The sequence below is a fragment of the Eublepharis macularius genome, chromosome 15 (assembly GCF_028583425.1).
Source record: "Eublepharis macularius isolate TG4126 chromosome 15, MPM_Emac_v1.0, whole genome shotgun sequence".
NCBI classification, from domain to species: domain Eukaryota; kingdom Metazoa; phylum Chordata; class Lepidosauria; order Squamata; family Eublepharidae; genus Eublepharis; species Eublepharis macularius.
In genome coordinates, this window is record NC_072804.1 from 55,967,463 (window position 1) to 56,087,484 (window position 120,022).

At 50.1% G+C, this 120,022-nt stretch overlaps 4 protein-coding genes across 5 annotated transcripts; 1 reads left to right on the forward strand and 3 right to left on the reverse strand.

Moving 5' to 3' along the window:
* Positions 1-11,094: 11,094 nt before the first annotated feature.
* Positions 11,095-40,508, reverse strand: PRKD2 (protein kinase D2). The gene is made up of 18 exons (XM_054999301.1): positions 40,228-40,508; positions 31,305-31,443; positions 30,457-30,588; positions 28,867-29,021; positions 27,479-27,680; positions 26,629-26,709; positions 25,009-25,159; positions 21,913-22,030; positions 21,397-21,474; positions 20,356-20,623; positions 19,728-19,780; positions 19,492-19,564; positions 18,323-18,429; positions 17,506-17,667; positions 16,273-16,371; positions 14,888-15,155; positions 14,054-14,139; positions 11,095-13,120 (listed from the first exon to the last, which is right to left on the reverse strand). Exons 1-18 carry the CDS (start codon positions 40,432-40,434, stop codon positions 12,899-12,901), a joined length of 2,601 nt encoding a protein of 866 aa, XP_054855276.1. The 5' UTR covers positions 40,435-40,508; the 3' UTR covers positions 11,095-12,898.
* An 8,859-nt stretch (positions 40,509-49,367) lies between these two features.
* STRN4 (striatin 4) lies at positions 49,368-70,829 on the reverse strand. The gene is made up of 18 exons (XM_054999002.1): positions 70,525-70,829; positions 64,616-64,719; positions 64,225-64,298; positions 63,583-63,661; positions 63,220-63,420; positions 62,172-62,328; positions 61,151-61,301; positions 60,722-60,835; positions 60,485-60,600; positions 60,146-60,321; positions 59,417-59,464; positions 58,713-58,834; positions 57,700-57,867; positions 54,589-54,729; positions 53,571-53,669; positions 53,133-53,219; positions 52,573-52,761; positions 49,368-52,493 (listed from the first exon to the last, which is right to left on the reverse strand). The coding sequence occupies exons 1-17, from the start codon at positions 70,798-70,800 to the stop codon at positions 52,592-52,594; spliced, it is 2,283 nt and encodes a 760-aa protein (XP_054854977.1). The 5' UTR covers positions 70,801-70,829; the 3' UTR covers positions 49,368-52,493; positions 52,573-52,591.
* Positions 70,443-80,883, forward strand: FKRP (fukutin related protein). 2 transcript variants are annotated; one of them, XM_054999004.1, is made up of 4 exons: positions 70,443-70,483; positions 75,716-75,809; positions 78,053-78,181; positions 78,460-80,883. In XM_054999004.1, the coding sequence occupies exon 4, from the start codon at positions 78,552-78,554 to the stop codon at positions 80,061-80,063; it is 1,512 nt and encodes a 503-aa protein (XP_054854979.1). In that variant the 5' UTR covers positions 70,443-70,483; positions 75,716-75,809; positions 78,053-78,181; positions 78,460-78,551; the 3' UTR covers positions 80,064-80,883. The 2 variants fall into 2 exon arrangements, with proteins under 2 accessions (XP_054854979.1, XP_054854978.1); XM_054999003.1 differs by lacking the exon at positions 70,443-70,483 and adding an exon at positions 70,914-71,003.
* A 12,498-nt stretch (positions 80,884-93,381) lies between these two features.
* On the reverse strand, positions 93,382-117,884 carry SLC1A5 (solute carrier family 1 member 5). Its single transcript, XM_054999208.1, has 8 exons — positions 116,932-117,884; positions 104,190-104,232; positions 103,076-103,156; positions 101,968-102,134; positions 100,149-100,382; positions 98,993-99,187; positions 95,307-95,441; positions 93,382-94,174 (listed from the first exon to the last, which is right to left on the reverse strand). Exons 1-8 carry the CDS (start codon positions 117,441-117,443, stop codon positions 93,934-93,936), a joined length of 1,608 nt encoding a protein of 535 aa, XP_054855183.1. The 5' UTR covers positions 117,444-117,884; the 3' UTR covers positions 93,382-93,933.
* Between the last annotated feature and the right edge of the window lie 2,138 nt (positions 117,885-120,022).

Sequence of the window (120,022 nt, forward strand, 5' to 3'; positions counted from 1 at the left end):
AGACTTTGTGCTAACCTGGTATTCCAAAATAACATTCCATAAAAATTTCTATCTGTGTCCGAAAATGGGATTCTGATGGAACCAGCTTTGATGGCCAGCAATTGCTCAACTAATAAGAAAAAGGCTGCCGCTCAGATAAAATTATACACCATCCCATTTTCCTAATCCAGGCTCAGTGGAGCTGATAGTAAACCAGACATAAGATCTTGACAAGCGGTAACTCTGCTCAGGGGAAGATAAAATTTGGGGGAGGGGTATTCTTGCGCTGGGTGAAAGAATCCACGTCAACTTTTGCTAGGAATCTGATTCGGAGAAATAGCCAGATGCATCTTGATTTAATTTTGCTACACCTGAAGAGATGGTTTTTCAGGCCAAAGCGAAGCTCCTGTGGATATAGTGGACCTTATCCTGAAACTATGGAAGGAATCAACCTAAACCATGTCTCATTTGCTAAACCCTTGGAATAAAACACACCCTACAGTGCTTGCATGATGGGGCAGTAGAGTTGCCAGTTCCAGGTTGGGAAATTCCTGGAGATTGGGGGGGGGGGGGGCGGAGCCTGGAGAGGGTGGGGTTTGGGGAGGGGAGGGACTTCAGCAAGGGGTAATGCCATAGTGTCCACCTTCCAAAGCAGCCATTTCCTCCACGGGAACTGATCTCTGTGGCCTGGAGATCAGTTGTAATTCGTGGAGATCTCCAGCCATCCCCTGGAGGCTGGCAACCCTCGTTAAGCCACACCTTCCCAGTCCAATGAGAGAAAGGGCTACTCTAGGGCAGAGACAAACCATTGTAATTTCGGAGAGCCTGGCTCACCCCCAGAAAATGAAGTTGGCATATTTGGGACTTGTATGTATGTGTGTGTGGAGGGGGGGCGGGGTTCATCCACTGTTATTACAAACAGGGGGAATTATATTCCGAGTCTGACAGCGGTGAAATCGCTTGTGCTAAAAATACACAGGTCACGGTGATGGTCCAAACGGCCGTGAGAAAGGGGCTGGCAGAAATGACAGGGACGAGGAAGGGTGGCAACAATAGTTTATAAACGGTGGTGATAATAATAGTGCGAGGGTGGTAGCCATGGTGATGGAGAAGATGGTAGCCATGACAATGGGGGGGGTGAGGAGGCAAGAAGCAGGGAGGACAGAAGAGAGAAACAGCAGAACTGGCTGTGGCAGGAGCACAACAGCGGGGCCCGCAATGGTTCTGGGGAGAAAAAGAATACGCCCAAGTTTGCCATCTTCTTCGGCACAGCTGTGTGGATGGGGCACGGCCTGCTGAGAAATCCTTAGAGCTGCTAAACAGTAAAGAGTCCAGTAGCAACTTTAAGACTAACCAACTTTATTGTAGCATAAGCTTCCGAGAACTACAGCTCTCTTCGTCAGATGCAGATGCATCTGATGAAGAGAGTTGTGGTTCTCGAAAGCTTATGCTACAATAAAGTTGCATCTGATAAGGAGAGCTGTGGTTCTCAAAAGCTGACGATGCATCTGACGAAGAGAGCTGTGGTTCTTGAAAGCTGACGATGCATCTGACGAAGAGAGCTGTGGTTCTCAAAAGCTGACGATGCATCTGATGAAGAGATCTGTGGTTCTTGAAAGCTGAAGATGCAGCTGATGAAGAGAGCTGTGGTTTTCGAAAGCTTATGCTAAAATAAAGTTGCATCTGACAAAGAGAGCTGTGGTTCTCGAAAGCTGGTGATGCATCTGATGAAGAGAGCTGTGGTTCTCAAAAGCTGACGATGCATCTGATGGAGAGAGCTGTGGTTCTCGAAAGCTGACAATGCATCTGACGAAGAGAGCTGTGGTTCTCAAAAGCTGATGTTGCAATAAAGTTGGTTAAAGGTGCTACTGGCCTCTTTACCATTTTGCAACTACAGACTAACACGTCGAACTCCTCTGGATTTTAGAGCTGCTGCATGCACTGGCCTGATGACTGAAGCTTGAATGATGGATGAAAATTTAGCCCCCATGAATGGGCGAAGGGGGTGGAGGGGCAGGACTTGCCATGCTGGAAAGGGCCACTTCAAGGAAGCTTTTCTTTCTTGAAACAGGCTGCCGCGGTTGCTGATTGCAGTGCTGTGGGGGAACATTTTCAACTTCCAGGACGTTCAGTTGCTGACCTAAAAGCAGCCCTTATTCTGCAGAGGAATTTCAAAAGGAGATTGGAAAGAGAGACTGATGGATTATATGCAGCTGGACTGAATCAAGATCTAGGCTACCTGTCTCATTACCTGGTCCTTTTGACCAGAGGTGCCGGGCACTGTGACCCTCGGAATGCCAAACAGATGCTCTGTCACTGAGGCCTAGCCCTGGCCTTCATGAAAGCCAGTGTGGTGTGAGAATCCCTTGGCTGGTCCCCCACTTAGGGTTGCCACCGCTAGGTGGGGAAATTCCTCGCGATTTGGAGCTGGAGCCTGCAGAGGGCAAAGTTCGGGGGATGGAGCTCAGCAGGGTGTAATGCCCTACAGTCAGGGCTTTTTTTCAGCAGGAATGTGGTGGAATAGAGTTCCAGCACCTCTTGAAAATGGTCACATGGTCACTGCGCGGAGGGCAATCTAAACTCCCTTCTGTCTGGAGATCAGGGGGCGGGGCCACCGGCCATGTGACCATTTTCGCCAAGGGTGATTTAAACTTTAAAAACTCCCCCCTTGTTCCAGCTGAACCAAAGTGACATCATTGTGCGGTCCTGAATTCCACCACCTCTTTTCCCAGAAAAAGCCCTGCCTTCTGTCAACCCTCCCAAGTTGCCATGTTCTCCAGGGGAAGTCATTTCTAGTGTATGGAGACTGGTTGTAATTCCAGAGCATCTCAAGTCCCCACCTGAAGCCTGGCAGGTGTAGATCGAGGTCTTCCACCGGCCCAGGGCCATAACTGATCCCACAGCCAAGGACCACACAATGAAGCTGGAGCTCCACAAAGCTTCGAATCACTCCTGTAGGTCAGCATTGCGCATCCTAGATCCAGGCAGTTGCTTGACAGTTCCAAGCCGCATCTCTGGCTCCAGAGTAGCAGGCTGAGAGGAAGCGCAATATTGCCTCAACTGGCCATGGCCTGGACAACTGGCAACTGGAGAAGAGTTCTTTTTTTTGCAAGGGGATGGAAAAATGCAATCTCCTTGTCTGTGGCTTCCCATTCTCCCTCTTCAGTTAGTCTCTCTCTCCCTCCCCCAGCAATATGTGGTTAACGGTACTCTCACATCGGCACCATCTGGCCTGTCTTCAATCTCATTGAGACAGCAGTGGGAGAAGCCAAAGCCCCCATGGAAATCAATGGGACTTTTAACATGGGTTGGATCCCACCCTTGCATGTGTGTGCAAGCAAATCTGTGGTTCAGCTGCAAATCACCAGTCTACTGGTTCGAATCCCTCTCCTGCCATGAGCTCAGTAGGTGGCCTTGGGTCAGCCACTCCTCTCAGCCCAGCTACCAAGGTGCATTGTGGAGATAAGAATAAGTTCCCCGCTCTGAGTGGGGCGCTGATCTGTCTAGAAGAGCAGGATACAAGTGCAGTTATTATTACAGGGAAGCTGCTGTAGCAGAGTGGTTAAGTGGTTGGGTTGTGAATCAGCACTCGGCCAGTTCGACTCCCACAGCAGGTGGCCTTGGGTCAGCCTCTTCTCCCAGCCCAGATCCCCAGCTGTATTGTGGGGATAAAAATAACACTAACTTGTTGACCGCTTTGAGTGAGGCACTAATCTGTCTAGAAGAGCGGTATATAAGTGCAATTGTTGTTGATGATATTGTTGTTATTATCTGATACACATTAAAACGGGTCAGGAATGTTAGGACAGACTCCTACCTTATCACAGTTAGATTTCAGAAAAACTAACCTCTAAGCTCTTACAAAAAAAAAAACTACATTGTAAAGGCAGCTATTCAAGTTTTGCAATGCTATTTGCTTTTAAATACATTTACATCTTTGAAAAGCAAATCAATTAAAAAGTCTTTAGCTGGCTGGCAGGCTTAGAAACGGCGGGGAGTTGGCAGGAATGTGCAAGAGAACCAATTAATCACGCACATTTTTAGAGTGTGCAAGTTATAGCTGTGTCCATCTCTCGCTCTCTGCACTGCTAGTCCTTCTCATACATATTTATGTGTTATGCCACGAGGAACAGGCTGGCACACATAAGTTACCCATCTCTACCACCTGGACGGTGGCACTGCACAAGGATTTTAGAGGAGCGTCTGTGGGACCGGCCATCAGCATCCTCGAACTGAAACACTTCAGCCGAAGAATGGAGAGGAATTGTTTCTGAGCCACAAATAAATAGCTCGTGATGAATTTTAACACATCCCTGGCGGGTGCCTCTGAACAACTGCAGAGTGGATTTATCTCACCCCCTAAGTAATTGCAGCCCCATAGCATGGATTAGTGCGGGTGCCATCTCCAGGAACTCTGTGGCCTACCACCTTTTAGAAAATAAGGTGGTGCATTCATGCATGCATACATTGTGCAATCATCTTTTTTTAAAACTACTCTGATACAGCAGCTTAGATTCTTTAACACGTGCACACTGCTCTGTGCAATGCCTTTTTAAAAAAAAAAAAAGATACGCAAGTGTTTCTGTCTGTGTTCTATCGTTGCTATAGCCACAGCCTGGATAGAAGCCACAGCAGCTCGCTCTACTCAAGAGTAGCCTCATTGAAAGTCTAGGGTGGTGTTCTTGCAGACCGCTGCAGGCTGCAACCGACTCCCAGGGCTGGCTCGTTTATTTGACACCTGGGTTGCAGCAGCCCTGGTTCTGGAACAGATGCTTCATAGAACGGTGGTGGGAGCAGAGAAGGCCCCTGCTCCCCAAACAGAACTGAAACTCATTCCAACAGGAAACGCGGCTGTTTTTAATCCAGGAACGGGGCATGTGATGAAGAAGGGAGCTCGCTTCACTTCAGAATTAGGCCCTGTCAAAAATCTTCGCTTAACACCATCCCCTATTTATTGTGTTCCATCCCCCCCTCCTAAAAAGGGAGCTTCTGATGGCATAGACCTCCCCCACCTCCATTTTATGATCACAACAACCCAGTGAGGTCGCCCAGCTTGAGACCCAGTCAGCCTCTGGGCTCAATGAGGATTTGAACTCAGATCATCTCCAGTTTGAGCCCAGTACTCCAATCACACACTAGCTCCAGCCCCTCTGGCCCTCCTGTGCCCCATCTCCCACCAATCATCTGCTCGCCCAAGTCATTGGATGCTCTTTTCACTCAGTGGAGTTAGCTGTGTTAGCCTGTAGTTGCAAAATAGTAAAGTGTCCTGTAGCACCTTTAAGAGAAACCAGCTTTATTGAGGCATAAACTTTCGAGAACCACAGCTCTCTTTGTCAGGTGCATTGCCAGCTTTTGAGAACCACAGCTCTCTTTGTCAGATGCATCGCCAGCTTTCGAGAACCACAGCTCTCTTTGTCAGATCTGACGAAGAGAGCTGTGGTTCTCGAAAGCTGGCAATGCATCTGACGAAGAGAGCTGTAGTTCTCGAAAGCTTATGCTACAATAAAGTTGGTTAGTCTTAAAGGTGCTACTGGACTCTTCACCCAGACACAACACACCCTTCCTCTGGTCCCTACAGTGTGATTCTCAGCCCTGCTGGGTCCAACGCAAACTCTTTTTTATAGCTGTGAAGCCTTTCACGGCCTCTTCCTCCACTGCCCTTCACTGTCATAATACCCGGATTCCTTGGCGGCCCCCTCCTGCTCCCTGGCTCACATTCCCTTGCACGATTGCACATTCTCCCCCACTGTGTACTCAGATCTTTTAGCAGCAGGACGTTCTGCCAACCACATCATTATGCAAATTATAGCCATTTGCATCTATTTCGCATAATTCTGCTTCCTCTAGCCGGCCTTCACAGCATTGATGCCCACGCTGCCAATGCTACAGAAAATCTTGCAATGTCCCAGGTCTAAGAGCAGGTTGAAGAGTGGCCCAGGGAGAACCGGTGCTGGGCCCAGCACCCTCCTTTTGCCTGAACTCTGCTAATTATTAATTCTAACAATGGTTGGGTTAGATGCTTTCTCTCTTGCTCGCCCTTCCCATGCCAAGCACCGCAGCAAGTTCAGGCACACTCCAGAAAGGGCCCAATGCGAAGGAGCAAGGAAGATGCTGGCAAACAAGCCAGGGTACCTGGGGTCACTCTTCCCTCATACCTGGCTACACTGAGCTGGAGAGGTTTGTAGTCGAGCCAGCTGTTGGAGCTGGAAGCCCGCAGACCCTTCCAATGAACAGCCCCGTGCTCCCTTCAGCGGACTCCCCTGCAGGAGTGAGATGAGCAAAGCTCAGACAGATCACGACCCTTGGCCAGAAACCACAGGCTGAAATGGAAGTCTGCCCTCAAACCAGCAGAAGCAGCAGAGCACCGTTACAGGATAGGTGCCCGTGAAACCAATAGCCTAGTCCTATACATACGTGCTCTGAAGTGAGTCCCATTAAGTGCTATGGAGTTTCGCTCCCAAGTAAGCAGGCCCAGGGGTGCTGCCAACAGTCGGCTTTGTGAACCAAAAACGGGGACACACAGGTGTGACATTTGTTTAACGCATAGATCCAGAGGAGTTAGACATGTTCGTCTGTAGTAGCAAAATAGTAGAGTCCAGTAGCACCTTTAAGACTAACCAACTTTATTGTAGCATAAGCTTTCGAGAACCACAGCTCTCTTCGTCAGATGCATTTGATGAAGAGAGCTGTGGTTCTCAAAAGCTTATGCTACAAGGTTGGTTAGTCTTAAAGGTGCTACTGGACTCTTTACTATTTTGTTTAACGCAGAGCATTTCACGATTTTTCATCTTTAACAGGGCATGAAGCTGCCTTGTAGATTGACTCAGAACCTTGGTCCGTTAAGGTCGGTATTGCCTACTCAGGTTGGCAGCCGCTCTCCGGGGTCCTCAGAGAGAGCTCTTTCACATCACCCACTGCCCAGGCCTCGTCATGGGGGTTGAGCCTGGGACCTTCTGTGTGCCAAGCTGATGTTCTTCCTCTGAGCCGTCGGCCCGTCCTGAAACAACTGGGCCTCCTTCTGAGCATGGCTGATTCTGAGGCCGAGGAGGAAAACCGTATGTGACTTGTTAGGGAAATTTTGGAAATACCCTATTGGCACACTATTTCATTAAACCAGATCGTTCAATTTCTACCCATAAATCTCACACACTTTCCGATCTCTATTTATACTGCTACATTGAGCTGTTGCAGTTTGAAAGTTATTAAAGAGTTGCAGTCAGCTAGTTTTTTTAACACACGCACGAAGCTACATGTGTTTCTTCCACTCTCAGCCTTGAAAAGGCGAATTCCAAGAATGTCATGATAACTACTAGAGCCACCGTTACTGTTTGTATCTCCTCAAAGATGATTATCTAATTTATCTAATTCTCAAGATGGGTAGCCGTGTTTGTCTGTCTGTAGCAGTAGATAAGAGCAAGAGTCCAGTAGCACCTCTAAGACTAACAAAATTGGTGGTAGGGGATGAGCTTTTGTCAGATAGCATCTGACGAAGAGAGCTGTGGTTCTCGAAAGCTTATGCTACAATAAAGTTAGTTAGTCTTAAAGGTGCTACTGGACTCTTTACTATTTTGCAACTACAGACTAACACGGCTAACTCCTCTGGATCTATGACCACTCTCAAATACTTTCAAGATCTAACTGAAAAAAATACCTGGTGATTTTCCAGTAAAACTTTGTGTTTTTAAATATATACAAGCTGGAAAAATGCACACGTTACAAAAATGCAAAAAAAAAAAAGCTAAAAAACACAAAAGGTTGCATCTCTCCGAGAGAAGAGTAATGAGATAAAGGTTACATAAGAAAGTAGGCAGTGAACACAGTTGGCTGTTAAAGTGTCCAAAATATGGAGATTTCGCAAAGCATGTGAACCAGCCATAATAATATCGCCCAAGGGACATCATTTCATGTGGACCGCTCTGGGTCTAGCCTGCCTTTGATAGCACTTAATTTAATGGATTGAGTTTTTTCCATAGCAGAAGTCCCAAGGGCGTCTTTTCCACCTTCCGGTCCTGTGCAAACGCCAAATGCAGTTGCCCTGACCTAAGAAATTATAAAGGTCTTTGTCAAGAAGGTGCTTGGAACTACAGATGTTTAAAAGCCTTGGCTTGGAAGCCAGAGGCCGTTGAGCAATTTTCTCTTATTTTTCAGATGATGGGATAAAAATTAGTCTTGACTGAAAGCATTTGATGGGAGACTTTAAAAAAAACTTTTATAATAAATTCAGCAACATCAGGATTGCTGGTTGAAGAATCAACATGTTTCAAATAAAGGGATTTGAGAGGCAGTGTAGTATAGTGGTCAGAGTGCTGGCCTGCGACTGGGGAGACGGGGGTTCAATCTCTGCTCAGCAACAGCTCTCTCTCAACCTAGCCCACCTCACAGGGATGTTATGAAGATGAAATGGGGGAGAACTATGCATGCCTAACTCTTTGAAAGGTGGGCAAGATAAACATGCGATTGCAAAGGCATGTTTACGGAAGGTATTTAGGGGGTGGTATGGCTTGGTGTAGCCCAATCTGGTCAAATCTCAGAAATTAAGGTCAGTTGGCAGTGCACACATATATACAGCAAAAACCAGGAAGCTGGATTGATAACTTTTTTCATTCCCCACTGCTTCAGAGACTCTAGCCGGCATACATGTCTCCGTCCTCCCAGGGAGGAATGTAGGAGCCACATGATCAAATATTGCCCCGAATGTGGGCGGGGGAGTTAAGCCATCCCAGGTGGAAAGCAACGTGCAAACATACTGCTCCCCACCCCTGCAAAATCCATGTTAACTGAAATCAGCAAGCAGAAAGCTAGGTAAGACCTGATCCCTTTGTTTGGCGGAGAGGGTAGACTCATAGGACGGGGAGAATGCTTTACAGCCAAGAGCCACGATGGCTAAATCGCACCTCTGTGTTCCAAAGCAGTATACCTCAGGGGGTCAGCTATTCTGACAGGCCCTGCTTGTTGCGATCTTCTGGACACACCTGGCAGCCCATTGTTGGAAATAGTACAGGGGGCAAGATGACCACTTGGACTCTCCTAGGGCTGTTTATCGATCAACAACTGCTCTTTAAAGTTAACTAAGCTGACAGAGGACACCAGACTTAGTTGACAAAATAAAACGTCTGCAATTAGAAGTTCCAACAGACAGTTTTTTGTTTAGAGAGATCCAGAGGAGTTAGCTGTCTTAGTCTAGTCTCAAAATAGTAGAGTCCAGTAGCACCTTTAAGACTAACCAACTTTATTGTAGCATAAGCTTTCGAGAACCACAGCTCTCTTTGTCAAATGCAACTTCATTGTAGCATAAGCTCTCAAGAACCACCGCTCTCTTCATCAGATGCAACTTCATTGTAGCGTAAGCTTTTGAGAACCACAGCTCTCGTCATCAGATGCAACCTGATGGTTGCATCTGACAAAGAGAGCTGTGGTTCTCAAAAGCTTATGCTACAATAAAGTTGGTTAGTCTTAAAGGTGCTATGGACTTTTTACTGTTTAGAGAGCACATGCACACGCTTGATTAAGACACGCTGAAGCCTAAGAGGCCACATGGCTTTACCAAAAATGGTAATTCAGGGTTTTAAAAAAAATTTAGAGACCCCTCATTAGCATAGCAGAAAGCCAAATGTGGAGACAGCCCTCCCCACAGTACTTAGCATGGCAAAATCAGACCATTTGAGGGCTAAGCCTATCCCCCCTACCCCGGAGCAGAACTGGCACCACGGGCACAGAACATCTTCCTGCCGTTTGCTCAAAGGACAACAATGCCAAGGGAGTCTCTCCTTCTTTTCCTCATCAGATGTGAAGGGCTGGCAGTCATGTACCCCTGGACCAGACCTCTACCCCTTCCACTTCGGGGTTGTTTTCCGAAGAGTCATGTGCACCCATCGCCTATCGGGCAGCAGGGCATTTCTCAGGGCTAGAGGGGCAACGGATGGCATGCAGATTACTCAACCCAAAGGGACCCACCCATCACAAGGGCCACTGGATTCCCTGCAGCAGCGGCAGGGCAGAGCAGGTGGATTTCCAGCCACAGGTGCACGAGCTCGTTGAGCACCAAGCCACCTCTCGGCTTTCTTGTCACTATATTGGTGCAACTGGTTCTGAAAACTTTCGAAGGACAAGCAGGCAGAGAGCCAACGGTCAGTATTGCCCCAGGGCACAACAGAGGATATCAAACCACAGAGCAGGCATTCACTGGCAACCTGCCACAAACACAGGAGACTGGACTGAGAGCCAAGCGACAAGAGACGAATTACACGAGGAGGAGCACGTGAAGGGAGTCGCAATGTTAGCCGGGAAGCTGAGTTTTAAGAGAGATCGGAAGGCTTTGTCCATTTCCCCTCTCTACAGAGCCAGGGAAGATGGCTGCTCAGAGGGTGTGTTAATTTCCTCTTTGCCTCCAGAAGGCTCTGTCAATTTCACCTCCCCTTCTAGGCTGGGAAGAGGAAATTAACAAACCCTCTGAGCAGCTGAGTTTTGAAAGAGATCAGTAGGCTTTGTCAATTTCCCCTCTCTACAGAGCCTGGGAAGATGGCTGCTCAGAGGGCTTGTTAATTTCCTCTTCCCAGCCTTGAAGGGGAGGTGAAATTGATAGAGCCTTTGGAGGCAAAGAGGAAATTAACACACCCTCTCAGGAGAGATCTTCCCTGGCTCTGTAGAGAGGAGAAATTGACAAAGTGTTCTGATCTCTCTTAAAACTCAGCTCCCCGGCTAACATTGTGACTCCCTTCATGTGCTCCTCCTTGAGTAATTCGTCTCTTGTAGCTTGGCTCTGAGACACACAATGAGTGGAATGATATTCCAGGGAGTAACATGGACACTGAAACTAGGTCCTGAGGCTCAGAACTCCTGAACCGGCCTGTGAAAAAAACTGCTGTGACTAAAAAGTTCTGGTAGCTGAAAGAGAAAAGAACAAAATCCCGTGAGCAGACAAGCGGAGTCAACCGGTACCCTTTTGTACGTTTCTTTCCATGCACAAAGTTTAGGATTACCAATAGCTTAAGGCTTCTAGGATCTTACCCCTTCACCTACTTCTCAGACTGTTGATGGATGGACACAGAGGAGACACACCCAAATGCAATTCAAGAAACACCCTGAATCCGGCTTAAAGCATATATATGCATTTTATTTACAACATGAGATTTCTAATTTTTTTTTTAAAAAAAGAGACAGACATTTCTGGCCCCATGCAACACCCTGGCTGCAGCTGTCTGACCAATGGGGGGGAGGGGGAGAGAAATCTCTCAGCCGTTACAGCTGCCAGGTCACAAATCCTTCCAGGTCCAGCCAACAGCAACCATCTCATGAACCAACTGCAGTTTCCAACTGTACAAGAATCTGGATGAACCAAGCCTGCGGCACGGGGCTCGTCCTCATAAGAGACATGGGATGAGGGAAGGGGGAGGCAAAGGACAGGGTCTGTCCACGAGCTCTGGGTAAAACAGGCAGCACAGGGTGGGAGCAGAAACGTGCACGGTTCCTGCCCCATAATATCGGAAAAGAAGGAACTTGCCTACAACGTGAGAGGACACACCCTGACATTTCACAGACCAGAGGTATCCAGCTGCACACACTGACAGCATCCTATGCACTTAGGACCAGCCCCAGAACCCTCCATCAAGCCCTGGCTTGGGTGGCAACGCCGCAGGAGTCTTTTGGCGGACAAGTCAGCATGGAAAGGGTCCTCCGACGGTTGAAACTTTGAAAACAGATGCTCAATGTTCCTCAAATGGTTTCCCCCTCCAAACCGTTAAACCTGATCGGACTTTCAAACACCACTCCAAGATTCCCTTGAGTCTCGTCCAGACCGCTGTGGGTTCGGAAGGGCAGACAGCAAGCGTTTCCAGCAGCCAAATGCATTCTCCCCCTCCCCAACCTTTTCCTGTTCCCCCTCTCCCTCTCCGTTAAAAGACCCTGGCTGCTGCAGATCAATAGTTTTTACAGGCCAAGCTGCCTGCCCCAAATCCCGCAACTCAACACTCCCCCTGCTCCTGGAAGGGGAAAAAAAAAAGAGGGCTTTGTTTCGAGCCCAAAGAATTGGCTTCTCGAGTCCTGGGCTGCTCCAGAAAGGAACTTTTTCAACGGATATTTTGGAAGGAGACGAGGCACACACTGGAGAGGGGCTGTGGACGAGTGTGCGGCAAAAAGAGAATCCTGGTTTGTATCAAAGGCACGACTGCAAAATTAGAAGTGTGGGTAGAGTGGGGGAGAGACTCGAGTTTAAACGTTTCAAGGGTCCAGTTCACCTATTCTGAATAAGCACCTTGTGTGTGTTCCTTTGAATTTGAGGAGGGTCTGGTGGGACGTTGGTAGCCCCCAATCTGTGGTGCGGACAAGGGTTAAAAATATGAGGCTTTCTTGATTCTAGCTCTTTTGGGAGTTCCTGTGACACCAGGAAACAGAGAATACTCGGTCCACCACCCACCCGGTCTTTACATCAACCTCCTTGGCCTAAAGTGATGCAAACCCTCTTGTCCTTCTCTGCAAAGCTGGTGGACAACAGACCCTGCAACCTCCCTCCTTAAAGATCCCCCTTTGAGGGAGCCCAACGCAAAAGGAGACCCCTCGGCCTTCCGGCTGGGCTGAGGCCAGCCAGTCCCTTTCCTCCCAAAGTGCCCCTGGCTTATCTCCATCAACCAGTCCCCAAACACACCAAAGGGCTCTGTGGTTCTCCAAATCTCTGACCACGAGGTGATGTCCTTCCCAAAGGAGAATTTCTTGCTGCCGTTTTCCTTGAGGAACAGGTTCATTACTGGAGAAATGGACTGGTGGAAAGGTGCTTGGCCAGAAGTCTTCCCCGCCGGCCCACTGCCTGCAAAGTGAGGGGCGCTCCCCTCTTTGGAAAGAACAAGATCTGTGAGGATGGCTGACATTCCAGCTGGACAACAGTCCGTCCCCCTGCGAGTCCTTCGTTTGAGCATCCGGCGGCTCTTCACAGCACACTGACCCGCTCTGCTAAGCCCTTCATCTCAACCTCCTGCTGCTGTTCTTCCTCCTCTTCTTCGTCCAACCGGCGAACACGCAGATGGTCGGGGTATGGCAGGCCGTGCTCCGTGGCAAACTGTTCCCATCGGGCATCGTCGCTCTCATGGGTGATGTAGCGCTCGGCCATTCTGCTCTCTAATTCACGGAGGTCCAGCCATGTTTGGTAGTCCTGGAGAAGGGGAGACAGACAAAATGGGGTGGGGTGGGGAGAGAACAGACAGCTTGGGAACAGGCACATTTTACAGACTTGCATCTTATTCCAGATTTCCTGCTTTTCACAGCTGTTTGGACCCTGCTGTTTACCCCCCCCCCTCCCCACTTCATAACCTTATATATAAATATGTCGGCCTAGTTAGGTCTCATGACATCTATCCAACGAAGCAGGTTCTAATTTACAAAAGTTTGGCAGGAATAAAATCGTCCATCTGCTGGAGGCCTCCCAAAACCCTGGCCTGGCATATTATCTGAGACAAGGGTGGGGAGTCTATTCCTTTGGTTCAGAGTAAGTGCTGTATATGGTGCACACATTTCAGCATTCTACAAATTGCTGCTAACCTGCACCCTTCAAGGAACTACAAATCCCAGAGTTCCCTTGATGAGTTATGAGGCAGAAACCAAAGCATTGTAGGGCTCTTTTCATCTATCCTGCGTAGGTGACCCCTCCCCATTGGTTTGGTGTCGCATTGCTGCCCCCTGCTGGAAGAGAGCTTCAATGTCACGTCTCTCCATAAACGCCCAGAGAGGTGGCATTCTGTACGCGCCACGCACAGCCAAATGTAATTCTGCAATACTTCTAGCCTGGCTAACTACGTTTACAAAAAAACCTTATGAGCTATCAGCAGACCCAGAGCTGTAGAGTCAAGCGACTGTGGTAGGGGGTGGGGGCTGACAAGCTTTGTACTCTGTGTTAACTCTAGGTGGGTAGCCGTGTTAGTCTGTCCGTAGCAGCGGAAAAGAGCAAGAGTCCAGTAGAACCTATAAGACTAACAAAATTAGCGCTAGGGTAGGAGATTTCGTGAGCCACAGCTCACTTCTTTAGATACTGTGCCTGGCACAGGAAATGACTCCAAACTTGCTCTACCCCCCTACCCCACCCCAATACCTGTAGCCAAGAGTGGCTGAGAGATTTATCCACACTGTAGCGTTTCCTCATCTTCACCTGCAGGAGGTTGTTGATCAGGTCAATGGCTAAGAGGAAGGGAAAGCATAAGGGGAGGGAGAATCATTAAACCCGAGAGGCGAAGGGAATTCGTCATGTGAATTTCAAAAGGTCTGCTGTGTGTGCCCTGAAATCTTCGTGCAGGAATCAAAAGCACACCTGGGTAACAGAATGCCCTGTCCATTAACCAAGAAAGGCGGGCGAACATTGGAAAGCAAAGTAATAAACTCCCATCAGACTGGAGAAGGCTTAGGTTGCAATTTATTTTGCTGCACTTTCACAGGAGTTTCCCAGGGAAACCAAATCCTTTTTTTTTATTTCAGAGGGCATCTGGGAGTCAATAAAGAGTTTGTTTTCCAAACTACATCTCATACTACTTTCCTCAACTACATCTCTCATGCTGCTGGTTTTATCATGACAGTTTCATTGTCAGATTTTAATTTTGCCTTCTTTTATACTATCTGTTTCAAGTGCTATATATTCCAAAAAACACTTCAAAAATCTGGGTATGTCAAATCTGGGAGGGTCATCAGAACCCATTATGGTAACATCCAAAGAGCTGGTTAGGACTTGGAAAATGTTAAAATCTCATGCACCCCAGGACATTGGGATGGCATGGGTTAAAATCAAGTTAAATGTGTTTCCCCCCCTCCTGCATATAAACAGCCTAAAACTGTCACTAGAACTGTTTAGACCCAGCTTAAAACTGGGTTTAAACAGCCTACAAAATCTGTCTCCTCCTTTCCAAGCTACAAGTAAATTTCCATTAGCAGGTACCTCCGACTGAGATCTGGCGCCAGGGGTTCGGTGGGTACATGAAGGCAGCGTTCTGGATCTGGTCACTGATATCTTCATCTTCATTGAAAGGGAAAGTGCCACTCAAACTGACGTACATGATGACGCCCACCGACCACATGTCCAGAGAGCGGTTGTAGCCCTGGTTGAGCAGAACTTCCGGTGCCAGGTAGGCTGGGGTGCCCACTACAGAACGCCGGAATGACTTCTCGCCAATGATGCGGGCAAAGCCGAAGTCACACAGCTTCACCTGGGGGGCAAAAGCAGGGAGCCCTAACATTTAATGGATTGTCGAGCACCGTGGAGTTCAAAACATAGCCAGCCGAGACAATCCTGAGAATTCTTGCTTCCGGTCTTTAAAGACAGCATGTTTCTAATCCCAAAGACTAGACAGAAGCTGGAGAGAAGTTTTTGCTAAATGACTTGAGAGAGGAGACCTTGGCAGCTGTTTGTCTCTTTCCAAGCTGTTTCCCTAACCCCTGTTGGTCTCAATATTTCTTCCTCAGTTTTACAGCAAAAAAAAAAAATCTTATCAAGCATAGGGACTGCATCACTCCTATGTTCTGCACAACACTTATTTATTTTATTTTATATAATTTATATTCTGCTCCTCCCCCCAAGTGGGATCTAGTGGTACATAAGCTTTCGAGGGCTAGAGCCCATTCTGCCAGATGCATGAATAAATTTCTCTTATCAGCAGACGGACAAGGCAAAGTTTTAGGCGGGTAATGGAACAGCAGGACTGGACTCCAGCGGCACCTCTGAGACCAGTAAGATTTTTAGAGTGTAAGCTTCAAGAGCCAGAGCTCCCTCGTATCTCATGTCTGAAGAAGGGCGCTGTGACTCTCAAAAGCTTACACTCTAAAAAACTTGTTGATCTCCAAGTTGCCACTGGACTCTCATCCTGTAGACCAGGGAGAAAATATGAATAATGAAAAGACAATGAGGGGCAGAAATGGCCAATGTGTGGCTTCCATCTTTGTCATACACACAAACACACACAGACACACATATATGACAATTCACGTTGTGCATCTTGACAAAGCTTCCGGCACAATTAAGCGGTTAGTCTTGTAAGGTGCCACTAGCTTCTGGCAGCAACTGACTAACATGACCACTCCACTGAAATTTATACAGCGCTTAGTGCACTGGTAGCAAATTAATTTTTTTGTAGGAGGAGAGGCTGGACTCGGCTACCACTTCCCATCCTGGAAAGAAACCAAGTCGTCCCTGCTGGCCATTTTTATTGGTTCTGATAGGAAAGCCAGGCGAGGCCAGCAAGGTCCGACTGCGATTTGGGATGGTTGTAGCACCAGATCTTTTCCTGTCACGTGCAAAACACAGGAGGAGCTCCAGAACAGACCTACCTGGGGAAACGGCTCGGCTGAGGCCAAGAGGACATTTTCTGGCTTGAGGTCGCAGTGTACGATGTTCTTGAAATGCAGGTGCCGGAGCGCCACTAGGATCTGAGAGGGGAGAAAAGACTAAGTGCAAGGGTGGGAACAAGGTTGCCAGCCTCCAGGTGGTGGCTGGAGATCTCCCTGAATTACAACTGATCTCCAGGCAACAGAGATCAGTTCCCCTGGAGAAAACAGCTGCTTTGGAGGGTGGGCCATATGGCATTTATACCATTCTGAGGACCCTCCCCTCTCCAAACCCTGTCCTCTCCAGGCCGCGCACCCCTCCAAATCTCCAGGAATTCCCCAACCTGGACCTGGCAACCCTAGGAGGGAAGGAGCAGGCGGCCAATCGGTTCACAGCACTTCTGCCTTAGCGAGCGTCTTGTAACTGACCCTCGTAAAGCAAACCTCAACATGCATTAAGGTAACAGTGACAAGAGGTGCTCTCGATCCACGCAGAGATGCCACTTGCAGAGAAGCCACGTCTCACTGGCAGAGCACATTCTCAGCTCCAAGCTTCCACCCCAGCAAATTCCCTCTAAAGGCAGCAGGTACCAGGAAAGACCTCGCACTGCCGAGGAGCAACCGACTCCGTCTGGAGCAGTCGGATAGACTCCTCAAAACCTCTTGGGCTGGCCCCATTTATTGGGAAGGGGTGCGCGTTTTCCTCCTACTGAGCGCAGAGGGAGAAGAGGAGATTGGGAAAGGATCTCTTTAATAACTGCCTTCCTTAAGGAGACCGGAGCGAACCTGTGCTTGAGCTATTGTATACTTTTCTTTTTGACTGGGACCCAAGGCAACTTTTTAAATCGTTCTCATCTTTCATTCCTTTTCCCACACCTGGTATCTGATGAAGTGAGCTCTGACTCCCAAAAGCTCATAACCCTGGAAATTTAGTGGGTCCTAAAGGTGCTACTGGACAAGGTGCTCAACGACTGCCTTGTGAGGTAGAGTAGGCTGAGAGGTTGTGACAGGCCCAGAGTCATCCAGGGAGCCTTCCATGGCAGAAACAGGGATTCGAACCCAGTTGTCCCAGGCCCTAACCTTGCACTTTAACCACATTTCCACGTTAGCTCTATGCTGCAATTCGCGGAAGAGACTATTCACCAGCAAGACTCCAACGCCACCCAGTGGCCATTAGCTGAATCACTACCTCGACAGCCCTCTGGAAGGGACGGGGATTGGGTTTTTTTTTTTAACCTGTGTGATAAGAAATTTGGTGAGCCTTTCCGGGAGCCGCCCCTTCTCCGAAGACAGGATCATTTCCAGCATGTCCCCGTGGAGCTTCTCCATCACGACAAATACTTTCTCCGGCGTCTCAAACATGCATTCGAGGTTCACAATCCCGGCATGTCTCAAACTCTGCAGAAAGGCAGAAAGGGAGAGGCTCAGAGCCTGGGGCAGGGGGGGGCCTTTAAGTCACCTTCCCCTCTGCAAAATATCATCAATGCACTACGAATGGTTTTCTGAATGCATGGCCCCCTTCTGTTAATCCCAGTGTGGCTGGTGCATCCAACAGTGCTACAGAAGCATCGGGGGGAAAAAATGGAAGGAAGAGTAAAGATGTGTATATCAGGGAATTCCCCCCTCCCCAAAATCAGGCTGGTCAGAAAGAAGGGCCAGGGTGCTACAACTCATGAGCATCGTACATCTAAAGTGCACCCAAAATGGCCAGACGGTGTAAGCATGGCGCAGCACGTGGCTACCGCTGCCTCCATATCTTACAGGAGCCTAAGCCGATACTTATGATCACCACCACAGCCTGGGTGTGAGTCGAAAGATCCCTGGAAGATCTACTAGCACCGCAGGTGGCGGCATGGCTCAGCTTCCTGTGGAGCCGGCTTCGCTTCCTGATCTGCCCCTGGACACAGCAGTCTGTCAGAGCTGGCATTTTTTCCAACATGAGCTGAACACTACGACTTGCACACACGCCACAGTGCGGGGCTTGAGAAATCCACTACGCCCAGGAAAGGATTTACTCGTCAGGAAAGGTGGCCGACTGCCCAACTCCACTCACCTGCAAGATGGCCACTTCGTTGCGCAGTTGGCTTTCCTGTTTGGTAGGGAAACGGAGCTTGTCGATCACTTTCACCGCCACGTCCCGTCCCGTCTTTCGGTGTTTCCCTGCAAGGGGAGGGGGGTATCACAAGGGAAACTGCCTCTTAGGAAGAAGCTGGTGCCCCATCAAAGGCCCGGACCTCTTATGTCAACCCCCATACTTCTCCCAACCCAGAGAAAGCCTCTGGGAGAAGGAAACACACACAACCCAACATGCAAAGTAAGAAAACCACGCAAGCATCTGACGAAGAGAGCTGTGGCTCTCGAAAGCTTATGCTACAATAAAGTTGGTTAGTGGTGCTACTAATGATGCATCTGACAAAGAGAGCTGTGGTTCTCGAAAGCTTATGCTACAATAAAGTTGGTTAGTGGTGCTACTAATGATGCATCTGACAAAGAGAGCTGTGGTTCTCGAAAGCTTATGCTACAATAAAGTTGGTTGGTCTTAAAGGTGCTACTGGACTCTTTACTATTTTGCTACTACAGACTAACACAGCTAACTCCTGTGGATCTATGACCCTTTATAATTACACTACCGTAGCTTTGGTTCGAAGTTATCTATTTTTAAAAGCTGGTGGCGTTTATTGAAACTGTAGGCTTTCCCCCTTATTTTATTGTTTTATTTATTTATTTTTATAAATTTTTATTGGATGGGTTATTATACAAATATAAAAACATACACAGTTAACTTTCCATCATATTGTAATACCCCCCCCACCCTTCCCCACCCTTTTCCGTTGACTTCCGACAGTTTTCCATTCCCTTTATTACCGCTTAAATAAAATAAAAATTTTGTTGTTTTATTTATTGATGGTATTTCAGCATTTATGATTTTACTGCCAAGAGGGTGGGGAGGGGAGGAGGGGGGATTCCCTAGAGGATGAACAGCTGGGACAGGAGAAAAACGTAAAGACTGATCAGACACCCGCACTGTTTTTTCACAAAGTGGAGTCCATGGTTAGCGGCATCATAGCTCTCAGATGCCATGACACGGGTAGGCAAAAGAGAGAGAGCCAGTCGTTCGTTCAACCCCGGTGCCAGTCAGGGCTATACTATATGGGAAGAGACGGTTCTTCAAACCTCTGCACGAGTTGCACCGGATACAGTCGAGCCTGTCCTTGCGCTTACCTCCATAAACAACGCCAAACTGCCCAGAGCCCAAGACCTCATCGGGGAAGATCTGGTATACAGTGGCAATATCCTGTAAATGTACAAGCCATGGAAGGAAAAAGTTATTTTTTCAGGGATAACCCATGAGAGCAGGCTGCAGGCAGTGAGAAACGGGACAAGGTCAGGAACTGACAGGAGAAATCAGGGGCAGGGGTGGGGGGGACACACGGAGGGAAGACCGGGAGGACTCTTACCACGTTCTCCTGGATCTGACTGTTGGAAACTGAGATTCGCAGCGATGCTTGCCCTGAGGAAGGGAGAGGCATAAATCTTACTGTTCTTAGTTACTTCACTGTGGATTTTATTAACGGATTTAACAACTGAGAGGTTTGTTTGTTTGTTTTTAAACTAGTTTTTAATTGATTCTTACTGCTTTGCGATTGTGTTTCAGGGCACTGTCAGCAAATTACCGCTTCCTTTTTAACGCTTTCTTGAATAATTATTAAAACAAACAAAAGCATTTCTTATCTCTGTGTTTTGTTTTATTATTTGATAAGCTGCAGAGCATTATCTGTATTGGAAAGTGTAGGGTACACATTCACTAAATGAATAAATACATACAGTCAGGAGTCGGCCTGTTTATAGCAACCCTCCTACACACCTTCCTGGCAAGACAGACCCCCAAATTCTTGTAGGGAACAAGGAAAGACCCCCAAATTTCGTGTTTCCGAGATTAAGCCACAAAGTGGTAATACACAAAGAGACCACTAGGGGCCAGTGCTGTGCTAAGAGCATGCTCAAGAGGGATGCCTCAATTTAAATACAGGGAGCAACTTAATGGGCGTGCGGGGGGGGGGGGGGGTTTCTCTCTTGGACACTCACTGTGGGGTGCCTGCCCTTGGGCACTGGGAGCACCCTGGAGGATAACAGGCATGAGGGCCTGGCGGATGGCGTTTTCCCAAGCCTTCGCATGTTCCTGGCTGTCTCCGCCATGCTGGTGGCTGCTGCCGTTGCTGGGGCCGCCGTTTTCTCCGACGTAGTAAGTGGCTTTGGCCGTTATGATTTCAAAGCAGTGAGGGTTTGCTCCTGCTGGCACCAGGGAGAAGTCCTGGGCTGGCTCCACCGCCAAGATCTCTGACAAGGGGATCTCCTAAGGAGAGGGGAGAAGGAGACAGAAGAAAAAATTAGCTTCCTGAGACATTCTTCTCAAAGCGAGGCTGGTAAGCATTTTGTGCACCTCTGGTGCACACACAGCTGCACAGAAGTAGACACAAAAGGAAGAGTCTCCTCTTTGTTCCAGATCCAGAGGAGTTAGCCAGGTTAGTCTGTAGTTGCAAAATAGTAAAGAGTCCAGGAGCACCTTTAAGACCAACCAACTTTATTTTAGCATAAGCTTTCAAGAACCACAGCTCTCTTCGTCAGATGCAACTTTATTGTAGCATAAGCTTTCGAGAACCACAGCTCTCTTCGTCAGATGCAACGGTTGCATCTGACAAAGAGAGCTGTGGTTCTCAAAAGCTTATGCTACAATAAAGTTGGTTGGTCTTAAAGGCGCTCGTGGACTCTTTACTCTTTGTTTTAAAGAGAGAAACTCCTAGCCCCTAAGACTGGAAAGAAAGGTTCAAGAAAAAAATACAGACAGAGCCTAATGAAATCTCAGGGGCCAGAGGAGATGGCATCTGACTCTTCTAGTAGTCAGGGGGAGGTTTTTGTAACACACACACACACCACACACACAGCTGCCAAAAGTATTAGAATATTCAGCTCAGAGCGAGGGGCATTTGCCACCAGTTTATAGAGAGAGGAAAATATATTGTGCAGGTTAAGGGAAAGAGACGGGATTGCTAGGCCAAGAAGACCAAGTCAGCCACGCCCCCGGGGCTTTCCCCCTCCTGGAGACATTGAAGAGGAAGGGATCCTTACCTTGTAGTAGCGGCTGCTGGTGTTGTTCTGAAAGAGGGTGAGGCATTTGCTATCCAGTCTCCAGTAATGGCGTTTCCGCTGGGGGAGGAAAGAGAGAGTTTTAAAAGGTCACAAGGACAACACAGAATCGAAAGGAGGTAAGAGAATCACCCAACCGGCCCCTGACCAGACATCAGGCTTCGCACATGCCCCAGCCTGTTGTAGAATTATTTCCCTCCACCCCGCACCACGTGTTGCAGGCCAGAGATAAGGACCTAAAGAGCATCATTGATACCATCCCTGCAGTTCTGTCACCGTGTAAAGAGTTCAGCAACATGCAAACAGTTCTCTGCCTGCAAGGAGCTTCCACAACTAAAAATCTGATAATGGGAAGACCACAAAGGAGAGGGAGGTAGCAGCCACAGCAAAGAGGCTAAAGATACTGCATCGTCCTTTATCTCTGTATGCAAAGCATGGCACCTCTTCTTCCGATCCAGCTGACCACGGACCCCCGTGCTTGAGCCGTCCCCCCCTTACCAGGGTGTCCTTGTTGCTGAAATGAACCACCCAGCCCTCCTTCAGAGCCGTGCTCGATTTGCGGGTTGTCTGCCGGACCGACTGTACCACTCGCATCAAGGGGATGTACCCCACGGAACTGGAGAGGGAATGAAATGTTTAGACTTTGCTGGGCTACAAGGCACCGCGACTCCGTTCCAATAGTGCACAAAACTGTGGCGTGAAGTTGGGCTAGTAACCTTAGTAACTCTTAGCCAGGGCTTTTTTTCTGGGAAAAGAGGTGGTGGAACTCAGGACCGCACAATGACATCACTTTGGGTCAGCTGGAACAAGGGGGGAGTTTTTAAAAGTTTAAATCGCCCTCGGCGAAAATGGTCACATGGCTGGTGGCCCCGCCTCCTGATCTCCAGTCAGTGGGGAGTGTAGATTGCCCCCCGCGCTGCTCCAGTGGCGCGGAGGGCAATCTAAACTCCCCTGTGTCTGGAGATCAGGGGGCGGGGCCACCGGCCATGTGACCATTTTCAAGAGGTGCCGGAACTCCGTTCCACCGCGTTCCCGCTGAAAAAAAGCCCTGCTCTTAGCTGTGGTTTTGCAAGGTGTTTACACGCAGTTGTCCTGGCTTGCTTTCCAGAGCTGCCCTGACTACAGTACAAACCTGGACAGCACCCATCACTCTGCCAGAGAAAGAGCAAAGGCAGTAAAAGCAGCCCGTCAAGGAAAATCAGGTTTCAAGTAACCATCGGTGGTGAGCAGCATTTTGGCTTCATGCACAACCACAGTGACAACAGACCACGGTTTTGTGTGACGTCTCAGCTAAGTGTCTCTCTACACGAGACGCCAGGGAGTGTGTCTGTCAAGTATCGGGAGACACAATGTTAGCTGGGAAGCGTAGTTTTGAAAGACAGAGCCGGCGGAGATCGCTCTGGAGGGGATGGATTCTCTCACACCCCTTAGCTGCCTCTGCTATGCCAGACTATCTCCCCTTCTGAAGCTTTTACTCTGCTGCCCTTGCTGTCTAAAACTTTGAATTAATCAAGCCTTGGTAGGGCAAAAGCTCCAGAAGGGGAGACGCCAAAGGCAGCGGAAAGTTATGAGAGAATTCGTCCCCTCCAGAGTGATCTCTGCCGGCTCTGTCATTTAAAACTAGGCTTCCCAGCTGAAAGAGGGTGAGGCATTTGCTGCATCTTCTTACATGTGAAGAACACGTGTCAAAAGCATTGTGTAGAAAGACTCCTAGCCACTATTTCTGTGAGCACAAGGATACACTATTCCCATATTTAAAGAGGTTTCTCACAAGGCAGAGAACTACTGGAGGGGGCAAACGTTCACCTTTAAAGCAAGGATTGGGGAGGGGAGGGGAGGGGAAGGAGAAACCTAGTACGTCGTCCCAGAGGCAAAACAGCCCCCGGGAAGTTATTCTTCGCAAGGCAGTGGGATGCAACAAACCCAGTTCATGGGACACCTTTGCTTCCGTTGCCCCGCTGCCTGGCTGCTCTCACTGCTAACGGACAAAGTTGTCACAGCAAGGGAATTTTTAAAAAATAATTTTTATTGTTTTATATTATACACACAACGACGAATACCACACAAGAAAATAAAACAATACGCAATCATCTGATAACTTCTTATCCAAACAACAGTTAGTGCCTTCATATTATATAACTATTACCAAGTAGAAAAATAAAAGGAAAAAACAATGCGGGCGGAAAGGGAAAGCTTCCATCCAATTGGCTATAAATCAACATAAAATTATTAAATCTGTTTCAGAATGAAGTCCTCTAATATAATTATTCAATACCTTAGTCAAATGTTCAAATAAGAAAATGTTTTTAATGTTCAAATTAGAAAATATATTTAAAAGAGCTATATTCTGGAAATTCTATTAAACAAACAATGAAGCTATTCCAAATCATCTTGAAATCATCTTTCTCCTCCCCCCCACCCCGAATTAATCTAATCTTGTTTGTTAATTTTTCAAGTGCCGCTATAGTTCTTAATTTAGCACGCCGCCTATCCAAGGAAATGTCTTTAGCATTTTTCCAACACTGAGCAAGCAGTCGCCTAGCTGCGACTAAAAGAATATTAATCAGTGTCTTTTGTTTACATTGGGAGTTTTCATTGGCAAATAAATTGAGCAGAGCTAATTCAACAGTAGGTTTTATTTGTTCCTGGGTTATTTCAACAATCTCTGTAAATATTAATTTCCAAAAATTTGCTATAACTGAATAGGACCGCCACATTTGTAAAAACGTGCCTAATTCACTGCAACCTCTCCAGCAATTTTTATTCCCTCTTTTCGTTAAGTGGGGAATCCTAGCTGGGGTCAAATGCCATGTTTGAGACACCTTTAATGCATGTTCTTGTAAACCTCAAAGCAAGGGAATGTTAAGCAAACGCTGCAACTTTTGAAAAGGAAACGAAAGGCCAGTTTGGCCAGAAGCAGAAACCTCAGAAACAGGGGCTACCATTGTGTTGGAGAGTAGTGGATATTCAGGGAAGCTTTGGAGGACGCATAAAAAGGCATCAAAACACACGGAGGCTAAACGGGAGTGTTGGGGATGAACTCTTCAGTCTCATTAGACTGAATAAATCTTTGAAGCCCAGACAATATTACATTTTCCAGGTTATTCAGTACAAACTCTGCGTTTACTTTATACTTCCACTATAGTGTTAGGATTAGACCATATGCTGGCTTTAGCTTTTGGGGGAAATACCAGTACTGATCATACAAAACAAATATTCCACCATTCTTACCCTCTGCGTGTGTGTTTTTTAAACAATCAAGTCACAGCTGACTTACGGTGACTCCATAGGGTTTTCAAGGCAAGAGACGAACAGAGCTGGTTTGCCACCGCCTGCCTCTGTGTACAGGCCCTGGGATTCCTTGGTGGTCTTCCACCCAAATACTAACCAGGGCTGACCTTTCTTAGCTTCCAAGACCTGAGAAGACTGGGCCAGCCTGGGCTACCAGGTCACTGATGGTACCAACCGAATATTCCACCCTTCTTACCCCAAGAAATTTATCACTCCCCACATTTCTGAAGACATTAAATTTCTAAGGAAAGGAGGGAGGGGCAAAATTAATTCAGGGTCTCTTCAAGGGATGCCCCTCCTTACCTTTGTGATTTGCTGATGTCGTCGGGGTCTTCATCGACCCGGAACTCATTCTCCGAGTGAGATCCAGGAACGATCCCAGAGTCATCCGATTCGTCCATGAGGGAGTTCTTCTCGGCCTCGCTGAGATCGCTGACATCTTCCATTGACACATCTGGGGAAGCACAGTTGTGGTTAACACACACAACCAACCAGTCACTGTATGGCATAGGCCAGGCCCACCCCTACAACCAGGCAAGAGCGGGGGTTTGGGGAGCAGGTGTGGAAGGGGTGCGTCCTCCGCCGACTCTGCTACTGCCTCACCCCTCACCTCCCACCAAGGAGCCAAAAGAGCCACTATGCCCGGGCATTTTGAAGCCTACAATGGCAAGCCACACATGCCCAATAATAATATTATTTTATTTATATACCGCCCATCAGGACAACTTAATGCCCACTCACAGCAGTTTACAAAGTGCGTTATTATTATCCTCACGACCAGGGATCATTTTGTAGAAAAAGAACTGGAGGAACTTATTAGCATAACTCATTTGCATATGCCACGCCCCTTGCCAGCACCAGAAGTATGTCATTAGCATAACTGATTTGCATATGCCACACCCCCTGACATCACCTATCTTGGCTGTTTTGAACCCAATCCTGGCCATTCAGGGCTGAAATTGGGCCCAAAATGGCAAAAAGGGGCTGAAAATGGCTGAAAAGGGCCCAAAATGGACAGGATCGGGCCGCTGCTGAGCGGGAGACTGATCCACCACCTGTCAGAGGCCGGATCCGGGCTGTTTTGGCCCCAATCCAGGCTGAAACGGGCCCAAAATGGATGCGTCAGGTGGGCGGGGCCACCTGTCACGGGACCTCTTTGGGGAACTGCCAGAACTGCATTCCTGCGCATTCTCCCTCGAAATGAGCCCTGCTCACAACAATCACCCTATGAGGTGGGTGGAGCTGAGAGACCTCTGAAAGAGCTGTGACCAACCCAAGGTCATCCAGCCGGCTTCAAGCAGAGGAGTGGGGAATCAAACCTGGTTCTCCAGATTAGAGTCCTGCCACTCTTAACCACTACACCAAACTGGCTCTCAACAGAACTTCCCGAATCCTCACACCTTACAAGAATTCAGAAAACCTTATTGGGCATAGATCAAGATGGTTAGCCGTGTTTGTCTGTCTGTAGCAGTAGAAAAGACCAAGAGTCCAGTAGCACCTATAAGACTAACAAAATTTGAGATAGGGTGTGAGCTTTCTTGAGCCTGTGGCCTGTGGCTCACAACAGCTCATACCATGCCACAAATTGTGTCAGTCTTATAGGTGCTACTGGACTCTTGGTCTTGTCTACTTATTGGGCATGTACAGCGCATTGTCCTAGGTGTCAAAATGCTGGGGGAATGAGGATGGAAAGTGCATCGTCAGTTGTGGCTCCTCAGTTAGTGGGGAGCGGCCCTCGATCAACACCACCCCCGTTGACCATATGCCACCATTACTCTAAGGCCCATGACCGTCAAACCCGAGGGCCGCCCAAATCTCTACAATAAACAGGTACTGCTATCCTTTTAAAGTTTGCTGGAGTAGGGAACCTAGGGTCATTTAGCTGTCCTACCCCTCCTTTCAGCAAGAAATGCAGCCACTCACCGCTGCCGTTAAACAGTGTCTCCCCAAGGCAATCGTTAGGCACCCGAGTGGCGCAACGCTTGTGGCAGTTGAATTTGCAATCTGAAAAGGAACCGGAGTAAAAAGAACAGCAGAGTAAAAAGAACAACCCCAAAACTGGGCGCACAGCAATGCCTCGTGGAAGCCCACTGCCCATTCCTGCCCGCTTGCTCTCGAACGGGCGTATTGTCCCTGTGCTGTAACTGCCTGCAATACATAAAGCTGCCACCAGGTGGAGAATTTCCCGTGTTTCCCCATAAATTGTGCTCCCCACACAGGCATCCCAAATACATCAGTTCCTAGCAAAATGTACAGAGCAAAACAGAGTCATGGGCATTTCTCACTCACGGCAGACATGGAACTCATGAGGCTTCCTTCCCACCATTCCCAAATCCTAACACAGCATTGATACTCAATGGCAGTAGCTCTTTCTGGGAGCTGTTTCCACAAGCCGCCGGGTTAAGCGCATTAGGGGCACTCGGCGGTCCGCCTTAAACCCACCCTCCTTCAATCTCCTTATTCTTTCTCTTCCACCATTCCAAGCCTTGCCAAGTCACCAAATTCTTTTTTTTAAAGCACACGTCTTGATTCTGAACTCCACAAAGCAAAGCTATAAGCCTTTGGCTTTAATTGGCACAATTTATCCCACACAGTGTACATATCCTTGAATACTTTGGGGGCCTGCAAGAAGAGTCTCAGAGATCTGCTGACATGAGTTCCACTGGCTTCAACACACTCCACAGGAACACAAGCCAAGAAGTTCTTCAGGACTCACAACAGCAAATTCCGTCTCTTTCCTCCTTCCCCCTCACCAGCACCCCACCCCCTTCACCTTTGCATTGGAGTCCTTGGCGGAAAAGACCCTTGAGTAGTTTCTTGCAGTACTGACAGACGGTGGGGCGAGTGTACGAGTGGATCAGGAAGGTGTGGGGTACTTTGACCTTCGTCAAGAAGAGCTTGTCTAACTCAATGGGGCGACCGGTGTACGTGCAAGAAGTCAGCCGGCGAGGGATGAGCTCGGTTGTGCTCCGGTTCTGGGAAGGAAAATCAAGGAAGGGTCAGCTACAAGCAAACACCGAACATTTGGGGAGGTGCATGCAGTTGCCAGTCTCCAATTTTACTCTGCAGTTTAGATCAATGGAAATTCCAGCCAGCTTAGGCAGATTCATGCCCGGAAGTCCTATCCACCCTAGGGTTGCCAGCCTCCAGGTAGCGGCTGGAGATTTCCCGGAATTACAACTGGTCTCCAGGCCACAGAGATCAGTTCACCTGGAGAAAATGGCCACTTTGGGGGGTGGATTCTATGGAATTATGCCATGCCAAGGATCTTTCCCTCTCCAAACCCCACTTTCTCCAGGTTTCACCCCCTAGATCTCCAGGAATTTCACAACTTGGAGCTGGCAACCCTAATCCACCCACAACTGAACCCTGAAAAAACTGAAGCCTCAAGTCAAACCCCCAACTGTATCTGAGAATTAAATATTTGCTTTGGGAGGATGTGAATTTCAGGCGGCTTCACACAGAAGCTATTTCCAGGAAAGAAGTTACATGCGGCAAGTTCCTGGCATGGTACCAGTGGCAAAATAAAAACATGCATGCCTTTCTCCCATGCAACCAAGTACATGCGGCATTCATGTGGCTTTCTACATGGGAATCCCACAGTAGCAGGAGGGGGGGCAGAAGCCAACTTTTTACCCCCTCCTGCTCTTCCGTTCCCTAAAAATGTTGATTCATCTCCCTTCTTTTCAGAGTTCTGTACGAAATTGTCCCGCAGGAGTGAAAAATGTTATTTCTCTGAATTATTAGTTACGAGTTGGGAACCTGTGAGGCCCTGGGGGGGGGGCACACAAATAATCTCTCCGTGCCATATCTCCCCTTTAGGGACACTGCTAGCTTTTAGGAGGCAGGACGGGCCGATTTCCTCATCTCCCTCTTGAACTGACATAACTGCTTGCAGCATTCCAGCCTCAATCTTCAAGCTGTTCTTTTTCGCTAAAGGGAGGGACCGTCGTCTCTCTTTTGGTTAACTACAAAGCCCTCTCTTCCAAAATCCACCCCCAAGGATTTGTAAGGTCAGTGAAAGGGCCTGGTTTGGGTTGCTTTGACAACTGGCACGAGCTACCCAACTTACATGATAAGTTTCTAGTCCCTGCTGAACTTAACTGGAGCACTGACAAGGCCGAAACTTTTCCAGCCCCGGCAGGAGGAGTGGGTACTCACCAGGTCATCAGAGGCACAAGACAGTGAGTCCGTGGTAGTGAGGCGCAGGGACTGGGAGTTGACCAGCGAGGTGGAAGACAGGCGCCTCTTGCGAGCGCCACTGCAGTTGTTGGGGATGTTGAAGGCACAGCGCTTGTGGTAGTTCAGGCCGCACCCTGGGAGACAAAACCAGCCAAAGGTAGACATTGAAGCTTCTGGCCAGAACTTTCGGAGTTGCCGGGTAGAATGCTGCCTGCACACTTCCTCTTAGAGATTTCCACGGGCTCAGCTACACCTTACTTTCCATGTCTATTTTTTTAAACCCCTTTTTTTTTCTTTGACAAACGCAGCCTCTTGGATTACTTTATCATGGAACACAAACAAAAAGCACCGCATCCATTAGGAATACCAATTCCATCAGCATTCAATTAAGCATCAGGCATGCGAATGACTTAAAAGGCACCCGGTTAATCTTCTGCCAGGCCTTGGGGCAAATACAGAGTGAAGGTATGCTGTTTTTTTAAAAAGTCAACATGGTTTTGAAGGTCAAAAAGCAAGATGCTGCTTTCACAAAAGAGTAAAAAATGGCAGGGCGGTGAGCAGAAGGGGCCTAGCATAGCCTCACCGTCTTCCTGAAGTGTTAGCTTTCTAAGTGCAGGGATTTCTCAGTTTTGTTCTCTCACCTGCCATTCTTGAGAACAAGGTTTCAGATAGCGATGGGAACTTATCAGCCACAAGTATTTCATTTGAAATGTATCCAGAGGAGTCAGCTGTGTTAAGTCTGTAGTTGCAAAATAGTAAACAGTCCAGTATCACCTTTAAGACTAACCAACTTCATTGTAGCATAAGCTTTCGCCAGATGCCTCTGACAAAGAGAACTGTGATTCTCGAAAGCTTATGCTACAATGAAGTTGTTTAGTCTTAAAGGTGATACTGGACTCTTTACTATTTGAAATGTAGGTTCTCTTCCTTAACCTTAATCCTAAAGATGTGAACGGACAAATCAGATTTACAAAAAAAGATACCCTACTAAAATATGTTTATGACATCTGGGCCCTATTTTGCCATCAAACCAATAGCATAAAAGACTTACTGACCAAAGGGCTTAAAATTCAGCAAGCAAAACTCTACAAAGCCGTAGCAGCAGCGGAGAATAAAGACTCGAAAGAAACCTCGGAAGTCAAAGCGAGGTTGTATCTACGGCCACTCTTCAGGAGGGCAGAAAAGATTTCTCATGGAACGCAGAGTTTAGCTTTCCAAGTGTCTCAGCTCACTCTCAAAAGTAAAGGAACAAGTTCCCAGCCCTTTGGGCTGCACAGAGATGCTGGAAAATGTGTGAGCAACATGCACTGAAATCTCAGACGCTCAAAGCAGGCTCTAAAATGAGGCGGATGGGGGAGAGCCTCCACCACCCTGTCTCAGCCCTCATACAGGACCACGTAATGCCCAGTTTCTTCTCCTTCCCTGGCATATCCTTAGAAGAGGTCTTCTCCCTTTCTTTCTGGAGGGAATGCCTCTTCTCGGTGCATACCACCCGATGTGCAATGTGAAAAACTCAAGCGACTGATTGCCTGACTTGTCTTTAAACCATGGGAAAGCCCCGGCTCTTACCATCACACTTCAGGCCCTGGCGAACCAAGCCGAACAGCATCTCCCCGCAATGATCGCAGAAGGCCGGGGCCCGGTATGAATGCACGTTGAGGGCGTGAGGGCGGATCTGGAAGTCCTCAAAAGTGGCAGAGGCTGTGGAAAGGGAGACAAGAATGAGCCGCAGAAACTCTCCCTCTGCTCTGTCGGACACAGCTACAAATCCCTGCACAGCGGCTAAGCTAAGCGAGTACCCAGATTGCCAACCGCCAGCCCTATCTGATCTCACCGGAGCTGCCTGCCGAGAAGATGGAAGGTGATAGGACAGAAAGCATTCTGCACTTGCTCAGAGGCTCCCTTCTCTACTGCTGTTTCACATGTCCCTAGCGCAGGCACTATCATTCTGAAGTGTGGATTATCTCCAACTCCCATGAGCCCACAGAGGGGACGTGCATTGAACAGAAGTTGGCAACGACTGTCTCATACCAAATCCTCAGCCGAACTGGTTTACGAAGCGGCCGAACTGCCTGCCCTAAAACGCCTCCCAGTCTCCCGCTTCTGATCTCCCAATGGCCAGCTGAAAGCCCCCTTCGTTCCCTAGTTTGGCCCTTACTGTGCCCCATGGCGCCTGCTATTCCTGCCGACTCCCCTAACCCATCCGGGGTCATCGCTTCGTCCCACGAGTCACTGCTTTGCTTTGCTTCCTCATCCGGGGCCTCAGCAGAAGCTCCGGCTTCAACTGGGAGCTTCCCTACCAGCCTGTGGGTTCTCAAGAAGGCCAAACGCCGTCAGTGAGAAACCCGGGGCCGAAAGAGAGAGCCTCCCAAGGCCTGGGACCGATCCCCCCTCCCACCACTTCGAAGCTGACTTGCCCGAGAGCACCACTTCCACAAGGTCCCCCTCTTGGATGTCGCTGGCAGCTCGCACCAACTGCAGGATGTTGGCAGACGACGGGTCGTGTCTGAAGAGCAAGATCTTGTCGTAGAGGCCGTAGAAGCCACACTCTGGAAACTGGAGAAAAAGACGGAGAGGGGAAGAGCCCGTCAACAGGACATCCCAAGGCTGGTGGGATCAGCCCACGGGGCCACCGCACAGCACACGTCGGGTGGGCAAACGGTTCGAGGTCCCATTTTCATCTCAATCCCAAGAGACGCTGGGAGGCAGTTTAGAGTCTGGGGATCTTGCTGCCAGTCAGAGTCCACAATACACACCATTCAGCATTCAGGCAGCTCTTCCAGCATGCAAAGTGCTCCAAGGCAGGCATCTTGCAATCCGTCCATCAGCACTGTAAAGTAGGCCAATACCATCCCACACACTGCAGTGCCACCATTTTGGCAGCGACAAGAACATTTCAGCCACCCAATGTGCAGCATCAGTTCCCTGGTCTCTTAACGGACTTAGCACATGGCAGCTGCTGTTTATCTAAAGAGTTCACCCTTTTCCTCTACTCATTTAGCAACTTCCCCCCTGGTTTCTCATATTTTACTTAAAATATTCCTTGCCACAGAGACAAACGACTAGCTCCATCTCCGGACAGTTAAAGAAACTAAGCCCCTGCCATGCACTTCAATGCACTTTTGCATTGTTCAATTAACTCCAATGTAGCTTGAAGAATGTTAGCAGGTAACAGGTTAGCTTTGAAGAACAGAGTCATAGTGCTTACTGCAAAGAAAAGGACAGGTATCCACCATGTTTGGGGAAGCTCAAACCACTCACATCCTGAAAGGTTACGAGGGGTGGGTGGAGAAACTCCACAATTAAAGCCTGCTTGGGCACAACGTGCCAGACCAGCAGACGGCCAGTAGCTCCGTCAGCTGTAGCAAGCAGATCAGCTTCTAGCATCCAGGAAAGAAAACTTGGAAACTAGAAGGTAGCTGGTTTGTTGTAACTCTCTGGTAGGCTACAAATGATCCACCTGTGTCAACTTCACACCAAGGCAAGCAAGCTGAGTTTGCTCAGCTGAAACCCAGGTTCAAAGCCTTTGCCGTTCGGTAGGATGAAACCGCTAAGAAACCACCAACTTCTGTCATGTGTGAATGCTTCTAATAAGCACAAAGAAATACTTCTGCACACAGGTTGGCAGGCAGGTGCACAACTTTTAACCTCAGAGATGGAGAGCGTGCACTAACGGCAACCAAAGCACGCAACACAACAGCAGATGAACACCTGCGTTCTAAGAGAGTTTCTTTCTTTCTTTCTTTGCATGAAACTTTACACAATTCACCCTTTCGAGCTTTCTGGTTCCAAGCAGCCGCTATGCAAATACAGGGTGTTATTTTTAACTCAAAAGGTCTTCTGTCGGAGACGTTCACTGGTTCCAGTTGACCTCCGACCTCTCCCTTCCTTCCTTCCTGCTGCCAAGGAGACCTTTATATTCACTGAGTGCTAAAAGGAGACGACTCTTTATTTCTCCCCACTGCCTCAAGTATATAACATGTGCCAGAACAATGCCGTTTCTTAACTCTGGAAACTTGTAAAATTCCTCAAGAAGAGTATTTTGCTCATGTGTCAATAACAAGGGCTCAAGGAAACTAGATGCAGACCCTCCATGTGGAGAGACCATCTGCCCGCTGAATATCAAATGCTAGGAAAACAAATGCAGATGTGGCCACCACGCCCGCTTGTAAGCTTCCCAGAAATGTCTGACTGGCTGCCGCTGGCAACAGGATGCTGGAACAGGCGGATTTGGGGACAATTCAGGAATTCGGACAATGCAGTCCTACGCGCATTTATTCAAAAGTGAGGCATGCTTTATTCAACAGGGTTGCTTCCAAGGAAACAGCCACAGGATTGCAGACCTAGGGACCAATGTCTGACTCACGGCCCTGGGCAGCCTCTAGCCCCCTCCTCAAAACCTACCCCTCCCAGAAGTCCCATTGAAACTCTGCTGTCCAGGTCCTCAGCACTACATTTTTTTAAATTGTATTTTTAAATCTTTTACAAATAACAATCTTATTCAAATTTACATAAATGAAAATTACAATAGTAGGACATAGTGTAACCTTGTACATTATACTGCAAAGAGTGTGTTTATTAAAGCCAGTTTTAATATAACAAGTATAGGAAAACAACAGCCTTTGAAGTCATATCTTTTACCTTAATGTTGATGATGTTATACTTCAAAATTAGTAATTGTTTTGTAGGGCAGTTTTGTTAAAAGTAACTCATTTTTGGAGAGGAATTCTAGAGTCCTCAGCACTACTAGACAATTCATGGCTTGTCTCTCCTGTGCCCTTCCTCAGTGTTGAAATGCAGTCTGTAAGCTCCATGGGGCAGAGAATTCTCACCACTATTAGACCTCAACTCCCAAAGTCCTTTGGGGGAAGGCCACGACTGTATAACGGCTAGAGTTTGTAGCAGAGATGCACCCCAAAGAGTTAAAAGATCCACAATGAAAATCCACATGCCTGTTCATGCTAGCGTCAGAAACACATCGCAGCCCAGGAGTCACGCAATTCAATCCTATGAAGCATCCAGGCTCCCTGGGAACCCATTAGCCCTCCGATGGCCAATCAGCGAGCACTGGTGCACTGAAAAGACCCAACACGTACCTTCCCCCATGCCCCAGTTAAGGCATCCGCTTGAGATACAGCCACTACTCGGTCCAGCGACATTGGGGAGGCCCTGCGGAGTACTGACTCCGCCTCTACCTGCCATAGATGGGCAGCGATAGCATTCTGAGGAAGGAAGCAAGGACACAGGGGGATTCCCCAGTGCTGCTTGGGCTACAGCTGACAGGTACGGGGGATTCCCGGGAGCACCATTATTGACAGATCCTTTCCCGAACTGTTAAGTGGAGAAGGCCGGCTGGCAAGGTTAACAAAACTGTCCAGTTGAAAGGAGAAACAAAGGAGCTCTGACACTTGAAAACTCGTATCCTGGAAATCCAGTTGGTTTTAAGGTACTACTGGACCCGAATCTTGCTCATCTTCCTACTGTCTCAGAAGCCGGTGGTGAAGGAAGCCGCCAGTTAAAAACAATCCTATTTAGTCAAATAACTATAGGATTCAATCGCATTGCATATTTGCATATGGAGCAAAAGTATAGCTAGTTCTTAGAACTAACTTAAGAACCATTCCCCCATCTCTCCCACACAGGAGTGAAAGCTGCTTCCAAAATTATGTTTGCCGTCTGCAGTTTCTACGTGTACTTGTATTCAACATTTTTTTTAAAAAGTGGTCACTTAGGAGCTTTCTATCGGCACATTTTTATCCCACCCAACTTCCAAAGAGTTTATCACAGCATGCATAGGTCCCCCCTCCCATTTTACCATCCCAACAGTCCTATAAGGTAGACCAGGTTGAAAAAGAAGGAATGGCCCACAGTCATCCCGTGAGTGCCATGGCAGAACCGGGTCCCAGTCCATTCTCCCTCTATGGTCCTGTAACTGTTTTCCATCAATTAATCTACCAGATTAATCGATCGATGGTGCAATCCTATGCAGTGTGGCTTCTCTCTTAGCCCAGCAAAATCAGTGAGATTAAATGGTAGTAACTCTGCATAGGACCGCACTGTAAATGCAGCAACGCTAGAAAGCACGTGATTTTAGAGCACCAGAAGGAATTACGCCACCAGCCTTAGCCCTGAACAAGACTGTGGCCCAGGTATCAAAAGTCTGGATATCGCCATCTATCTGCCCAGTGCATTTCCGTTCCTGTGCTAAGGTATCAAAAATATCAGAAAGGCCTTGCGTGATCAGGCCAAGATGCGCCTTTCTCTCTCAGCATCCCGCTTTCCACAATGACCGGCCTGATGCTGCCAGGGAGTCACAAGCAAAGCATGAATGCAACAACCTTCCCCCTAGCAGCTGATGTCCAGAGAGGTACACTGCCTTTGCACATGGAGGCTCCATCTTTGCCACAGGGGTTAATGAGGAAGGTACATAAGTGGGCTGAAATTAATGAGCCCTGGTACCTGCGGTCTGCGAGGCAGGAGTTAACTGCTTTCTCTTCTCCACCTACTAGCTGCCTAAAGTGTTCCTGACGGGCAGGAAACAGCATCATAATAGCAGGCAATAAACTTGGGGAGGCTAAGCTAGGCCAGGCTGTGCCCAGGAGAGGGAGCTGCCGGTGACTCACGCTCCGGGGGAACAGCCCTCTATTCAAAGACAGAGCAGGCCAAACAAGGCGGCTTGGCAAGAGAAGCCGTTCCCAGCACTGCCGGGGCTCCAGGCACGAAAACGGAGAACCCTCAACAGCAGCTGCAGTACTAGGAGTTCTCGAAGGCTTGTGCTGCAGTGGAATTGGTTGGTCTTGGAGGTGCTGCTGGACTCTTTTTGATTTTGCTACTACAGACTAACACGGCTAAGTCCTCTGAACCTTTACAGAAGCAAACTGATCTCCACATCAGAAGGAGCTGTTTGCATCTGCATATCAGAAGGAGCTGTTTGCATCTACCCCGCCCCCCCTCTCCTCCTCTATATCTGACCAGTTTCTCTTTTTGCCCTCCATGCATCTGACGAAGAGAACTGTGATTCTCGAAAGCTTATGCTACAATAAAACTGGTTAGTCTTAAAGGTGCTACTGGACTCTTTTTGATTTTGCTACTACAGACTAACATGGCTAACTCCTCTGGATCTAGTACTAGGAGTGTATGTGGGGAGCACATCATCCCCCCCCCCACACACACACTACATGTAGTTTTAACTCCATCACTAACACCCTAACGTTTTTATTATTTACTGACGGTACATTAACCACTTTCAGGTTTTGGTTTTATTGTTCTTTTGTTTTCCAGAACTGCACGGCACCCTGAGAATGCAAACGGAGTTTGCCAAATGTTTTTGGCAAACAAATACGCCTCATTTTGAATCCTCTCTAATATAAAAGCAGAATTCAAGAAGTAGCAGACAAACATTTAAGCATTCATCAGCGAACACGCCTTCTTACGCAGGGGCATAATAAAGGGCGGGGGACACAGCTCACTGGCCTCCGGGGAACTTGGAATCTATCATTCAACTAAAGGGCGGTAACATTCATCCCAGAGGGGAGATGACACGGAGTGCGGGTGCAGAACATAAAGATTGCCTTGCCGGAGGCAAACCAAAAGGGTGAGTCTCATTGAGCAACCTGCTGCCAGACAGACATGCCTGGAAATCTCTCAGCCAGGGGACAAGGACTATGGCCATCTCTGTTCATCCTTAGCAGAGACATATCGTTTCTCAGCCTAGAGGTCCCATGCTGCTATTCTGCGTATAACCGTGATCTTCCCTGCCACCGAGCAGAGTGATCCGTGATCTTCCCTGCCACCGAGCAAGACTTCCAGTGACACGGTGAGGGACAATTGCTCAGGGACACAGCGTATGCTTTGCTCCCAGAAGGTCTCAGGTCCGAGCCAGGGCAGCAGGCGGCCACCACAGGGTGGCAGGTGTCGGAAAAGACTTTCGGCTTTTCTCCAACTCTCAGAGAGATACGGCCTATCAGAGCAGACCACAGCGGGCCAGAGGGACCAGCAGTCTGGCAGAGCAGCATCTTCATCTCGCTGTCTCTTCCAAAGAAGTACTGACAAAAGTTTACTTTTGCTGCGCAATTTTTTTTTAAGCCTCTACTCCACAAAGAGAAGAAGGGAGCTCTGACTCTCGAAAGCTCACACCCTGAAAATCTTCTTGGGCTCTAAGGTGCTACTGGACTCAAATCCTGCTGCCTTACTGCAACACGGCTGCCCGCCTGAAACTATCCAGAAAGAGAGAAAAGCAAGATTTAATAAACAATAAAAATAAAAAAATTCTAATGCTTGTGGCTGCAAAGATATGCTTGAAAGCGACAGATCGGGCTACGTTACTGTGACCTGGGCTTCAGGACTTCCAGACAAGCCCCTGTCCCTGAAGGACCACCTCCCTCCCCTACTAAGGTCGGCCCACCAAGCTCTTTCTTACGCCTCTCTGTTTCGGTAAAGTTAAATCAAAACGCGTTAAGCTAGGCGTTCTCTGGGCAGCTGCTCCAACCTGTTGGGATTCCCTTCCAAAGGAGGTCAGAAGGGGCAGTTCTCTTGCACATGTTTCTTGGGGACGAAAGCTTTTTCATCTTAGATTGGCTTTTTAAGCGAACAGTTTTTTATGCCAAGTTTCTCCCTCTGCCAGCAGCAAAGGATGCGACCAAGGCGGCTTCCATCCTGGAAGCATCCCAGAGATTCGATTCGTGTTCAGCCTCTTGGAAAGCAGCAACTCTTCGCTTTCCTGTCCAGCAAAGAGCGGCTGCAGGGAGCTTGGCTGCGATTTCCGCTCCTCTGCCAAAACAGAAACGTTATGTACACAGAAAGAGGAGCCTGGACCGGAGACAATGCGGCGGGCAAGGGAAGGGGGCCAGACAGGGTAAAGTGACCCGGTCTCAGCCATAAACTCACTACAGGACTTAGCCCCAGTTAATCACTGGCTCAAACAAACTTCACCCCACACACGCAGGAAGAGAGAGAGCAACTCTGGCATACCTTATAGAAAGGCTGGGAGAATTACTGTGCCAAAGTAAATGAAAGCTTTCAAAAGGCACCGTCGCTCAAGGTCTTATTACTGCAGAGAAGTTAGCCGTGTTAGTCTGTGGTAGCAAAATCAAAAAGAGTCCAGTAGCACCTTTAAGACTAACCAATTTTATTTTAGCATAAGCTTTCGAGAATCAAGTTCTCTTCGTCAGATGCCTGATACAGAGAACTTGATTCTCGAAAGCTTATGCTAAAATAAAATTGGTTAGTCTTAAAGGTGCTACTGGACTCTTTTTGGTCTTACTACTACCACTGATGTTTGCTGGGGCTCAGCGCCTGAACCTGTGCAGAGCACCACCAGCCGCCCCGGAACCACTCGCCTGGGCCGCTCAGGGACCCTGGGCCCTTGCCGCTGATGCCTGATGGAAGGCATTAGGGAATATCCACTAGGGAGGCTGGGAAGGTGGAGTTTTCGAAGGACAGGTGGACAAGTGAGAAGCCAAGAAGAGCCCGCTGCACCGGGGAGGGGAAAGACCCCCCCCCAAATGGTTAACCCCTCCTTGCCCCAAATCTGCTGCCTCTACTCCCCACTCTATCTCCTCCGCCTCCATAATGCCCTGTCTCCCAGCTGCTCCATAGTAGACTTTAGGAACCCGGAGCCTAAAATCCAAATTCATTAACCCTTCCTTGACCCGTTACTGCTTTTTTATTTAAGTGATATTTGCATCTAGTTGCTCCTCCATCACCTCTCTCTCTCATCCTAATAATCCTGTAAAGTGAATTAGGCCAAACAAGAAGAATTGGTATGAGGGTGAGGACAATGCAGGGATCTAAACCTGATTCTCTAGAGAGGCCAACTCGATCCCTTCTGGGCAGTGCGATCTGCAGGGCTTTTGCAAGCAATAACCATTCAGCTCCCTGCCACAGGAAATTTCCACTACCAATTTCCACCAAGAAAGTTGTAAAGGACACAGGAGCAGACCAAATGGTCTTTTGCAGGTCAGTTGGCAACCTTATAGCATACAACTCACACACAACACAGCCCACTTTCTTCAAGGGAGGTAGCCACGCTAGTCTGTCTGAAGCAAGAAAAGAGCAGGAGTCCAGTAGTACCTATAGGACTAACAACATTTGTGGTAGGGTATGAGCTTTCGTGAGTCACAGCTCACTTCTTCAGATATGAAGACAGGCCAGCAAGCCCTATATATATATGCCTCATCCTCTGCATCCAGTGGAAGCCAATTTCAAGATACAAGAAGCACCACAAAAAAATGACACATGTTAAAACAGCATCTCTACACACACACACACACAAATATATACATGAAGCTGAAGTACACCTGCAGTGACTGAGCAACTCAATGCACGCACAAAGCCTCAACGCAGAAACCATACAGTTGTGCACAAATGAAACCACAGCGAAATACCTGATCCGCCCACCCCCATATCTGACGAAGGGCTGGGCAGGCCCAGTCCACACCCGGAGATCATTGTGCATTGAACCCCCCAGTGCACACACAAACCACACACATGAGGTGCCATACAAACCACACACAATCAAATCCCGGCCACACATAGCTGCATTTATTAATCACTGGACACATATCTAAAGTCACTTAATGCTAATGGTTTCAAGTGGGTAGCCCTGTTGGTCTGCAGTCAAAGAGCAAGATTTGGGTCCAGTAGCAGCTTAGAGACCAACTAGATTTCCAAGTTTTGAGAGTCAAAGCTCCCTTCTTCAGGTCCCTGAAAAAAGGAGTTTTGACTCTCAAAAGCTTATACGCTAAAGATCTTAGTTTCAGGCGTGTTGGTCTGCAGGTTAAGCCCAAGACCCGAGTCCAGCAGCATCTTCACGACCAACGACATCTCCAGGGAATGGAGCTTCAACTCTCCAGAGCCCACGGGACTTGGTCATTCGGTGGCCACTGGGCCCGGACCGAGCTCTCCGGCAGTGCGAAGGGCTTGTCGTTACGGAGTTCTGCAACACGCCAGAGCGCCGAACGCCGTCCAGAGCCAACAGACCGCGGCGCGCACACGGAGCCACCGCGGCCGCCGCCCGGCGCCCCGAGGAGACTGCAGTGCAACCCGGCCCCGGCGCGGGGAGAGGCGGGGCGGCAGGAAGGAGCCCGGCGGAAAGGCAGGCGAGCGCGGGCGGCAGGCGAGGCGGGGCGCGGTTTCGGTTCGCGGCGCACACGACGGCGCGGCTCTGGGGGGAAGGCGCCTCCCCTCCCGGCGAGCCTCCCGCGCTGGACGACGCGGCCCGGCCCGGCCCGGCCCGGCCGGCAACACCCGGCGCGCACTGCCTAGCCCGGGGCGAGTCCGCGGGTGGCGCGCCCGGCCCGGCCGGCCCAGGGGCGTCCCCGCGAGCGAGCGCGCGCCCACCTTCTGGTCCACGATGGAGCAGGCCAGTTGCTTGACGTGCGCCAGGTCGGAGGCGGCGGGCAGCAGGACGAACTCGCGCGTCAGGCCGATCTGCAGCTGGAACGAGACGCCGTGGCAAGGCGGGCCGGCCGGGGCGCCCGGCGCCGGGGCCGCCTCGGGGGACAGGGGGCGCGGCGGGGCGGCGGCGGCGGCGCCCGGGGAGGCCATGGCGCGGTGCCGGGGCGGCGCTGCTTCGGGGCCCGGCGCCTCTCCCTGGAGCGCCCCGACGGCTGCGCGCCCGAGTCCCGACTCGCCCCGAGAAACTTTTCCCCCCGCCGAGAAGGAAGTGCGCTGAGCGACGCGCCGCCGGGCCAATGGGGAGCGCCGGCGGTGAAGTCACGCCGCCCCGCCCCGCCGCTCCGGAGTGGATCCGGAACCGCCGCGCAGGAGGGGGCCTGTCCCGCCGGGGCGGCGGTGCTGTCGTCTTGGGGGCCGGGCGCGTGCAAAGCGCGCTTCCCCGGCGGAGCTGGGAACGGGGCAAGGCCGGCCACCCCAACCCCAGGGAAGCGAAATGCACTCTGCACATGCTCGGGGGCTTTCTCGCGCTGAGCCCCCGGCGCGGTCTGCAGGGCGCACAGCCTGGGCGATCGTCTCCTTCGCGGGGGGCTGAAGCCCGCGGGCGCCACCAAGCCTCTCCGGCTGGGTTCCCGTGCGCAAGCTCGAGAGCCGGCGGGCGTTGCGAAAACGCTGCCCGGCGCTGCACAGCGGGCCGTTCACACGTACTCGTCTGCAACTGCCTTCCGGCGCGGACGGCTTGTAAGCGGCCCGGCGGCTCTCCGGAGCGCCCACAAAGCAGGGCTTTCCCCAGCACCTGCCACCGCAGGGACTGAGCCGGGGCCCTTCTGCGTGCAGAGCCGGCCTCTCGGGATAGCAGGCGGCTGGCTGTCCAGGGGCCAAGAAACGGTCTTTCCCAACCGCGGTTCGGCGAAGCCCCTCTCAGGGCCGGATTTGGACCGGGGAACTTCTACATGCAAAGCATGCGCGCCACCGTCGAGCTGCGAGGCTCCGGAGGCGAAGAACCGCTCCCCCCTGTTGGCAGACCCCAAGAAAAAGATGCCCCCGTCCTGCCCGCCTCCTCTGCCAGCACCTGAGCGAGAGCGCCGCCTATTGGCAGCTCCGGGCGCGGTCCGCTCCGAGTCCGGGCGGAGTTCGTTTTCTTCGCAACCTCCGCGGCCAAATCGCGGCAAAGGGGAAGCTGCAGCTCCCGCGTGTACTCGAGCACAAGCGTAGTATTCCCCCCTGCCCCAAATATGCCATCAAAAAGCCAGGAGGTGGCTTTACTTTCACACTGCAAGTTACAATCATGTCCAGTAACATGGGGGGGGGGCGCCCTCTTGGTGTAAATGCGGCACCTAACACGGGGAGGGAGGGGGGGTGGCAGCGGCTTGTTTCTCCCGTGCTGCTGCTGCGCCTGCCGGAGGCGAGGAAGCTTGCGAAGGTGCGCGTCTCCGCCAGCGAGAGCGCAGATTTAGGATCGCTCTGTACTCCGAGATTCCTCCCACCCCGCTCGCGGAGATATTCTTGGAAAAAGCAAAACGCTTCTGTGGACTGGGAAGAAACCAGGCGAGGAGGAAACCGGCCTGTCCCCGCTAGAAGGCATTTGGACGGGGGGGGGGCGCCTGTGCCAACCCCCTCGCTTTGGCACAGCAATGCCAGTTCTGCCTTTTGAGGCTGCCTTACCTAAAGTTCTCCCCTTTCTCCATTGGACTATCACAACGGCCCTGCGAGGTGGACCGGGAGTGTTTGAGCCCAGGGCAGAAGGGGTGGGGGTTGAACTCGGCTTCCCCCTGCCTAAGCCCACACAGTAGCCCTTGTACCCCAATGCCTCGCCTGGGAGGAGGGGCCGATTCCCCCCGCGCTTTTCATTGTGCAGAATTCCCTGGGAACGGAGGAACCCTCTAGCGTTGACTTCCTGAGAGGAGAGGCGAAAACGGTTTTCTTGTCTTGCTGCAGCTTGCTTTTTTTCCGCTTGGGCTCTGCTTCCCGGCTCCGCAGCATTTGGGGAGATGTTCTTATTTTGCTACGAATTGCTGGACCGGGCCTGGCAGAAAGCGGGCGGGGAGGGGGGCCCGTGCAGATAAAAGAATCAAAGACGCAGGGTCTGCTGCTCTTACTAAGGCGGCGGTTGGATTTGGAAGACGTAACGGTAAAAGCGGACACGAGCGTGCTGACTTTCTCACCCTCGTAAGAGTCCGTGCGTGTGTATGCGAAGGTCACAGTGCCAGAGGGCAGCAAAACGGAGCTTTTGTGGCACCCGAGACGCACAAAACCTTGCGCCTGCCGGTGCCTCCGACTAAAGGAGATCCAGACCACAAAAGCTGAAGCTGGAGTCAAGTTCGGCCGGCCTTTAGGTGCCCCGGGACTCCTGTGATGTAACTCGAAGTTCCGCTGCGTCCAACGGGCTTATTCCCAAGTAATTACGTTGAGAGAGAAAGTTACTGGAGAGGGTTTTTTTAAAAAAAGTGTTCTAGATCCAGAGGAGTGAGCCGTGCTAGTCTGTAGTTGCAAAATAGTAAAGAGTCCAGTAGCACCTTAAGACTAACCAACTTCATCGTAGCATAAGCTTTCGTCAGATGCCTCTGACGAAGAGAGCCGTGGGTCTCGAAAGCTTATGCTATAATAAAGTTGGTTAGTCTTAAAGGTGCTATTGGACTCTCTACTTTTTTAGTGTTAAACATTCTAAAAGTCGGGAAAGTTCCGAAACCGATGCCTCTGACGAAGAGAGCTGTGGTTTTCGAAAGCTTATGCTACGAAGTCGGATTCGGGTTCGGAAACCGGGCCGAATTTTATTTCGGGTCTCCTGCCCTGCGTCTAGCTGACCACAGAGGTGAGGGGCAAACGCACAAACGCGACCCTTTGGACAGTGACTCCAGTCGGGCCATTGACTCCAATGCGTTTCGGCTGGAGTAACTCACCATGGGATTGCACGGCGGGTCGTGACTCCCTCGGGCCCTCCCTCCAGCGTTGCAAAGAAGCCAGGCAGGGGCCGGCTTGCCCGGGGCCAGGGACTCTCTCCCGCTGCCTGTCCGCCCTCCCGCGGGCCCTTCGGCTCGGGGCGTTTCCCCGGGGCGCGTCCCTGGAGCGCAGACTTTGGGCGCGGCGCTTTGGGCGGGCCTGCCCCCTCCGGCGCCCGCAGGCGGGGTCAGGCAAGAGTCTCGCCGGTGGCCGGCGGAGGAGGAGCGCCGCCTCTCCCCGCCGCCCTGGCTCCGGGCTTCCTGTTGCTCGCCTCGCTCCGAGAAACATCCTGTCGGGGCAGAAGATGCTCCGGAGAGGCAGAGCCAGGCGGTCGTCGTGCCCGGGGGCGTCGCTGTGTCTCCTTTGGAGAAAAAGACCGCCGGGGTGGGTGTTGAAAGCATTTTGGCCACGGAAAACCGAGGAACAACTACTCTCCTCCAGAGGAATTAGCGATGTTAGTCTGTAGTTGCAAAGTAGTAGAGTCCCGTTGCACCTTTAAGATTAACCAACTTTTTCAAGCTTGTGTTTCTGTTTTTGTTTGTGACTTGTAATGGCCGATGGCGGAATACAATGAACCTTTCACTTATTTCACAAACCAACTTTATTGTAGCATAAGCTTTCGAGAACCACAGCTCTCTTTGTCAGATCTGAAGAAGAGAGCTGTGGTTCTCAAAAGCTTATGCTACAATAAAGTTGGTTAGATGTATTGTTGGTTGGTTAGTTTTAAAAGTGCTGTTCGACTCTTTACTATTTTACTTTTCTCCAGACTCCCTCTTCTATGTTGCCTGGCTTATTTCTCACCCTGGTTGGCCCTTACTCCACGCCTGCCCCACCCAGCTTTTCTCTTCAAAGAAGGCCCGGCAGGTCTGACAACATTTCATTGATCGCCCTGCCTGTGCAAAACACCCTTGGTGCCACCTTGGCTCCAGTAGGTTGCGTCTAGGGGGCTCCTGGGGCAGCCTCGCTGTGTGATGCCCTTTTTGCATCAAGCAGCCTACACACAACGAAACAAGGTGATCGCCAGGGCTTTTTTTCAGCGGGAACGCGGGGGAACGGAGTTCTGGAACCCCTTGAAAATGGTCACATGGCTGGTGGCCCCGCCCCCTGATCTCCCCTCTGTCTGGAGATCAGGGGGCGGGGCCACCAGCCATGTGACCATTTTCTCCGAGGGCAACCCACTGAGTTCCACCACCTCTTTTCCCAGAAAAAAAAGCCCAGGTGATCACAATTAGTTAAAAGAACTGAAGCTGCCTCTGGCAGCAAGGGAGAGGCAGCTGGCAGGCCCCGGCCATGGGGACGTCCTCAGCCACAACCTAAGAACCACCCCCCAAGACACGTTGGGAGACTCAAGCCCTTTATGTATTGTCGAAGGCTTTCACGGCCGGAGAACGATGGTTGTTGTGGGTTTTCCGGGCTGTATTGCCGTGGTCTTGGCATTGTAGTTCCTGACGTTTCGCCAGCAGCTGTGGCTGGCGTCTTCAGAGGTGTAGCACCAAAAGACAGAGATCTCTCAGTGTCACAGTGTGGAAAAGATGTAGGTCATTTGTATCTACTCAGGAGGGGTGGGGTTGAGCTGAGTCATTCTGTAAGAGTTTCCCAGGGTGTGGAATGCTAATGGCGGGAGGCTTCACTGTATCCTGAGGCGGTTCTTTTGCATATGGATTGGTGCTTGATGTGCTAATCTTCTCTGCAGGGCTATTGTCGGGTGTGGAGTGTTTTGTTGGCCTGGTGTTTTTCAGAACTGGAGCCCATGCTCTGTTCATTCTTAAGGTTTCTTCTTTCCTGTTGAAGTTTTGCTTATGCTTGTGAATTTCAATGGCTTCCCTGTGCAGTCTGACAAAGTAGTTGGAAGTGTTGTCCAGTATTTTGGTGTCCTGGAATAAGATACTGTGCCCTGTTTGAGTTAGGCTATGTTCAGCCACTGCTGATTTTTCAGGCTGTCCAAGTCTGCAGTGTCTTTCATGTTCTTTTATTCTTGTCTGGATGCTACGCTTTGTGGTCCCGATGTAAACTTGTCCACAGCTGCAGGGTATACGGTATACTCCTGCAGAGGTGAGGGGGTCTCTGCTGTCTTTTGCTGATCGTAGCATCTGTTGTATTTTTCGGGTGGGTCTGAATACTGCTTGAAGGTTATGCTTTTTCATAAGCTTTCCCATCTGATCAGTAATTCCTTTGATATATGGCAAAAACACTTTTCCTGTGGGAGACTGCTTTTCTTTGGTTGTTTGATTCATCCTGGGTTTGATTGCTCTTCGGATTTCATTTCTGGAGTAGCCATTTGCCTGAAGTGCGTGGTTTAGATGATTAATTTCCTCATTGAGAAAGCGCGGCTCACATATCCGTCTTGCACGATCCACTAATGTTTTCATTATGCCTCTTTTCTGTCGGGGGTGGTGATTGGAGTTTTTGTGTGAGTACCGATCAGTGTGAGTTAGGTCACAAGGTCTACAGGAAACCAACTCACCTTGTGACCTAACTCACACTGATCGGTACTCACACAAAAACTCCAATCACCACCCCCGACAGAAAAGAGGCATAATGAAAACATTAGTGGATCGTGCAAGACGGATATGTGAGCCGCGCTTTCTCAATGAGGAAATTAATCATCTAAACCACGCACTTCAGGCAAATGGCTACTCCAGAAATGAAATCCGAAGAGCAATCAAACCCAGGATGAATCAAACAACCAAAGAAAAGCAGTCTCCCACAGGAAAAGTGTTTTTGCCATATATCAAAGGAATTACTGATCAGATGGGAAAGCTTATGAAAAAGCATAACCTTCAAGCAGTATTCAGACCCACCCGAAAAATACAACAGATGCTACGATCAGCAAAAGACAGCAGAGACCCCCTCACCTCTGCAGGAGTATACCGTATACCCTGCAGCTGTGGACAAGTTTACATCGGGACCACAAAGCGTAGCATCCAGACAAGAATAAAAGAACATGAAAGACACTGCAGACTTGGACAGCCTGAAAAATCAGCAGTGGCTGAACATAGCCTAACTCAAACAGGGCACAGTATCTTATTCCAGGACACCAAAATACTGGACAACACTTCCAACTACTTTGTCAGACTGCACAGGGAAGCCATTGAAATTCACAAGCATAAGCAAAACTTCAACAGGAAAGAAGAAACCTTAAGAATGAACAGAGCATGGGCTCCAGTTCTGAAAAACACCAGGCCAACAAAACACTCCACACCCGACAATAGCCCTGCAGAGAAGATTAGCACATCAAGCACCAATCCATATGCAAAAGAACCGCCTCAGGATACAGTGAAGCCTCCCGCCATTAGCATTCCACACCCTGGGAAACTCTTACAGAATGACTCAGCTCAACCCCACCCCTCCTGAGTAGATACAAATGACCTACATCTTTTCCACACTGTGACACTGAGAGATCTCTGTCTTTTGGTGCTACACCTCTGAAGATGCCAGCCACAGCTGCTGGCGAAACGTCAGGAACTACAATGCCAAGACCACGGCAATACAGCCCGGAAAACCCCCAACAACCATCAAGCCCTTTACTTCTGCGCAAATATGACCCCACACATAGGCAAAGGGCCCTTAAGTCGACACAAACAAGAAAAGTCTTCCTCAGGAGTGAGCCCAACACAGCACAATGTGCCAAGGCCTCTTCCTGACAGTATTTTATTACATTGGAAAGCAGGGGTTTGAGAGATGGACCAAGAGGCTGTGCGGTAGCAGGCAAAACCACTGCCTTTCGCCATTCAGGCTCACTTTAATTCAAAACTAGTTGCTGGCTAGGCCAATAAAACGGAAGGGACCCCATCTCAACAGCCTGGTCGGACATCACACTTTCAGCTTCCCCACTTCAGGCTGCCTCCGCCTCCCTTCATTCCCTGAGAAGCCCAGCCACCGCTAGTGGCGTCTGCTGAAGGAAGAGTGGCAAGGCGCATGCGAACTTTGCACAGGCCAAAATTAGGGGCATAATGTGTGTTTGGAGAAATTAGCTATGCAGGAACGTGAAGCTACTTGGAGAGATGGAGGGGGGAAAGGCGGCTTTTACTGGCCTCCTCTCTAGTCAGTGCCTAGAGGAAACAGGCTGGGATGGGACAAGGGACAATGGAAAGTTCGTGCCCACAAACAGGCCCAAGCAGGGCTGGGCATTCCCTCCATGTACACGCTCAGATTTGCACCTGGACAAATTAAAGGGCAGATGCACCTGCTCTCGGGCACCTAATTCAGTTTCCTCTCACTGTAGAAAAGGAAGAAAGTATGAAAGACCCTTGTTCCTGTCCCTTAGGGCTAGAAACTTACTGCCGTGATCCACAGTTACGTGGCAGCACTGGAGCCACCTGGCCTCGAAGGAGAACGTGATGCCGAGTTATCCACGCTTGCCTTGACTTTTAAAAGCCTTGCTGCTGCCTCCGAGTATTGATTGGGAATAGGAAGCTTCTGCATGGGCGAAGCAAGCCCTCCTCCAGGGCTTCAGTGGTGGTTTTCCGCCCTGAATCTTGGACAGGAGGTTGTGACAACAGGCTGTGCAGTGGGCCTCTGGGAGTAGGGCTGGGCCACATTCTCCACGTCACGTGGCACATGGGCTGAAAGCCCTGTTGTCTCTCTCCACAAGAACCACCTTGTTTGAGGCCAGGCCGGCAGGTGCTTCCCCAGCAGCCTCCCCCACTCCACCGAGAACTTCAAAGGGGGGGGGAGCACAGCCTTCATTCAGCTTCTCCCTGTAGGGCTGGCTTTTAGAAGAAAGGCCAGAGGAGGAAAAGGACAGCAGAGGCAGGAAGCTATGGAAAAGTGACACACAGCCTTGATGCACAGGAACCATTAAGAACAGGAGGGCGGCGCTCGTACCCTGCCTTGTATCCATGTACAGAACTGGCAAATCTAGGCCACAGGCAGGTGAGGTTTTTAATGTACTGGGGGGGGGGCTACCCCCCTGAAATAAGCAGAAGAACCTAAGTTTATAACCCCAAAGGAGGGGGAACCCAAAACAACTGGAGGACTGAGCATGCTGGGGGAGGTATAGAATGCTGGAAGCAGCTGACGAGAGGGTGAGGAGGACGCTGGCCTTGCTGGAAGGAAGCTTCCCAAACTGCCTCCCCCCAAGACCCTTCAGTTCATCCTTCCCCTGACCAAGGCTTATTGGGAAAGGCGGCAACACCAGCCCAGCCATGGACGAGAGTCGGTATCTTTGCACACTTCTTGGACTCCCCCCGCAAAGAAGAAAAGGTCTATGTTTATCCCTCCCTGTAACCCAACAAGGAGCAATGTTGAGCAGCTCAGTCGCTTGGGGGGAGAGGGTGAAAACAGTCGAAGATCCCCTGGGCAAGCCCCCAACGCTGGGGCAGTGGAGGGCTTTCCCGATCGACTTTCCTGATCGACGGTCTGTCCTCCATAGGGCCCTGCCTCTTTCCTCTATTTGCATGCTTTAGTGCGTAATCTCTGTTCAGTACTCTGGGGACAGCAGGAGTCCTGCACCACCCACCACCTGTGCGGTTGACCTTGGGGAGGGCTGCGCGTTCTCAGTTCCTGTTCCTTGGAAAAGAGCCAGCCCCAAAGACTGTGGCAGTAGAGATGGGGGGAAAACCAGGCACCTGGACATCGCGATCCCTTAAACAGGAGGCACGGGCAAGAACACTTTCCTGTAGATTGTGGATCACAAACAAAAGGCCTTTAACAGACACTTGGTTTTGTAACACCTCCCAGGCTCTGCCCTCCCCCCCTTTAAAAAAAAAGAGATGAATCGAAGAAAAGTACCTCTGAATCTGTGCAGAGCGTCCTTCCAACCAGTCCTCCTCTATAATTAAGCTGGTGGCTTTCTCTTCCAGGCAGAGGGCAAATGCCCTGGGATCTTAAATCCTGTGATCCTTGAGAACATCCCAAGAACAACTAGAAATCCACAAGGCCACGTTCTCCATTGTTACAATGAACGAGCCACAGACCCACTGGCCACCAAACCTTATGCCCAGTAGTCACCAGCCATGACGCATCAATTTCACCAACAAGTGCGGGGGGGGGGGGCAAAGCTGCCTTTGTCTCTGCTGCCCCTTCACTACCACCAAACTTGCCACTGGACGCCTCTTGCGAAGACTACCTGTACTGAGAACAGCTTCCATTCCCTTTTGCTCCAGCCCACTGCTTAGGACAGGTCAACTCTGCCAAAATCCAACTCTTATTCCAAAGGATTTTTAATTATAATTATTATGAGACAGTTCCCCCCTTCCCATTCAACATACAATTCAGTCTTGTGATTAAACAGGGGGGGAAAAAGATAAGGGGGGGAAGGTAGCTCAAATAAATATACAATAAAAAGCTAACCGGCATTTTTCTCTAAAGGCGAGAGTGCTCTTAAGTCAGGATAAATACAGCACACAAATACAGATGGGGACATGGGAAAGAGGTGCGGGGGAAGTAGGCTGAAGTTTCAGAAGTGGCTAGTGGCTGGTGGTCTTTGAGCCCTAAGATTCAGGAGTGGGGGAAAGAGGGAGGGAAAGAGAGAAGTCCTAACTGGTGTGCTCCCAAGATCCAGAAAGGAGAGGAGCAGGTCTCTCTCTCTCTCCCCGCTGCTTTGCCCCCCGCCCCCCCACTCATGCTTTTTAGCTCTGCTCAGCCCTGTTAAAAAAAGAAAAAAGATCATGGCTCATAGAAACTATCACACAGTGATAACGTGATTGTGATTACTTCAGCAACAGCCCTTTGGGTGTCTGGCAAGAGGGGATGTTTTGCAAAATCCAATTTTACCTACTATACAAAATGTACAAAAAAGAGAAAGGGTCTTTTGCCTCAGGTAGCAATGCAAAAAGAGAGAGAGAGAGAAGGAAAAAAAGGTGCTACCCAAGAGAAGACAGGATCCAAGCTGAGTTATTTAAAAACAAAACCCCACCGGGCAAGGGATAGAGAAGCAGCCGTCTTTGCGAACTCTCTCCTCAATTTGCCCCTTAACTGCTCAGCTTGTTGTGAGGGTGGTACGCAAGGACGTGGGGGCTCCCCCTCTGGTCCCACCCACCCCTTCTCTTACAGAGACTGCTGGAACTGCCCTGGGGAGTCCCCTGGCTGCTGGAGGAAGGCAGAAGCTTAAGGAGTTTGGCGTCACTGGGGCAGGAGAGGGAAGAGGAAGGCCAGCTGCACTCAGAGCACTCGCCTACAAGCCTCCTCCCTCTCTCCAACCTGCAAGGGTTATGCAAACCAGCAGAAGGGCAGGCGGCGGCGGCTGCTGCTGGGCCAAGACGAGGGCTTGATGAGAACAGAGCCCCTACAGCCCTGGCCCTGGTCCCTCGACAACATTCCCACCCTGCTATTTAGGATGAGCAAAAGACCTTTCCCAAGAGTGGGGATGCTAACTTCAAGACAGCAGCATGTCCACCAAACCCACACTGTGATACGCTCCCAAATTTCACAAGCATCGTTCAGTTGTTTGTGTCTAACGAGGCCTACCAACGGCAGGAATAAAGTTGCACCACAGGTAGAAAGAAGAATTAAAGAGCAGCCGCCTCGCTGGCAAGGCCAGTCTCCAAGGCCACTGTGCTAATTCTCGCCCTCCATCCTGCCGCCTGGATGCAAAGCCAGCTTTAAAGCTTTCAACCAGGCAGTGCAGCCTTCCTGTCAACACAACCCCGCCTCCCCACCTGGGCCAGACCTGATCCCTCCTCTGCCTCTGGCTACGGGAGAGTTAACTACAGGGCACAAGGAGGAGATCTGCAGCAGCAATTCAGGAATCGAGGTATGGGGAGGGGAGACAGGTTTATTGCTGAGAGGAGCTAGCCAGAGGGAGACCTGGAGTCAGAGAGGACTTGTGACCAATGGCTTGAGAGGGGAGGAAGCCGGCCACTTCCCCACTGGATTTCCCTACTGCCTGAGCTGGAGCTCAGGCATCCCCCCTCCCGCCCGCCAATCATCTGAGAAAACAGAACTCTGGTGCCATTACATCTCCCTTCTGGGCACAACACTCCTGTAAGTAGAAATGGGGGCAGCACTCCTGACGCCCTCCCCCCTAGAAGTGCCTCGCCCCAGAAAAGGCTAGCCAAGACAGTCCCTGTGTGTGAACACCACCCTGCACCCCATGTCCACCAAGAACTAGTTCTGTCTGATGGCTCCGGTTCCCACCCCACTTCCCACCCACACTTCCCAACGTTTTCCTTCTCACTTCCCACAGCCACCAGCAACTGCGGGCTGATGGGCTCAAACCTGGCTTGTGACTGGTTACCAGCTCACTGACTCATGCTGCCTCCTGCCCATTTACCCACCGTGATGCCCTCTCTCTGCTTCTCCCTCCCCGCCCCCTCACCTGTATTCTCTTTAAGGAATAAGGGTGGAAGAGGAACAGATGAAAGAGCAGGCATTCCCCTCTCGCAGAAGATGGTTGGAAGTGGGCAGAGGGGGAGACACTTCCACACACGCCTCCCCTTGTCTGCTGCTCATGTACACGGCGAGTATTGGCAGGGGAGAGAACCCTCAAGGGGGTGCGTTTGTAGTGATGAGGCAGAAGACGTGAAAACAGCAGTAGAGGAAAGCGGGGAAGAGATCTGGTAGCCCTATGGCCCCCAAAGTGGCACAGGATTTCCCCCCCTCCCATCATCCCAAGAAATCCAATTAGCCGCCACTGGCTCGAAGCTCCTGCTGGCTAAAGCTGACTGTCACTGGGGGGGGCGGGGGGGGGCGGGGGGCGAATACGGTGGGGGGGGCTGTTCTCTGTTCACATCTCGTCCCTCCTTTGCTCGGGTGCGGGGGTCCCGCCAGGAGGCACACCGTTTCAGAGCGCAGGCGGACTGGGGGCGTGCTCCAGCCAGGGGTGCTTCTGCCCTCAGGCCTGCTGCGTTCTCGTTCCCCCCCCCCAGGCTATTCAGTGCCCCCTCCGCAAAAAGCAGCTGCAAATCAGGTATTTGAAAAATAGAAAACAGTCACCGGCCCAACGTGGCCACAGGGGAACCCGAAGATTTCAAACATCTTTGCCCGAGGCAGTAAAACGAAGCCCAGTGCTCAGAGAACTGCCAGGGGCCCTCCTCGGACCACCCAGGGCTTCCTCCCTCTCTGCAACAGTCCGGGAGGATTTTCCGCTCCCCGAGCTGGGAAAATAAAAACCAGGCAACCTTGAAATGAGCGGAAAATATTTCAGTGCTGGCTTCAAAAGGTGAACCCGAGGTCAAGGAGGTGCTGGCTTCCCGTTCCAGCCACCGCCGTCCAGCAGGGGTCAGTCCTGAGCTCAGGTGGAGATGACACAAGGTGCCCAGGGCGGAGAGGCGAGTCGTTAGCACCACTGGCTGGGTCAGAGAAAACCAGAGAGGCATCCTGCAACACACCTATGGGGAGAAGAGACTGGCCGTGAAGGACACCCGAGGCTCCCGGAAAGCCACCTGCCCCTGTGGGCACACGGCTCACCTGCCGGCTGCAGCCCTTTTCATATGAAGACCTTGGCGAGGGCGTCAGCCCCAGCGCTGGCGATGAGGGCCTTGCTGGGGTGGAAGGCCACGTCGTGGATGGCCTCCTCATGTTTCTTGCGGTGGGCCGTGATTTCCTGCATGCACGTCTTGTTGTCTAGGTTCCACAGTCGAAGTGAGCAGTCGTGGCCTGGGTAAGGAAGAGGGGGCCATGGAATTAGTTGGTGGGGGGTGGCTGTACTCACTACTCAACAGCTATATGAGATCTCATTAGGTCACTCCTGCAGATGTATTACCATGAGGACACAGCCTGCTTGAGGGCTGAGAGAAGCATCAATACTAGGGCCATTGGCAATGAAGGGGTGTGTGTGGATTTCCAAGGCTGCACGGCAAGTACACAGAGACTAGACACACACACACACACACACACGCATGCACCTTCCTTTGCATCTGGACCATGCAACTTTGGGTCCATATGGTACCATGAGGGCATGGATTCAGCCCAGGACCTGTCACTTGCTGACTTTTAAAAAATTCCCAGTGCACCAGAAAAGAACTTACTCCCTGACATAAGGAAGACTCCATTGGGATCCGCAGCAAGACAGGTGACGGCGTCTAGGTGAGCCACCATAGAGTGTACAGCTTTCCCTAAACAGGGAGAGGAGAAAACTGTAAATATGTGTTTTTAGAGTAGTTGCAACAGTTCAACACACTACGTAACTCCCCTGCAAGAGTTATTTTGGGAGAAGCACAACTGGAGGGAGGGGGAGCCGCTGTTGTCATCCAGAAGACACTGTATAAAAAAATAAGTAAGTTTACCCACACAGCTGCAGGCAAAGGAGTAAGATAATTGTCGTACAGTGTAGGCGGCTCTCTTTTTGTTCTTGTGAAGGAGGCCAAGGGGGTGCCGCTCGTCCACTCCCCTGCTCACAAGAATAACCGCAAGGTCACACAACTGCATCACCCCACCAATTCAGTTGCTCTGAGCAACGGTCTCACCTGTCCGGTTGTCCAGGAAGCGGATCCCTCTGTCCTCGTGGGCCGTGATAGTGACTGGCTGGGTTGGGTGGCTCACGACTTGGTTGATTTGACTGGTTCCTGTTTGGGGGAAGGAGGAGGAGAGGCGTCTCAGCCCAAGTCCCAGTAAGCTCATGAGTTGGAAGTCTGCTCAGCCTTCTGATAAAAGGCAGGGAGGGTGGGCAGCAGGGGACTTCTCCCTGGGAAGCTGCCTCTCAGATGCTAGAAGGAAGCTGCTCTACGGGGATGTTTTCAAGAGAATGTGGATCTCTCCGTTTTTATTTATTTATTTATTTATTTAATTCCACTTATACCCTGCCCTTCCCACCAACGGGCTCAGGGCAGCTTCCCACAAAGATATGCAATTAAAACATACAATAAAAGCATCGTAACAACATAACTAGATAACATGAAAAAATCCAGGCGCCTCTAAGCAAATCAGGCTACTGCAAGGTCACTATAAACCACGGGCACCACCATGATATAAATCCAGGGTGGCTGCAAAACCAGGAGATGGCGGTCAGAAGAGGGAAATAAAATGCTGGCTCTTAATCAAAGGCCTGGCAGAACATCTCCATCTTGCAGGCCCTGAGGAACTGTAAAAGGTCCTGCAGGGCCCGGATTGCCTATGGGAGAGCGTTCCACCAAGCCGAAGCCAGGGCAGAAAAGGCCCTGGCCCTAGTCGAAGCAAGCCAAGTGTCCCTCGAGCCAGGGACCACCAGAAGCTGCTTATCCACAGAGCGCAAGGCCCTGCGGGGGACATAACGGGAGAGGTGGTCCTGTAGGTATGCAGGTCCCAGTCCATGAAGGGCTTTTATTCTTCCAATTATTACCGAAATCTCAAGCCCAACTCTACCTCCATTAATGCTTCCAAATTTACCCTTCTTATTCTAATTTATTCTGATTTTGTGTTAGCCGCTTTGCTAGCAGGAGAAGAGAACCCAGTCCTGAGCTGCTGCTGCCACCCACTTGTGCTCAGCTGCTCCCAGCCCTGACTCACCACTGGCTGGTCTAGATTCCAGTGTCAGGACAGGGCACGTGGCCTCCACGTCGTAGAGGATGGCATCGCCCGTCTGGAAGGCAGCGACCGCATGCACGGGGTCAGTGCTGGAGAATGTGATGGACGTTGGGATTCCATTCTCTGCAGAAGGTGATGAAGACAAATCATCTGGACACAGGCCCTGGTGGCTTTCCAGCACCCAAAGGGTGCCACTCTCACTCTGGCAGTCAGTTGTACTTTAGGAGAGCCAGTGTAGTGTAGCATGTCAAGTGTCAGTCGAGGATATGGGAGACCCAGGTTCAAATCCCCTCTCTGCCATGAAAGTTTGCTTGGGTGACCTTTGGCCAGTCACACACTCAACTACCTCACCGGGTTGTTGTGGGGATAAAATCGAGGAGAGAATGCTGTAAGCCACTTTGGGTCCCCAAGAGGGAGAAATGTGGGGTATAAATGAAGTAAACAGATAAACAAGATAACTTTCTCCTAAAGTTCTCTCCAAGCACTCGTGATGCTAAAAAAAATGTTTCAATTTTTATCTGGAGAATTTACCTACACCCAGGACGTTTTTTCAGCAGGAACACGGTGGAAAAGAGTTCCGGCACCTCTTGAAAATGGTCACATGGCCAGTGGCCCCGCCCCCTGATCTCAGGACAGAGGGGAGTTGAGATTGCCCTCCGCATGTGGAGGGCAATCAAAACTCCCCTCTGTCTGGAGATCAGGGGGCGGGGCCACCGGCCATGTGACCATTTTCGCCAAGGGCAATTTAAAATTTTAAAAACTCCCCCCTTGTTCCAGCTGACCCAAAGTGACGTCATTGTGCAGTCCCGAGTTCTACCACCTCTTTTCCCAGAAAAAAAGCCCTGCCTACACCTACGCTCCATCTCCCAAATATGGTACCTCTGCTACACTGCAGCACCACGACAGGAAAAGATCAAAGACAGAAAGAGGCCCCAGACCTGGGTCAAGTCACACCCCCATGAAATCCCAGCCCAACTGCATTTTTTGTCTTACAGAATCCTTGCTGTTAGATTCAAATATTGTTATCTTCTATAATACTGGCTGAAAAGTGGGGTTTTTTCCATACTTTTAATCCACCTTGGGTCCCAGTGAGAAAGGTGGACTATAAATGGGAAAAAATAATACAGGCATAATTCAAGTGGCGACTGCCTCATTGCATTTATTGGTGTGTGGCTTGGCTCACTCACTCGAGTCATCCGGGCAAATAAATAAAGCATTTTTCCATGGCGACTGCCTCATTGCATTTATTGGTGAGTGGCTTGGCTCACTCACTCGAGTCATCCGGGCAAATAAATAAAGCATTTTTCCATGGCAACGCACTGCAGAACAGAAGACAGAACCTCGTGCTGTCCCCCTCCTCAGGCGGGAGGAGGGGAGGTGTCCCCTTTTTAGAAGGCTAAATGAACAAATAACGTGAGTTGGTATCTTTCATTACATAAAAACCTAAACAGTTCCAAATAAGCTCTGGGCAGGGAGACAGAGTGCGTTATTTACCACAGGCACTATCCAAGAGTGAAAAGTTGTAACCAGCTGTGCTGGCCCCCACAAAACCCAAAGTAAAATCCAGGGAATACCTTTTTACTAGGACCAATCAAATTGACACAACACATTGTGCAATATTCCTGGATACTTAATTTCAGCAGAGAGAGGGGAGGGGAAGATTGTTCAACAAGATGGGAGTGCACCCCAGAAAAACAACTGCTTACCCAAAAAGTGCAAGTACCCAGTTTCACTTGAAGTGACTATACATCCTTGAGCATCAGTGTAAGTTTTGCTCGTTGTTAACAGAAACAGAGGAGTTAGCCATGTTAGTCTGTAGTAGCAAAGTCCAGTAGCACCTTTAAGACTAACCAACTTTATTGAGGCATAAGCTATCGAGAAACACAGCTCTCTTCGTCAGATGCATCTGTGCATCTGACGAAGAGAGCTGTGGTTCTCGAAAGCTTATGCCTCAATAAAGTTGGTTAGTCTTAAAGGTGCTACTGGACTTTTTACTATTTTGTTAACAGAAAGACCACCACAGGGGCTCCTCCTGCTCCCAGCCTCCCAAGAGAGTGGTACTTCTCACCTGGATTTCTGAGTGACTTTGGGCAGCGTTTAGTTCCTTTTCCCAGGACGCAAGCGCTACAGTCTGACGCCCCACGGCCATTCAGAAAGGCAAGCTGGCACAGCACTGACACCAATGGCTACCGTGACCAGGTCTTAAGACCAAGACCTAAAAAAAATCTTTTTTCTCCTCCCCTCATCTTTAAAAAAAAAAATTGCACAATGTTTTCAAGTTATTTTGTGTTATTTTTGTGTTAGCATTGTTGCCCCTGAAGGAGGGGAGAACCACCACCTCTGGCCTGGACAAGTCGTACCAAAACTGCATAAATCTGAGCAGGCTGATATGCTAAGTGCCAGGTTTGGTTTCCCACGCCATACCTTCCCAGTTCTGCTTAGGAAAACCCGCAAAGCTGATTTAACCAGAGAATGTGGGGGGGGGGGGGGGGGAGAGATAACAACAACAATGCTCTGTGAAACAAAGCTATTGCCTACAGGCTGCCTTAGAGAAGTTGCCGATTAAGATGGCAAGGACTCCCTCTACTGTTTATACTAAGAGCAACCACCAGGTAAGAGCTTCTTAGTAAAACCAACCAAAATGTCACAGAAACAAGCTTTGGAGTTCCACAGAACTCTTCATCAGGCCAGATGTTTGGGTCACACAGGGGAGGGGGTTTCAAGGTATGATGGAAAAGCTCATACCCGTAAGGTCTTAAGGAGGAATATAGTTGTTGCAAACCAACAGCGCAAGACTGTCCAGGATCACACCAGGCTAAGCCCACTGAAATCAATGGGCGAAGACTGGACTCTACACAGGACTGCACCTGCTCATGCAATAAAGGTGGCACTAACCCCCCCCCCCCCTTTTTTTGTTGTTCTTTGTTCTCCAGCCTGATGACAAGTTCTTAATCAGCTATTGTTATCCTTCTACCCATTTCCAAGGAAGGGAACAGAACCTGAGCAGGAGCCGGCATGCAAGAAGAAAGCCCCAAGATGCTGGGCCACACGGGGGTGGTGAGTGGTGGGGGGGCCTTCTATAGCACAACTCACCACTTCCTGCGCTGTAGGTGCTGAGGCAAGAGGAGTTACTGCTCGGGTCCCAGATCCTAACTGTGCCGTCAGCTGAGCAGGAAGCCAGGCGGTTCTTGGACGGGCTGAATGCGAGGCCCCAGACGGCATCCGTGTGACCATCCAGCACATTGCTAAGCACAGTTGGATCTACACCAGAAACAAAAGCCAAACGTACACACAAATTTAGCACCAGCAGCAACCATAGAAGCTTTATGTAATGATAGTGGAATCTGGCTGCTTCAGTGTCGCCTAGGGGTTGCCAACCTCCAGGTGGGGGCTGGAGACCTCTTGGAATTGCACCTGATCTCCAGGCTACAGAGATCAGTTCCCCTGGGGGGAAAAACGGCACCTTCAGTGGGCACACATTCCCGCTGAGATCCCTCCCCAACCCAAACTCCCCTCTCACCAGTCTCTGTCCCAAAACCTCCAAGAATTTCCCCACTCAAGAGCTGGCAACCCTACCACCGCCTAGAGCCTCTAGTTTCTTCTTCCTTTTTAAAATTTACAGCCTCTCTCTCTTCCTTTCACAGAGAAGCCCAAGGTGCAGAAGTCCACGACCCACGAGAGCAAACACTTGGCCCCCCAAGAGGAGGGTCCGTCTCCCTGAGAAGCAGCCACGAGCAGCAAGGTTCTGTGAGACACTAAACACGTCAGCTGCTGTGGGTGAAATATGGGAAGCGAGCATAGCAGGAGCAGCCATCACTGCCCTGACCAGTGCCTCAGTAGCCACATTCATTCCAAGCCACCGGACGGCAGCAAGTTACCGCCCATCAAGCCCCTTCCTTCCAAGTAAGCCATGTTGACGAAGACTGCAGCCTTCAGAATACTGAGTATCACGGACACCTGCCCCCCCCCCCTACACACACTCAGGCATCCCCTCTGCACCCCAAATAACGTGGCTGTCAGTTCTCCACAACGCCTACGAGATTAGAGAGAATATAAACAGGAAAGGTGAGTTGTGGCTGCCTTCGATGCACAGCTGCCTTCCCTACCATAACCGTCATATGGGTCCATGTTGAGATCTGGGATCTTCCAGCAACGGATCCTCGTGTCTGTTCCTCCGCTGTAGCAGTATTCACTGTTGCAGCCCATGGTGACTGCCAGCACAGGGCCCCTAACAGGGAGCAGCAACAAGCGAAGGAAAGGTATTTACTAAAGTATTTACTCCTGCGCTCAACAGGAAGACTTCCCAGCTCCAGGTCCCAGGGAACCTCAGAGCTCTCCAGATGTTTACGAGAGCTTCCTTGGCAAGGCCAGTAACGGCCAGCAAGCTCCCCTGGAAGCCAACCACAGGCCAACCACAGCCGACTACCCCAGCTGCAGGAGAGCATCCGGTGCAGGCCATGCACTCCGTTCAAGCGAAGCAGCGAGGAGACCCAACAGGCACGGCACACTCCCCAAATCAATTCACAGCACACTTCAGAATATGTCCCACAATCCCGTATAAATACGCAGGGCTTTCTTGGCAGATGAAATCAACTTCAAAAGGTTCGCCCAACATACAGACTTGGAGAGCTGAGCTACAGGAAGTTAACTGCTCATGGACAAATACGTTTCTAGTAGTCTCATGTCCCAGGGGACCAATCTGCTACGCTCTTGTTAATGGCGGAGATTCTGCGGCTCATCTAAGCTCATTTGGGCTGGGATCAGTGAGGAATTAATGCTATCTGATCTCACTAGTTTCCTATACACACACCTGTGTGCCCTGAACGCATAGACTGGTTCCACGTCCAACGCTGCGTTCCTGTAACAGCAGAGAAAAAAGGGAATTAAAAAACTGGATGGGCAGCCTTTCTTTTTATGTGATCTGCATACCCAGTCTTTCATTATACATGCAATCCCCCCCCCTGTTGTACGGGACTTCAGGAAGCCTACGACATGAAGGCCGTCACTCCCCGTGGTTTAGCACTCCTGATACTCAAGAGACACACCACCTCGGAGCATAGCCATTGCTTGATCCATGGACTTCTTTAGATGGCTTGATCTTTTCTTCTTAAAGCTAGAGGCCGTCGCCACATTTTGCGGCAGTGAAGCCCACAAGTTATGTAGAAGTCATGTGAAGAGATTCTTGTCTTGAGGCCACTGCGCATCCATTTTATGTGGCCTGAGTTCTAGTGTTACAGGAGAGGGAGAAGAAGACTTTCTCCGTGCTATGCATACGTTTTCTAACTGGTGATGCCAGGAATCAACCCTGGGACTTTCGGCATGCAAGCAATGTGTCCTGCCACCAAGCCAGCCTTTGTCCTACCTCTGATGGGCACAGCCCGCACTATAAATCTGAACCAGTCTATCTCACCCAGCACCCACACACTCACACTGGGATGTATAGTTCTACAAGAGTCATCTGGGCTATTTTCAGGCTAGCCGCTCCAGCCAGGACTGTCTGCCGTGCCTCGTCTAAAGACAGGAGATGCTCAGCACTCACTTCTTTGCGGCAACCGTCTTCTGGAGGTTCCATAGCTTCAGCGTGCCATCTTCCGAGGCCGTGACGAGTGCAGATTCCACATGGTGGAAAACCAGGGCCCGGATGCCATCGTAGTGACTTCGGAGAGTGAATTTGGGGTTCCAGGTCTTTTTGAAGGAGTCTTTGCTGTCAGAGAGCTGCGGGTGGGGAAATCAGGATGGTGTTCAGGTGCCCTGTCACTCATGAATTTTCTCCACCCTTCACTGTTCACCACCACTGCAACTGAATGAGCAGGTGGAGGGAAGTGGGAAAAGCAGAGACAGACAGCTCTCGGAAAGCCCCGTCTCCACAACTACTCACATCACAGCTTAGCTCGTTGTCATTGGTGACGGTCAAGTCAGCAAGGTCACCCAAGCTGACTTCTCCTCCGCCAATGGTGTCCATGATAAACACGTCTGAGGAGAAGCCCAGTGACCCTGTAATAGGAAGTGGAGAAAACTGTTCAGGAGTGGAGCAACAATGCTCGCCAAAGGGTTTGCAGGAACATGGAACGGGAACCGAAAGGCACAAAGTGAAAAAGGTTAAGCAAGCCGTCACCTTCATGAGACCTGGGCTGGCTGGAGATGGCCGATGGCATAGATGGCTTAGGAGGAAGCCCATCAACATCTCTGAGATCGGCAAGCATACCTTGCAGCTTTACCCGGCGGGTTTCTGCAGAGAAGAGGCAGTGATTTGGGGAGGAGGTGCAGGGGGAAAAGTTAGATCAGATCTTGCCAGCTGCAAATCTGCAAAATAGATTAGGCTCACGAAAGAGAGCTCTGACATACGACTAAAGTCATAACCTCCTGCGGAGAAGTGACACGTCCAATAAACCCTGGAAGCTTACATGACAGCGTTCTGGCATTCCCCTCCCACCACTCTCAGTTGCCTGGGGCATGAGCGAGAGAAACCCCCACACAGGGCAAGGGGAACGTTTCTGAGACAAGGGAAGACAAGAGTTAGAGCCAATCCCGGCTCTGTCATTACCAAGCTCTTTTCCATCTCCAGCATGCCGCGTACCCCCAGCCCCCTCGCTGTTCTCCCCAGAGCCCAGGAAGTCAAACTCGCTCAGTGCATCCTCGGAGTCCTCATCATCATCTTCGTCCTCTACTTCTGGCATTAGGGGCTTGTTGGTGAGCTGGAAAAAAGGAGAATGGTAGAGCCTGGCTGAACATCATTCCTGCATTCAGAAGGGCGAAACCAATCTTGAGCCAGAAGACATGGGCTTAGTAGAATGATTGGTCAGTCAGACCTGCAGGTGGTAGGTGGCTACCCAAAATCCTGCGCGTCCAAAAAAGAACCACGAAAGGAAGAGAACCAGGAGTTCTAACCCACTACACTCTTGCCAGAGTTCAGATCAGAAGTCAGATCTCCCAAACAAACTAGAGTTTGTTCATCGCAGGCCCAAACCTGGCCTTACGCAGTGCTTCTACTTACCCAGGCTTTTATTGAAGGGTTTTTTAAAAGCTGTTTTATGGACTGCTTTAAGTCTACTTTACAGATTTTAATACCGTTTTTGAATTTTTTTCGTATGTTGATAGTTGATGATGATTTTATGATACTGTTTCTATTTGTAAGCAATTTCAAGCAGGCCTCTGGAGGTGCTACAAAAATTCCCAAAATAAGATGAAAGCCTAAACCCTGTTAATGGTGATGTCCAAATGCAGATGCCTTAACATGCAGACTTCAAGCTGCCCACATCCAGATGCCATAACGGACTGGGCTTTACCCTTCCTCCCCTTGTGTGGTACTGCAAGACTGAAGAGAGGAGTGGACAAGCTGGACAATTAACTCAGTCGTGAGCAAACTCTGGTTTGTTTGTAATGCCTGAATTGAGAGACAGACTCCATGCTCACTGCTTTAAACCACTAGGTACAGATCCCCTTCAGGAAACCGAACCTCTCTCAGTGGCCCCAACCTCTGCCTCTAGACTCCCTCTGTCATGTAACCAGACTCGGCTCTCCCAGCTCGCAGCTCCTTGCAAGGAGGGGCAGGAAGAGAGGGGCACCTTGACTCGCTGCTTCTTGTGCTGCCGCTGCGTCTCAAGGGGCATGCTTTCCATATCCTCCTCTTCATCACTGTCTTCTTCTTCGCAGCCTTGCAAGAAGGGGATCTTTTCCATCACTGTGTTGCTGAGCCGGTCTTTTGCTTCCTTCCCGGCATTCCTGCCAACAGAAAATTAAGATCAGTCGACCCTAAGGAGCCCCAATGTGGGGCACATGGCACTCTCATGAGGGAAGAGGGAGGGAAAGCACTCTCACTAAACAGAGATTAAACACAAATTATGGGACATGAATTTAACGCTAGAGGGCTTGAAAATAAATCCACAAGGGGAGGTGGATCTGATTCAGCGTGCCTATTCCTGTGGCTAGAGATTCCCAGTGACAGATGTCGTGCTCTTATGGAGCTCACAAATGAAAGATGCCTTATCCTTCGTCCATCAAGGTTAATACTGTCTACTCAGACTGGCGGCGGCAGCTCTCCAGGCAGAGGACTTCCACGTCACCTAGTTCTTGATCCTTTTTAACTGGAGGCAATGGGGATTGAACGTGGGACCTTTTGTATGCCAAGCAAATGCTCTCCCACTGAGCCCCTCCACATAGCGTCCAGCACAAAGTCACAAAGGCTTGCTCGATCAAAGACACAACCCTTCTCCCCTGTATCGCTCACTCTAGTACTAGCCAGAAACCACAGAGGTACAAAGATGATACACAACCTGCCAACCTCACGCAAAATGGAAAACTGCTCCTGGCCGTGATACGTGATGAATGCAGAGCGGTGCTGCTTTCTCCCTGTCACTCTATGGAAAATGCACTGCAGGCCTGGCATGGGCAAGTAAAGCAGCAACTCGCCCAACGCAACACGAGCACCACCAACAAGGACGGCACTGGAACGGCGCTCTCCTCTCTGCCCCAGAGCCTGGGCCAGAAAGCCCGATGTCTGCCGGAGAGTGCAGGCAGCAGCCTGGCCGGGCAGAAGAGCCAGTCCTTCCCCAGATAGCAAGATTAAGGGCATGGGGAACACTGTTCTTCCTCCTCCTACCTGACACCACTCACCTTTTGATCTGCTCCTCTATCTGCTTAACAAGGAGGGATTCACCACCATTCAGTCCGGCGGGACCCGAGGCAGGGCTAGTCCCCAAGCCACCAGGTTCAGCAGCACCATTCAGTTCCATGGAGCAGCGGCCCAGCAGGGAGCGGACTCGTTTGGAGCGCATGTCCAGGATGGTGTCCGTGTAGCCCACTTCCTCCAGGTACCTAGGGAGATCAGGCACAAGACAGTTTAATGCGTGGGTCAGCAACTAGCAGACACGGGGCTGAATCCACCTCGAGAGCAACCAGTCATCAATTGTGGACTGCATGCGCTTTCCCCATGTCGCTCACCCACCGGATCTCAGCCCTGGGATTCTCGATACTCACTGGCGGAGGAGCTGGCGCCCTTCCTTCCACATGAACTGGTTGCTTTCCAAAGACAATGGCTCTGCTGGACCATTGGAGACTAGGGGCAAAACAAAGAAAAGACTTGCTAGTGGCCCTGTGAGTTGCCGAGGGAAGCTTGTGAACCTCGGGAGAAGCAAGTCCCACTTTTGCAAAACAATGGAAGACCTAGAACATCTCTAGTAGGACTTCCAGTGGCTACATTTGCCACAGTATATATGAAGCTATCTAAGAGAGGGTCAGACCTCTGATCCGCCTAGGCCTGTATCATCTGCTTTGTCAGGCAGAATTTCCTTCCGAGCCCTGGCATCCAAATCCCTTTTTCATTACAGATGACAGATCAACGTGGGACCTTCTCTACATGAAGCAAAGGAAGTTCTGTACCACTGACCGATTAACTCCTTCCCTTGCCTTAAGCCCAAATGTTCCTATCCTTTCTACCCCTCTTCAGTAGTTCTCTGCTCTTAACTGTCAAATGGGTCCCAATGCTTTCACACACAGCCACAACAGCAGGACATCTCTTGTTGCAAAAAGATGCGGCTTGCCGTCCCGGTTGATCCACAAGAACTCTGGGGGCTTCTCCTCCAATTTTGACAGGAGGCTGGCCCATCACAAGCCCAATACCTGGTTCCGGCATGTCTGGTTTCTTTTCCCCTTGGTTCAGATCAGTCCCGAATTTCAGCTTGTGATACTTCGACCTGGAATGAGCGAGGAAATCTTACCGACTGTTGTCAGAAATAAATGCAGCAGTCAACCTTCAACACTTTTACGGCAGGGGACCCGAAAGATCATGACTACACTCTGGAATGAGAGGGAGCGCCTAGTGCCTCTGTACCATACCCCCAACTCCATCCCCTTTCCGAATGAAGAACTTCGCTCCAAGTCCTAACGATCCAGGGACAGCCATGAAGGCATCAAACCTCTTGAGTACTCCTGCTTCTGAAGATGAAGTCTAGGACACACCTGATCCCAAGACACAGACACCGCACACCCAGAGGTAGGAAACATCACTCACCTTTCCTGCTTCAAAGCATATTCCAGCATTTTTATCCTCCGTACAAGATCCGTCTTGAGGTTTTCCTGGCCCTTCCTTTCACCCTGGAGAAATGCTACCTGTGCCTGAAGGGGACAATAGCCAAAGGTTAGGGACATGGCATTACTACAACACACACACCTGGGCTCCCAGCTGCACAGCAAGCCAAAATATGGTGGAAAACAAAGATCAGATTTTAGAAGCTGGAACCTGTTTCAGTTATGTCCACATAAACACTTTCAGCCACATATCAGAAAATAAAAATTGGCTCTTCTCAGCCTGGGTGTGCCCATTTCTCATCTGGTTTCGCTGCTAAGATGTTGTCCACAGAACTGTTCACTGTCACAAAGCTAAAGATGCAAAGGAAGTGGAAAGGGAGCTTGGCTGGGAGAAGAGACTTTCATAGTGCCTATGTACAGAATGGCACTCTACAAAGAGGCACAGAAAATGGATCAGCATGGAGGCACAGCAACTGTGGACTGGGAGGCTACGAGGCAGAAGGTAAGAACAACCCTCGCTGGGAAGGTATAGAGGGGGGGCTGTGTACCAATGGCAGGAAGAAGGGAAGACACATGAGAATGAACTGTATGCAGTGATTCAAAATTAAACACACACTCGACAAAGCAGGCCTCTGGCAGCAGCTTTCTTACTGAACTCGTTAAGTCATATCCATGCCATACCTAGAGAGACTTGAGCAGATATGGCCAAAAATCAGGAGTTCCCTGTTCTTTTGTAACAGGCCTCAAGTTCAATGATACAGACAGAGGCTTTGGCCACTGCTGCTGAGTTTCCCTAAGATACAACTGTAAAACACCAGAGTGGAAAATGTGCTGTAGCTACATCAACAGAGCTGCACGTGATGCTCTCTTCCCAAAGGAGGAGAAAGTTATGTTGTTCCAACAGACCCTGGATTGTCCAGAAAAGAAGCTAGTTAAGTGGGTGGCATTTTGACTGTTGTGAGGACTTGCTTGCTGCCAGTTTTGCCACACATGCACACTTGACGCTGCAGGGGAACCTTGCCAGCTTTTCACATGGCTCAAGCCAGGAGGCTTCATGAGTTAATATTTACCAAAGTGCTTAAAAAAAACAAACAGACTGTGCACTAAGAAGAACTATAGGCAAATATGTGGCTGAACTTCCCAGGAGTTTGTTTCCTATAACGCAGACACAGGGATCCTGGCCCAGATACAACCCCCTATTAGCTGTGAAGTCCCCGGCAGCCATGTCTGATTGGCCGTCTCACCCACTTAAAGCCACGCCTCCAATATTACGCCCCCCCATTCATGTTTTTCCTCCTTATCTCTGCACAGACAATGCTACAAAATGTATACTATTTCAGACGGGGGGGGGGGGCTTCAAAGTGAGATTTTTAAACTCTCCATCTCTATGATGCTTTTTGACTTTGCAGTCCCACAGTGGCTTTGATTGCTTCTTGTGGTATGTTTCACACGTCCCACTTTTTTCTGGAGTAAGGGGTTTTTTTTGCATTGTTTCAAAAATCTGCTTGACTACAGACAAGAGTGGGACAAGACAAATTTGTGTAAACCATGGGAAGTAAAGACCACTTCCCATCCCCTTAAACGCCATGTCCTGCTTCCAGCCGTTCTTACCTGGAGGCAGTTAAGATTGCCATGGGCCAAGGGCCCCCAGTGGCAGGAAACGGAAACAGGGAGGAAGGAAGTATTTACAGCATAAAACATTATTTCTTTAACATCTTAATGGATTTTTCTTAGAATAATTTCAGACATTGTGTCAGGACCTGCGACAAGGATTCCCTGGGGAAGCTCCTGATAGCAACAGCCACTGTGACTGATCGAGAAATAAATGATATACTGTCTCCATATGCGGAAGTTCTAGTTTTAGGTAACCACAGCTGGCAACCTAGAGCCCTCCTCCTCAGACTCATTTAATCCATTTTAAATCCATTCATCTACATCTATCCATGGCCATCAAGACATCTGGTGAGCAAGTTTTCCTAAAGCTTACGCTATACACAAGAGAACAACCACCCATCAATCCTACTAGATGACCCTGGTCAAGCAGGATTTCGAAACAACACAGGAACTGGCTCACCACAAGTGAAAGTGGGATGAATACATACATACCGCACAAGCAGGAATTCCTCTTTTAACCCACTATCAGCTCTCTCAGAAGAGAGGTCACGTTTCCTACCCCTGTTCTCCTGCCCCCACCATCTTTCTTCTGCACGCAGAAACACATGTTGCACCATCTCCATCATGGAATGCTACAAGGGGACAGCTGCTTCCCAGCACCTGGCGCTGTCTCCACCCCACCTGCTCCCAGGCACACCTCCCCCCCCCCCACATTTGTCCCCATTTGCTACAGGACAGGTGGCAGCAAAATCCACCCACTCACTTCTCATCTCCATGGAAGGCAGAAATGCTGTTTCCCCCACATGCCTACGGGCTGTCAGTTATGCAGAGACACGCTGGGGAAGGGGGCGGTAATAGTCCAGAAGTACATCTATACCCCCCAGGCCCCCCTGCATGTATGGGCCCAGTCACCTCCCCCCTTCTTGCTCCTGCCCAAAGGAAAGGATCAGCCATCCTCTCCATTCAGTACTGGAGGTGCTTCAAGGACACTTTCATCCGCTCTGAAAAGATCCCAAGGCACCACCTCAGGCACCGAGGCTTCAAGCACATGATGTCCCACAGGCTCTAGTTGGATGGAGGTGGGTCATCAGTTCCCCCTTACCCATCTCCTGTCTAAGTATCTGGCAAATAGTTCCTGATCTGAAGCAATTAATGCCTTAGATACACTTATTCAGAAAAAAAGGTTTTAATGAAATGCATGCTCTCTCATTCTCTAGGGACAACCCAAAAGAAAGTCTAAGTCATCCACCAAAGTGGCCTTGGATAGAGGGGGGGAGCATCTCCCCTCACCTATGAGAGACACTCTCTCTCTCTCTCTCTCTCTCTCTCTCTCTCTCTCTCTCTCTCATATCCCCCCTTCACAAGCTCCAAGCATATGTGCATTCATGGAAAAAAAATCTGATCTCTAACCCCTATTGTCTGGAGGTCAGGAAGTTATCTATATCCTACAAAGATAATACAAAACACAAGCAATGCGGGGGGGAGGGGATCTTGTAAGCTTTCTCAAAAGAGAGCTGGTTTTGGAGATATATCCTTTTCTGTACCCAGAGAAAGCCCCTTCTATAAGCTGAGAGGTAGTCATATCCCACTTGCATAAGGATACTCTACCTGGCCTGGGTAGAGGAAGGAAAAGAGATAGAAGGTACTGATGATCGACCTTCGGTTAAGGTGGGAGGTTCATAGCCCAAAGTGTAATTTACATGTACAGTCCCCAAGAGAATACCAGTCAAATCTTAGGATAGTTACAGTAAACAGACCCTGGAGCATCCTTAACAAAATCATAGGACTCCGAGGTCCTGTGAGGGAGGCAGCAGCAGCCTCCATGCTGGCCAAGATGTGCTGAGACTGAGGCTAGCCAAGCCCTGCAACATTTGGAAAGCCGAGGGGCACAACCTCAAGCTTCCACTGCTTTCATAGCACGAGAGAGAGGGGATTGGGGCACCCAATCTCCCAGCCCCCAACCGAAGGTAGCAGAGCCTCATCTCTGAACACACAGAAAATTCTGCTCTTAGGAGGGATGGCATCACCATGGGCAGATGCTCCCACTGGGGATGGGGGAAGAGCTAAAGCCAGGGTCCACCATCTCCACACACCCCTCCACAGAATGGGATTCACAACATAGAACTTCAGCTGCATTCTCTCCCAAACAACGAGTGTTCTCCATAGCAAGTTCAACACTTTGGAAGGACCTATGCATCAACGGGTGGGGGACAACGTGACTGGCCATCTTTTGTAGGGCACACGACTTTTATTTCAGAAATCCTTCCTGAGAAGTGAATGAAAGGCTGGTGGTTTTGCAGAGCGATGTAGAGGACTGTGGGAAAGTGGCTGCTTAGAATAGAAGTAACATCTTATTCAACAGTTACACAACTTTGCCTGCAACCTGGCCCTGCTATGAGTCCTCGCCCTGCGTGTCTGGCTCTTTCTCTGCCTAATAAATGATTGCTGGGGTGGAGTACTATCTAGGTATTTATCTATACATTTTTATCCCACCCTTCTTCCAAGGTTCTCGGAGTCATACACAGGTTCTTCCTTGTTTTATCCTCAAAGCAGCCCAGCAAGTAACTCAAGCTAAGAAAAATGACAGGCCCCAAAAGGGAATATGAACCCGGACAGGAAAGCTGGCTGTATGATCTTGGGCCAGTCACTTTTGTATCTACCTTACAGAGTTGTGTGCAGATAAAACAGGAAAAAAATCATATACACTGCCCTGAGCTCTTTGGAAGCCAAGCAAGATTTTTCAAAACAATTCTACCTCAAAATAGCATCCCAAAGCAACAGATAATTGCTGCAGCAGAGGGTGAGCCAGGGAATTAGAATAGGGATTTTATGACCATGTCCCCATTTTTGCCTGTGAAATGGGTATGGGAAAGACTGTGGCTTGCCCCCCCCCCTCCCAATAATCCTGCACCACAGAGTGTAAGAGTGTCAAATTAGACTGGGGGAAACCCAAACTCAGACCTCCACCCTGCCACCTGGCTCACTGGGGTCGCCTCAAGCCAATTTCTTTCTCTCAGACTGGCCTACCTCATAGGGTTGTTGGGAGAATGGGACAAAAAAGAGGTGAAGCATACCTGTCTAAGTTCCTGGGACGAAGTGGGGAGAGACAAAAAAGACAGACTGAACAGTCAGGCCACCTCCCAATGGTACCCATTTTTATTTGGAAGAAAAAAAGAGAGACAACAGAGGACACTGTGCATTTAACCTTTGTGTGAGATGAAATGAGAAGAGCCCTCCTCCACACCCCACCCCTACTGCTTATAAATACAACAGCCCTTATTTGAGGAGAAGTATGGGTTGTGAGCTCCAGGTTGGGAAATTCTTGTAGATTTTGGGGGTGCATCAGAGATGTCAGGGTCTGGGGAAGGGAGGGAACTCTGCAGAGTATAATGTCATCTAGTCCCCCCCACCAAAGCAACGACTTCCTCCAGGTGAACTGATCCCTGCTGCCTGGAAATCAGCTGTAATTCTGGGAGCTCTCCAGGCCCCACCTGGACATTGGCAACCCTAGCCATAGCCCATATAGGGAGCCCTAACCCCATATATGCCCTGACCTAGCTAGCCCAGGTGAGCCTGATCTTGTCAGATCTCGGAGGCTAAGCAGGGTGGGCCTTGGTTAGTAACTGGATGGGAGACCTCAAAAGAAGGCCAGGATTGCAGAAACAGGCAAGGGCAAAGCAGCTCTGTTAGTCTCCTGCCATGAAAACCCCACCAGGGGTTGCCATAAGTCAGCTATGGCTTGAGGGCACTCTCCACACAACCCCATATAAATGGGGCCTGTCCAGCCGTGGGATGAAGCCCTGTTCTGGAGAGGGGTGGGGGGTACCCATAGAAACACAGAGATGGAAGGTGCCCCAAGGATCATCTAGTCCAGCCCCTTGCACAATGCAGGACATTCACAGCTACCTGCCCGCCTCACACTCTCACACGCCCCAGCGACCCCTGCTCTACGCCCAGAGGAAGGCAAAACACCCCCAGGATCCGGGCCAATGTGGCAAAAAGGAGAATTCCTTCCCGACCTCAAAGTCAAGCATGTGAGAAAGGACCAAGGGGGCCCCGCGCCCTCCCGGCCCTCCCTCTCCCGGCCCGCCCAAGTCTCCATCCGGGGTGCTGAGAACTGGGTGGTGGGTCTCTCTCCACTCCCCCCCCCCCAGTCCCGTCGACCTCCATTCCCCACCAAGATGGCGACGGCCGGAGGAGGAGGAAGCGGAGAGGCACCCCCGGGGGGGACCCGCCGGTAATTCGCCCCTCGCCCGCCCGCCCGCCGCCGGGGCGCACCTGGAGCTCGGCCCTCTCGGCCTCCCAGCGGCTCTTCTCGGCCTCGAAGCGCGCCCACTCGTGCTGGATGAAGTGGAGGATGCCGGGCAGGCTGAGCTCCCCGCGGCCCGGGCCGGCCTGCTGGGGCGGCAGCGGCGGCGGCTGCGGCGGCTGGTCCCCTGCGCCCAAGCCCTGCCCCGAGGCCGAGGCCTGCCCGGCCCGCGCCGCCGCCACCCGCTCGGCCTCCATCATGGGTCCCGACAGCGGCGGAGGCGGCGGCGGCGGCTGCTGCCACATACTGAGCCCGCCGCGCTGGGGCGGGGAGGCGACGGCGGGAGGCGGCCCCGGCCTGCGGGCGGAGGCGGAGGAAGGGCGGCGGGGGAACTTCCTGCCAAATACGGAGCCGGCCAGGAAACGCGGCCTAGTCCGCCGCCGCCGCTACCGCCGCCAGCCGGGCCCGGCCGCCGGGGGAGGAGGCGGGGTTGCCATGGCGACGGGAGGTGAGGGCCCGGCGCGCTCCGGGCAGGAGGGGCGGGGAGGGGTTGTCATGGCGACGGGGCCGCGCGGCTCCTTCCTTCCTCCCTCCGTCGGTGGGAATGCGGGGCGAGGGCGGTCTCCATGGCAACGGGGCCTAGCGGGCGGCCTCCTCAGCGCCCTCCTTAGGGTCAGAGCTCTAGAGGAGTTAGCCGGGTTACTTGTAAAATAGCAAAGAGAGCCGTAGCACCTTTAAGACTAACCAACTTTATTGTAGCATAAGCTTTCGAGAACCACAGCTCTCTTCGTCAGATGGCTCGTCAGAGGCATCTGACGAAGAGAGCTGTGGTTCTCGAAAGCTGACCGTGCATCTGACGAAGAGAGCTGTGGGTCTCGAAAGCTGACGATGCATCTGACGAAGAGAGCTGTGGTTCTCAAAAGCTTATGCTACAATGAAGCTGTTTAGTCTTAAAGGTGCTACGGCTGTCTTTAGTCCTTAGGGCTGCCAACCTGAACATCTCTCAGAATTACAACTGATCTCCAGAGTGCAGAAATTAGTTACTCTGGAGAAAACAGTGGGCCACGGCATTATCCCTGCTGAGGTCTCTCCCTTTCTTAACCTCTGCTGCCTCCAGGCTTCACCCCCCAAATCTCCAGGAATTTCCCATCCTGGCGCTGGCAACCTTAAACCTCCAGGAGAGATGGGTTTACCGTGGAAGATTGGTGTCCAGTAGCTCCTTGCAATGGATGGTTCCCCCTCCCCCCACAAACCCCTCTCCCATCTCTTCCCTAACAGGGAGAGCTTTAGTGAGTTTGCCAGGGGTTCAAAAGGAGCAAGAGTTGCCAAAGTTATGAGCTCCCTCCCTTCCTAACGGAATTTTTTAAAAATTATTTATTTATTGTTTATGTTACTTATAGTCTGACAGAGACTCCAAAGTGAAAAGGCGTCTGGACAGCAGGATTTGAGTCCAGTGGCACCTTAGAGACCAACAAGATCTTCAGGATGTGAGCTTTTGTGGGTCAAAGCTCCCTTCTTCCAGTATCTAAAGGGAGCTTTGACTCTTCGAAGCTTGTACACTAAAATCTCAGTTTTAGGTGGATAGCCATATTGTTCTGCAGCCAAAGAGTAAGATTTGGGTCCAGTAGCACCTTAGAGACCACCAAGGTATGAGAGTTGTCAGACTCTCAAAAACTCATACCCTGGAAATTTATTTTATTACATTTGTATTCCACTTTCCCCGAAAACCAGGCTCAGAGCAGATCACAGAAAAAATATAAAACAGGCAGCATAATTTAAACACTTCAGTAAAAACATCATGGTATTCTTATTGCAGTCTCAAGAAACCCATGGAGGCAGGTGGCAAGCTGCTTGATGTTCAAGCAGACCAGGGTGGGGGGGGAGAGTGATGTCTAAGGTGCTACTGAACCTCAATCTTGCTCTTCTACTACAACCCAACATATGGCTACCCACTTGAAACTATATTCGTGTATAAGCTTTTGAGAATCAAAGCTCCCTTCTTCAGATACCTGAGGAAGGGAGTGTTGACTTACAAAAGCTTATATACTTTGGAAATCTAGTTGGTCTTTAAGGTGCTTTGGATTTTCCTGCACGGACAATAATACACATGATTACTGTAGTGATGTGAGGTGGGGTGCAGCCACAGATAGACAACTGTACAGGTATTCTGGTTGGGCCCTGGAAACTAATAGGAGGGGAGGGTCTCAGAGGGATGGAACTCAGCCCCAAATAGTGGAGGGAATGGTTGTCAGAGCTTAACTTGAGCCACACTTTTGTTCTGGCACCTTTTTCATATAGGGTGAGTCCTGGGATGCGTGAAGATGTTATAACAAAGAGAGTGCACCTGACCATGCGCACAAGGGCCAGGGCCATGAGGTTAAGTACCTCTTTCTTGCAGGGCTTTGTATGTGTGGTCCTCTGCAGCATCTACAGTTAAAGGAACTTCTGTGAAGAAAGACTTTTCCCTGCTTGTGCCCCTGTTCAGACGAGCCAATACTGTGATCAAAGGCAGTCGCAGGCAGGTTCATAGCTTGATATCCCATCCCACCCCCAAATTAGAGGGGCTGTGAGTGCACAGTTCCTAAAAATGTGGGAGGTGTTGGGAAAGACCCTTTTTTTTCCAGCAACAGTGGAGAGTCTCAGCCAGATACTTCGCGGTTAGATGGACCAATGACCTGACTTGGTATAAGGCATTCTCACTTAGGAAACTGATATGCAACATCTCCAGAGACCTGCTTCTTATGTTATTGCCAAGGGAAGATACCAATGGCTCAATGACAGTGTGTCTGCTTTGCACGTAAAAGGTCCCAAGTTCAAGAATCTCTGCTGACGGGAGATTCTCTTGTTGGAGGTTCTAGATAACCACTTCCAACTAGATTATACCCAACTGACTTTGTAGAAGGCTGCCTCCTCGCCTTAGAAACAGGTCTCTCATTCCTTAAGGAAGTGGGAGTTCAGGGCAGAAGGTGATTTTGTTTTTAAGGGACACTTGAGCCCCAGCTTCCTCTTCTTTTAAATGCTGTATCCAACAGCGGTGAACATTTACAGCTAGTCTTTTGATAAATATGGGAGCCTCTTTAATATTCTTTAAACTACAGGACTCCAAACTGGCTGGGCTCTTTTCTTTGGTGGCATTATATGTACTGCCAGAATATACAGGAAGAACCTTTACAGTATGACCATTGGCGAGCTGCTGTTGGTAACACCTGCACTCATTCCTTTAGAGGAGTTCATTCCAGAAGGGTTAATGTTCCAGCAGGTTCTCCCAAAAGAAAGATGCTGGCCTGTGGTGTACAATAATTCTCAGATGCTGGATGGCAGCCGTAGAGGGAGGGAAGATCCAATTCAGGGGGAGCCATACTGGACTTGTGGAAATTCTACAGGTAGCCGCGTGACATTTGCTTCCCGCCCACCATTAAACGCTTCTCTATACATGAATCCACCACATTTGCGCCGTGCAGGTTGGGTCACCCACCTGAATGCCAGTCCTAAAACGTCCAGGACCACATGAACACATGATGAGCTGCCTTCTGTTGAACCAGACCCTTGGTCCATCAAAGCCAGTAGAGCAATCAAACCCAGGATGAAGCAAACAACCAAAGAAAAACAGTCTCCCACAGGAAAAGTGTTTTTGCCATATATCAAAGGAATTACTGATCAGATGGGAAAGCTTATGAAAAAGCATAACCTTCAAGCAGTATTCAGACCCACCCGAAAAATACAACAGATGCTACGATCAGCAAAAGACAGTAGAGACCCCCTCACCTCTGCAGGAGTATACCGTATACCCTGCAGCTGTGGACAAGTTTACATCGGGACCACAAAGCGTAGCATCCAGACAAGAATAAAAGAACATGAAAGACACTGCAGACTTGGACAACCTGAAAAATCAGCAGTGGCTGAACATAGCCTAACTCAAACAGGGCACAGTATCTTATTCCAGGACACCAAAATACTGGACAACACTTCCAACTACTTTGTCAGACTGCACAGGGAAGCCATTGAAATTCACAAGCATAAGCAAAACTTCAACAGGAAAGAAGAAACCTTAAGAATGAACCGAGCGTGGTTGCCAGTTCTGAAAAACACCAGGCTAACAAAACACTCTATACCTGACAATAGCCCTGCAGAGAAGATTAGCACATCAAGCCCCAATCCATATGCAAAAGAACCTCCTCAGGATACAGGGAAGCCTCCCGCCATTAGCATTCCACACCCTGGGAAACTCTTACAGGATGACTCAGCTCAACCCCACCCCTCCTGAGTAGATACAAATGACCTGCCAACATCTTTTCCACACTGTGACACTGAGAGATCTCTGTCTTTCGGTGCTACACCTCTGAAGATGCCAGCCACAGCTGCTGGCGAAACGTCAGGAACTACAATGCCAAGACCACGGCAATACAGCCCGGAAAACCCACAACAACCAAAGCCAGTATTGTTTGCTCAGACAAGCAGCAGGCTCTTCAGGGTCTCAAGGCGGCGTCTTTCCACATCACTTGCAACCTGCTCCCTTTAACTGGAGGTGCTGGGCATTGAACCTGGGACGACCTGCATGCCAAGCAGAGGCTCTACCACTGAGCCGTGGTCCCTTCCCTCCCCACCCCCGGTAAATTGATTATAGACACGGTGCTATGAAAAGACCATCAGGGATACGCTCTCCACCGCGCCTTGGAACAGATATAACCACTTAGAGGCTTGGACATATAGGCCCCCGCTAGATGTTAACAAATTAGTGGTAAACCACAAGTGACATAGATCTAATTGAGGTAAACCTCACAAACTCATTGTCTGATGATCCAGCCCAGTGGTTCGGCGCCATCTTTTCTTGAGCCCAGGGAGGCGAGGATAAAGAAAACTCGAGTCACTGCAGGCCCTCTTCCTCGATAGGCTCTGGTCCGTGGGTCACATCAGTCTTTCTGAGACTCTCCAGCCAGCCCCCGCAGGCTGTTGCCTTTCTGCTTTAGGTTGGTGTTGACTTCAGGCAGCCCATTTCCAGCTGCCTTCTTACCTCACGGTGCCACTGCAGGGAGCGACCTCTGGGTGGCAAGTCAAGGGCAGGCTGGCCTATCTCATCATGTAATTGGGTACGGGATTTCCTCGGAAGACAGACACAGACTAGGGTGTTGTTTGGCCAGGATGGTAGCAAAAGAGTCTTAGAGAAGGGGCGGGTAACAGTTCTTGCCCCTCTCTTTATTGCATCTTCAATTTGTTTCTTAGCTGGTTGAACGTGGCATCTGTGGACGACTGTAGAGAATTCCGATCTGCCTCTCCTCGACAGGTATGGCTGTGACTGCAAGCAAAAGCCAGCAAGGTGAGTGTTGCTTAGGGCGGCTGGAGCATTGAGAGGGGGAACTGAGTGAGTTCCAGTGTTATCGGTGAACTTATTCAATTTCTGTCTCTTCGGATCCCAAAATGGTAGGGGGAGATAACAGGGCACTAGGGCCTGGAACTCACTGCTATCAGGAATGCATAAGGAACCTTCCTCGGTCTCAGGGGCGGGGGGGGGGGGGCGGGGAGAATCTGCTAGGCATGCAGAAGATCCTACGTTTAATCTCCAGTATTTCTTATTTAATGATCAGATAGTCGGCGATGTGAAAGACCTGAGGAGCTGCTACCAGTTAAGAGAATGCAGTATTACCTTGGTAAACCAGTGGTCTGCCTTGGTATAAGGTGGCTTAATAAGACTTGCCTGCTGTCTTTGAAACTGGCATTCCAGTTAATAACCAGGCTTTCTAAGCCAGCTGATGCTTCAAACAGTTTTCATGGGCAGCCCCCTGCATAATGCATGATAGTAATCTAGCTTGGATGTTATCAGGACATGGAAATGCCCGCTAAGATTACCCTCCTCCCCCAGGTGTGCTGTGGGCAGCAAACTGTTACTCCGAGTCTCTCTGCATGAGGCACGGGTGCGTGTTCATCAAGTATCGGGAGACGCAATGTTAGCCGGGAAGTTTTGAAAGACAGAGCTGGCGGAGATCCTCCACAGGGGACGGATTCTCTCACAGCCCTCCGCTGCCTCCGGCATGCCAGACTGTCTCCCTTTCTGGAGCTCTTACCGTGCCACCCTCATTGATTAAAAGCCTCAGCAGGGCAAAGGCTCCAGAAGGGGAGACACCAGATGTAGTGGAGGGCTGTGAGAGAATTCGTCCCCTCCGGAGCGATCTCCGCCGGCTCTGTCTTTCAAGACTATGCTTCCTAGCTAACATTGCATCTCCTGGCTTGTGAAAAACACGTGTCAGATGTCTTGTGTAGAGAGAGACTCAGTCCCGCCCTGCCAGGAGTGGGAAAATTTTGCTCACACCCCAATGTTGCCCCCTGGTGTTCTACTTTTCACCATAGGAGATGACTGGTGCCAATTCACACCTCTTGCAGAAGGCAGCACTGGAGCAGGGCCCAAGCCTTCTCTCTGTGCCTGGTAGCCACAGCTATTCAGAATCAAGCCAGGGTCTCTCTGCATAGCCCAGCCCTGCCGTCTGTGCGGCCAGTTCTTGGACTCAGCGTGACAGAATGCTGGGAAGTGGCTTTTGTGGAGAGGGAGCCCGCTGATGAACTTGGCTGTTGGGAACAGGGGAACAAAGAGAGCTGTGTTTTCTGCCATCTCACCAAGCGCAAGGGAGCCTTTATTCCTTCAAGGGAGGATGAGCAGGGGCGGGGAAGGGGGTTGCAGAGAGATTATTGTTCCCTTTAAAACAGAAGCCACAATCCCTCTGGGGAAATGAACCACCCTGATCTAAACAAGATTAAACACAGCAGCCCCCGCCCGCCCATCTGCCACACCAGGAAGATGGGTGGTTATTTACGAAATTAAAAAAAAACATATGTTGAGGGGTTGCCTTCATTAGTGCTACCCTTTTGTTTGGCTTCCCTGCTGCTAGTTAAAGCTCAGCAGGAACCTAAGCTAGGCATGGTGGGCAGGAGGGAGCTAAAGAAGCCCGAGAGAGACCTTGGGCCAGAAAATTGATAACCCACGTGTGGAATTCTGTTCTCTCTCTCTCTCTCCCCAACTCGCCAATGCGCTTTAAAAAAAAGCCAGTTCCCATCCTGCTTCAGGAAAGGCAAATGCAATAAACAAGAAGGTGCGTCTTGTTCAGTGAAGGATCTTCTCACGCTTCGATTTGGGGTCTTGTCTTTTCTAGTTACCTGGCGGGTTCCTTTCTGTAAGAAGCCTCATTCATTGAGCCCTTTAGATCAGCCATTCCCCAACTATGCTGGACCTGCTAGAGAACCGCAAGGGGAAGAAGCGAGCTGTGACTCACAAAAGCTCACGCTCTACCACAAAATGTTAGTCTTATAGGTGCTACGGGACTCTTGCTCTTTTCCACTGCAAGGGGAATGCCCCTGTGAAATGGCATCAAAGAGTTCAAAGACGATGGACCCCCTCAGATGAGGCTGCTGACTGGATCCCTGCATGATTCGCTGCTCAGGCCTCGTATCCTTCCACTCAGCCTCCACTTGGGTAGTTATCTGCATTACACGAGATTGTATCATTGATAATCCTGGTGCAGTCAGTAGAATCATCTATTATTACTAATTACGTTTCTTTAAATAATGTAGGACTTCACTGGAGTGTTACCCGTTGTGTCCCTGCCCAAACAGAACAGTCTCTCTTTCTCTCAATCAAAAGGCAACCCTCAGATCAGTGACTCGTGCTGAGACACGGGAAGTGGGATTCTCCAAGGCCAGGTAAGTATATACTCTGATAGCCAAAGACTTTGGACACCACTATATGCCTTTTAATTTTAATTCAAGAAAAGAGTACCTAGACTATCAGAAGCTTGGGATATTGGCATAAGGCAACCTGTCTACGGGCTGGTGGGAGAACAGCCTTTAGTCAGGGGGATTTGTCTTAGAACCTCTTTGGTGCCTTCCTGTTCTGTGATTTAGATAGCCATTTGGGTATATTGCAGTTATGAGCATCATCACCTATTTCTTTCAACTGTTTCTTCTCCGTGACTAACCAGGTGGACTAGATTTGGATGGATGAATTTGGAGTGGCAGGACCCTACACGGTCCAGAATCCAGCACCTCACAGCATCCTCCTGGCCTTCACAAGATGCGTATCACTTTCTGCCAAGCTGTGCTCGCAGTTGCCATAGCATTTAACCTGCTAGTTCTTTATTACATCTCAAGGTTACAGCAGCACGTGCTGCACCGCCACAGGGACCACGCACAGCCTAGCTCCCGTCAACCGGTTAGTCCCCTGAGGCCTGGGGTGACCATTCTCATTAGGGAGTTTGAAGACTTTGAAAACTACGTTCCCGATGTGGTGCGGTCTTTCACGAAGCAGGAACCAGAGCTGCCCGTTGTGGTGGCGGCAGACCACTTGCCGTACCCTCCCATGATGCTTCCTCCCGCCCCCAATGTTCAGGTGATCCTTCTCAAGCCAGCTGCCGACCAGCCTGCCCATGTATTTAGGCCCGAGACGTATGTGAGAACAGAGCATGTCGCCCTGGTGCCCGACGGGGTGAAGGCAGATGCAACATCCCAGCTGGAGCGGATGCTGGAAGAGTTCAAGGCCAGCCCAAGCAAGGTTGCGATGGTTGCCGCTCCCGTACACTCAATGGCTCCCCTCCAGTGCCTGAACCTCCAGGTCAGCCTTAAAAAATGGACTGCCGAGTACATAGCGGCGCCTCCTTCCTCCAAGCTGTGCACAGCCTTGAAGGGGAAGGCTGTTCTCCTTTTCCGCACCAAGGACCTCTTCAACCTCTCCATGCCCTTGGCCAAGCCTTTGCTGACTTCCATCTTCATCCAGACCTCCCTGCGAGGGTGGGCCGTCCGCATCCTTGACATCTCTTTCTCAGTGGTCCATCAGCCTCTGCTCACCTCCTCCCACAACCAGTGGAAGGCCGACAACCTTGCCAGATCCAACCGGCTGCAGCTCTTCCGAGATTTTGGAATCAAGCGGGTAATCCTGGAGGATGGAAAGGAGCAGTGGTTTGGGTGCAGCAAGGAGACGCCGCGGTGTTTCGGAACCATCCATGACGACACCCCGGAATACCTCTACCAAAACCGCTGGACCCCGCCTTGCTGCCTCAAAGCATTGAGGGAAACCGCCAAATATGTCATCAACATCTTGGAGACATCAGGGGTGCGATACTGGCTGGAAGGGGGGACGCTCCTTGGGGCAGCCCGTTACCATGACATTATCCCGTGGGATTATGATATCGATCTAGGCATCTACTTGGAAGACATCCCCAACTGCGAGCTGCTCAGGAATGCCGAGTCTGGCTCCATTGTTGACGAGAAGGGCTTTGTCTGGGAGAAAGCCATTGAGGGGGACTTCTACCGAGTGCAGTACAGCGAACACAATCACTTGCACGTTGACCTGTGGCCCTTCTATCCCAAGAACGGTTTGATGACCAAGGATACTTGGATGGACCACCGCCAGGATATTGAGTTCCCCGAACACTTCTTGAAGCCTCTCGTCCCCATCCAGTTTGCTGGCTTCCCTGCTCTAGTGCCCAACGATTACCGAGGCTTCCTGGAACTGAAGTTTGGAGAAGGGGTAATCGAAAACCCTGAATATCCAAATCCAGCATTGAAGAAAATGGATAAGGAAAACTGAATGGGATATTTTGGTTGTCTGGGTCTTAAGAGGAGAGGCTTTTGAGGATCTCGGAGCTAATATTTCCTCTTTCTTGAACACTAATCACATGTAAACCGTGGTGTAGTCAGGTGTTTATACCTGCCGGTTGCCAACAGCAAAACTTCTGTATGGAGTGAGATATTTGCAACACTGAATTATTTCAAGGTCAGAGCACTGAATGTACACAAAGTCATTTGCCTTGTTGGATCAGGCCAAAAGTTCACATAGTCTGGTGTCCTGTTTCCAAAGATGCCTCCAGGAAGCTCTCAAGAAGGGCCTGAAGATAACACCGCCCTCCCCTGTTATTTTCTCCCAAAGGTGAACTGCCTCTGCACACGACAGACACATTTGAAAGGGTAAAATTAGGAAGGATGGTTGTTGCAACAAGCTGCAGTTTAATGTATGAGGGTTTGCTGTGGCGGCCGTGGAAAACATTTGATGGCGACAGCAGATTGTTTTAGAAAGAGTCACACAGCAAAGCAAAGAAAAACAGCCGCAGGACTGTAAGACGCATTCCTCAGTTATTTTGTGCCCCTCTCCTTTAGGATTTAGTGCGTGCACACACATACACACAGGGCTTTTTTTCTGGTAAAAGAGGTGGTGGAATTCAGTGGGCTGCCAGCACAGGGGGCAACTCTTGGCGGGAGGTAGTGCCCCTGGTACCACATGCGTGTGCGCAAAGTGCACACACGCTCCCAGGACTGTACAATGACATCACTTTGGGTCAGCTGGAACAAAGGGGGAGTTTTTAAAAGTTTAAATCGCTCTCAGAGAAAAAGGTCACATGGCTGGTGGCCCCGCCCCCTGATCTCCAGACAGAGGGGAGTTGAGATTGCCCTACTTGCCGCTCCCGCGGCGCGTAGGGCAATCTCAACTCCCCTCTGCCTGGAGATCAGGGGGCGGGGCCACCGGCCATGTGACCATTTTCAAGAGGTGCCGGAACTCCGTCCCACCGCGTTCCCGCTGAAAAAAAGCCCTGCATACACAGACTCACAAGGCTATCAAGGAAGAAGGATCTTGATAAGGAGTTTGGACAGACGGCAGCTTGTGCAGGAGAGGGAAGCTGGTTCTACGAAAGTCAGAAAATGGGACTGGCCTTGCTTGGAGATACGGCAGCTCCAAGAGAGAAAAGGCAGGCAGAAGTCACTGCTGGGGAGCTCAGGGGCTTAGCTCAAAGAGAGTAAAGAGCTCTCTTTTGATGAATGTTGCTCCTACAACTCTTTGAGGCACATCCTTTGAAGCAAGGCAGCAAGCATCGTTCACTGCCTGTTGAGGTGCACCTGGATGACCGGAAGAGCTGACAAGAGGCAAAGACTTGGGTCCCCAGAAGGTCCTGTCCCTGGGCTGCTTCCCCCTCTCACTGAGGCCATTGACACGAGATGACTGAGCAGCATTTCAAGCTATATGTGGGGGTGGGAAAGTAGCCCACCTACTTTTCCCTACTCATATCGTTTTCTGCTCACACAAAGGGCTATGTTTAAAAACATCATAGATCCAGAGGAGTTAGCCGTGTTAGTCTGTAGTAGCAAAATTGAAGAGTCCATTAGCACTATATTGTCGAAGGCTTTTGGTGCTACACCTCTGAAGATGCCAGCCACAGCTGCTGGCGAAACGTCAGGAACTACAATGCCAAGACCACGGCTATACAGCCCGGAAAATCCACAACAACCACAGTCCAGTAGCACCTTTAAGACTAACCAACTTTAGCATAAGCTTTCGAGAATCACAGTTTTCTTCGTCAGATGCGTCAGACGAAGAGAACTGTGATTCTCAAAAGCTTATGCGACAGTAAAGTTGGTTAGTCTTAAAGGTGCTACTGGACTCTTTTCGATTTTAAAACGTGACACACATTTCATGCACATGTTCCACCTGCCATCTGGGTGGCGCTGCCCGCTCTGCAGTTTTATTCTGCTGCCTGTGACGATCCAGATTTTTGCCTGGGCAAAGGGCAGAAGGATTTAAGTTCATTCCGCCGAACCTTCTTCACCTCACTGGAACCTGTTAGCCCATAAACACTGGGCTATCACATGGATATAGTATGGAAGGTATTTTATGATGCCCTGTCCAAAACGAGTGTGTTTTAAAACAATTAAAATAATAAAAAAGCTAACCCGTGAGCCACTAACATTTACATTGGCAAACTTTGTTGCATTCTTTTTTCCTCAGAAGAAAAGAGTCAATGAATGGCACTAAAAGCCAAAGTGAAAAATTAACTCTCTCAGGGTGCCTGGTTAAATGCCAGGATGCTTAGTTGTCCAAAGCCCAGTGTTTTCTTTGACCCTGCTGCATTCTTAAGCCTCCTTGTGTGTCTGGAGCATCTGTACATCAGCTCTGTATGGGGCCATATAGGCAATTCTTGCACCTCGGTGTCCTACCTCTCACAGGCAGCTCTCACTGGCCCTCAATCCACCATACCACGTTTGGAGCCATGGCAGGGCTAGCTAGGGCCACACAGCTTTGGGGCAGAATTCACACACGGGTGCAGGAACAAAGGCACTTCGCTTCTCCAGAAACTCAGCCTTCCTTCTTTCCCCTTTTCTACTGGTTTTGAGAAATTGCTGAACAGGTCACCTCAGTTCACCTCATCGCCAGCTATTGCCTTACAGCAGCTAATGGAGCACGTAGACTCAGTTGTATAATTCTCACAAGGAGAGGTTTTATGTTTCTAGAAACAAAAACAACACACGGTTGAAATAAAAGAAGAATCTTGCTGTGGCTCAGGTGTGCCTCTTGGGTCGGTGCCCAGCATCTCCTGGGTCACTTGAGGGGAACTGGCTTAGCGGATGCTGGACCCTGAGCCAGACAGGGGCCTTGAGAAAGCAGGCTGTGCTGAGACGGGAGCATCTTACAATGTTTTCACACAGCACTAGGAGTCCCATTCAGTCTCTTGCGCACTCTGTGCAGGGACACATGAATTGCATTAATGTGTGGCAGATAGTAATTTTGTCAGCTATCCATCTTAGGGATGGATCCCACAGATACATTGTATTAATAATAGCAGCAGTAGTAATAATAACAACAACATTCAATTTATATACCGCCCTTCAGGACAACTTAATGCCCGCTCAGAGCGGTTTACAAAGTATGTCATTATTATCCCCACAACAACAAACACCCTGTGAGGTGGGTGGGGTTGAGAGAGCTCTGAGAGAGCTGTGACTGGTCCAAGGTCACCCAGCTGGCTTCAAGTGAAGGAGTGGGGAATCACACACACAACCTTTATTGGCATGTTAAACACAAAAGGAGATACATTAAAACTGGAGGGAAAAGGCATTAAACAAAAAAAGAGAAAAATGAAACAGAGCTATCATGGGACCAGCCAGAGCAATAAGTTAGTTGATAGCTTCCCTGATACAAATTGCGGATTGAAGGTAACAAGCAACGTTGGAGGTTATAGAAAGGTTGTGACCAGATAATAGTCGCTGGGCCTTGACATTATCAGAAAGGCCGCACCATGAATAAAGAAGGGGGTTCAAAAATTTGTCTCGGATCTTAGAGTAAAATAGTTTAGTAGAACATGAGAGACAGATTCAATGACACCCAGGCCACAGGGGCATTTTCTGAGTTCATAAGGGGTCCCTTGACATCTACCCACGAAGATGGCCGGTTTGATTAATGGCGGCATGGCCCCCACCCAAAGAGCCACTTGCATCATCCCAAGTCTTGCACTGATGGAGAACAGCGCCAATAACATAGGTTTTGCATGCAGGAAATACAAAACTAGGCTTACAGCTTATGGGGAAATGCTCTTAGATGGAGGCCATCTCATCTGGTATCCCACCAAAAGTTAAGCCTCCACTCCTGGCCCATAGTTCTGGAACCTGTGGTTCTTAATCGCTTTGGCCCTTTAACCTCTGGAGCGCTTTCCTCTTCATAAATGGCCAATTTTAAAAAGGGAAAAAAATCAGGAAAATACAACACTTACTTTTATAATTCGGCCAATCTACTACTTTAAAAAAATAAATAAGCATAAGCAAAGTTGAATGATGCTTATGATCCAGCACGTGAGAAAGCGGATGAGATGATGAGTGCAAGAGCGGAAATTGATTCCGGAGATGTGAGGTTCTGTCACAATTTCAGCACATTGCAAGTTATGAGCAGGATTCAGTTTATCCTTTGACACGATTTTAAAAAGGGCCATCATAGAAAAGTCAACCTCAAAGCAACACATTGTGGAAGAACTCGGCCAGAGAGAGCTGATTATTCACTGCCAGCTTTTGTCTCAAAGGTGAAATCCAGGTCAGAACCCCGAACACCTTCCTACAGAGCAGACCCAAAGAACTCTGCTTCTGTTGTGATGCCTCATTATTGATCCCTTGTTTTTTCTGCCAACAAAGGTCTCACAATCTATGTATTCCTCTAATGGTGTTCCGGACCAGAGGAATATCCGTGGATAAAATGTATCGTAGAAACTATATGCTGAACGAGATCATCAGTAAATGAACACTTCTATTAGGTCGTCGGCAGTTCAGAGAACAGGGACGCCATTAATTTGAATTTGATGTAAGTAAAGCTGGAGCTTGTAAAGGAAGCTGGCAACTTTGAGACAGTGGGAGGATAGCAGAATTTCCATCCCGTGGCATCTTAGAAGCCAACAAGATTTAAAATTCAACAAGACCTGAATACTCTGGAGAAGTGGGCAGCTGTGAATAGGATGCAATTCAACGAAGACAAGTGCACAGTATGACATCTGGGCCACAAAAATGGGAAGCGCAAATACTGGATGGGGGATACACTTCTGGGCAGTAGTATATGTGAGAGAGATCTTGGGGTAAGAGTGGACTGTAAACTAAATAGGAGCAGTTAGTGTGATGCGGTGGCAAAAAAGGCCAATTCAATCCTGGGTTGTATCAAAGGGGCCATAGCGTCGAAATCGCAGGAGGTCATAGCCCCTCTCTATACTGCCTTGGTCAGGCCACACCTGGAGTACTGTGTGCAGTTCTGGAGGCCTCACTTCAAAAAGGATGTGGACAAAATTGAGAGGGTGCAGAGGAGAGTACCGAGGATGATCAGGGGTCTGGAGACTGAACCCTACGAGGAAAGACTGAGGGCCTTGGGAATGTTTAGTTTGGAGAAGAGGATATTGAGGGGGGACACGATTGCTCTCTTTAAGTATATGAAAGGCTGTCATTTGGAGGAGGGCAGGGAGCTGTTCCAGTTGGCAGCAGAGGGTAGGACCCGAAACAGTGGGCTTAAATTACATGCACAAAGGTACCAGCTGGATATTAGGAAGAACTTTTTCACAGTCAGGGTAGTTCAGAAGTAGAATCAGCTGCCTAGGGAGGTGGTGAGCTCCCCCTCACTGGCAGTTTTCAAGAAGAGGCTGGATGAATATTTGTCAGAGATGCTTTAGGCTGATCCTGCACTGGGCAGGGGGTTGGACTAGATGGTCTGTATGGCCCCTTCCAACTCTATGATTCTATGATTTTTGGAGTGTAAGCTTTCGAGGGTCAGCGCTCCCTTCTTCAGATGAGAATATATACTGTCTTTCCTTGATGTGAGAGATTCAGCTGCTTGACCTCTACAAGGAAATCTGCACGGTAGGCCAGCTTTAAAATTAATATAGGGCCTATCATCTCCATGTGGAATTCTTGCTTTTTAACATGATATGCACGCATCCTTCCAGGAAATTGACAGTTTATTCTCTCAGTTCCAGCACATGGTTGAAAACTTTCTCGCCATGATCACCCAGTGAATATCTGCATGAAACTGATTTTGGCTCAAAACAGATTCTCCCAATAATCTGGAAGTTCTGGCATATGTGCTATTGCATGTGAGGAACAATATTAAACTGCTTCAGAGCAGACGTTGATGAGACTTGGGTGTGTGTGTGTGTGTGTGTCTTCATAGCCAAAGTATGTCAGTGAAGTGTAAAGTGGGTGAATGTGGTGTGGGGAGAGACTAGCACCCACAAAGGCTCAGAACCCAGGGGTGAATGCCCATCATCAACAGTGCCCCAGCAGTGCGTATGCCAACTAACTAACTAATAGTACTGTGGGTGATGGAATCCTCCAGAGTCCTGAACATATCTTCTCCATGGGCCATTGTGACCAGCAGTTCAGAGCATCTCCTTGTGGATACGGAGCATACGCAAGCAGTTGCAGGCAAGAAGCAACATCTGTCAATCTCTGTGCAAAGTGTAGGGGCTTGCTTTACTTTCTGCAACAGTTTGGTCCAAAACTGTTTGCTCCTCTCAAAGATTCACCCTGTTGCTCTAGAAAGGAAGTCTGGCTGCAGCTACTAGACTTGGCGAGATCCTCTTTGAAGGTGAGATTTCTTACATTTAGCAGTACAGAGGACAGAGTGATAGGAGGAGACTAAAAACAATTGAATCCATATGGGAAGCCAGGACTTAAAAAAAAAAAACATTCAGGGCAGGATCCACATCTTGTCCAGAGGTCAAAAAAGGAAGAGAGGCACAGGAATCTTTGGCCTTCTTGGTACATTGCAACAAAGGAGGAATCCAGCACTGGCTAAAAGCATTCCCCTGGGTCCTAAAGCTTCCTTTTGCTTTCTAGATTCTGAATAGCCCCATAAGAGAAAGCCACACAGGCTTAGACCAAGTGCTGTGTAGCAAACTTCTGGGGAAATATCTGGTTGCTCAACAGGCCTACCCACTGTGGATGGGGGTGGGGAGAGACATGCTTATCAGAAGCACGTTAGCTTGTTACCCCAAAGGCTAATAACCCCCTGGCCTTGTCTAGAGGGAACGATTCCTTCTTTCAGCTGCCCATCATCACAGAGAAAGAGGTGCAGCATAAGATTCTTTCTCTCTGGCTTACCACCCTTCTGGTTCAGTACACAGGGAGGATGGAAGGAAGCAGTTCTCAAAAAAGCAACAAGCTAGCAGAAAAGGAAAACACCTCTTTTGCAGGAAACAGATGGACATGGATAGGAAGCAAGCTTTTTTCCCCTGCAGTAGATGTGAAAAATGGAGTTTGGCTTGGAAAGACAGACTGTGGTCCAGCTCCAATGCGAAGTGTAATAATACAGGAGGTTTCTGGTGAGCGGAGAAGAGGCCCTTGGATAAATGTCAGAGTTTAAGGTAGCAAGAAGAAGCAGAATGAAACCTTTCCGTTCCTTGCTTGTGGGCCAGTTCTTCACCATGTACTGTCAGGTTCTGGGCAGAAGAGGGCAGCACCAGTTGCCTTCAGCCATCCATACAAGACTCTAGACTGCTTTTTCAGCTTTACAATCGTGACATTTCTTGGGATGCCTGAGAAATACTAAATTCTACCATCATTTTGAGAGGGTGCTGCAGTGGGCCTGGATGGCGTGATATGCTGCACAAAGAGGTAGAATCCTGCAGCTTGAAGGGGGGAAAGTTCATACCCTGGAAATCTAGTTGGTCTCTAAGGTGCTACTGGACTCGAAGCTTGCTCTCCTGCTGCGGACCAACTCAGCTACGCACCTGAATCTATATCCATGTTGCAGGATTTGACATTATTTGGAAATGCCAGTGCCATTGGGGAAAAACGAAAACCAGATGAGGAATTTGCTGCACCAAGCCCCTCCTAGTCAACATGCAGCGGGCAGGGCGGCATTTAAATGCAATCAGCCTCGGGGGACTGGTTTTGCATCCTTTTTATTACAGTCAGAATCCCCATGGGATTGTGCAGTACTGAGCACTGTAAGCCAACAAGTAGAATCAAATCAAATGTCTGCCCGTCATGCAGTCTCGTGTCACTGTGTTTTTATTTTTTTAGATTTGTGATACAAATCTATGATAGTTTCCTGCTCCAGAAAACTAAAGAGCAACTTCGAAAAGGCGTTTATCACTCTGTTCCCTGCATTCTGAGAAATGCGGCTGGATAGACAGAGAAAACAAGGAGGTGTCGGTAGAATCCACACCACCCATCCTTATTTGATTTGCTGGACAGTGGCTTTTCCAGGCATCACTAGACGGCTTTTTATTACCGGAGCAGCACAGATTATTTTACCTGAATCTGTCAGGGACTGAACTGAGAATCTTTTACACACCTGGCCGCTCTTCCTCACAGCAGAGCCAGGGTGGAGAGCTGTGGGATTATTCCAGAAGAAATCCTGTTATTGTCAATTCCACGTGCAAAACTACCAAGCGACGGCCCATCCCTTAGGACTGAAGGCAAAAACTGCCCAATTATCAGACCAGGCCATTGCTTGCATGTGTGCAGGGGGCCTGCTGTGTGCCACAGAGGCTCAAACCTTCCCCCTTATGCCTCCATGAGAGACTACAGACAAGGATTGAAGTTCGCTTGGCACACCTGGCTGCCCCTTCATTGCCAACCCAACCCTAGCTGCATACCAGATTCTTCAGCTCTGTCAGGCCCAAGCGGGACAAAAAGCAAGCTTGGGCAAGAAATAGTGTATAAAAGATCCTGTTCCCCCAAGGCCTGTCTTGTACCTTGCCTTTTCTTTGTTTAGATGACAGACTGGCGACCATCCAAGTGCTCAGCCCACACCACTGAATGGCCCCAGCTTCAGCAGCTTATGAATGGTGTTGGTTTCTTTTGGGTTCAGTTTGCCTTGTCCAAACCTCAGAGCAGATAAAAGGCCGTGTTTCTGACTGCTCTGTTGAGCTTGCCTTGCTATTTCCAGGCCTGAGTCCTGGAAAGAGTACGATGGACTGGATGTAATGCGGAAGGACCAAGGCTGAGAACTGCTGTGGCAGAGAAAGAGACTCCTGGGAGATGCCTCAAAGAGAGAGTGTTGAGACATAATTCCGCCTTGGAAGCAAGCATGGCCTGGGGCAGGCGACTCCCCCCTCAGTCATTCTAGCCTGTACAATGGGTCCATGGAGTGCTTAGAGGTGAGGACGGGCCCTACATGGCCATGAAACCAACTGTGTGATTTTTAGGCCGCTCATTCTCTCTCACCTAATCTATCTCACAGGCTTGTTGACAGGATACAATGGAGGGGAGGGGGAAATAGAGAGCTACATATACCCCTTGGGGCTATGTGGAGGGATAGCTGTGATAAAAGTGCAATAGAACGTATAAGGCTGTATCCCAGGGTACAGTGAAGCAGGAGATCGTGCAACCACGTTCTGCAGAGGAAGCACAACAGAAGAGATTAGAGAAAGACACACGCACACACAGACACGGAGGCTGCCCGTCCTTGGCTCTTCATCTGTGCCAAAGCGGGGATCGGATTTTCCCCAATGCAACTATTTCAGTATCAATGCAGTAGGGCATACATATGTGCCCTAATCCTCATCTCAATGAACTCAGCCACAACCCCAGTGTGTCAACTGCCCCAAAGAGACCTTCCATAGCAACAGGACCTGCGGAAGTCAGCCCGAACAGTATTTAGCATCCTTATCGCACCTCTGACACAGGAAGTTGCTTGGATTTGTATCGCTGTGTCCCTGTTGTCTTTTCCCTTGCCCAAGACTGGTGCTGGGGCACCAGACCCCAAAGCCCAGCCTGGAGCCTCCAGTGCCCCAGAAGCAAAATGTAGACATTGTGCTCCGCAGCCATACATGCACAGTCTCACCCCCAAAGCAGGCGACTGCCGTGACCACCACCTCTACCTGTGCAGGATCCATGCTTGGGTCTCACTGCCCTTCCCAGCCCAGTCCTACTTCATTGTAAAAACCAGCATTGGACACAGGCAGCCCCACTCAGTGAAGCCAGAGGTGCAGGGCTTTTTTTCAGGGGGAACGCGGTGGAACGGAGTGCCAGCACCTCTTGAAAATGGTCACATGGCTGGTGGCCCCGCCCCCTGATCTCCAGACAGAGGGGAGTTGAGATTGACCTATTTTTCTTCGACATCAGCCATGTGGGAGTGGATGATGTCGTAAATGCCACCTAAGTAGCTCGCCCACACCCCAATTTGCACACAAGATGCTTAGAGGGCAGTATTTTGGAGTGGGTTACCATACCCTTTTATGTAAAATGTGCCATTCTAAGGGACAGCATCTATTTTAAGTATGTCTCTGGGTGAGGGGAAAGAGAACTGGGCTCACTAAACCCGCCTCTCACATACTGTCTTGTGCCTGCACCTTCTGACCCAAAGAATTGTCTGAGATTCAGCATTCATGAAATAATTCCCTTGAAAAATTGCCTGCACGTGGCAGCAGCTGCTAGCACGGACCCACATTTTTGTGCGTTTAAAGTGCTCGTTTGAGGGTCTGCTGCAATTGCATTGAGATAATGGGCAGCCACGAGAAAGATAAACAGGAGGCTAGAAGTCAGCACGGGAGTGTCACATCCTGCCTTAACACAACCCAAATCCAGAGCTCCCCATCCATAACTTGGGAATTTTGTTCACCTTTAAGGTACTATCGGACCCGGCTCTTGGTCTGCTGTCGAAGAGCAACACGGCCGCCCGCCTGAAACTATCTTGCAAGCCTTTGTAACTGCCTATGAATTCCACTCGTTTTGCCAACTGCAGAGCCCCTGAAAGACTCATCCACAACCCTTACCCTTAAACTTTATTAAACGCCCCCTCTTTGGTTGTTGTGGGTTTTCCGGGCTGTATAGCCGTGGTCTTGGCATTGTAGTTCCTGACGTTTCGCCAGCAGCTGTGGCTGGCATCTTCAGAGGTGTAGCACCAAAAGACAGAGATCTCTCAGTGTCACAGTGTGGGAAAGATGTTGGCAGGTCATTTATATCTACTCAGGAAGGTGGGTTTGGGCTGAGTCATCCTGTAAGAGTTTCCCAGGGTGTGGAATGCTAATAGAGGGAGGCATCACTGTCCACACTGTGACACTGAGAGATCTCTGTCTTTTGGTGCTACACCTCTGAAGAGGCCAGCCACAGCTGCTGGCGAAACGTCAGGAACTACAATGCCAAGACCACGGCAATACAGCCCGGAAAACCCACAACAACCATCGTTCTCCGGCCGTGAAAGCCTCCGACAATACGTCCCCTCTTTGGCTTGAGATTTCTGCCGCCATCACTCACATTTTCAAGCATACTATCACAGCTGTATGAGCAAGAACCTTTTCTTTCAAAAAATGAAGGCCAGGGTTCTCTGGAAGGCCAGCTCTGCCTCCAATGCTCCATTCTGCCCTGGGTGTGCACAACTGTGCTCAAAGCAGGCAGGCTCCCCCCGCTTCCTCTGCCTGTAATTCAAACACAGCCTTGCTCTCAAGGCTTGCTCGGCCAAAAGATGAAATCCTGCCACCCCCAACCACCCCAATTACTGTTGCAGCCTCTTCGACCCTCACCTGAAGCTCTGCTCCTGCCAGACGTCATGAGGTTACCTTGGCGATGGTTGCCAGGGGAACCTGCGGCTCCAGCCTTTTTCAGAGTGCTAAAACAGATATATCCGTATGTATTCATATGTCCCGTTTTATGCCAATAGTCTCAGCGCTCGGAGAGAGCATTTGAGCTGTTCTCAGGCAAAAGGGTGGGGTGCTCCACTTACTGGCCAGCCAGAACATGCCTCTTGTGTGCACACGACAACCAAAGCTATACATATGCTGTGCTTGAGGGATAGATGCGGGAACTACATATTTCTAAAAAGGAAAAAAATGGCAAGTTTCTAGATCTCACCGTTATACTGGTATCTTTCTTAAAGCCTTCCTTACTAAGAAACTAAGCTTGTGTGTGCAGAGTTGCCTGAGTGTGTGTGTGTGTGTGTGTGTAGCCTTGTTAGTCTGCAGTTGAAGAGTAGGATCCTAAGCACTTTAAAGACCAACTAGATTTCCAGGGTATGAGCTTTCGAAGGTCAAAGGGAGTTCTGACTCTTGAAAACGCACCCTTGGAAAATTGTGTGCAGAGGGTAGTTTCCCCCTTCGTGGCCATCTCAAGGTCCGAGGAAGAAAACAGGACCAAGGTAATGACTGGGGGGAGGGCAAGAGGAGGCAAAGACCAACTTGTTTATTAACAACTGTCTTTACTGAACCGCTTCTAAACTTTAGAAGGAAAAGCAAGGAAGGGAGGCTACTGTTTCAGGCTCCATCGGCAGCAAAGTTTCAAAAAGAAACCGCTTCTCGTGTTGCAATAGATCTCTTCTCCAAACCACCTTCTCCGTTTTCCAAAATAAACCACCATACTCAGATGTAAAACGTCATGTATTCAGGATCAGATTTTCCACTGAAATCCAATCTCCCCCCTCTGCAAGTTGGCGTTTGCCCACAGCCAGCCAATGCCTGTATTTTGACATTAAAAGCCTGCCTAGTTGCCGGGTAAGGCTAAGCAGAATGCATCCAGCTACGCTATACAAACTAGCCCTGAGATAGGCAAGCCACAGGGGGCGGGGACAGATGGCCTGCAGTTCTTCCTCTGGCCCTCAAACTGTTTACTAGTTTGGTTGGAGCAGCGTCCCTCCAAGCAGCAGTCCCCACCCACCCCCAAATGATAAAAACAGCAGGATGGCTGAAGAGCCCTACGGGACCAGGGCTCTGCACTTGGGCTGAAAAATCGAATGTAATTTCTAGCAAAAAAATAACCAGACCTGCTGTGCCATATCCTTTTAAAAGTGAGGAATTGCTACTCTTTCCATCGATAATATTCTGGGTGGGTGTGGAGACCTACAAACAGCTCAATTCACAAATGGCTCAGTTCTCCAAGGGCCCCCAAAACTAAGCCGTGCCCAACATAGAACTTAAGGGCTAGTGCGAAGGAGGGGAAAATCTGGGCTTTAACTGCCATCCCCCATAGACTGCCTGCAGCGGCGGTTTGGGGTGAACCCTAGCCCTAATTGCTGGCTTCCAGCCGCACTGCTACGGTGGAGAGCAAATTTGGTCCAGAAGTCTCTAGTTGCCACCCCCCTCCTGCAAGGCATGCGATTGACCCAGACTGACATTGGGTAGGTTGCTTGTCTCCACTTGTTCCACTCAAGGCCAGAACACCTGGCAGGAAGCTATAGATCAGATATCTTTATTACAGTCATAGACCACACAATAATAGCATACCACCGCTATAGGGCAACAGAGCATGCCACTTAAGAGTCCCCTGTGATTCTCTGGACAAAATAAAGCTTTGGCCTCTTTCAGTATCAGCAATGAATCAATTTACATCTCAGTTAATGGGACGGGACTCTGGAACGTGGGAACAAATGTTTACCCACAGTACACAGGGGGCAGGTGGGATAAGAGAGGGTTTTGAAGACAGACATCTGTCAGCTACGCCAGCAGTAACAGAATCAAGCAATGCTGGTACTCCGCATTTACTAATCGATCCCAACTACGGTAGAGAAAGTGAGCGGCCATCGCCAGTCAAAGTGCAAACTGAGTTCTTGGCGGCAGGGGGGAGATCTTCTAGAAGGAAATCTGTTTACAAGACGTTCCCCGGAGGAAGCCCTCCCCCCTAACAAATTGCAAGGACTGAAGAGGGGTGGAAAAGAGACAACACAGAGACACAGGAAAGACTTTTGAGATGTTCTTTTTTGCTTGTTTGGTCCAAAAATATATTTAAAATAAAATTTAAGAGCAGCAAGACAGCTGGAGGTCACCAACAGGAGAAAGGAGTGATTCGGAGGGAGGCCTCCCTGGACCCAGCTGCCATTTTTCATCTTGTGGATTCAAGAGTTAAATGCTGGGGGGAAATCAGTCTGGAACGTGTAAAGCAGAGAGCCTCTGAGGATGTGCAGAATGTCTTTTCTCTCACCAGGAAGCAGCTGCGGCCACTGCAGTTTCCACCCCTGCTATCTACTGAGGGGCAAAAGCTTCCAGGACAGACAGTTCCCTGGCAGGACTGAGCCCTCGCACCCGTAACCCTTCCGAGTTTTACGCTGTGTGAAGCCTGAGCAGTTGGACATAAGGAGGCAGCACAAAGAGTCCCCATCACCTGCTGCCCCGCCTTGTGGCAAGTTCAAGTCTCAAAGGATAGGGCAGATTTGAACGCGGTCCTTAACATTCGAACTTTAAAACTTTTTTTTAAAAAAAAGTCTCCATGTCGTCCAGGCTTCATCCCCCCAGTTACATCACGGATTCCTTCTCGCAAGAGTTGACGCGTACTAAAGAGGCAGGCACGCCTCCTCTCTTGATCAGCGGAGAGCCCTCCTGGGCATCCGCCCGCTTGCTGCCGTCTTCCGCGTCCGTCTTGATCTCCACCAGCTCTTCTGCCTCCACCCTGCCCATCGTCCTGTCTGTGTACGCTTGCAGGAGACCCGCGCCGAAGGCATCCCCCTCCACGTTAAGGACAGTGCAGGTGCGATCCCTGAAGTGAGAGGAAGGGTCCGTGAGTACCGGGTGGGAGGTAGTGCGGACAGTATCAGTGGCATCCCCCCCCCCATTCAGAGGCAGATCATCTCAGGACACACGAGATCACCTGGGGGGGCCAGAGCCTTTTTGCCCCACTTCTGAGTTCTTGGAAACAGGATGCTGGACTAGATCGACCTGTGGTCTGCCCACCAGGGCTCCTCCCACGCAGCTCCCTCTAAGTGGAATCCAAGGCGGCCCGACCTCTCCCCCCTCCCATGCCCCAGGGAAACACTCCAGTCAACAACAGGCACCTGGGCTGTCCAGCTACACCAGACCAGCCTGTTCATCGGATATACCTGCTTTGTCACGTATACAACAGCCCTCCAATTATCAGGCATGCTTAGGGCAGCACTGAGACTTGGAGGAGGAGGAGAAGCTTCACTTCCCAACTCACAGGACTGGGGCAGGAAACAGCCCCACACACTCCCCACCCGTGAATGCAAGCAACAGGTGTTTTTTCAGAGACCTCCAGAACTGATGGTCAAGAGCAAGAGTCCAGTAGCGCCTCTAAGACTCACAAAATTAGTGGCAGGGTATGAGTTTTCGTGAGCCACAGCTCACTTCTTCAGGTATCTGAAGAAGTGTGCCGTGGCTCACGAAAGCTCATACCCTCTACTACTAATTTTGTGAGTCTTAGAGGCGCTACTGGACTCTTGCTCTTTTCCACTGCTACAGACAGACTAACACAGCTGCCCATCTTGATCTCTCTCACTGATAGTCAAGACATGGATTGGGGTTCATACTTTGCTTGGAGGAATCCACAGCTGGGTTTTGAGGAGGTCATGACAAGAAAAAAAGACGCCCTTCCCCACCCCAGTTGCCGGCTTTTCCAAGCAGCCACCCTGGAAAGGCCTTGCAGCAGCCCCTGACTTGGCTTGCTTGCACAAGTTATTTAAAGGCGTGCTTTCTGCAAATTTTGAGTTAACAAAGGAGAACCCCTGAAGAACGGCAGCAGAAAATTATCCCTGCCTTTGGGGGCAGTGGGCTATCTGGCCCGCCCCAACTTGGGAAAAGGGAGTGACCTATAACTGAGGCCCACGGCAAGTTCTTCCCTCCAGTATTGCCCTTCTGTCACCCCCAGTACTCACACGAGCCAGTCAACTGCCAGAATGAGAGAGATGTCGTTGGTGGGCAACCCAACAGCCTCCAAGATGATGGCGAGGGTGAGAATGCCGCCTGCAGGAATCCCGGCTGCCCCAACGCTGGACGCTGTTGCCGTGACCCTGCAAATTCAGAAGCAGGTGGGTTAAGAGAGACAGCTGCCGATCAATACCCTTTCTGCCCTGTGAAGGTGGTAGGGGCCAGGTTGCATGCGCTGTACTTGGCTGAAGAAAACGACAGGGTATCAAGCTCTCAGTGCCACCGGAGCTGGATAACAGCGATTTAAACACTGAGTGGCATAAGCCATTGGGGAGGGCGAGTAACGTTTAGGAGCCATCGTGGAAGGAAGGGGAGATGGGAGACTCAACCACATTAGTCAGAGTACTTGTCCATGTCCGCATGCGCAGGGCCCTTCCGCTTCCCTCTCCTCCAGGCAGGGCCAAAAACCAAGCCTACCAAAGCAGAGGCCAGGCTTGGCAGGAAGCCCTTCCCTCCACTCTGAGTGCAATTAGGGACCAAGGCAGAAGGCAGCCAGCCCCACCTCACCCCACAGGAAAACTGGCTTCCTGCACTCTCCTGCCACCCAGGGACCACACCCCGGGATGACAGAGCCGGAGGTCACACGCCAGTCACGAGAGCACTGCTGCATAACCATCTCCCCATAAAGCCACCGCCAACACGAGGCTGAATCACTGAGCCACGGTTGTCCCAGGCTCCTCTTGGGTGCCACAATGGCACGCCGTCCCTCTGCCATCTGCTTTACTCTGGGATGGTCCCCAAGTCCCCAAAGGTTCCCTTTGCCCCCCCAACCCCCAGACACAACCTAATCATACAACAGATGATACGACTTGCCTAGCTCCACGGGCCCCTGAAATTTTGTCCCCCAACCTCCCCAGCTGGGTGGGAATGCCAGGGTCTTGCTATAATTTTCCATAACATATTGCCAAGACCTAAAGAGAGTCGGTGTGGTATTACAGAGTGTTGGACTAGGATCTGGGAGGCCCAGGTTCGAATCCCCACTCTGCATGGAAGCTCATGGGGTGACCTTGGGCCAGTCACTCTCATCCTAACCTACCTTACAGGGTTGTTGTGGGGATAAAAATTGAGGAGAGGGAAATTATGTAAGCCATCTTGGACCCCACACTGGGGAGAAAGGTGAGGCATAAACAAAATAAATATATTAGTTTGTGTGTTTTAGGTTTCCCTCCCCTTTGATCAGCACCCCTCCTCCCTCTTGCTGCCCCTCGCCAAAATGGGGTCTTCCTAAGATGCTAGGAAGAGCCACGGTTCCATTGCCAGAGAGTATTGAGCTTGATGGGCCAATGGTCTACACAGATGCGTTCCTCATCTGCCACACACTCCAAGGGTGATGTGCCTCCTTGCACCAATTGCACAAAAGATGATGTAGTGCAACTCTCACAATGCTCTGCCGCACTCCTAAAAGCATCACAGCCCTAAGCAGCTGTTTGAATCAGCAGAGCCAGAGAACAGAAGAGTCCAAGGCCAACGTCCGCGTCACGCAAGACTGCTGTTGTCCGAGATCAGCTGGGCTGGACCCTGGTTTGGTGGAATGCTGGAAGAGGAGCCTGCCCTTTAAACCCAAGACCAATGAGCAAACATGGACAGACACACAGCTGCAATAAGTCAACTCCCTAGCTGTTTTGCATTAATCCTAAGACATCCCCAGGGTCAGCAAGAGCGCCTTCTCCATCCCACCCTCCGACAGTGTTCCTTCTGACCAAACATGCCATCCTGATACAGCTCAGTGTCTCAGTGAAGGATCTCTCTTCCCGGCAGATAATTAAGCACCTCGAGGCCAGACGAAACAGTCCTCTTGGACTGTGTTTTGTTCCCAATCGCACATTCAATGTATACCAAATCCAGGGGGCAAAGAAAGAGGGGGGGGGGTTGCATCAGTCTGCTGGCCAGTCTAGCTGCTAACCACAGCTTTGCCCCTAGCCAAATATTTTGAGTTTTTGTAAGATGTGGCATTTTGATAGGGGAAGGAGAAAGAGTGAGGCAGAAGGAATGTCGAGGCAGAGAATCTGACTACAGGCCACAAGAGAGAGTCAAGTAGCCACTGGGACTCCAGGCACCAGCCCCCAAACATTTCAGCCTTAGGACCACACCGCTACAGCCTTGAGGACTAGAAGCGTGCTCCAGCAGAGGAGACGGTTTCAGGAGTTAACAGTAGCTCCTGGATCCTTTAGGAAGTTTTCTGAGAAAAAAGCATGTGTCCTTTATACTTCTTACACAAGGCTGAATGGATCCCTTGCAGCATTCACTGCTAAGTGCAGAATCCACATTCCAGAATAAATCTCAGTTTTTGTTCAAAACGAGACAAGTTCCTAGCCTTTAAGAAAACCAAGCTCTTGCTGAGCCAGGCTCTTGTTCCCATCCGGCTGGGCTAGCACAACCTCCCTTGTGAGTATTCTCTGGAGGTCCATTGTTAGGGAAACGTTTTGTAGTTCTCCTGCCTGCTACCCCACGTGGCCCAAAGTGACACGAATTCTCCCTTCGATTCTGCGGCAACCTCGTGATTCCATTTTCTTCCAACGAGAATTAGATCCTGCTCAAGCGTTAGCAAAGAAGGCACACAGGAGCGCACATTCTCTTGTGCCCACTATCAGCACAGGATGCAAGGGAAGGACCGAGGAATGGCTTCAGGAGAATAAACTGGGAGAAGGCAACCAAGTCTCTCAAAAGCAGCACAGCTGACCCCTCCGGGGAATGCCTTCACCACTCGTGACTCCCCAAGCGGAGCGGAGCCTTGCAGGAATAGGCGGGACCCAGGCCAGCACTCCAGCCCCTGGTGGGCTAACGGGCACAGCTGAGGGGCTGGTCAATGATGGCCTAGACCAGGGGTGGCCAAACTGCGGCTCGGGAGCCACATGGGGCATATTGTGCGGCCCCTGGAGGTCTCTGATTATCGCCACGGCCACACATTTTATTTTAGTCTAGTTTATTTCCCTCCCTCCCTCCCTTTCCAGGTCTTTCCTTCTCTTTTTCTTCCTTCTTTCATTCCACGTCTTTCATATTTTCAGTAAAAATGTCAGGGTTGCCAAGTCTGACTCAGAAAATATCTGGGGACTTTGGGGGTGAAACCTAGCAAGGATATGTCGTCACTTTTGTGATGTCACTTGCAAGTCAAAGGTCAGGTGATGGCTCTTCCCAAGCTCCATCCTTTTTGTTGATGCCACTTTCAGGACCCCCCCCCCCAACTCCCCTCCTCATCTGAAGTCACCTCAATGCATCCTGTCTTGCGGCTCTCAGACATCTGACATTTATTCTATGCGGCTCGTACATTAAGCAAGTTTGGCCACCCCTGGCCTAGACGGACCTTTGGCCTCTGTTAACATGGCCGCTGAAGCCGCGAATGCCATTGGTCCATTTTGCTCAGTATCACCTCCTCCAGGAAGCAGGTCTCCAAGACCGTGGGCAAAAGTCTCTGCCTGCCCAGCTTCCGAACATTTTTTTTTAAAACCTGGAGATTTTGTTACCCTGGCAGCTCTCCAGGATCCCAGGGACTGAAGGGCCCTCCTTTCCACACCACCAGGGGCTGCCAGAGATCTTTAAGCTGGAGGTTGTTCCAGGGTCTCCCACATCCCAAAGCTCCCCAGCTCAACGACAGCCCCTCCCGGGAGAGGACATGGGGCTTTCCACGAGGACTCACAGAATGGTGATGACCTGGATGAAGTTGAGGGGCATGTTGTTCAGCTGGGCGATGAAGACGGCGGCCACGCACTGGAAGAGGGCTGCCCCGTCCATGTTGACCGTTGCTCCGATGGGCAGGATAAAGCGGCTGATGTGCTTGGAGACACCATTGTTCTCCTCGACGCATTTGATCATCAGAGGCAGTGTGGCAGAGCTGTAGTGGAGAAGGAGCAAGGTCAAGGAACAGGGGCCAAGGGCTCCCCCATCGTCACGCAGGTACAAACACCCTCTGCTCCAACACATTTGGAGTGTGTGCGTCTGTGGAATGCAGTATCATACAAAGCCTTTGGCCAAGGCATTTCAAATTCAATTTTTAAATTAGGTAAGATCTAGCTCTGAGTCAGGAATATTTGTGTAGCATTCTCTTACACTTGCACACCATTAAAAATTGCCCCCCATCAACCAACACTGGCTGCTGTTGTGATGCTACAGAACATCACCCTGAGCTGGAAGCAATAGAATCTTAACAAACAGGTGCCCTCAAAAGGGAAGTGAAAGGTCAGTTCAGCTTGGAGAAAAATCAAATGCATGCTTTAGGAAGTTGTATCTGAGACAGAATTGGGGGGAAGTGGACAAGGCCAAGAGTTCTAACCCAAAATAGAAGCACAGGGGGGAAAAGGCCAGAGGCAAGGTGAAAGTAATGGGATGTGAAACACCAAGCAGAGGCACACCTAGGGGGGGTGCCAGAAGTGGCCCATTCCGCTGCAAGTTATATTTTCAATCTCTTCTTTGAAAAAGCAGCACAGATGCCCTTCCTCTGTATCTTCACTATGACCCAGGGGCAGGAGAAGTTAAGCCAAGAGAGAGCCCCAGGACCCAACAAATGGAACCTGGACTATCTAGTCCAGAGCCAACATGTGAATCACCACGCATCAGTGGGTCAGTTCCTAGCATTTGGGATAATCATTACACAAACTGGGGTGGTGGCTGCACGAGGCATGACGATGGGGGCGAGGGGTGACGTGACAGAACTTGAGCCTATCACACCATGTCAGAGCCCACTCCAAACAGAATTTTTTTTTCCTTTTCTGGCCACCTGCCTCTCTAAAGCCAGAGGGGCTCCCCCTGCCTAGCCCTCCCCCGGACCGCCACCGTCAGAGCCCGCCTCTCGATACCTGGAGGAAGTGCCGAAGGCAGTGGCCAGGGCCGTGAAGATGCCCCAAAGGAACCGGTAGGGGTTCTTGCGAGTGAAGACAAAGTAGATGGCTGGCAGGACGATGAGACCGTGGATGGCGTGTCCCACGAAGCAGCAGCAGATGTACTTGCCCAGGCTGGTGAAGAGGGCCACAACGTCCTTCATTTCCACTATCTTGCCAGCGACCAAGAACATGATACCCAGGGGAGCATACCTAGAAAGAGAGAACCAAGAAGGTAGAATACGCAGGCCTGTGTAGTTGGGGGGGCGGGGGGGGAGAGCTGAAGGCCCCCTTGGAAAGCAGCGTGTCACTCAAATGGTTTGTGTGCGCACAAGACAGCACAAAGCGGGTGCACATCGCTTGACTGGGCACAGCCTTCTGCTTCCCAGAAGCATCTCGGTGATCCGTAAAGACCCAACACCGCCCCACCCCCAAGTTTCTAGCCCTCCTGTCAGAAAACACACAGAGAATGCCCAGTGAGAATTTGGAAGCTGGAGGCACTTCTGTGCTCAGTATAGTTGTCCGGGGTCAGCAGCCCAGCCCCCGGACTTGCTGGCAGACAGCGGCAGGGGGCAGCCAGGAGACAGCAGTTCAACCGCTCTGTCTGGCCAACAGAGCCAGAACCTGCCTACTCCAGGGGGAAGGGGCGAAAGGCCAAAGCCTCAGAAGGCTGGAGGGAGCAGGGAGAAGGCAGCTAGTCCCACCCACCATGGGGAAGAGAGGGGGCTGAGCAGGCTAGAGGAAAAGGGCCAAGGCAAGGGGAATAGGGACACAGCAACAGCCCAAACAGAGCCCTTACCTTCCAAGGAGGAGAAGCAGCCACTACAGCCCAGAGCCACACCCTGGCTAGAGGACAGCAGCCTGGCTCAGGAGGTGCTAGGAGCCAAGCCCCTCCAGGTGGAGCTGCCACAGGCATTCTGGGGGAGGAGATGGGTAGCCCCTCCCGGCATCAATGAACAGGCAGCACAGAAGCTGGCCAGGGCAGCTCCTCGCGAGCAAGGCCAGGCAGGCTCAGCAGCACAGAAGCCGGCTGGGGCAGCTCCTCGTGAGCAAGGCCAAGGAGACCTCAGCTGGGGATGGCTCGCATTCAACCCCACCCTGCCAGCAAGGCAAGGAAGCCAAGAAGGGATTAGTGGTAGGAGGGAAACACCTGAGGGAAGGCACAGCTGGGCCAAGTCAGGAGAGGGCACAAGCCTAGAAGGAGGGCGGGGCGGGGAAAGGAAGCCCTATATAAGGTGGCTAGAAAGAGCTCTGAGGTGGTGGGTGTGAGTGAGGAGTGATGATGTGGAGTGAGAGCAGTAGGATGCAAGGGTGGAGGCTTGGAGGAGAGTTCTGGAAGGAGGAGATGAAGGAGGACGCAGAGGGTAAGCAGGCCAGGTTGAGCAGGCCAGCGAGTGGACTGAGAGGGAGTCTGGGTGAGGTATACCGCCCCTCCTTCCACAGAGCAGGGTCCTGCAGAGTCCCTGGCCCCCCTGTGATGTCAGGAGCAGACCGCCCAGTGCCACGCCCAGCGGCAGCGACGGCAAGCCCTGACAATAGTTACCCCTTGCAACAGTTAGCAACATAGAGCATTTTTTTTAAAAAAAATTAAAAATCATACAAACATGCTCTGATTTGGAAATCAGACACATCATTTTGTCAAGTAGCACCTTTCAAAGCCGAAGTGAGACCTGCTTCGTTGTACTTGACCTTCCCGTGAAACCAGAGCGCCCCTCCATCGGCCCCTCCCTGGCCGCGCTCGCTGTCCACCACTGAGCCTCCCACAGGACCCTCCCTGGACAGGTGTGATCTATCTTACCACATGATCCAGGAGACCAGCACCATAGTGGCCTCATTGAAGGAATTGAAAAACTTGACCAGGATCTCCCCTTCTGCCCCGAGCTTCCGCAGGGCAATCCCAAAGACGATGGCAAAGACCACAAGGCCCAGAATGTTCATCCCTTCGACCTCTCCACCTTTAAGGACCTGCGGAAGTGGGGAGGGAGAGGTCAGCTGGCAGGGACAGGCTGTGGAGAGGCTCTCTTGAACAGCCACAGGACTGGGAAATCCTCCGTTCGCTTTGGGAAGCGGAAACCCCTTGCAGCAGCCCAGATCTCTGAGACGGTAGCCAAGAAGCATTTCACTGCTCACGGAGGAGCAGCAGCAGCTGTCCTCCCAAGCAATCAAGTCAAAAGTTCTTACAGTGAAAGAACAAGTCGCCTGCCTAGGCCGCTTCCACCACCACAACTATCCTACCATTTCCTCCAAGTCTGGCCCCATCCAGAGAAAAGCACCACACGGCTACCCTTGGCTGCCGTTACCACTGCTGCCCCTCTCCCTTGATATTCCTCCAAGACCACAAACAGAAGGAGAGAGATCATGGAGTTGCTCCAAGGAGGAAATCTCTTCCTGCGTTATAACAACCTGGATGGCTCGGTCAAGTGGGCTGTGTGCATCTTACAGGGCACCTCAAGCACAACAAAAGGAAACCCGAGTTCACTGATGAATGTGGCATGCAAGTAAGTAGAGGCAAAACAAAAAAAATCAGGATACTATTTATTTGCTTCACTTATAACCCACTTTTCTCCGCAGTGGAGACCCAAAGTGGCTTACAAAGGTCTCCTCTCCATTTTATCCTCATAACAGCCCTGTGAGGTACTGGCTTGAGGTCATCCAGTGAGGTTTCCAAGGCAAAGCAGGGGTTTGGGCGTCTCAGATCCTAGCCTGACACTCTAACCTCTACACTACACTGGCTCTCTAAATCAATTAACCCATTCAGCACACGATATTCAGCCCTTATCTGTTCCCCCGGCTGCCAGCTCCACGATGGCGAGGAATAACTGAAATGTCAATATTCTTCACTTTTCAACGCATGCACCCCAACGTACTCATTCTTTACCAAAGCACGTCCCATCTTTTTTTCTCACCTTCTGCATGGTGACGTTTTCAGAGATGACGCCTTCTTCGCCTGTTATGTTCTTTTTGATCGTCTCGTAAGTAGTCGCATACTGCCGGGAGAAGCAGAATTTGGGGACGGGGGGGGGGGGGTCAGCTCCATCTCAGACAACCTAGCTTTGCACCTTTCCTATCCATCTGAGCTGGAAGCATCCGGAGACCCAAAGCCACACGAATGCTTTTTTCCAGGGCTTTTTTTCTGGGAAAAGAGGTGGTGGAACCCAGTGGGTTGCCAGCACAGGGGGCAACTCCTGGCAGGAGGTGGTGCCCCTGGTACCACACGTGCATGTGCAAACTGTGTGCACGTTCCCAGGACTGCACAATGACATCACTTTGGGTCAGCTGGACCGGGGGTGGTGGTGGTTAAAGTTTAAATCACCCTTGGTGAAAATGGTCACATGGTCAGTGGCTCCGCAGAGAACGCGGAGTGCAATCTAAACTCCCCTCTGTCTGGAGATCAGGGGGTGGGGCCACTGGCCATTTTCAAGAGGTGCTGAAACTCCGTTCCACCGCGTTCCAGCTGAAAAAAAGCCCTGCTTTTTTCAACCAGTTCACTTTTTGGGAAGCTGGAAAAGGAAGGAGGGGTCAGAAAAATATATTTCCACCTGCCGCTCAGCTAAACTGCCTACCCACACAGAGGTGGCACGTTTGCACAAGCATGATTAATCAATTTTTTCCTGCCTTGAATATACAGGCAGAAGCCCCTTCCCCTGAAAGCAACCCAGCTTTCTCCCTTCCTCTCATCCCTTTCCCCTTTTGGGGGGGGGGGCGGATTTGCTTGTGTTTAAATTAGCAAGGATTTAAAAAAGTAAACCAAAATGCTTTTGTCCTAAATCTAGCTGGGTCTGAAAAAGAGGACCAACAGCAGTTAATACACAGTGAGAAGGGAAAAATTAATGTGATTAAGGAATGATATTATAGCAAGAGACGGGAATTGTTTTTGGAAGGCAGAGAGTGTGGAAAGGGCCCCCGTTAAGATGTGACAGAAGCCACGTCGGTGCCTCAGACTCAACTGGAGGCAGTTCCAGCCTCCACGTGAACAATGGATGGTTTCTCGAAGGAGACGGGGGGAGCCAAGCCACTTACCGATCGGAATGCAGCAGATACCAGGTTGGAAGGGAAAATGTTCCTGTATGGAGAACAAGGCAGAGAAACCAGGTCAGGAGAGATGTCAAGGCACCGTTGCCCTGTTTTATCAACAACACCCAGCTAACCAGTCCCTTTTAGTCAAAGCCCAGACTGCACCATTCTGGACAGCCCCAGCTGCGCACTGTTACTGCTGCTTCCGACTCCCCCAAAAGACCAGCTGTTGCTGGCAGCACCTGAGAGAAGAGCCTTCCGACACGAGAGCAGAAACGCAGCATGACATTATCTACTGTTGAGAAGCCCAAATGTAGGGCACGAAGCTAGCAGCCTCTCGGTTGTGGGTCCGCTGGCATTCAGAGGTATAGTGCCCCTGTGGAGGGTCCACTCAGCTATCAAGGCTACTGAGACCTACCCTCAGTTAGGTTGCCCAATCTCCCTTTAAACCCTGCAAAAACAGGCCAGGATTAGGCTCATCTTGCAAAGCTCTGAATGCAGCCACTCAGCACACCCAGGGGACTGTTTGACGTAGGGGCTTCCGTGTTCGCAACATCCACACCGCAACTATTCCATGCCAGTTCTCAAATTAAGAAAGCACTCCCTTTAGTTTACAGCTCCTGATAACCTGGGGTGTACTCAGGAGTAACCCGCTGTGTTGCTCTGTCAGGTATCATAGTCTTAATTCTCACCTGCTTTCTCTGGTTTTCTCTCTGGCCTAATCCTTTCAGAACACCGCAGACCTGGGGACGCTTGCTAGCGGATTGGCCGGGCAACACAAACCAGATTACGTGCTAATCCCTGTATTATCTGTGCGTTCAAGAGGCAATCACTGCTAAAGCTCTGCCAGACCGGTTTGCATGGGCACCAAATACTTTGCTTCCACCCCAAAATACGGCACCCAAAAAAGATGTTCTTGCCACTCACATCTCCTAAAAAACAGAGAGGTAAACAAACGAAAAGAAAACCTTTTGTTTCCAAACAGGCTGCCTCTGCTCCTCAAGTCTCTGTCCCTTCTCCTTGCCACCCAAATATCTTTCTCTGCAAGAGCCCAACCTCTGCCATCATCCTCATGGGACACACTCACACCACAAAATGACTGCAAGGACCGCCCCCCCCCCGCCTCCCAAGGCACCCTGCCTTAGCCTGCACCCATTTCAGTATCTTCCACCTCCATGGAAAACTTAGGCCGTTTTCACACTGCTTGCCGGCCACGGAACATCGCGCCGAGCTTCTGGAACGGCAGCATCTTCCTGGTGCAATTTCATGCGAGAACAGGAGTTCTCGCGCAAAATCGTGCCAGGAAGATGCTGCTGTTCCGGAAGCTCGGCGTGATGTTCCGTGGCCGGCAAGCAGTGTGAAAACAGCCATGGAGTTAATCAGCCACACGAAGAAAGCTGGAATCACAATCCAGCGTGAGCGCACTGACGCATACACACTAGGCCCATTGGTGCATAAGGTTGGCAGGCAAACACATGGTCTTGCTTCAGTGGCAGCACGGCCCCTAGGAAGAGACTTGCAGGCGGAGGGGGGGTGGGTGGGATATGGCAGAGAAAAAACGGATGCACTTTCACTGTGGGTCATCGAGAGGCAGAGAATCCAGGTCGAGAGATGAAGGGGAGGCCACCCACCCCCCTTCTATCCATCCCCAACCAAGCACCAGCAGCAGCTGTCCTGAAACCACCCTGGGAGGGGAACATGAGCTGCCCCTCACATGGAAGAGCTGCAACCCGACAGCCATTCCAGTGCAGACCTGTTTCCGAAAGGGGCAGGGTTGGGTTTCTGTGGAGAGCTGAAAGAAGCATTCCTGCTCCCCAGCAAGCCTGAACAGAGACTGTAGGGCATGGGGGGGGGCTGCCTGCCACCTTCACAGGGCTTTTGTTAAGGGTGGTGTCACAGGCTCCCTGGGGGGATTATCCCACCCTTAGGGAAGATTCAGAACGCTTCCAGAGAGAAAGCAAAGACCCGTCTCCCGCATCTGAAAGCTACTTAAGGCCACCACAGCCTCTAAGCTCTCTAAGCAAGCAGATCGCACCTTGTATGAACTCGGCGGATCATATCCGAGCAACAGATTCTCATACATCGGGTTGTTTGCCCCAGGGAACAAGCAAAGTTTTCCAGCTTGGGGTACCAAAGATGCTTCTGATGCTAGATTTTCACCAGCTTGGTCGCTGTTGGACAGTACACAAGCAACAACTTGCATGTATGAATGAACCAAATCCCAGGTGAAGCACCACGGAGATGACACGTCCTCCCAAACCAAGAATGTTAGAACGACACCAATAGATCATGCCAGGGGCCACCTAGGCTAGCACCTCATTTCCCACCATGCAAGGCATAGAGGCAAGGAATGGATGGAATAATTCCCCACCACATGTTTCCGGCTAGCACCTTCTATACACAGAGGGCTCATTTAGACTCTCAACAGACCTCCCCTCCTCTGAATTTCCCTAACCTCTATGTAAAGCCAGTTCTTTATATAAACTACGCTGCAACATTTATCGCAATCTGTCACAAATCATCGGGAGCAGATTTGGAGGCATGTGTGAACAGGAAAAACATCCCCCTTCTGACTCAACCTACCATTCATAATGTCTCCCCACCTTAAAAGAGTGAGCTTTGTCATGCAACAGAAACACATGTTTGGACTGCCACCCTGCCACTGGCAAGTTCCCACCCAGCACAAGGGGTGGGTAGGAATCACATCAAATGTAGGGATGCCAGAACCCCGCTGAGGGAGAAGGATCCCCCGCTCCCACTCTCCTCCACCCCCCACCCTGGCATACCTGGCCAGGAGGGGGGAATGCGCCTCTTGGGCAGTGTGGCGCGCTCCTGGGCCAGATTCCGATTCTGCAGTGGCCCAATATGGGCTGATTTGGGCCCCTGGGGAGTGCTCCTAGGGCAGCATGTGACCCGCGCAATGACATCACTTCCCAGAACACACACACACACACACACCAGGGAAAGCCATACGGTAGGTGCCGGGCCTCCGACCTATCACCCAAGGGGTCAGGGGATCAGGCAACCCTAAAGACAGGTGATCTGCCGTACCAGGAGGAGTGCTGCTGTTTGTATGTAAAAAGAAAAAAGTCCAACAAACAGCAATTGCACAGGTACAACCTCCCCCCACCCCATAAATGAAGAAAGGACTTCAGCTGGAATTTCTTGCCTTCTGCGGAGCTCCTAAAAGCACAGAATGCCCCAGGGGCAGCCCTGTTTTTAAAGAGAACCTTCTTATGTGCCCCCACACAGTCACAGCCCCCAGAATACATGGAAGGAGCTCCCCCTGGGGCACATGTGCCCATTGCTCATCATCAGAGGGAAAGAACCATACCTACAAACCCGTCACTAGAGGACAAAACAAACAGCAGTATCAGGTGGAGGTCACGCAGATGACGCTACTTTGGATTGCAGGTTATCGTTTTAAAAATGCTCTCCCGCATTTAACAGGAAAGAACCACTTCCACGCTGGAAGAGAGCTAGTCTAGTAGGGAAAAGGAGGGGCTGGGAGCTCCCTCCCTGCTGGGCTAACCCTCCCACCATAAGGAGCATCCAAGAACATGACCCAGGCTTCATGTGTCAATCTAACCCGCTTGATTACAGAAAAACCTTTAGCATCTACCCCCCCCCTCCCTGTGTGGTCTATGCTGCAAACAGTGTTCTCTTTGTGGTTCTGTGTGTTTAGCAACTCAGAATCCTGCCCTTTCTCACTCACATTCAAATAAGGGAGGCGTGTGACAGCAATCTGCAAGAACTACTGTCCAAGGAGCCAACAGCAATACTTTTTCCAGAAGCTACTTCCAGCCCGGGGCATTCCTCGGGAAGAAAGTCAGATCAAGAGGCAGAAAACTTCCCCAGCTGATCTCAGGGCTGTGGAGGGATTCAAACTGCAGGCTGGGGAAGAAGGCCCAAGCACCAGGTTACCTAAAGATATTTACATTTTTCCTAGCATCACTCGGGGTGGTGTAAGGGGAGATACTGGCTAAGAAAGAGCTCAGTTCTAAGATAAAAAGCAGTTTCCCAGCCCTGCAGAACAAATTCAACTCCAGTTCTTCAGCCACACCTAGCCAGAGAACTGAGGGCCTCGATCTGGGGGTAAGACGCATGACCCAGACGCCTTTCCCTGGGACACAGAGTCTAGTGCAGCGGCAGAGAGATCGAACTCTGGACCAGGACGCATTTGTGTTTTCTCTCTGTCTTGCAGTCTCTCCTGGCCTACCTTCTCTCACATTTATCATCAGAGCGCTCAGAAGAAGTTCAAGATAAACACTCAGGGAGAAATAAGCCATCAAAGCTGCTTTGAATTTCACAGCCCAAGACTGAGATGGAAGGGGGGGGGATCCAAAGAGGCACCCGGCCCCACTTGAAACAATAAACAGACTTCAGCGATACCAGCTGTTTGACACAAACTAAACCATGGGACTCCCAGCAAAGCTACAGCCAGCTGCCGCTTTTGTCAACAGTGACGCAGGCAGGCAGCCCTTCTGCCACGTCGATTCCACAAACTGGTTTGGCCACCAGCAGTTAACCCCCTTCGGCCCTGAAATCACACACCGCCAGTTCCTCACCTTAGCACTGACTTGCATTTTCTTTTGCTGGAATCTGTAACCTCGGCCCCTCCGGTTTGAGCCACAAGAAAATGACCCTGCTATTTAACCACACAGATATGCCTCTTGGACGTGTTTGGGCCTTTTCTAAGGCCAGTTGTATATCGGAATTTGTTAGGGTGATAAAAATAAATAAATCACGATCTCTTTTGAAGGGATCTGAGCGTTTGACCTCTCCCTTTCAGCTTCATGTTAGCCAGTTGCCCCACTCGTCAAGAAACACCTTGTCTGTTGACGGTACTTTTACTCACATATACCTTGTGCCCTACACCATTGCTCTTCCCAGGCAGTTTGGAAACTCTTTCCTCTAACTGGATCCCAAGGGTCATCCCCTTTTTACTACCCCATGGCCCAGCTAACTGTAGCACAATTAAGGTTGCCAACCTCTAGGTGGTGGCTGGAGATATCCCAGAATCACAGCAGATCTCCAGGCCTCTGTGATCAGTTCCCTTGGAGAAAGTGATGGCGTTGGAAGGTGAACTTCTGTGGAATTATAGCCAGCTGAGGTCCCTCCCCTCCGCAAATCTTGCCCTCCCCAGCCTGCACCCCCCATACCACATCTCCAACCTGGAGCCAGCAACCCTGGGTACAATCTTATCATACAGAGAACAGTGTTGGCACTTGCCATGATGGCAAAACTCACTCCACTGATTAGAAACCACTCCACTGATTAGAAATTGAATAAATAAATAAATAAATAAATAAGAAAGAACACAGTAAATTTGTTGATGAATGGAAACTGCTAATACTTTTTACATGATTTCTGGACTAAGGAATTTGGACATTAGAAAAAGAGTTTTTATCTTTAATATAGAGTAAGAGAACATTTGAAAATGATACCAGTATTTGTTGCAGGGAAAATCAGAAGCCTTCTTTTAGTTTGTTTTTTTCTTTCTATGTTTTTTGCTTTGTTCAGTGTGTGTGTTTTGTTATTTTTGTTGGTTGGTTGGTTTTTTTATTTTATTTTGTTTGGCTAGGTCTTATGTAACTATTTTTATGTATGGTCTTTTTATTATATAAAACTCGTTAAAAGAAATTTTGGCTGTCTGACTAGGCAAAAATCTACATTCAGTTTGTTATGATCACTGAAGTTGCCTATTATTCCAACATTTTCTCCTTAGGCCTCCCGGACTTCTTTTCTTTGCCTGGGCAAGGCACAACTTCATGCCCCGTGTTAAATTCCAATTTTGGCTTGGAATTTTCACCAACAGCAATTCTATGGCTTAATATGGTTCTCTGATGGCTACGAGACATGCATTACTGCGTCTGCAGATCTCAGTTCCATGAACAATCTCCACCACAGTTTCAAGTAGGTAGCTGTGTGGGTCTGCAGTAGAACAGCAGGCTTTGAGTCCAGTCACACCTTGGAGACCAAAAGAATTTTCACAGAAGCCTGAAAATGGGTTTTTCCAAATAAAAATGCAACTGGTGTCTGACTACCACCACAAGTGGCTCTTGAGTCCAGAAACCACTCATGGCCCCCAGTGTGCGCTACGGATGGCCCCCAGGAACAACAGGAAAAAGGGAAGGCAGAAAAGGTTTCTGTCACATGCTGAAGAGGCAAACCAATCCAGCAATTAAAATTATAAACTGAACAGAACCCAGACTTTTCAGCTATTTTTATGCCACTTGTAAATACTGATGGGTTTTATGTTGTTTTTAATGATTTTATGATATAGTTTTCATACTTGCAAGTTGCCTTGGGCAGGATTCTGGAGAGGTGGCATCCACGTTCCCTAAACAAGGAAATGCAACTGCCACAGATATCCTCAAAGCAGCCTCCTGCACACACACACATGCAGCCAGATGAGTCCAGCAGACAATCTTAATTTGGCAGAGCCAGAGGCCTGCAATGAAACAACCAACTTGGTGTGCCGGAACATTCATTCCTAATACAACGAAGATCCAGAATCGCTGACCAACAGTTTCATTCCAAGCTTGGTGTAGTGGTTAAGAGCAGCAGGACTCTAATCTGGAGAACCGGGTTGGATTCCCCACCCCTCCGCTTAAAGCCAGCTGGGTGACCTTGGGCTAGTCGCAGCTCTCTGCAGCTCTCTCAGCCCCACCCACCTCACAGGGTGATTTTTGTTATGGGGATAATAATATTTTGCAGACTGCTCTGAGTAGGTGTTCAGTTGTTCTGAAGGGCGATATATAAACTGAATGTTCTTGTTATTTATTATTATTAAGCTGAAAAAGGAGTTCTTCAGTCTACATAAGGATACAGGCACCGAGCCCCAGGTAGCCATAGTAGCTTTTTTCTCAGCCCCAATGAACTCTTACAAAGGCTCCAGAGGTCCACTTCTTTTTTTGAAAAAAGGTCTTTGCAGAAGAGAGGTTGTTGCTACACCGGCTAAGGAAACTCAATACTCCAAGCACATTGCATCAGACTCCGAGAACGCCGCCTACCTCGCTCCGCCCCTTTCAAGACAGATTGAGACTGAAAGAGCCAGACAGTATCGAAATAGCAGCCGTATGCAAGAAGCACGGTTGCCGGTTCCTCTTTCCCCCCTAGTCTGGGAGCTCTCCTTACAAGGAGGAAAATGAAAGAACCTGCAGATGCCTCACGCCTCCCAGCTTCCCCACTCGGCTCTTGGTCAGTTTAAAGGGACGTACCAATGTCAGTTCTTCCACTACGTTCAATGTGACTCAAAAGATGAGGAAAATTTGACACTCTGGGTGTAGGAGAAAAACTCAAGAGGGATGCCAAGGCTGTGAGAAGCCTGCCTGGAAAGACAGACTTTACTCTGAAGGGCAGCTCAGCTCCACCTTGCTCCCTCCTTCTGCTTACTCCCTCTTAGTCGGGAATCAAACTGTAAGCCCCTCTAAGACAGGGACCTCTTTTCGCTCGAAGAGAACCAGGGATAGAGGTTCAGTCGGCAGACTTGTAGGGCATTGGGGGGGGGGGGGCTGCCTGCCACCTTCACAGTTGGTAACTATCGGTGTACTTGGAACTGCAATGGTGTGTGGAGTGAGGGGAGATGCCAGTGGACATCCATAGAGTCTAGCCCAGGATGAAGAAAGACCGAAACGGGAATTGGAAATAGCAAGCTGTAGCCCGTCGGCTAGGTGTCTCTGGACACGTCCTTTTTCCACTCTTGGACATATGGACATTTCCTGTGTGCATCCTTCCATCTGTCTACACTCTCCCACCACCAGAATATTCATTGTATATAGAAATATATTTATTGTCTACCCGATAGACTACCTCTTCTTGTATATATATGCACTTTAAATCTTGTTTGAGATATATTGCACCTCTGCACTGTTGCACTTTGGATTTAATACAAAAATTTATATCAACCTTGCATGATTAATTTTTGTGACCCTGGTTGTTGTACTTGTGTTGTCTGTATAGCCAGGGGGTTCCTTTTGTTGGTTTGCTGCCACCTTCACAGGGCAAGAACCTTCTGAACAAATGAAGAAGTGGGAATTTGGGGAGGGGCAGCTGGGCTTCCCCGCAAGGGCCACGCACCTGCCTCCCCCGTTATTCCTTCACTCTCCACACCGACACCCTGCATCTTTTAATGGCAAACATCACTGCAGATGAAATCCAAGGAAAATACTGCATTGCCACAGTTGCTGGCGTTCATAGGCTGCATGTCAAAGGTGTCTGCCATAGTTAACGTCTTTTGTTCAACGTCTTTTGATTTCTTCAAGTAGCAGACACAGAATCGACCCCCAGAAGCCGCATATTGCCTCTGTGCCTGCTATGATTATTTTTAAACACAGTTTTTTTTTAAAAAAAAAAATCATTTCAACAAGGGAAATTATGACTTAATGCAAGCCACCAGAGGAAGGCTTCCAAGGAATTTGTGCAGTTCGACATGTGAGGAGGACTGTTTCCAAGTTCTAATGTTTCCCAAAAGCAAAGCTGGAACACCAGAAACCAGGGCTTTTTTTCTGGGAAAAGAGGTGGTGGAACTCAGTGGGTTGCCCTCGGAGGAAATGGTCACATGGCTGGTGGCCCCGCCCCCTGATCTCCAGGCAGAGGGGAGTTGAGATTGCCCTCGAGAGCAATCTCAACTCCCCTCTGTCTGGAGATCAGGGGGCGGGGCCACCAGCCATGTGACCATTTTCAAGAGGTTCCAGAACTCCGTTCCCCCCCCCGTGTTCCCCCTGAAAAAAAGCCCTGCCAGAAACTATTGCCTGAGCACTCTTTTTGCACCCAGAGGATTCTTGCTTCCGGCCACCAGAGGCCTTCAGTCAGGCAACCAGGTCAATCCCGTTCCATCTACACAGAGAGCAATTCATTGGATTTTGGCAGTTCGCAACAGATAGCCAGACTGTCTCCATCTTTAATCTCAGTATCCTACCACCTACCTCCCGCTCAAGCCCCTCAGACTGAGGTTGACCTGAAAGGGTACTTTCTCTGGTGGGCAAGAGCACAGCTGAGGCAGGGTGTGATCCCACACTGGGGGATCCGAGCTCAGCACCATCCCAGCCACATCTCCCACCTCTGGTGCATACAGAACAGGGTTTGATTCTCTTGGAGTGCCAATATTTATTTATTTTATCACATTTCTAGACCGCCCTCCCCGTCAGACGGGTTCAATATACTAAAAAAACATGTTTAGATCATGTGTAAAGTAACAACCTATGTAGATTAAATGTAGATTAAAATGTAGATTAAAAACCATTTTAAAACATAATGCCTGAATGGCAGGCTACATATATATACTAAAACTTGCTAAAACATCTCAAGATTGTTACTTAACCCCTCTATTTTGTTCCCCTGCTTGTTTGGGTTGAGTTTGTGGGGATTCCCCCCCCTTTTTTTTCGTCCTTGCTGTAGATCATGTGTAAACCCAAGCTTAAAGTACATTAAAGATGCTTCACAGGCTAACAAGGTTTGTGACTTCCAGGTGACAGACAAACGTGAAAACTGCAGCATCCTAACCTAGAGGTGACGCCCAATACAGAAATTTGGCAAATCTCAGAAAACATCTGTTCTCTTTACTGGAAGAGAGGAGTAAATATGTGAATGTAGTGCAAAAAGAGGGAGAAATCGTGACCATCATCATAAGTTAAGCCACATGACCCCCCCCACCAAAGGGGATGCACACCAATAGCATCCTTGTCTCTTCCCTTGGAGAAGTTCCAAGGGGGGGAAGAGCCAGGGACACTGGTCACCTCTGACTCAGCACAGCACGGTGGAAAAAGGCAGAGAGAGAGAGAGGCCCTGCCCTGGTCTCATGTAATGGGCAAGCCAGACTTCCTGAGGAAGACATGACAAAATGGTTGTTGAGGAGTTGGCATGGAAGTTTGTGCAAAGGAAGGGAGGAAGGAGAGGAAAGATGCATTGAGAGGGAAGGCCAGGAAGCCAAAGCCTTGTTGCATGTAAGATATAAAGGGGAACTTCCACTCATGCACACAGAGTCGTACTTTTGAGTCACACCAAAGGCGAAATCCAGGCTGCTTGCAGAGACAATTCAGAGTATCTCTGAAGAAGGAGCAGCATGTGGGTCATGGAGAAAGACTATGCAGGGGGTGGAGGGGTCACGCTGAGGGGGGGGGCGGGAATGCCGGTCAGCTGCATTGAACAGAAGATGTCCCTGTCTCAGAATTAAGAAACCCTTCCAGCTCAGGAGCCTAGAGAACTGAAACCAGAGTGCGTTGGTGGCTAAATTCTAACTTGGCTGCTTTTTTTAAAAAAGCCCTTTCAATAGGTTTTAATTTTTTTTTACAACATTCCCAATGATGGATGCCCCTACACTTAGAGTGCCTTTTGAAGAAGAAGAAATGACAGGAAGTGAAAGGCTGTATCCATCCTTGTTTATTTTCCCAGCCCTGTGAAGATCAGTTTAATTTTTGCAAAGTGGCCCATGAATGTTACATTTTAAGATCAAAGTTTTGAAGCCGAACTTCAAAACCTTCCCAAATTCTAGATTGGTTTGACATGATTTCTGCTTCTTATAGGGGATACATCTCAGAGTTCTAGCCAAGGAGCCAGCTTGGTAGAGATCTCAGGATGTGATGGAGAGGGTGGGGCCAGGATCTGAGAGACGCAGGTTTGATTCCCCTCTCTGCCAAGGAAACTTGCCGAGTGACCTTGGGCCAGTCGCACACTTTCAGCCTAACCTAACTCTTGGGAGTTGTTGAGAGGCTAAAATGGAGAATGATGAAAGCTGCTTTAGGTCCCAACTGGGGAGAAAGGTAAGGCATAAATGGGGTAAACAAACATCTTCTGATCCAGAGTTATCCAAACCTGAGCAATGAACACAGCTGGCCCAAGCTGCACGGAGGTGTGGCTTCTCACCTCCCTGATCATAACGTGCACACAGATAGTATCCTGTACAAATTAGTTACTCAGTCTTTGAATCCGAAGATGCAAAAACACAATCCACCATTCTTGTTGGGAATATTAACAAAGCAGCCAACACTAATTAAAGATCTCCAGATAGGGTGGGGAGAAAATTACTCCAAGCTGGCACCAAAATAAGCAACGCCCACAGCACCACTATGGCACCAAAGCCAACTGCACCCACAGCTCCAAGCTATGTAAAAAAAATCTGGCCGCAGATCCAAGACTGAGAGCGCAGGTTGAGGCACAGGAAGTGGGGGAGACTCCCACAACACCTCTTCCTTTTCCCTCCCCTTCTTGGAATCCTGCCGCTCGGGCCAGCAACTCAAAGAGCACCAAGGCACCTGGTTCCAAGGGGGACACAAAACAACCAGGAACAATCGCATGTGGTCTAGATCAAAGCAGACTGATGCTTTCATAACATGTTAGGCGACATGCTTGCAAGTTTCCAGCTTGTGACCAGTGACTAAGTCTGTAAAGGGAACCCTCTCTTGTTTTGCTGCTACTAACACGGCAACAGCCCTGGAAGCATCATTCAAAGGTGCAGGGAAGAAGCAAGCAGAAATGGCTACCACCAGTTTGTGTCTTTGCCCAGGCTACCTAGAAGGCTACTGTCCCAGACCGATTCGGAGGTGAAGATCCCCTGTGGGCCGCCCCAACCAGGCAATGTTTTAACTTTCCCACCTTTCTAGAACCGTACACAAAGCAGTGGTTCTTCTGCATCGCTCTCTCCCTCACCAGCATAGTCATACTACTACAAGTTTGCAAATTCCAGAGATGCTCCCCACATCCCTACAAGCTCCCACTCCACTAATGGACCCGGGCCTCATCCCAGCAGGCTCCAGGCTTTCCTCTTCCACATGCAAGTGGCTAATGTCCCAGACGGCTTCTTCCCCCCTCCCCGCCCTTCCCCATCTTACTTCGTCAGCAAGGATGTCATTTCGGGAAGAGGTGGGTCAATGCTGTGCCTACTCTTATTGGGACGGAGTGTTCTGCCAGCAAGAAAATTAACTAACTAACCAGCAGCCCTTTTAGGGAGGGTTTATTTAGACTAGATGAAAAAAATACATGTTTATTTCTCTGGGAAGGAGAGGAATGGATTCAAGTTGATTTCACAGTTTAGCGCGATCCTCTTACTCAGGGGTTATATTCTCTCTCAAATACAGGCACATGATGGGGGGGGGGGGAAGAAGGCAGATGGGAATCAACAGATCTAAGGAAAACAAGGGGGAGGGGAAGATGAAGCGTGTCCTCAAATGCCTCCCCATTCCGGAGGTTCTAACCAGACCACCACAGCCCACTTTTCCTAAAAGCAAAACCAGGAGCGGATTCATCCAGGATTGTATAGTCCGCCTTTGAGGGGTTTTTTAACCCAAAAGAGCAAGATACAGAGTTGATAATAATCAATACAACCATGCCAGTTTTAAGGAACCTTAAAGCCTGAATGGTAACCTGCCATTTTAACCCCCCCCCTTTTTTTCTAAAGTAAGGCTCTTGCTATCAACAGGACACGCAACACACGCATCGCCCACGGGGGTTTCTGATTCCCACCCTATCTTAATCTGAGGCAGGCATGGCAGAGGCTGCCTGGAGTGCATTTCAGGCAGCGCCAAGGGAACAATTCCCATATGCGAAGGGGGCTCTTGGCCTGACAGGGAAGTTCTCCAGGGGGCAGTTCACCTGCAAACGTCCATTCACACGGGCACAACCTGGCTCCCACACACACCCACACACCCGGGGGCATGGCTTGGCAGAAGCCCCCCTCCCCGTCCATCTGCGGCGAGGTTGCCAAGGGAGCCTCCGAGCGTGTGAAGCTCCGGGAGAGCCACCTGCTCACCTGATGAGGTCCAGGAAGGAATCGGCCACGTCTTTGGACGGGAGCACCTCCGAGGCCTGCCCCACTTGCGTGGGGGGCGCGGCGCCTTCGCCGGGCTTGACGATGAAGGCCAGGGCGACGCCTATGGAGGAGGCCAGCAGGGTGGTCACCAGGAAGAAGAGCATGGCCCAGCCGCCCAGCCGGCCCAGGGCGGCCGGGTCCAGGCTGGCCGCGCCGGCCACCAGGCTGCACACCACCAGCGGCAGGATGATCATCTTCAGCAGGCGCAGCAGCAGCTCGCCGGGGAAGGAGAAGTAGAGCACCTGGGTGGGGGTCAGCCCGCCGGGCACCTGCCGCGCCCCCAGCCCCACCGCCACGCCGGCCACCACGCCCGCCACCGTCAGCAGCACCAGCAGGTTGGCCCGCAGGCAGCCGCGCAGCCGGGAGGCGCCCGGGCGCGCCTCGGCCTCGGCCTCGGCCTGGCCGTGCGCCGCGCCCACGTCCCCGTTGGGCGCGTCTTTCTCCGCAGCCATGGTCCGAGGGGCGCGGGCGATTCTCTGCGCCGAGCCGAGCCGCGCTCGCTTCAGTTCGCGCGGAACTTTCTCTTTAAAGGAGGCGCGAAAACAAATAACCAGCCGGGCGAGAGAGCGGAGCAAAACTTTGGTCAATGTCCGAAAAAAGGACCCAACCCGGGGAGTTAAAGCCGCCTTTCCGGCGCCACGTGGGAAGCAAGAAATCGATCCTCCTCTCCGAAAGGGCACTCAAGCCGGTCGCGCGATCCTTTGTGCAGCCTGCAACGTCAACCGAGTCCTCGCCTACTCAAGAGGACCGGGTCGCGCAGCTGCTTCTCCTTCCCGCGTGGGCTGCGGCCCGCTTGCCGGCTCCGGCCGTTTAAAAGCCCTCCTGCTCCACGTGGCCGCCTCTGGTCTCCCTTCAGGTCCGCACTCGGCTTTTGTGCCTTCCCCCCCACCCCCTCGCCGTTCAGCCACGCGCGCTCTGCCGGCCAGCTGCGGAGGAACTCCTCTTTTGGGCACTCCAAAATCTAGGGGCGGGGAGAACCTATGCGGGCTGGCCTATAAGCAGCAGCTCGCGAGCGGATTGGTTGGGGGAAACCCCAAACAACGAAGGGCGGGAAGTGAGGGGGTGGGGAGAAATGGGCCACGGATTGGCTGGAGCTGACGCAATAAGCAGTCTAGAGGAAACTTTTAAGAGGGGGAGGAAGGGCTGTTTCTATTACGTCACAAAAGGGTGGGCTGGAAGCCAATCAGAGGCAGGGAGCCGTTCTTTGACGCCAAGAGAGCGTACCAAAGGGCGGGGCTGCATCGCCTTGTGGATTTTCCCGCCCAAACGGGCGTTTCTCTCCTCCCCCTCCTTCCTTCAGGGCGGGGTGAGCGAAATTGCCTCAGTTTTGGCGCACAAACATGTCCCCTCAGGTTTAGGCGGGCCAGAATACCTGTGTAGTTAAAGCCACTGAAGTGGGCAAGAGCTTTCCGTTATGATGGGTTAGGGTGAGGAGAAGGAGCATACTCCATATTTACACACCTGCTTCACTCATCATCATCATCATTATTAAGGCTTTCTCACTAAGACCCAAGGCGGATTATAGTTGTAAGTGAAATATCCTCACAACGGTTTTGTGAAGGAGGCCAGTATCATGATCCCAGGCTGAGAGGAATATTATTATTCGAACTATCCAAAACAGGACCATTAAGCCAGCCAGATTCCTCACATCTGCATGAGAAGGACCCGTAACACAGATTTCCCCCATGTGGTCCAGGGAAGAGAAATCCTGCCGTGGTGATGGCTCCCGTGCCCCCAGAGCAACGCAAGAAACCACCCTGCAAAACGGAAATGCTAAGTGTGCATGGTTGCCTTTGTACACATCCTTCCCACATTGTTCTTCATAAACTTCAAATACTTACTATTTTATGTCACTTTCTGTATTCAAAGTGCTTTGTGTGTACATTATCATGACAGCCCTTTCAACAGGTAGACCACTTTAATAATAATAATAATATTTGATTTATATACCACCCTTCAGGATAATTTAACGCCCACTCAGAGCGGTTTACAAAGTATGTCATTATTATCCCCACAACAATCCCCCTGTGAGGTAGGTGGGGCTGAGAGAGCTCTGAGAGAGCTGTGACTAGCCCAAGGTCCCCCAGCTGGCTACAAGCGGAGGAGGGGGGACTCAAACCCAGCTCTCCAGATTAGAGTCCCGCACTCTTAACCACTACACCAAACTGGCTATGAACCACATGGAAAGGCAAGGAATAAATATTTTAATAAACTTAATACAATTAACCCTCCCCACTTCAGGGGGGGGGGTCATTATTTTAGTCATTATATTATACACCCACAACCCCATAATAATAATTCTCTTTTATTTCCCCATAGTCTGTCAACATGTAGACTGTAAGCTCCCTGCGGCAGAAAAGCAGTCTTTTGTTAATATTCCTATTGTCAATCACATCATTAATCATTATTCTCAAGGCAAGGGAGATGGATGCCTTGGGCAGTTTAAAGTTCAGTTAAGAGGCACCTGATCTGACCTCTGGCTCTGGGTCACAATCCAGCAGGAATCTGTCTTGCATAAGCTCCACTAAAAAGCAGAAGTTACACAAGTGCACAGTAGGGTTAATTATCATGGGTGGGGCAGGGTGGTAACAGTTAGATTCTTCCCCCTTCAGGCATTGAAATGTTATGTTCCAGCTTCCTTTGAAATGCTGCCCTATGGCATTAATTCCTTATTTACCTACAACCCTTTTTTTTTGCACAGGTTATATCCTGCTATTGAAAGCAAACCATCTTCTGCTAGGAACTTTCCCCTCTCTGGGCTATATAGTTACCTCCTTTATATAGCAGTAATTCGAGACCTCTCACTTATCCTCGCCCTTAAGAGCAGGAGAAATTTTGTGAACTCAGCACGAGGTGCTGTAAAATACTCCATATGCTTGAGACTTGTTCTACCAGGCCCTGCTCCTAGCATGACTTTCTAATTTGACCTCTACTCAAACACCACCCTACCCCCAATTTCGATGGTTCTTGCCATCTGAAAGATACATAAGTATGAATTTTGCAGGAGCAATTTAGGGTGTTAAGAGAAGGT

Bases quoted from the DNA above. Each gene is read 5' to 3' on its own strand.
- PRKD2 (XM_054999301.1), bottom strand. From the start codon at position 40,434: ATGGCCTCCCCGGGCGCCGCCGCCGCCGCCCCGCCGCGCCCCCTGTCC. The intron at 27,681-28,866 runs GTGAGTACCCAC...TTTCCTTCCCAG, and splicing joins CTTGTGCCTCTGATGACCTG to AACCGGAGCACAACCGAGCT. The intron at 18,430-19,491 runs GTAAGCGCAAGG...CTCCCCTTGCAG, and splicing joins GTTTGGCGTTGTTTATGGAG to GGAAACACCGAAAGACGGGA.
- STRN4 (XM_054999002.1), bottom strand. From the start codon at position 70,800: ATGTGGCAGCAGCCGCCGCCGCCGCCTCCGCCGCTGTCGGGACCCATG. The intron at 58,835-59,416 runs GTGTGTGTATAG...GCTCCCTGTTAG, and splicing joins TATGCGTTCAGGGCACACAG to GGGCCCTGTGCTGGCAGTCA. The intron at 57,868-58,712 runs GTAGGGAAGGCA...TTTCTGGTGTAG, and splicing joins GGACCCATATGACGGTTATG to ATCCAACTGTGCTTAGCAAT.
- SLC1A5 (XM_054999208.1), bottom strand. From the start codon at position 117,443: ATGGCTGCGGAGAAAGACGCGCCCAACGGGGACGTGGGCGCGGCGCAC. The intron at 102,135-103,075 runs GTGAGAAAAAAA...CCACTTCCGCAG, and splicing joins AAAACGTCACCATGCAGAAG to GTCCTTAAAGGTGGAGAGGT. The intron at 94,175-95,306 runs GTGAGTACTGGG...CTCTCACTTCAG, and splicing joins CTGGCAGTTGACTGGCTCGT to GGATCGCACCTGCACTGTCC.
- FKRP (XM_054999004.1), top strand. From the start codon at position 78,552: ATGCGTATCACTTTCTGCCAAGCTGTGCTCGCAGTTGCCATAGCATTT.